The following is a 119,125-nucleotide window of genomic DNA, read 5'->3' on the forward strand; positions in this document are numbered from 1 at the left end:
ATTCAAGGCTGTAGATCGTGTGTGTTTGGGCGGGTGGGAGTCAGGGCAGAAGATATAACATCTTAGTAAAATGTGCTCATCACTTTTTCTCTAATAATGAACAGTGGGTACACTCATAGTAAACATAAATGTTATGCATATCTGAGGTTTTGGCTTTCATCTTACTTGATATAGTCGGCTCTTTTAGTTAATTTTGGTAGGGTAAGCAAGAGTTGCTTATACTCATGGGCACACGCTAGCAAGCCTCTGAAGTCAGCCCATGTGGATGGGAACTCCAGGTTCACCAGGGCTGGCCTTGTGCCTCCTTGGGTGAGTTGCTTGCCCTTGTCTCATCTGTATCATGAAGATGCTAGATGTATGTAGGTCATGAGATAGTTTGCTTTATATTAATCATGCATTTACAAGTGATCAGCCCCTGTATGTAATCTAAAAGAAAAAAACAACCAACACAAATTTGCAAAATTCACACAAGCATCCTTTGATGAGCCAAGATTAATTACCACCCAGAGAGACTTCATTTTTATAGATTAGACAAGGGGGGCATCACTGATGGGGGTTCATAATGGTGCGAAAGGGCCAGGAAGCCCGGGTGCTGAGATGGCAAACAGCCCAGGAAGCCAGGATAGCTCTGGGCATTAACACCAAAACACCTGGGATTTCTTGTTAAATGGCCTGATGATCAGGCACATGCTGTTAAAAAAGACAACAACAGCAACAAAATTTCTTTATAACTCTTCACTTCAGTGTTCAGGAACTCCCTCCAAACACACACAAGACATTAGGATTAGCTGGGATTACTCAAATGTGTTAGCCAGTAAACCCTCTACACATACACCAAAGGAGGACAGCTTGTTCACCCAAGACACCACTAGAATATGGATGCATGGGGCTGGATAGCTGAGGAAAACATGGCTGAGGATGAAACTAATCTGAGGAACATCCAGGGTGGACCACAGCTGCCCAGTGGAGGGATGGAGCAGCTTTAAGCCAATCTGAAGGATGAAGAGCCAGCAGCTAAACTCTCAGTCTGCTGGAACAGAATCACTGTTTCATTGCCCTTGCTGTAGAGGCAAGGCTGAGTTGGTCATTGTTCTAGAAGGAAGATGTCTACTCTACTGGACAGGATAGTCAATAGCAATGAAGGAGACTAAAGCTGTTAGTCATCCTTCCTAAATTCAGGGATTTAGGTGTTTGTTGCAAGCTTGCAGATCCCAGATGTATGCTTACTTTGCTGATTGTGAAGTCCTTGGAGCTACTGGAGGGGCCTGCTTGTCGGGAACTGAGTGGTCAAGGTCTCTCATGAATGACCCCTAGCCTGAATTTCCCACTCCTCAGTATCAGCTGCACTGAAAACAAACAGTTTACATCAGGAGCTCAGGAGATATGTTATAATTCAGTGGTTCTCAACTTCTGGGTTGTGACTTTTTCACTAGAGGCCCAATATCCTGCACATCAGATATTTGACATTATAAATTCATAACAGCAGCAAAATTACATCTGTGAAGTAGTAATGAAATAATTTTACGGTTGGGTGTCATCACAACATGAGGAGCTGTATTAAAGGGTGCAGCATTCAGGAAGGTTGAGAACAACTGCTCTGGTTGTTCCCATGGAACACATCATGGGGATGACCCTGTGAGCTTCCCAATACCCTGATGCCCAAAACTATTAGGTCGAGTTCTCTAGTCCTGGTAGACTATGATTTCTTATCTAGTTATGTGCTCAGGATAGACAGCAGGAGACTGAGAGAAGGCTGTGTTGGGTCTGGGAATCATCAAATACTGGGCCTCATCAAATATGAGGCCAATGATGGATGAGAAAATGCATCTTTATTCCATAGCCCACAGTATCCAAAGTTATGACTACTTGGGGCCATGGGTAGATGGGTTCATGGGTATGTCTCATGCTACTGGGCAGGGCGCATCTGTCCCCTGAGTGGGTGAAGACTCTCAGATGGCTTTGTCTGGAACTTCTCATGACTCCAGGACCAGGCTGGGTACAGGAATGACCAGGACTCCCATGCTGCTGTTCTATGAGAAATAAAAAAGCTTGGCTTAGTGTTCTTAAAGATGTACTTGACAAGTAGGCTTTTACTCGGGTAGTGATTCTGGATGCTGTGCAAAAACCGAACGGCCTGGGGCCTCGGGGATTTTGGAAAGAAGTCAGAACTGGTGAGGCAGCTGGCCCAGAATCAACCTCCTGCTTCCTACTGCCTGACCTTTCAGCAGCCACAGTCTCGTTCATGGCAGACTGAACTTTGGTAGGAGACTTTCTGGGGGTAGGGTCATGGAGAAACAAAAGCAAAGCAAATAAATGAGCAAACAAAACCCAGATCAACCAGGATTTCTTGGGAGTGAAGGGGAAATTTCAGAGAGAGAAAGCCAAGGGCCTGGTGATGTCAGGCAAATGGAACTCCATCTGACTGAGAACAAAGCCTTGTCCGTTGTACACAGACTGCTTGCCATCTGAGCCATTATAGCACGTGCTCCCTCTGTGGTAACAAAGCCTTCCAGTTCTGGCTTAAGCAGGACTTGGTAGGTAACTGCCAACCCAACCAGTCTTGACCCAGAATGGGCCCCCAGACCCCAGAACCATTTTTTGCCCACCCAGTGCCTGCCAGATCTTTCCATGGAGTGCTCAGACTTCCTGATCTGCAGTCTCTATCTGACATGCACCCTCTTCCAGGACTGCCTTAAACTGGGGCTTCCTCTCCTGAAATCTTCATCCCAGCTCCCTTCTAAGCCCCATTGTGTGTTGAAGTGTTGGCTCATTTTGGCAAGTGTGACAGTCAAAATTATGTTTTGTTTTAATTACCGTGACAAATAGATCCTAGAAACTCAAACGTTTCTAACCCTTGCTCAATAGTTAGAAACAATAACTACTCTTCCAGAGGACCAGGGTTTGATACCCAGGACCCACATGAGCTCACAACTGACTATAACACCAGTTTCAGTGTATTTGACACCCTCGTAGTGAGATAAATGCAGGGAAACACCAATGCATATAAAGAAAGGATAAATAACAATAACAATAATAAGGTACTTCCTGAAATGCTGGAAGCTCTTTATGGACATAATAAGCCACAGTTTTCAATCCTCTAAACAAGTTTGTTTGACCCAACTGCAATGTATGTGTTTGATCACATGTGGTCTGGAGGTATGTAGGCATGAAATATGTCAGGATGTATGCTTGCCCCTGATTGGACATGATGGGAGTTGCCCTATGGAGTTGCCTTTTTAAGCCTCCGCAAACTGAGACACATTTTTAAGCTTCTGCAAAATGTGACTCTTTGTTATTTTCTGGGAACACAGAAATGGGCCTGGTAGGGTCCATCATCCTGTCCCATATTAAATGAAAGCTTGCTTCAAACTGGGCTCAAAATTATGGCAGTGGTCTTATTTTCCCCTGTAGATTAACACAAGGCCAAGTATTCTAGATTCCTTTCAAATCGTGCCAATATTGTAGATAGAAACTTGGGTGTGAGGTATTCAGGGAAGGGGAGGCCTTTCATGGTGTCCTGCCAGAGCTGCCTTGGGGTAAGTGGGTGGGGCCATATGCTCTTCCCTATGCACCCGACCTCCTAGGAGTTACCCCTGACAGACTAGGAGGCGGGGGGTTCTAAGCTCCTCCTTGAGGAGGTTGTGTAGACCTAGTTGGTACCCTGGCCAGAAAGTGGCTACTGCCCTCAGATAGTGATGATAGCTCAATAGTTAGAAACAATAACTACTCTTCCAGAGGACCAGGGTTCCATACCCAGGACCCACATGGCAGCTCACAACTGACTATAACACCAGTTTCAGTGTATTTGACACCCTCGTAGTGAGATAAATGCTGGGGGAAACACCAATGCATATAAAAAGAAAGGATAAATAACAATAACAATAATAAGGAGAGGAGAAGGAGGAAAGTCTCAGCTCTTGCCTTGCAGTGTGGTGTGTGGTCACCTCAGTGGAGGGAAGGCATCAATGGCTGCAGAGTCTCTGGGTCTCACAACTGTATACAGGACACAGGGACTCTCTGTCATTGTCCACTTGACACAGACGCTAAAGTGAAGGGCTGTGGTGGTGATGCAGACTAGGGGGTGGGGACTCCCCCGACATGGGGCCCTGGACCAGCATCCTGCATCCTCCTGAGCATCATCAGGACCTGGGCTTCTTCAAAGGTGTTTCTCATGGATAGTCCTCAGACCTTCAGGAGATGGCCAGGTGGGTCTCCTGTGTGTCCTTGTCCTTGACCTCTTCCTGGACTGTCTTGGGATCTCTTCCCATTCTCACTTCCCTAGTAGAGATATTCATGTTTCCTCCTGTCTCCCCAGCATCTCACAAAGTTGGATGACTGTGACATTCAAAGCTTCACACCCCCTTACCTTACTCTGTGATGTTTAGGCAGAGGTCTGTCTGGCTGTTACTTGTTTTGACTCAGTCTCAGCAGTCTCTCAGAGTCCAAAGGTTACTACCCAGAGTCCATCAGGCCTGGGGATAATTGCATCATGGTCATGGATTGCCAGGGCTTCCTGCTTCTGTACTCACCTGGTTCACAGGTAGAAGGGAAATTGGAAAAAGAAACAAGCTCAGGCTTAAACAGGGTTAGGGACTCATGGCCCCAATTTGATCATTTTCCCAAGCCTTGGTTCTAAACCATCTGACAGATAGGCAAAAGGAAGAGACAACATGGGAATCGAAATACCATTTAGGGGTAGGGATGGCTCAGCGGTTGAATGCAGTGTGCTCTTACAGAGGACCTGGGTCTGGTTCCCAGCACCCGCATCTGGTGACTCACAATTGCTTTTAGCTCCAGCTCCAGGGATCCCCACTGTCTTCTGGTATCATCAGCCGCATGCACAGACCCCCGTACGCTTCAGAATGTTTTATTCCTGCTAGAAGTAGATTGGAGGCCTGGCGAAGATGTGAGTGTATGGAAGGAGCCCTGAACTCTAAGCTCAGGCACGGCCTCAGGCTCTGCTGCCAGTCACACCCACTCCTGCCCCATGCCAGCCTATCCCTGTGCATTTGAGCCAATGGGTGAGAGTAGAGCCATGGTCTGTGCAGGCAGGGAGCCTGCTGGGAGACCTGACAGGGTGAGGCTCACCCCAGTCCTCCAAGTTCCCAAGAGAAAAGTCTTCCCAGGAGGAAGAGAGGGAGCTGGTGTGTCCTCATGTCCCTGGGGGCTTCCTAGAAGGACTCCCCTGGAGGCGTCTGCCCATCTCTCCCCAGGTCCACATCTCAGTCTGCCCATCTCTCCCCAGGTCCACATCTCAGAAGGGTGGACAAGTTCTTTGTCCTAGCGGCCACTGTGGTAGCTTCCTCACACCCTTGACTACAAGCTGGAATGAGAAGTCCTCAGAGAGAATGCTGTGACCCAGGTGTCTCTCAGGGGCGGCATCTCCCTGTTCCACCCTAGCTTCTCTTCAGGTCTGAGGGATAGCTTCTCCTGGTCAACATTCAGCTCTTGGTTCTCCTGCTAGCCTGAGAGATAACTTGGAATAGTTTGCCTCTCCCTCTCCACTTCTCTCCCACCCAAGCCACTTCATCCAGAGACAACACCAAAAACGATGGCAGGCAATCCTGGACAAACTCTGCTTACTTAGACACAGGAGTAACTGAGAACGGTTTGGGTTTGAGGGGAGGGATTTTGTTGCTGTTGTTGTTGCTTTGGTTCCCCCCCCATCTCCCTATAAACGAGGGTTACTCCCCAGGAAGTGGCCATGCTTGTCACTGGAGTGCCCCTTTGCAATCCTCTAGGTCCCCCCCTTTCTCCTCCTCCTTGCCAATACATTTTGGGGAAAGAAGGAAAGGACAGTGTCTCATAGCAGCACATTGAGATTACAGAAATACTTTCATTTCTCTTTTCCCCATCAGGGCGGAGCCCTCCTGAGTGAGTTAGACTTCAGGCTGACTTCCTGCTCTCAGCTGTGGGCCAGACCACGCAGTCTGGAAGCCTGCGAGGACACCCAGGGATCTGAGCTCTCCCTCCCAGGCCCCTGGCAGGAGATTGGAAGAGGAAAGGTAGCAGCTTCAGCAGCAGGTGGGTCTCTCTCCCTCTCTAACTTTGCCCTCTGACAACCTGGGTGATTTCCTGTCTTGAGTTGAGCGGGGCTGCAGCTTCAGTCAGTCCAAACCCACAGACATGAAGAAGCTCTGAACTGTAGTTAGGAGAGATGAGAGAGAGAGAGAGACTGAGAGAGGCAGAGAACACCTGGAGTTTTTAAAACAGAGTAAGCTATCTGTGGGCAAGGCCAGCTTGCCATTATGCACACAGTTGCAACTTTCTTGTTTGTGACCACTGCCAGCTGTCAGGAGCAGACTGTGGCCACAGCTGTCAGGGACTCCTGGGAACCTCTGTGACATGGCTCTGTTATCTCAGGAGCCCTGGGTGTTGTCAGTCCCTCTGCCTCTCTGCTTTCTCTCAGTCAGCCCAGGGAAGAAAGTCAAACAGCAGAGGCTCAGGGCGGACAGCTGCCCCTGCCCCACCCCGGGCTCCTGCCTCTCTGGCAGGACTTGTCACCTGGGAAGCTGTCCCCAGGCTCACCCCTGGTCTGAGCCCTCACTCTCAGATCTTGATCCAAGGGAGGAATGGCCCTTGGTAGCAAAGGCCAGGACAAGCTGCGGGTTTTATTTTCACTTTGGTGTCCTGTCCTAGGCCGATGATAGCTCTGACAAGGAGACGGTAGAGCTCTGTCTGCTCCTGCAGTGGTGATTCAGATGTGCTCCTCAGAAATAACACAGTCTGTGTCTGTTGCTGCAAAAAGTCAGACATCATTTTCCAGTACTGCAGCTGAACCCAGGGCCTTGAATATGCTTGACTATAAATCTCTATTTTAAAATCAAAGTTTTGCTATGTGTCTCAGGCTGACCTTGAACTTGAACTTGCGATCCTGTTGTTTTGATCTTCTGAGTGACTGGGGTTTCAGGCCTGCACCACCAGGCCCGTTTCATACTGGAATGCGGTTTATAAGCTGTCAAACCTTGTGGAAATATAGAAAGGGTAAAAACCACTTTAACCCTCCCAGAGCTTCTAGTCTTTGGGTCTGCTTTCATTTATATATTAGACAGGGATTCTTGGTGTTTTTTTTTTTTTTTTTTCAATATAGTCTAGGCTGTGCTGAAACTTGTTATGTAGAGCAGGCTGGCCTGGGACTTACAACAGAGATCCCCCTGCTTCTGCCTCCCCAGTTCTGGGATTAAAGTTGTGCGCCACTGTGATGCTTGGATCTTCCTTATCTTCCAAAAGGTATTTACTCTCTGCCTCTCTCTCTCTCTCTCTCTCGCTCGGTGTGTGTGTGTGTGTGTGTGTGTGTGTGTGTGTGTGTGTGTGTGTGTACGAGTGCTAGAATTCATGTGTGCTTTGGTACATGCGTGCATGTGTGTGGGAGAGAGAGATAGAGACAGAAAGACAGAGACAGACAGAGATACAGGGACAGTGACAGAGAGAGAGAACTATTCAGTCAGGTGCCTTTGGAAGCTAGAAGAGGCGTCAGATCCCCTGTAGTTGGTGTTACAGGTGGTCATGACATCTGTATGACAGCTGCCAGACAAGGGAGCTGGGAACTGAACTCTAGTCCTTTGGGTGAGCAGCCAGTGCTCTTAATTGCTGGCTTAGCTCTCCAGCATTTTTATCTTTTCCTATGCTTTTCTGCGCATAACTTGTTTTCATAAATATGCAATGTGTATCTTGATTTTATAATATTGTTCTGTGTTTTGTGCCTTAGAAGTATTTTAAAAATAGGAACCTTATCGATGTCTTCACTATCATGCACATACATTTATTTTATTCTTTTCTACCAGCTACCTGCTGCTCAGAGTACTGGTATATGAACCGGGAGCTTCATAGTTTATGTTTACTTGTGTTTGCATGTGTGTGCATGTGTCACAGGAGTCGGGACAATGAAGAGGAATTGGTTCTTTCATTCTGCATTTTGGTTTCTGGGGATCCAACCTAAGTCATCTGCTTTGGCTGCTGGCTCATTTATTAACTGAGCCATCTTGCCAGTCCTTACTATGGGTTTTAAACCTGTCTTCTTTGATAGACATGTAGGTCAGTACCACAGTTCGCAATGTAAAACCAGCGGCCATGTAATTCATTTTGCTTAATGACATTAGTCTTGTGTCTAAAAGAAACAGAGTGTAGTTACTGAGTCGAAGTGACCACTTGCCTGCATATATGTCCAGGCAACACACCATGCCTGGTACCCCAGAAATCCACAAAGAGGGTGTTAGGTTCCCAGGAGTTCCAAACACTTGTGAGTCATCATGTGGTTGCTGGGAACTGAACCTGGATCCTCTGGAAAAGCATCCAGTGCTGTTAACCACTGAGCCATCTCTCTATCAGCTAATTTCTAAGTTTTAAAGGAATAGATTGTGAACTGGGTGGTGGCGGCACAGGCCTTTAATCCCAGCACTTGGGAGGCAGAGGCAGGTGGATCTCTGTGAGTTTGAGGCCAGCCTGATCTACAGAGCAAGTTCCAGAACAGCCTCCAAAGCAACAGAGAAACCCAGTCTCAAAAAAACAAGCAAACAAACAGAAAATAAAAACAAAAAAGATAGAAAGGAAGGAAGAAAAAAGAAAGAAAGAAAGAAAGGAAGGAAGGAAGGAAGAAAGAAAGGAAGGAAGAAAGAAAGAGAAAGATTGTGGTGGAGGGGAAGATGCATCTTATGCGGAGTCCTAGGTTGTCAGCATGCTTTTGCAAGCTCTTCAGTAGGCTTCATTTGTTAACTTCCTGCCCATCTTCCCTCCATTTACATCAGTTCTTGAGCTCTAGGAGGTGCTTTTGGATAGTTTTCTAATGTCTTCTGGTCTTCCTTCCAGGCAGGGTCTTCCAGTCTCCTGTCCTTTATTTGCTATATGCTTACTGTGGTTTGCAGTCCACCTCGCTTACCCTTGAACCTGGGCAGCTCACACCACACTGAGCTTCCCACAAGATGTAATCTGGGCTGTTTCCTGCCCAAGGTTTCATTTTGATTCCTATTGGTTTCTAAGGACATCATTGAGTCTGGTGGTTTGAATGAGGATGGTCCCATGGGCTCACAGATTTGAATGTTTGGTCTTCAGGGAATGGTACCCATTTGAAAGGGTGAGGAGGTGTGACCATGCTGGAGAAAGTATGTCATTGGGGGTGGGCTTTGAGGTTTTAAGCCCAGAGAGTCTCCCTGTTCCTGCTGCCCTCGGATCCACATGTAGAACTATCAGCTTCCTCTCTGGTGCTCTCTGACCTGACCTCTGGAAACTATAAACAAGCCACAATTAAATGCTTTCTTTTGTTAAGAGCTGCTGTGGTCATGGTGTTTCTTCAGAGCAATGGGAAACTGACTGGGACATCCTATGTTTATCTGTGGGATTCTTTTGCTGTCCCTAAGCTGTAGCAGCACAGAACACTTCAAAATGCAGTCAGGTTGACAGAACTTGGAGAAAACCACTGAACTTATCAGAAGCAATTCCAGCCTGGGCCTGCCCCTTCCTGGCATTGACTGTGAAGATAGATGTGGTCTCTGACAGTGGTAATAGACTGCCATCCTGTGTGTCTTTTGTTTCTGTTTCTGTTTCTGTTCCAAATACCTATTAGACTCGTCAGACCCTGAAATGTAAAAATGGCTGGGTTTTTTTTTTTTTTTTTTTTCTTTTTTAAGTATAAAGTTGTTTCCCTAAAATTAGATTTATTGATTTTACTCTTCACATATCAGTGTTTTGCCTGTATTTATGTGCAATGTACCATGTATTGTGGTTTAATAAGAATCTGGAGAAACAAATAGGTGGAATAGATGTTTATTCAGGGAGAAATAACTTACAACCTAGACAGATGAACACCAGCAGGTTCCTGATGCCAAGGATGCCTCCGGATGCTCTTCTGTCCCCGTGCTGCAAGCAAGAGAAGGCTCCGGGGCCCCTTCCCCAGACCTAGTTCCCCCAGGTAACATCCGCCCCCTGTCCCCACTCACAATGGGGCGTGGTCAGTGCTACAGGTGCAAACAAAGTGAGTATCTCACTACAACCATGAATGTCCTTGTTGTCCTATACCACGTAGATGTCAGAAGAGGGCATCAGATCCCCTGGAACTGAAGTTGTAGGTTGTTATGAACCACCATGTGTGTGTGAGGAAGCCAACCCAGGTTCTATGCAAGAGCAAAAAGTGACTAACCACCGAGTTTTCTCTCTAGCCTCTGACTCAAGTCTTCTGATTTTTGAGTCTTATGCTTCTCTGTCTCCTCTCCCTTGTCTTGTTTTGTTTGTTTTTCCCCTTTGGTTTTTTGAGAAAGGATTTCCCTGTGTAGCTCTGGCTGTCCTGGAACTTGCTCTATAGACCGGGCTGGCCTCAAACTCAAAGACCTTCCTGCCTCTGCTTCCCAGTGCCAGGATAAAAGGTGTGTACCATTACCGCCCACCAGCCCTGCTATTTTAACGTCTACAATGATTTAAACACGTTCTTCTAATGCTCATGCCATGTACGTTAGGTTTTTCTCAATAATGATGAGAGGAAACAGTAGTTGCCTGAGTCTGTCCTCAGTACAGCCCTCATGGCTGTCAACTGATTGAAGCCCCTTTTCATACTTTATGGCTTGAGTTCTGGAAAGAACTTTTGAGCTTTTCTCCTTGAGATTTTTCTCTTACATTTTTATTGAATTCTGTCTTTTTTTATTGTCGTTTATTTTATTAATCCCATATAGACTTTCCTGAGTTTATAGGTTGATGTCATTTGTCCATTTGGAAAATCCCCAGTCATTATTTCTCCATATATTGCTTTCTTCTATTTTGGTTGTGAGCCTAGCCTTTAACGGCCGACCCATCTCTCCAGCCCTTTATGTATTACTTTCTTATTCCTTCTATTTCTGTGTCTTCCCTCCTTTCTCCTTTCCTGCCTCCTTCCTTCATTCCATTGTCTTACAGAGTATTAGTTTCCTTTTCTTTTGAAAAAAAAATTAATTATATTTTATGTGTATGAGTGTTTTACCTGCATGTATGTAAGTGTACCACATGTGTGTTTGTTGTCCATAGATGGCCCAAGAGGGTGTCAGATCCCTTGACACTTGAGTTATAGATAGCTGTGAGCCCACCATGTGGGTGTTGGTAATTGAACTCAGGTCCTTGGAAGAGCAGTCAGGGCTCTTAACCACTGAGCTATCTTTCCATCATAGAGAGCAAGTGGTTTCATTCTGACATTTTCATGCAAGTAAGTGTGTCAGTGTTTACCTCTCTAGGATTGAAGTTTCACGTTCAGACTGGCTCTTAGGTTCTTTCCTGAATTATTTTCATTTACAGTTTTTTTTTTCATTATACACCAACTGGATGTTTTCTATTGCTCTGTCTTCTGTTTTGTTTTACCAGCCTTGTTCTTAAAACCTTCTATAAGTTCAAGAAATCAGAAAGCTGAAGAGATAGTTCAGCAGTGAAGAGCACTGGTTGCTCTTCCAGAGGACGTGGGTTCAATCCCAGCACCAGTATAGTGGTCCACAGTAGTCTGCAGCTCCATTTTCCAGGATTTGGGACCCTTTTCTGACCTCTAAGGGTACCAGGAATGCATGTGATGCACTGACATTCGTGCAGACAAAGCACCCATACATGTAAGATAAATATATATAAAATAAAAACAATGATTTAGGAACTTGGGGTTGAACTCTGAGTGTCAGACTCAGCAACAGGCACCTTTGCCCATCAGCTCTTTTTTCTTTTTAATTGAATGTCAGATATTATGTGTGAAGTACATGGATCCTCCAGGTGTTATACTTAGAGAGTCCTCTTTTCTTCTGTGAGGCAAGAACAATAATAGTGTGCATCACCCTAGCCAGCCAGAAGCTGAAATGAGTCAAGATTAATCTGCATGGCTTCACTATGATCTGCTAGAGCTCTTATCTGCTCTGATCTTAGGTGGGGACATTTAGGAACTTTAATGACATGGCAGTCAACACTTCTCTGTACGCTGTACCGTCAAAGGCTTTGTGTCCCGTTTGCACCCTCTTGCTTTAGGCAGATTGAAAATTAAAGTTCTTGAGAAGAAAAACCATCGAAGCCTATTTATCTCTTAACTGGCTGGTTTTGCATTCCATGCCCTACAATGCTAGAACATCTTGTTAGCTTGTCTGTTTTCCCGCTGCAGATGGTGGAGATGGTGGAGTCAGCCGGACACTTCCTTTGCAGCTATCAAATGTGGAGCCATGTTTCTGGGGGTTGACTATATTTTTTTTAAGCATAGAGGCCCATAGGTTATTCTCATATTCTTTTTTTTAGAAGCTTTTGATATAGGTATCTAGCCTCTTACTAAAATTTTTACTTTTCTATTTTTGAGAGAAGGGAAGGTCCCGTGTCTGTGTGAGTATATACCTGTGAGTGTGGGTGTGTGAGAGACCAAAGGAGAACTCCAGATCCCCCTGGAGCTGAAGTTATAGGCAGTTGTGTGTGTTGTCCAACGTGGGGGTTGAGAACCTTGGTCAGGTCCCCTTCTGCAAGAGTTGAGTGCTTTCTTCTTTCTTCTTTTAGTCTTCTCTCATACAATGCATCCAGACCACAGTGTACCCTCCCTCTATGCCTCCCAGTCCCTTCCCTCCTTCTTTCCCAGATACGCTGCTCCCCTTCAGAAAAGAGCAGGCCTCCCAGTGATAGCAACCAAACACAGCACAACAAATGCAATAAGACTAGGTGCAAACCCTCAAATGGGAGCTGGACGAGGCAACCCAGTAGGAGTAAAAAGGTCCCACGAGCAAGCAAGAGTCAGAGATGGCCCCACTCCCCACTGTTAGGGTTCCATGGAAGCCCCAGGATAAACTTCTACAGAGTGTGTAGAGGGCCTAGCACAGAACCAGATAGGCGCTGTGATTACCGCCCCTGTGAGCCCTGCTTAGTTGGTTCTGTGGGCTGTGTTCTCCTAGTGTCTTTGACCACTGTGTCTCCTGCAATCCCTTTCTCCTCCTCTTCCGTGAAGTCGTCTTAACCACTGAGCCATCTCTCCAGCCCAGCCCACTGTTCTTTCTCCTCTTGCCTTGAACAACCCCACCACGTGTGTCCAGGAGACCGTGTGTCTCCAGCCCTGGTCTCCAACGTCCAAGCTCGTGCATTCCTTGACTGCACTAGCATTAACTTTAAAAAATGATTTTGTTTCCTCACTATTTCAGAAATGATCTTTTATCTGTCTTGAACCCCTACCCTTGCTTGATTTGTGTAGTTCAGAGCCAAGGTGACTCTATAATCGGCCTCCATGTTCCCATCTTTACCTAGCCTTTGTCTTCCAGGTGCCAGGCTTGCTTACTAGCTGACAACTTCTCAGCCATTCATCAGAAACTTGGAACCCTTATAGTCTTTTAAAAAAAAATCTGTACTTCACTTTCATATTGGAATGAGTGATTAGAATTATTTCAAATTGACTACTCATGTTTAAAAATTGAAAATGTCATTGTCTTTCCACATTGAGTTTTTGTTGTTGTTAGTTTGAGACAAGTTTTTTTTTTTTTCTTCCATTCTTCTCTTTGTTTTTATTGAGCTATACATTTCCCCCCATTCCCTTTCTCTCTCCCCTTCTTGCTCCCCCACCCTGCCCTCCCCCCATGCTGCTAATTTACTCAGGAGATCTTGTCTTTTTCCCCTTCCTAGGTGGGTCCATATGTCTCCTAGGATCCTCTGTTACCTATGTTCTCTGGGGTTGTGGCCTGTAGGCTAGTTGTCCTTTGCTTTATGTCTAACATCCACTTATGAGTAAATATTATATTTGTCTTTCTGGGTTACCTCACTCAGGATGGCTTTTTCTAGTTTCATCCATTTGCATGCAAATTTCAAGATTTCATTTGTTTGTTTGTTTACCACTGAGTAGCACTCCATTGTGTACATATACCACATTTCCCTAATTTCATTCCTTGGCTGAAGGGCATCTAGGTTGATTACAAGTTCTGGCTATTATGAATAATACTGCTATGAACATAGTTGAGCAAACGTCCTCGAGACAAGTTCTTTCTTGTGTGTCACCCTGACTGTCCAGGAACTCACTCTGAAGACTAGGCTGGCCTTGATCTCAGAGATCCACCTGCCTCTGCCTCTGGAGTTCTGGCATCGAGGGACGATGTGATCCAGTAGTGCCTGAGTCATCACATCTGCTGTTCCCCTGGAGGTGGGGAGGACAGGAGTCAGGAGATGAAGGAGCTTTTATGAGTGGGCATGTGGGTGAAATCAGCCTGCCAGTACATGCCCAGTTGGTGTCCTCAGAACTCATGCAGGGGCTGGCAAATTGGGAGGGCCCCCTGTGGGTTGCGCTTGGCACTCTTTTCCCAGGAAAATGCAGGTACTTGTAAAACAGCTGGAGCAGATTTTTACTTTGGTGTCACAGCAAAAGGCTATGGCTTTGGGTTAAAAGGCATGAACACTTTACTCACGGCCTGGTTTCAGTCTGACGAAGCATACCTTAAGTCTAAATTCACTGAGCAAAAGAGGTTGAGTGAATGGAGGAGGAGGGAGTGGAGCATGCCTGCAGAGTTCCTCATATTCTCTAGTGCTAACCTGCCCCTGAAAGCTGGGGCCAGTAAACTCCACAGAAACTTAAGGACTCCTGAACTCTGTAGTCGGTGCTTTATCAGTTCATCAAAACCGCATCCATCAATGCTAAAACACCGCATCTCTGACGTTTCCTTTGAAACCTGCTTATCCTGTACCTTGAAGCCTGTGAACAATGCATAGCTGTCTGTACCTTTTATTCCTGTTTTGTTTGTCTTGGGTTTGTTGTTGCTGTTTTGGTTTTTCAAAACAGAGTTTCTCTGTGCAGCTTTGGAGCCTCTCCTGGAAACTCACTCTGTAGACCAGGCTGGCCTGGAACTCACAGAGATCTGCCTGCCTCTGCCTCCTAAGTGCTGGAATTAAAGGTGCTTGCCAGCACTGCCTGGCACCTGTCTGTACTTAACTAATGAGCTACCAAGCTGGCTGTAGCCTTGGTGGAGGTGGTTAGGGAGAGCTCTTAAACTGGTAAGGCTGACAGTACCCTAGCTAGCAAACACCATCAGTTCTGAGAAGGATAGATTTAAGAAGAAGGAAGACAGCTTTCCAGATACCTAGGTCACTGTCCCAGGTCTCTCCGTGGTTGTTGGGGACAGAAGTCTGGAAAGCAGTACTTGTCTTCAGCTGGAAAGCCCAGAAGAACTTACCTGTGTGGTAGGAATTTGGGGAGAATGACCTACTTGGACTTGGCAAAGCTGGGCAGTTTCCCCGTGTCCTGTCCTTGCAGTCTGGACAGGGTCTTGGCAGCTGTTTAAAGTGCTTCTCACTGCATGGTTTGCTTTGCCAGGTGGGAGTTCTTTGACCATCCTTCTTCCGAGGAGATAGGGGTGTGGCCAGGAGCTGGCATGTCTCCCTATGATGAGAAGCTTTTTATTAAACGCCATATTCTCAGGTCTCAGAAGGTGTTTGAAGATCAGATGATCATGACCTGTTAAGAATACCTGAATTAGACAAATGTTGTTTAGGCTTCACTTTGAGAGTTAATAAGTTAATCTGGACATACAGTTTACCCAGTCAGTTACAGCTTACCAATGTTAGTAAAAGCAAGGAGATTGGGAGGAATGTATCAATGTCTAGTTTTCAGCTGCAGTCCTGAGATATACTCATAAGGCAAAACCAAGTTTTAACATTGTAAACTATTTTGTAAAATCATTATCAAGGGTTTTGCTCTTAGGTTACAAAAATCTGTCTGTCAGCAAGATACATTCTTGTGTATGAATGCATGGAGGTGTAGCTTTAATACCTCAGCAAACCAGCATTGTTTTAAATTGTACCGTTTATAAGCCTTGTTTTATAGTCTTTCTTTCATATACAAAACTGTACATTTTCCCCAAGTGTGTATTCCCATAGTCCTGATAACCATTTTCCCATGCTATTCCCTCCAGGACGTCCATGGAACAGGAGGACACAGAGAGGAGACCCTTTGAACGCGTATTCCTGTACTTCAAAAAAAAATAAAGTGAAGATTTCAACAGCAATAAAAAAGCCATTTCCCTTTTTTTGAGTTCCTCCGTGACAATGAACTCATCACCAATAAAATGTATGATGTAAGTGAAGTTTGTTACATCCTAACCTGGTAAACAAGTTCCAAATTCAGTTACACTTTGAGATCTTGGAATCAAACTGGATGACTGTCAGGTTTTTAAGGTTGGACTTAATTTTTAAAGAAAGATTTCCTTTCTTACTTTGCTTGTGTGTGTGCATGTGTGTGTGTATGTGTGGTGTGTGCATATGCATGTGTGTGTTCATGTTTGTGTCTATATGTGTGTGTGCCCACAGAGTCCAGAAAAAGTTCCAAATTCCCTGGAACAGGAGTTCACAGGTAATTGTGAGCCATCTGATGGGGGGTTCTGGGAATGGAACCTGGGTCCTCTACAAGAGCTACACATACTCTCAGTCACTTAGGCATCACTCCAGCCCAGGACTTAGTTTTTGACAAAGAATTATTGACAAAGAATTCATAGCACTTTATACAGATACTAGCTACAATAATAACGTTATCAATTATGAATCAGAATTCTGGACTCAGGTTTAAAATCTGGGTTTTATGTGAGAGAAAGCTACCATATAAATGTTTCTGGAAGTGTTCTCTCCAGGTTTTAAGGAGAGAAGCACAGGCCTCAGGAGATGGTCCTGTGAGGGGAAGTCAGGGTGAGTATTGCTGAAGATAAGCCAGATCAGAACAGGGCTCTCCTCTCCGTACGTGTGCAATGTCTCAAGCACCACACAACATGTAGTTCATGCATTTAAAACTAAACAAAAGAAATGAACAAAATAGAAATCAAAAGTTATTTTAATATACTGTTGGATTATTTTATTGAACTGAATTAATAAAATATTTCAGTGGGCACATTTTATTTTAATAAACATCCATCTTGAAACCCTAGATCTGAGAATATTAATACCTATAGAGTGTCTTATTAGAACAATTTTTATACATCTTTATTTTTATTACATGCGTATGAATGTTTTGTCTAAATGTATCTATATGCACTACCAGTGTTTCTGGTGCCTATGGAGGTCAGAAGAGAGAGCACAAGATTCTGAAACCTCTGCAGGAACAGCAAGTACTCTTAACCCCTGAGCCATCACCCCATGCTCTTTGGATTTTTTTTTTTTTTTTTTTTTTGCCTTATGAATATGTTGCCCTCCTGTAGAGATAACAGTCAGAGGAAATGGACACCTCATTTCCTATAGGCCAAGTCAGTAGTAGTGGAAGGACAGGATTTGTCCAGTTAGTAGAACAGCTTTGGCAAATGTGGAAAGTTAGTTAACCTTTATGTTTGTCTTTCAAGAATGAACCTATTTTTATTTTTATGATGTGTACCAGTATTTTGCCTGCATGTGTCCAGTGCCCATATTAGCCAGAAAATCCCTTGGAAGTGGAGTTACAGGTGGTTGTGAGTTGTTAGTGGGTTCTGGGAACTGAACCGGGGTTCTCTGAAAGAGCAGCATGTACTCTCGAGTATGAACTAATTCTCCAGTCCCTCCACACTTAAAAATATTGCATTTAACAAATATTTACTTATGAATATATGTGTGTGAGGACATATGTGTATGAGCCTGCTGCTGTGCACATGTGGAAGTCAGGGGACAATTTGTGACAAGTTGGCTCTCCACTTTCACCATCGAAATCCCAGTGACTGAACTCAGGCCATCAGGATTGGTGGCAAGTGCCTATAACCCACTGAGCTATCTAACCAGCCCCATTGTTAACCCTTAGTCCTAGTTTTCCTTCCTTACAAAAAAGAGGCCCTTCTTACTTGTCATATAGATGAGGGACGGAGCTCAGAGTTATAGCGAGTATTTTCAAAGAGAAATATTTACTCACGTCATGAAGTAACCATGCAACTATAAAACTTTTCACTAGAAGATATGTATGTAGGGGACGAGGTACACTAACTGTAATTGTCTCTTAGGGCTCTGCTGTGACTTGGAAGCAAACACTTAAATTTTCTCTGCTATTTTTTTTAAGGATTTTCAAGATTCCTATTCAAACCTGGTCCCTTTACAAAAAGTGGTCTACAGAGCCCTGGAAGAGCTGGAGAAGAGACTTGACCTGGTGGTCCTGAGGGTGCTGTTCAGTGAGGAAAACTTGAGGGCATACCCTGATTTGGAACTCATTCTCCAAAGCTTTGAAAATGGTAATTTTCTTCCCCCTCAACAACCATATAGTAAGCATCTACCATGCGTTACATACTGCACAGTGCAATTGGGGACATAGGAGTTAAAGAAAAACTAACATGTTTTGCATCATCACAAAACTTGTGTCTAACAGCTGTGGTCGACACCCTCCAGAGGTCTGCCAGGCTGGGGATTTAGATTGACAGGACACAGAGAGCCCCACCAGCATCAGGCTATGTAGAAGAGGACGGAGCACTGCCGTGTCTCTCCAGTGGAGCCCTGATGATGATACACAGAACGGTCCATCGGGTTGACTACCGTCCACCCTGAGTGACAGCTCAGCTGTGGGTTGCAGGATATTTAGTACCACATGTGAATAGAAATCAACAATGTGTGAGACAGTGCTTCAACCCCATCCTGCTCATCTTTAAAGCTTGCCCATCATGAAGCCTCCCTTTAGTATGTGCTAGATCCCAGACAGTCTACCCAGGAAAGTCCCTCTTTCTTCTCACACTGTGACAGCCTGGAAGACGTGTTTTGCCTCTGTGTTTTTCTGTTTTGACATATGCCTTCCTTGCCCTCTGAACACTGGAAGAGGAACACCGCTCATAGTGTGTATTCGAAGTTTTTATTCTTGAACTTGAGTGTCTCCTCTCTGTATGGAAAGCATAAAGTCTCCCTTGTGAGCCTTCTCTGTCCCAGGGCATCATGGGTGAACTTTGTCATGTGGGACCCACTGAAGTTGGAGTGATGTGGGGGGGGGGTCTGGAAATTCCTTTATGTGTAATTTGGAAATGCTGCCCCTTGTCTCTGCTACAGATCTCTAACAGTCTCCTCTTCTTCCCTCTCTCTCCCATTTCAGTCTTACAGAACAAACTGTGTTCCCACGAAAGTGATAGAGGAGACCCGAACTCCCAGCTAAGTCTTGAACAAGGTAATTACACCTGCAGAAAGTTTCTTATCACCACAGAGAATAGGAAATAAAGGTGATCATCAGCAGAGTGTGACTGGAGGAAGAAATGGGGAAGGCAGCGGGGAGAGTTGGTGTGAGCCTAGTGTTAGCTTTCCTGCACTGGGACAAATTACCCTGGAGAACCTGGACACGCAAAACTCTGAGGCAGGAGGATTGTGTGTTTGAGGCCAGCCAATTTTACATAGCAAAACTCTCTCAAAAACAAAACAGATACACAGTTACCCAAAAAGTCAATTTATTTGGGTTCATGATGTTAGGAACTTCAGCCCAGATGGGTTGACTTAAGTAAGGCCTATGCTTGGTCATTAAGTCAAATAAAGGGATTGGGGGAAGCAAAGCTAGTCACGTCATGTGACCAGGAAGCAAGGAAAGGGAGGATGTGGTCCTTCCAGGCTTCACCTCCAGTGGTCTAGCTTCCTTCCACTAGGCTCTGCCCATTAAAGGGACCACTATAATGCATTAGAGCCATTCTGAGGGGCAGCCCTCCCATACATGAGTCTTGGAAGGAGGTTGTACTTGAGATCCAAACTAACCAATCTCTAGTGGGATACAGGACCCTGGCAGAGCAACCATGACAACAGATGGTCAGCCTGGTACCCGAAATGAAGTAACCTGAGCCCAACATCAGTATTCCAGGTTGAAAAAGACTGGCTATTCAGAAATAACACTCTATGAGAGATGCTCCTGTTTTGTGTCCTTACACACACTGGTCTCCAACACCAGATGTGCGGTGAGTGGGGTTTTCCCACACCAACCAACTCTCCAGACAGCAGCAGGGCGCCTTATGATGTAATTACATTCAGATAAAGGGTTCAGTGCCTTGAGACACTTCTAATGCTGCTGTACAAGTTCCAGGCTGTGACTCTTGCTTCTGGTCAACTGGCCATAAATCAGAGTTCCCCATGTCCTCTCAGGCTGCAGAACTTTGAGAGACAGAGAAAGGATGAGGGAAGGAAATGAAAGAGAGCAGAAAGTCTAAAGGACAGTAGCAGAAACTGTGACGCTAGTTTTTTGCTTTGGCTACTGTCTACCCAAGCTGGTATCAAGGATTGGTATCACTTAGGTACCAAGTTTAAAGGTGAGGAAGCTGTGTTCTCGACCATGTACTGGAAATCGGATGAAAAACATGAAACAAAAGTGGGGGGAAACGAAGAGAGAACACACAGAAAGGAATAGCAAGAATGGGAAGAAATTAAAGCAAGTGATCACGGACTCACATTAGAAGGCCAGCAGGGACGAGCCTTAGATATATATGGGAGACTGTTTTGTGAGAGGAGAAATGCTCCAAAGACTGCTAGAAACTCAGGTAAGGCCTCCAGGCAGGGAAGCTGTAGGGACACATTCAGGCAGCCTTTAGGCAAGGTCACCACCTGATTGTAGAGTGGCCCAGGTGGGACTTCTCTCAGCTAGAGCTGACCCTTTCTTTGCTCTACTCCCGTGCACCAAGTCTGACCTCAAAGATCGGGGGGACTTGTCAGCTCCAGAGGGTCTCTGGGTTGTGCTTTGAGGGACCCTTCGACTCTTGCATCATATAAAGACAAAAGAGAATAGCCTGTTTCTGATCCTGAAATAAACATCTAATTTCTGTTCCTTAGGACGTGATGACAGCTCTTCTCAACAAAGCCTGACCTGGTCACCCTTAGATCCCTCCTCATCTGATGGTCTGTTCTTGTTGACTACAAACATTGCTGTCTCATCCCATGAGTCCAAGTTAGCTTTCTGTTGCTATGATGAAACACCATGACCATGTTTCCTCCATGGAGGAAAAGATTAAGCTTATCTTACAGCTTAGAGTCCAACATGAAGGGTTGACAGGTTAGGAACTTGAGGCGGGAACTGGACCAGACACCATGGAGGAATGCTGCTTACTAGTTTGCTCCCCATGGCTTGTTTAGCCTGCTTTCTTATATATCTGAGGACAACCTAAAACAGGTGGCACTGCCCAAAGTAGGTTGGGCCATCCCATGTCAATCATTAATCAAGAAATGCTCCCATATATTTGGCCACAGGCCAATTGGAGGCAGAGATTTTTCTCAATTGACTCCCTCTTCTTAGATGATCCTATCTTGTTTTGTTGACAAAACAAAACCAACCCACCCAGCACACATGTGAGTAGTTTCTCTAAGTTCATGGTTCAAATTATCAGGGTCTTGGTCCTCATGGTTGCCTAGAAAGTTTTCCTCTTCTGGATGTCTTGCCCATATTCCTAAATTCACAGTTCTCTGCCTCTGCTTGCTTGGCTGACTGGATACAGTCTACATGCTCTGATTTTATGTACCGAGGTGGGTAGAGAGGTATGATGGCCATGTTCCTTCCATGGAGTAATGAATTTTTTCCTTTGGGTTCAGCTCCTAAGATCATGACACAACTGGACCTCTTACATGGTACCTCTATGCCATCACTAAGATAATAGGTTGAAACTCCCTCTCTAGATAAGATAGACCACTGGAGGAAAAGCCCTTTGATGTTTTGTTTTTGTATTTATTTGTTTGTTTGTTTTGTTTTATTGAGACAAGGTTTCTCTATATAACCCTTCCCAGTCCTGAAATTGGCTCTGTAGACCAACTGGCCTTGAACTCAGAGAACCACCTGTCTCTGCCTCCCGAATTAAAGGCCATACCATGGCATGGCTCTCCCTTTGATATTTTAATTAAATCCTTGACCTTCCTTAATTTAATAAACGCTAAAACTATCTCTTATTTAGAATAGTCTAAATTTCAGGCATGAGCTATAATAATTTTTTTCTGATATATTGATACAGGTATTCTTGCATTTATTTTCTCAATAACTTTAAAATGATGATGTATCATCCCATTTTTCACAAGATACAAAGTTCATTTCAGGGGATCTAATTTTTTCACCCAACTAAATGTTTGGGTTTAATAGTGCTTTAAGACCCTGGCAGATTAAGAATGTCTGTGTTGAAATTCTGCCTCTGTGATTCTAGACAGGTTATCTAGCCTCCCTCGGCCCTGCTGTCATCTCTTACAAAGGGATGTGACAGTGGTATATGCTCCAGATGGACATCAAGTGACATCGTGAAGAGCATCCATACTAGTGTTTGGTGCTTCATCTCCATTGTATGCATTTCTTGTTGCTGTTACTGATACACTTATCAGTGTCATTTGTGTCAGAATCTCAGCTTCTCACATCCCATCAAATGGGGATTTTCTTCTCTCTGGATATTTAACATGGATAGTCACTATTAAATCAATTATTCCTCAGGCCAGAGAATTAGTGAAAGAAGAAATGCCACCATCATCCAGGGAAATCAAACTGAGAATCATCAGTCCACCAGCTTTCAGATTGACAATGGTATTTATGCAATAGTATTTATTTCTTTATTTATTACTCATGTTTAGAAACACATATCTGGCACTTTGGAAGGGTGACTGTGTGGCTTTCAGGTGGGATATGTCATTTAAGAAGAGATTTCTTAAAGTTAACAGTTTACTTAAAAATGCTTTCAAAGATTTACTTGTTTTTGCTGTGTGTGTGTGTTTTCTCTATCTATTTATACCATATGTATCCCTGGCGCCCTCAGAGGCCAGAAAAATGTATAAGATCCCATGAAACAGGAGTTATAATAAGTTGTAAACCACCATATGGGTTCTAGAAACCATATCCAGGTCCTCTACATGAGCAGCAAGTTCTCTTAACAACTGTGCAGAGTGACTTTTGAAATATTTGTTATATAACTACAATATTTCATTCAAAACTTTTAACATTTGAAAATATAACAATATACAAGAGTCTGTATTGTTAATTGTTCCTCTGCAGGTACAGAGTGTGGGAATAAGAAGCAATGAACGGGTTGGATTGTGGTTAGTGATGAGAAGAGGGACCAGGATACAGTGGGGAGGAAGGATGCAGGAGAAATGGGTGAATTCTTCATGAGTCTGTGTGGTCTGGAGCAAACCAACCTGAAAATGATATTCTAATGAAGCTAGTGACAGGGATGGGTGAATATACAGAATATCAACCCACCACGGAGATGGGCCATTGGGTCAACAATGGGATACCAACACACATGACCCAGCTAGGACTGTAATCAAACCCATGGCTTCAAAAGACATGGGGTCTAACACAGGTCCGCATTCCATGTTAAGAGTTCTATAACTTTCCAACTATGTGTTTCTATAACTTAATTTGTGTAGGAAATATTAAATGAAAAACATGAAACTATACTACATAATGTATTATTCATTCACACACCGTTGAGGTTAGTAGAGTACAGTGGGCTGAGTAGACAGAATCCCCCATGAATCAGGGAGGTTACCCGTAGCAGAAGACAGAATATCAATCCTGAATTTGTTTGCTCTGGGACTTGTTCCCTACCCTGCCCATGCTTGCCCCTGACCCTTACTTCTGACCTTCTGCCACTGCTGTCTTCCATGACAATTTCCCTTTCTAGCCAGCTTCCTACAGTATTCCTGGCAAGAAGCCATTTGCAAAAGCTCATGGAGAATAGAGAAAGCAGAGTCCAGGATTCCCGCAGCCCTATGTGGGGCTCAGGCTGCAGGGTCTCTGTTTTCAGGGCTCAGGGGGATTTCTCTTTTCCTATTGGATCCTGATGCAATGGGCGAATAAAATCCTATGAAACAAACTCTGTTTTAGTCATGAGTTTACAAGAAAATGGACTCTCAGAAGACCAAGCAACCACACGTCAAGGACCAGATTCTGAGCCAGAGGGTAAGACAGAGCATGAGAGGCTCTGAGTGGGAACAGAGGAATGGGTTGGGGTCTGATATATATACATATATGATATATATGTATATATATACATATATATATCAATCAATAAATAAAACTATTTAGGCCCAAAGAGACAAAGATGAAACTTGATGCACTATTGAGGAGGGAGTAGTTGGAAAAGAAACCCCAAAAGGTGAAGAGTTGGAAAAGCCTTATTGGGGAAAAGGAGAAGCTAAGAATCAGAGGGGTTGTCTAGGGAGTCACAGAGTGCAAATACCTTCCAGGGTGGAGTGGCCATACGTGCAGATGGGACTACAGGTACAAACAAGACATGAGCAGCAGGGTGAGGGAGGAAGACGGAAACTGGGAAACAGCAAGGCTCTGTGAGATCTCACCTGTGGCCTTTCCATCTTCAGAGTCCTGTGAACTAGAAGTCCAACTGAGTAACAGTGATCCGTACCTGGAGCCTCACAGCCCATTGCCCTGGAATGAAGAAAGTAACTAGTGTTTATCTTCCTGGCTCTGATTTTCAGATGCTCTGTATGTGTTTGGTACAGCCTTGCTTTGTCTGTTTTTTTTTTTTTTTAAATGCTAACCATTTTCAAAATTGACTATTGAAAGAAATATTATGTATACTAGGGAGTGTAGGTCAGTGGTGGCAAGTTTGTCCAGCATGTGTGAGGTCCTTAGTTTAATCCTAGCATCTTTCTTTCTCTCTCTCTCTCTCTCTCTCTCTCTCTCTATATATATATATATATATATACATATATATATATATATATATATAACACACACACACACACACACACACACACGTATGCACGCATGTACCCACATGCATACATGCCTCACCACACACACACACTTAACCTCAGGGACAGGACTCTGTTTTAAATATTCACTGTGAAATGGCTACATCACATACATTTTTGTGGTAAGAATGCTTAAAATGCATGACCTCAAATATTTCTCCAGCTCTCAATATACTGTTAATCTTGCCACGTTGTATAATGGAAGTCTTGAGCTTGTTCTTTCTGGCTGGAATTTTATGTTCACCGTGGCCTCAGCCCCCATCCTCACTCTGACTTCACTCTCTCTGACTCAGACCCTTTCACATGGCGCCTAAAGTGAAATCGTGTAGCTTTTGCTTTTCTGTGTCTGGCTGCTTCATGTGATGTTCTTTCTTCATTCACACCGTCTCCGCTGACGCTGTCTCCCTCATTTTAAGGCTGACTGGGCGTCTATCCTGTGTGAACCGCACATTCTCCCCAGCTGCTGGCAGCTGTTTAGGCTGACTCCACAGGTGGAGATTGCTAAGCTGTAACAAGTGCAGGCACCTCTTTAGCAGGCTGATTTCAGTTCTCTGAGATACCTGTGCAGTAGAGAGGAATGTCTAATCACAGGATGGTTCTGTTTTCAGGGTTTTTGAGGAAACTGCAAACTGTTCTTCCCTACTGGCTGTAGGCATTTACAATCCTCTCAGGAAATACAGAATCTCCATTTTTTTTCCCCAGCAACACCAGCACTGACACCCTTTTCTGACCTTGTCTGACACTGAATGCACAAGCTGCCACATGGAAAACACTCATCTACATAAAGTAAAAATAAAATAAGTGCAAACCAGTTTGCATGTCTAAGAGTCCAATGCCTTCGGCAGCTCTGGGCACTTGACTGCACCGTGCTGTGACAATGACGCTTGGTAGCCAAGCTCCTGCCCCTTCACTTGCCTTTGGCTAACACCACACCCCACCACACTTCTCTCTTTAGGTTCTTGCATTTGCTATGCTCTCTTTGATTTCTGTTATTTCTCCAAACCATGTGATCTGGGGAAACAGTTGGACGTAATCTCCTAAGTTTGAAAACTGAGACAGGGTTTCTCTGCATAGTCCTGTCTGTGCTTTGTACACCTGGCTGACCTTGAACTCAGAGATCTACCTGCCCCTGCCTCCCAAGCACTGGGATTAAAGTCGTTCATCACCATTGCCCAGATTAGTCAGCCTATTTCTGTAGCAACAAAAATAATGATACAGAAAAGACTCACAAACATATTAATATATACTAATATATACATATTAGTTATATACACACATGTGTACACATATAAATCTGGGAGTGTTTGGAATATTTGAAAATAGAGTAAAGATAACATGGTCATAATTTCCATTATATTGGTTACATAAGTAGAAAAAATGATCTAGGTATTGAAACTGGAGATGCTGGTTGACTTTGAGAATGTCCTTTAGAACAGCAGAATGTATCACCCAGAGGCCTCTGGGGTGTCGGTTCTTCTTTTTTATGCAAATGATAGTTTTCCTTTACAATCATTTAAACCCCACTTTTATATATGAATGTTATACTGCAGCTAAATTTTAATTTTTCCTTCACTTAATGTCTTAGAAACAAGGTCTTGCTATGTATCCCAGGCTGCCCTTGAACTTAACATTCCTCCTGTCTTAGCCTTCCAAATTCTGGGACTGCTGGTGTGTATTGCCTTGCCTGGTTACTTTTGTCTTTGAATATCAAAACCAACTGTCTCTCTAAGGATTCAGTGGGTAGAAGGGAGAGAACAGGGTGGGAGTGAAGTTATAGGGATAGGGTCAATCATGGCATCCGAAATGATCTTCTAGAGAGTTAGATGTGAATTCTGTGTGTACTGGTCGGTATGAACATGTGTGCGGAGGCCAGAGGTCAACCTCTTGCTGTCTTATGCTTTGCAGTTATCTTACACTTTTTTTTTTTTTTTTTTTTTTTTCCGTTTTTGGCCTCGGTGACTAGTCTAGACAGGCCAGTGATGCCCTGGGATCCATCCTCATGCTTATACAGCAAACACTTCACAGCCTGAACTGTCTCCTCAGTCCCTGAAAATAATTCATTCATTGTAATTTGACCCAGGAGCAGAAGTACGAAGCCAGGGAACCCAAATTTATCCCTGTTCCGTGCATCTGGTAGATATAAAGCAGGAAAAGTCATTGTTTGTCTCAGGTGGTGAAGAGACCGAAGCAAGGACCAGCCACAATCAGGAAGATGAGGTTATAGGTAAGGACCACTGAAAGCCATCATTTCAGGTTCCCAGGCAAGGGCCTTAGACATGCCATCAGTGTCCTTCAGGGCAGCCAGGGGGAGTCAGGAAGGGAAAGAGGGCCAACCAAAGCGAACCTCCAGCTTAGCAGAAGGACTGGGAAAACTGAAGGCAGAAATGAGAAATGGGGGTTAATTGATGTTGAGGCCAGGTTTGTTTTTGTAAAGAAAGAGAAGGCAGCTGAATGTGGCAGGGTGCTGGTGGGGGGCAGCAGGAGTTAAGAAGACAGAAAAAATCAGGGAACCAAAGGTCTACACAGGAATAGATAGACAGGGAAAGATATCAAGGACCAAGAGGTGCATCACCAGGTACTGATGAAGATGAGGACTGATGGGCAGAGACAAGAAGGAAGCTAAGGAGCAAATTAGGAGTGAAAGAGGCAGGTGAGGGTGTGGGGGAAGTGAGAACCAGAATGAGGGTGCAGACAAGATGCATGACTGGTTTAATAAAGAGCTAAATGAGTAGTAGCTAGGCAGGAGAGGATAGGCGGGACTTCAAGGCAGAGCTAGGAACTCTGGGAAGGATCTGTGAGGTGGGGATTCACCAGCCAGATGTAGAGGAAATTGGATGTACTGTACTGAGGAGAGGTAACGAGCCACATGGCAGAGTGTAAATTAACATAAACACGTTAATTTAAGTTTTCAGAGCTGTGCTAAGGCCAAGCTTTCATAATTAATAAGACGTGTCTATGTCATTATGTGGGAGCTGGAAGGCCAATAAAGTCGGATTACACTAAGATGCTTAAAGACATTCTTTTCTTTGTGCAGTCCTCAGCAGCGAGGATTCCAATGATGGAAGCAACTGCTGGGAAGAATCCACCCCAGTCATCTGCCAGTCAAGTAAGGAAGCCCAGAAAGCAAGACAGGCTGTGGGCATCTGAATCTCAAGCCATTATTTCATGATGGGTTTTGTTCCACGTCTGTTCTGTGTGATGGAGCCCTGGGACCTGTTCTGTGCATTCAGTTTTACTTGGTCTTTGGGAATTGCAGGGAAATTGTTGCATACAGTGTGGGGATCAATCTTGTCAATCAATGGATTCTATTATTTGATATAGACAGCCATTGTTAATATGATAGAAACAGGTAGGTGTGTGTGTGTGTGTGCGTGCATGTTTGCATGCCTAGGTGCATGCACAAACATCATGTCCATGTGTATTTGTAGAGGCTGGATGTCAATATCAGGCATAGCTCTTAAAGAGACATTCACCTTGTTTTTTTGAGAGGGTCTCTCATGGGGGCTAGATCTCATTGATTAGCCTACACTGGCGGGCCAGTGAGTCTCACTGATGCCCCACCTCCTGTCTAGCTCTGGGATTATAGGTGTGAGCCACCATGGGTTGTAGAGATCCAACCCAGGTCTTCATGCTTGTGTGTCAAGAACTTTACCAACTGAACTATCTCCTCAGGCTCTTCAGCATAAGACTTTCAAGGTTTCCCTAAAAGATACACAAGGGCAAAGATGCTGGGAATTCAGAAAGATGAGTGGGAGGTGTAAGAAAGTCTCAGAGAAAAAAAGGCCAAGTGATGTCAGGCAGCCCCTCACCAGTAAATTGCATCTGCCTTGGGGATCAAAATGGAGTTTCACTAGCCTACTGTTTTGGTAATTTAAAAAGGCAGACTCATGTGGTCTGGATGGGGACAGGCTTTTTAAGAGGTTTCAGAGTACTTCTAAAATTTCCTATTAGGGAATTTCCTGCTGAATTAGTTTCTTGCTCACAACCAGGGGATTCCAAGGAAGTGTACTATTTTGTACAGTAGTCAATCTCCTTGGCATGCTAGAATCAAAGGGAGGAAAGGGTCCTTAGCAGCCTTGTACTCAAGACAGTGGATTACCAGTTAAGATGGTTAGAATTGCAACTTCTGGACTATGCGATGTCCAAATTGAACTGTAATGTCCCGAACTGTAATCCAAGCATTCTCCACAAGCCTTGATTCAGCAGCTCTAGGGTACCACTTCTTGCATTTTTCTTCTCTGGCCTGAAAAGTCAAAAGTCATCTGTTATGAGTAGTTTTTCCCTGCTGACATCTCCCATCAGTCATCACAGAATAGTTTATCTGGACAAACCTAATTAAGAGATAAAATTAAATATAGCAAAAATATACTAGGAAAAGGACACTGTTTACTCCATGGCATTGTATCTATTAATGCTAGAGTTAAAACGGGGGCATTTAGTCTCTGCCTTGGCTTCATAGTTTACAGAGAACACTAAGGATGAAGTTACTCGGTTCATTGATAATACTGTTATCTGTCATTAGCCTAGAAAGTCTACAAAGAATAATCTGTGCTATTACATATTAAGCAGATAAAATTGACCTAAGGGCTGGAGAGTTGGCTCAGCAGTTAGAAGCATCAGCCGATTTTGCAGAGGAGTCATGGTTTGGTTCCCAGCACTCACATCAGATGACTCACAACTCTAACTCTCTCTTCAGAGCTGACATCCGCTTTTGACCTCTGAGGGCACCAAGCATGCATGTGATGAACATACATGCCAACAATCATGTCTAAAATAAAAAAGTTACCATAAATCCTTTATTTTTAAAGCAAGTGCAGATACCTGGTAAAATTATGGTTAGGATGTTGGCATACCTTTTAAAATGGATTTTAAAGAAGAAAGTAGTATGTGGCCATCACAGAACCTTAACAGGGAGGCATGGTAACTAGGTTATTGCTCATTTATACATGAGAGAACCAGAGTTACCGGTGCTCAAGAGCCATGTACCTATGTCCATAAAAAAACTGAAAAACAATCCAGGATAGGTCCCAGTCTCTGGAACCAGATTCAATAGAAGAGGAGCATTCTTTCAGACTGTCCTAGGACCACAGGCTCATTTGATGTAGAAGTCACAGAACTTGACTCTGAGTACAAATAATGGTTTTTCTCCCTTCTATCTTACAGAGTCTGTGGATTCCAGGAAAACTTTCACATTCAGAAAAACACTCAGGAGAAGAGGTAAGAGAAAATGTGGACTCCTCAAGACAGATGAACTGTGTGTTCAACAAGAGATTCACTCTTGTAGGCTCTAGATTTCAAAATACAACACAAATTTGCTTTTCAGTTTAGGTAATTACTCCTTTGCTTTTATATTGATCAGGCAGGGTAACTGCTATAATGGATGAATCCAAAGGAGTTAGTGATTTCACATAGTAAATGCCTTTTAATATTTAATAGAAGTTCAACTTTTTACCCTAATCTACAGAATAAGTTCCAGGACAGCCAAACTTATCTTGGAAACAAACAAACTAGACTAAAAAGAAAGAAAGAAAGTGATTCTTTCAGAATCCTGGAGCTCAGTACTGAGCAGTGAGCTCGGGGGAAAGCATAAGGCTGGCTCATCTCCACTCTAGGACATCAGAGTCTGAAAGCTCTCTGCTGTGGTTTATTCTGACCACACAGCACAGCATACCACCGGCCACCTGGGAAACCATTCTCTCATCTGGACATTTTTTTTTTAAATAAAAAGAAATCTACACTGTCTCAAAGAAACCCAGGACAAGTCTCACTCAGGACCTGTGGCTCCTCCCAGGCCGTCTCGCCTCCTTTCCTCGCCCCCCCCCCCCCCCAAGCTTCTGATTCTATGTAAGCTTAGCCATCTTGGGCACTCGGTCTCTTGCTCTCTTGGTCTCTTGGCCACTGCTTGACTCTACTTCTGGATCTCCACCCATCCCCACCCTACCCCAACCCCATGACTTGGTTCAGTCTGGACCCTTCCAGATGCTTCTAGCTGTTTTCTTCCTGTAGGCAGAGTTTCTCTGTGTCTCAGCAAATGACCATTCAGAAACTTATAAATATAATGCTGGCCCAATAGCTCAGGCTGGTTACCAGCTAATTTTTACATTTAAATCAACCCATATTTTTTATTCACCCTTTGCAATGTGGCTGTGCATCTCCCTCAACTTTTGAGGCTCTGCCCTTCTCCCTCCCAGCATCCTGTGTCTGGCTGTCTGGCTGTCTGGCTGTCTGGCTGTCTGGCTGTCTGGCTGTCTGGCTGTTCCATCTATACCTCCTGCCTAGCTACCGGCCAGTCAAAACTTTTATTAAACCAGTCAAAAGGTACCTTGGCAAAGACATATCTTCACGGTGTACAAAAAAAAAAAAGATTATTCCATAATATCTTCCTTGTATAATAAGCCTCCTCCTCCTCAACCATACCTAGAAGAAGCCATGTCCTCTGTAACTAAAGTTTAGTTAATATCCTTCAGAGTGAAAAAGCATTAGCCTGGGATATTAGACCATTCACATAGAGCATTTTGGTTCAGGTGAGTTTAAGCTATTTGGGTATGGCACACAGGTCTCAAGATATTCAATAAGTACAAGCTTACTTTTCACCCAAGAAAAAAGGATGGAGTTGATCCTGCGTGGAGAGTTCACTTTGTTTCACATGATCTAGGGCCCTGAGATCTTAAAGACTGGTTTTGTCACCCACCATGCACAATAAATCTCAGAAAGGGCATGAGATCTAAGAAATGATCACAGAAGAGAGTGACCACCATAGCAAAGTTGGCCTCAGCCCCAGCACTAGGGACAGTTCTGGAACAAGTTTAACTGACAGCTCAGATAAAGGCAAGGTTGGCCTGCTGACAGGATTGTCTTTTTGCCTCCCCAGTAGGTTGCAGGTTTGTCCTATCCTTCCCACATAGGCTGCAGGATTATCCCAATCCCTACCCATCCCTTTCCATCACAGGCTGGCAGGACTGTTCCTCCCCATCCATCCTAGAGCCTTCCCACACACTGATGCAGGTTGCTGTTTGCAAGTGTGTGTTCCTTGCTTGTGTAGAGGCCAGGAGTTGATTTTAAATATCATGTTTAATCTCTCTACCTCAGATTTTGAGACAAGGGCATCTCATTGAACCTGGAACTAACTGATACATGAGGGTGGCTGGTGAGATGCTCACTGCTGTATTGGGGATCTGAACTCAGGTCCTTATGTTTAGTGGCAAACACTTTACTGATGGAGCCATTTCCCCAGCCCTCTTTGCCAATCAAGAATCTTGCCAGATTGGTTCCTAAGACTGGAACTGTCAGGACTTTTCCTTCTTCCTGCAGGAGTATACAGTAGCTCCTCTTCTGAAATGAGTGCTTTGGAGGAATCTCAGGAATACCTATGAAGTGGATCAGGTGTAGAAGATTAGGATGCCCAGCCTTGGTCTGCAGGATGTCAGCCATCTGATGACTGAAAGTCACTGTGACTAGATGCATTTTATCCTAAGTGTCATTGCTGCTGTGTATCCTTCAGCTATCCTTGAAGCTCCGTTTTAATTTTAGAAAGTGTAGGAGACAGGAAATGACTATGAACTCATGTTTAACAGGCTGCATCCTATCAACTAAATGTACATACTTATATATTGCTGATGTTACAGAAATAAATAGCAAAATAATGGTATATATTTTTACACTCAATCTCATGCCTACTGTGGTTGTTTGAATAGGAATGGTTCCCATAGTCTCTTATATTTGAATGCTTGGTTATTAGGATTAGGGATTAGAGGTGTGCCCTTGTTGGCATGGGTGTTGCCTTGTTGCAGGAAGTATGTCATTGGGGAGTGGGCTTTAATGTTTCAAATGCTCAAGCCAGGCCTAGTCTCTCTCTCTCTTCCTGCTGACTGCCAATCTGGATGTAAAACTTTTTAGCTGCTTCTCCAGCATCATGTCTGCCTGTGTGCTGCCATGCTTTCTGCCATGATGACAATGGGCTAAACTTCTGAAAGTGTAAGCCAGCCCCAATTAAATGTTTTTCATTATAAAAGTTGCCATGGTCATGGTTTCTCTTCATAGCAATAGAACACGGACTAAGATACTACTAACACAAAGATCTTATGTTCCTAAGGTCATTTGTAATTGTAAAAGATGCAAAATACAACAAGCCAAACATTGTAATTATAGACACAATAAAAGTTTCAGACCAACCATTACCAAATTTAGCATAGTTTTTTGATAGATAGCCTTCACTACCTAGTTAGATTATATCATGTTATCTCAATGTATTTTTGGCAAGATCATAACAGCCTTAAGATTCAGGCAGACTATCTCTTGCTATTCCCACTTTGTGTAGAGGAAAGTAGTATATAAATGTGTAAGAGTTTTTTTTTTTTAAAAAAGATTGAGATCTAGCAACCCATGTGTTTCTCACTCAAAGGCTATTGTGTATAATAGGAGGAAGAAACCAGTGTTTCCATGGTCAGAATCCAAAGAGGTAGTCGGGAACCCAGAACATTCAGTATAATGTTTCCCAACCTTATATAACCAATAAAACATATTTAATAACATTTCTTTAAAAAATCTAAGGGGATAGGGAGATGGCTCAGTGGATTAAAGTGCTGTGAGAACTAGTGTTCATATTATTATCAACAATATTAAAGCCAGGTATGTGTGGCACTGTATGGGAGGCAGAGATGGGCTCTGCTGGACAAAATGGCTAGCTAGACTAACTAAATCAGGCAAGTTCCTCAGTTAATTGAGAGACCACACATCAATAAATAATGTGGAAAATGATGGAGCACACCAGTGTCAACTTCTGGCCTCATTGTGTATGTGCACATACATTAACACACACACACACACACACACACACACGAGAGAGAGAGAGAGAGAGAGAGAGAGAGAGAGAGAGAGAGAGAGAGAGAGAGCGCTAGGGATAAGGTTCAGTTGATAAAATGCTTGCAAGTTCCTGAATTTGATCCCCAAAACCTTGTTTGGAAAAAAAACTGTGCTATATGCATATAACCCCAGCTCAGAGGGGGTGGAGATGGGAGGATCCCTGGGGCTCACTGCTCAGCCATGTTCTCTTACATGGCAAGTCCAAGGCAAATGAAAGATTCTGTTCTGAAAGGAGGAGTATATGACTGCAGAATGTCACCCAAGGTTGTCCCCTGTTCTCAACATGCAATCCAATCTCATATATATCCTCCAGCATACATGCACTCACACAGATCCTTGATATATATCACATAATATAATATTTTACATGTGTTGGGGTGGCTGTGGCCTTGTTGGAGGAAGTATATGTCACTTGGGGTGTTTCAGATGCTCAAGCCAGGCCCAGTCTCTCTCTCTCCATGCACATGCATGAATATAACATATATGGAGGTGGTATAAAGAGAAAGAATAGGAAAGGTGTACCTCTCTATTATCCTGGAAACAGGGAGATAAAGTCTGAGACTGACAGGTGTGCAGCACAGAATTAGCACGGGGAGCTGGCAAAGCTGGCAGAGATGGTTGTGTATTCAGTGTCAGTCTTCAGCTGGCGTTGGTTACTATGATAGTAATCTGTGAGGTGAAATAACAGATATGATGGAAACAGAGATAAAGACAAAGATTGACATGAATACAGCCCCTAAATTGAGAGCAGAGATGGAGGAGGATGGATAGATATAGACAAATAGATGGTAAACAGATTTATTTTCCTATGACAGCCTCTCATCCATGCTGTTTAAGCCTTTTTTCATATCTTGAGCTAATTACAAAATATGAACAATTGTCTCAACAGTTCAATGAGGACTCTCATTCTGTGTGTCTGTTCTCCTTGGGGCAAGCTTGTTTGTGTAGCCCAGGTTGACCTCAAACTTGTGGCCTTCCTTTCACTTGTATTTTTACCTACTGGATCACAATTTCAAACGGTAGACTTCATCAGAGGGTTATCCCATTACTATCATGAAGGGACATGGTGATATGCAGGCAGACATGGTGCTGGAGAAGGAGATGAGATTCCTACATCTAGACCCATAGGCAACAGGAAGTGGTCTGAAGGTATAACTTGAACACAGGTAAACTTCAAAGCCCACTCTCACAGTGACATGCTTCCTCCAACAAGGCCACACCTCCTAATAGTGACATTCCCTGTGAGCTTATGGGGGCCAATTACATTCAAACTACAACACCCACTCCCTCTTGGGAGACTGAGGCAGGAGGATGTGCCTTATTAAAATCACTGAGACAGATCAGTAAGTAAACAGAAACCACATTTGTTCCTTTCCAAACCTGGTGCTCTCAAAGTTCTGTTCTTGCACAGATGAAACCATGGGTAAACCCTGGAGCTGTGCTTGGCCCACACTTGATATTAAAAAGCCTGAGCTGATGGGATCTTAAAACTAAAATGCACATAGTGGAGATTGGGATGAAGTCAGTGCTGTTTCCCTGGCAAAGACTCCCTGTCTCAGAGACATGACTTCTACTCATCCTGACTCCTAAAAGTTTCCACCACTCTCAGAAATTCTATCAATTAGACAACAAGCTGCCAGCACACAAGTCTTTGGGGACATTTAAAGTCCAAACCATGACAGTCTCATATCGATGTCCTGCAATCAGCCAGTGCTAACGTGTTAATTCTCATCATTATTATTATCTTCACAGTGACCCTTGGGATACAAACAAAACTGCCTGGGGTTAATTTTTAGTATAACATGAGAGTAAATTAACTGAATCAATGTCAAGACCAAGAAAATGACATTCAGGGTAATCCTGAGTATCTTAGTTTGGGTTACTATTGCTGTGATGAAATACTATGACCAAAAGCAACTTGGTGAGGGAAAAGTATATTATGCTCACATTTCCATGTAGCAGTTCGTCATCAAAAGCAGTGAGAGCAGGAACCTGGAGGCAGGAGCTGATGCAGAGGCCATGGAGAAGCACTGCTTACTGGCTTATTGATCATAGTTTGCTTTGTCTGCTTTCTCATAGAACCCACGACTGCCAGCCCAGGGATGGCACCACCCACATGGGCTGGACCATCCCACATCAATCACTAATGAAGAAAATACCCTACAGGCTTGTCTACAGCCTGATCTTATGAGGGCATTTTCTCTATTGAAGCTCTCTCCTCTCTGCTGACTCTAGCTTGAGTCAAGTTGACACAATGCCAAAACATCAGGATAATTAACAAAGACATGGTAATTACAAAGCTATGGGCTGTATATCTTTTACTATGTTCTAAACTTTTTACAAGTTACAGTAACATGGGAAGTCTGAAAAGCACTCTTGTGTACATTGCAACCTTTTAGAAGTATCTGTTTTTGTTTCCTACTTTCTCAGAGAAAAAGAAAGACATGGAAAATGCCTAATTCAGAACATCAAAATCCCCATGAACACAAGCTTCATAAAAGGTTAATCCATTTCTCTGACTGCTCGTTGTAGCCATGGTAACTGTTGAGAAATATAACCAATTTTGTCAGTTTTCAAAGTATGTTGGGGAAAAGGACAAAAAATGGCAGCCCCACAGACAAGTGACTTGATGTGTCTATGGTCATACAAGGTCACTACAGCCTCTACTGAACTTTCAATAGCAGAAAAAGCAGCACAGCAAAACAGAATGAACACCTGTGAGTGACAAATTACACAACTGCCCCGCCTCTGAATCAACCCCACGAGGTCACTGTACAGACCCGAGTCTGTCACTTCTTCCCTTCTGCCTCAGTTGGACTGTCTGTAAAGTTAAGTAACTCTTTGGGTGACTTTACAGTCCATAACTTCCCGTGCAATTTGGTAAGCACCATGGATAGCTGCCTCTCCGACCTGTGGGCATCTTCCCTGGCTCCTGGGTTAACTGTCTAGAACAGGAAGAACTAGTCCTTTTGTGGTCCATCTGAAGACCTGTACAACTGTCAGCTCCTCAGACCCTCACTTCTTCCCCCACCGCATGCGTTCTATAAATTGCAAGTCACCTGTGCAATTTGCAAGTGATCCTACTGTTTGCCTGAGCTTCTCTTTCAGACACAGAAAAGTGCTGTGAAGAGAGTGAATTGAGCACAGAGGAGACAGGAGTCTGCTCCACTGAGACCACAGTCTCCCCTTAGACTCTGATTCAAATATGACAAGTTACCGAATCAGTATTCTAAAATGAGTGTTCGTTCTCTCTCCCTCACCCCCTTCCTTCTTTTCTCCCTCCCCTTCCTGCCTCTCCCTCAATCTCTTTACCTTTCCCCCTCTTCCTCCACGCAACCTGCTATCTCATTATATGTGTCTGTATGTGCAAATGCACGTATGTGTCTGGCCATAAATTTCCTATTAGTATAGCAGAAACAGTGCCCAGTGTTGGTAGTGACTGACTTGCTTTGAAATTAAGACATCAAATGATCCTTCTAGAAGATCAAGAGCTTAGTGCTATCACTTTGGGCAGCATATCTCCCAAATACACCCATCAAGTTTCCCATCTCCAGAGTTCCTTCCGGGTTACTCAATGGTGTTTCTTCATAAATTCCCTTGCTGACTCTCAGCCCAACCACCAGCCACCACTGACCCCCTCTAGCCACAACCTTCATCTTTACATGACTTAGAAGTGAGTCTGATAGCCTCTCTTTCTCTGGCTTCTCCAGAGACCTGTCTCCTGTGTTGGTCATGTCAAACCTTTGGCTTGACTTGAAGGAAATGTCTGACAACTATGTTCGGAGAAATGTACCCTCTCTCCTAGGCCACAGGGCTATAAAGTGAGACCCTATCGCAACAAATAAAGAAACCACCACAACAAAAAGAGAATAGAAAAGAAACTTTTTCCAGAGGCCTGGAGTAGGGAAGGTTAATGTCAGCAGGACCATACTCCTTGTCCCCTTCTATGCTCTGTTTTGCTCTGTGCAGCATGCTTACACAAGAGCCTTGATCCAAGATTTGGGATCCTATAACACTGTTCATAGACATCCAGACACCTGCTGATATTCAGAGAAAGCCTAAGATTCATACCCTGAAAACCTCTCTCTCTTAGAATGATGAGTACTATTAACAAAATTATTTCGAATAGCATGTGGTGGTTGTAACTGAATTAGTATTTTAAGCGGTTGCTTACAGTTTTAGTACTATTAGGTGACTATTATGAGTAGATGAGCCAAGAATAGTTAAGCCCTACTTCCACCCAGGCATTTTACTTCCCAAGTGCAGTATAGCAGCAGGGAGTAGGAGCCAGACCACCAGCACATGTGATCTGGGACAGAGTGAAATGTTTTCTGTTTCTTTGCCTTTAAGTTATTTGCCTTCAATTGGTTTTGATTAAAAGGAGGACTAGCTAGCTCGCAAGTCCAAGAAGGTCTAAACCGAGAGAAACTGAGAGCAGAACCCACACAACTCATCTTGAGCTGTTCTGGAATACACTGGGGCTACAGCCAAGACCTGGTTCCAGCTTGGTCACTTTATGTGAATAGAAAGAGCAGCCAGAACACAGGTGGCTCCCAGTGGGACCATGGGGTAGAGGGAAGGAAGGAGGGAGAAGGGAGTTTTCCTGGACATATCTAGAACTTCAGCATCCTGATTGGTGGTGTCTCTCACTGAGCACTTTCCCAGTGTGAATAACCCATCACCCCCACCCACCACACAGCTATTGCCAAATTTGGTCCAATCACATTCTTGGACACTGATCAATTAATTTGTTCTGGGGAACAAACAAGAGGTGGTAAGAAAGATTTACCTATGTCTTTGACATGTTCATTTCCTCCTATTTTACCTGCTTCATGAAACATGGTTAAAAAACAAGGTGATTCTTCTTTTATGCAAATCTAGGAAACTCTCATTCCTTATATCTCCATGGTATCTTAATTAGCTCACTAAGGGTAATGGGTGAGGCGCAACACTCCAGTTTTGAGGATGCCACTCATCAATACATACCTCATGGGCTGGGTGAGTGGCTCACCTTTGCAAATCTCAGGACTAAGATGGCAGAGACATGAGGATTGCAAGCTTGAGGCCAACCTTGGTTGCACAGCGAAACCTTGTATCAATCTATCAACAGGAGCCTGGCAGTGGTGGTCCACGTCTTTAATCCCAGCACTTGGGAGGCAGAGGCTTGTGGATCTCTGTGAGTTCGAGACCAGCCTGGTCTACAAGAGCTAGTTCCAGGACAGGCTCCAAAGCTACACAGGGAAACTCTGTTTTGAAAAAAAAAAACAAAACAAAAACAAACAAACAAACAAAAAATCAGTAGATTTCATGGGGCCATTCATATCTCAACAGGGATTTTTTTTTTTTAAGGCTCTGAGTAACTGTTATGACCAAGACCCAGAAAATGAAATATAACTGATCTCAAGAATTCCTTACATTTCACTAAGGCAAAATTCTTTCCCAGTACTAGCTAGACATGAATTGATCAAAGGAAGGGGCACTTCTGACTGTGTACATGGAAGTTTTATTCCAGGGTCTACACTACCTAAAGCATTGCCTTGTGATGCCAGTTGTGGACACAGTCTGAGAAGGAACAAACAGCCTTCCCCAACTTTAACATTCAGTAGATTTGGCCATTATAGTCTTAATCATGAAATGACTTCTTTTGGTGCGTGTTATAGCTAGTCAACACATAATCTCTGCTAATTACCATCTTTTATAATTAAATCTAGAACAGAAGTCAGCAAACTACAGCCCAGAGGGAAAACCTAGCTTGCTGGTTATTTATAAATATAGTTTTACTAGAACACATCATTTTATTTACATATAGTCTGTGGATGCTTCCTAATATGACTGAAAAATCTGAGGAATTATGAAGGAAATCATGGACCACAAGACCTTGGATGTGGCCTAAGCAGACTTCAGGAAAGTTAGTTTTCAATGGTGTTTTTTGTCAAATGTTGCTTGCAATGTGGTGTTATAAATAAGAGACTTGTGTGATGTTTACGCAGGTTACACACTGAGGCGTATCAACTCTTCTTCACAAAGAGGCACAAAAAGAGGTAAACAAAAATGTGATTTATCAACTCTTAAGAATAAGAATCTTTTTTTTTTTTTCTTTTTAATCTTTTTTGGTTTTTCGAGACAGGGTTTCTCTGTATTGCTTTGGCACTTGTCCTGGAACTCACTGTGTAGACCAGGTTGGCCACAGACTCACAGATATCTGCCTGCCTCTGGCTCCCAAGTGCTGGGATTAAAGGCGTGCATCACCAACACCCAGCAATGAATACAAATATTAAGTGTTCTTGACCCAGGGTTTCACTATGCAAACCTGGCTGGCCTGGAACTCACTATGTAAAAGAATCTTACCTTGAACTCATAGATCCATCTGCCACTGATTTCTGGGTGTTAGGATTAAAGCCATGGCCACCATGCCTAGCCCTAGTTTGGGGTTTTTTGTTTGTTTGTTTGTTTTTATTTCTATACAAATAAGTCATTTCTATACAAATAAGAAGTGTCCTTTGATCATATTCCACCAGTACCACTGGCCCTCCACTCCCGTTCCCTTTGGTCCTCTGTGTCTCCTAGACAAATTTGCTCCTACTTTTTGTTATCTGTGTCTCTGTACAAATTTGTAAGAGCCAAAGATGAGAGCAAACATGCCTTTGTCTTTCTGAGGCTCACTTAGTTTCTTTAATATAATGATCTCCAGTTGTATCCATTTTCCTGCAAATGTCATAATTATGATTTCTTATGGCTGAATAAAACACCACTGTGTACACAAATCAGCTTCTCTCCCTACTCCTCCATGGTGGGCACCTCAGGCGGTTCACAGAGTGCTGCAACAAATGTTGATGAAGTTCTTACTATGCACTCTGTTTGGTGAGTGACAAACTAGTTTTCTGATTTGCTGTTGAAAGCACTAACAAATCTTAAGATCATCATCAGTACTGGTCAATTTCAACAGCAATACAGATTGCTGATAACTCCCAACCCAGATTAGTTAGTTGATTTGGGAGGGATCCAGAACTGCATATGTCCTCATGTGCTGACCACTCTCGAGGGAGAAGGTAAAGTATGTGATCCACATGATATCTACCATACCTTTTCCATGTCCACATGGAAAGCCACAGAAACACACAGATCTTGATGGCAATACAAGACCAGTGCTCTAATTCCTAAAATCCTGTGTGCCTTTAGCCTGTTGTTTGCCCTTTTCTAACTCAATTTATCTCTCTGTAAAGATGGGATATAGGAGGGGGCTGGGGGAAGATGGCTCAGTGGTTAAGAGCACTGACTGCACTTTCAGAGGATCCCGGTTCAATTCCAAGCACCTACATGGCAGCTCATAACTTCCTGTAACTCCAATATCTGGTACCTGCACACAGACACCTGCCAGGGCCACTGTTGCTTTGATAGACTGCACTGAAGCGACCTTGGAATTCTCCATCCATGTTACCACAGCCCCTGTGTCTTTGATAGATCTCTGAACTGGCTGGGAGGGCAGAGCCACCACTATGGAAGTTCATTGTAAGGCCTTCAGCAACTGGTTCAATGGAACTGGATCCATGCACTCTGGGAGTCATGCTCTGATGCCAGGAAGAGGATGGCCTTGGAAGGCTGGAATATTGGAAAGGGTTTGACAAGCTGCAGGCAAATGAGACAGACATACTTATGCACTAGCACCCGGGCTGCTAGGCACCAGCAGGCACCCAGGCATGTGCGGCACACAGGCAGGCAGACTGAGTGAAGGAAGGCATAAGGACTACATATAGACATACACAGGCAGGCAAGTAGGTAAAGATGACCTCAAAGCCATATTGATACAGACCACACAAAAGTAGCACTCTGTCAGAACTCATTATCTAAGAGATGACATCACTATTTACTTTGGGGTCTCCGGACGACATCTGGTGTCAGCCGTTTTGGGCTAACTCATTGTCACCCCTACCCTCTCCTCATGCTTCCCACCGTCCAGTGTCATCCATGCTTTACCTGACTTATAACAGATTCCATTTCAGTACCATGATGTTTAAATGTAAACACCCTCATGGGAAAACCCAGTGCATTTTTAGCTGCAGAAACTGAAGTGGGTGGAGGAAAGGTGGTGCACAGTTCTAGAATAAAGTGAATGTGTCCCTGCAGGTCCGAGAATTCCCAGACAACACAATGTGGATTTCAGCAGCCCTGAGCTTCCGGTGACCTGTGGTATTGCTAAGGGGATTCTGTATAAAAATAAATTTGAGGAAGGTGAGTTTCTAAACCTTATGTGCTCTTCGCCTGGAAAATGGCACCATGTAGGGATTGGGCTCCTGTGTTGGGAGTGTCTCATCCCAGACCTAGTTTGCGACCTTGGGATACAGGCAATGTTACCCCCATTACTGAAGCTAAAGAGAGGCCAGGTTAACGATGAGAAGGGGGCATGAGGACAAGCCCAGAGGACCCAGAAACCTTTGATATTACGCTCCTAGTGGGGACACACTGAGTGCAACTAATTACCCCAGGTACAAAAGTGTGGAAGGTTTTCTTCCAAGGGCTTCTACCAGCAATGAGTTATGTAGGTACCTCTCTCCATAGCGCACACCAAATCCAGCTACCCATGAGGAAAGCAGGTCTTGTGTGTGAATTGAACTGTTTGTAAATACTTTCAGCATGGAGATATTACTCTTGTGTTTCTGAGAATGACAGGACCTCTCTCTCCCCAAAGGCACATTCGCAGACTCCAGCCAAAGGCTGACTATGCCTGATGGTATTTCTCGGGAGAGCCTCGGCCCTATCATGTTTGTTGTTTTCTTCACCAAACCCCAGGAAGACAGCAGGAATGAGGGCATTTCCCATGTTTTTCTTTCTTTGCCTCTCTCCTGTAGCACTGGGATTAAACCCAGGGCCTTGCATATGTGAAGCAAACACTCTATCACTGAGCTGTGCCCAAAGCTGCAGTTGTGTGTATTTAAATATCGCACATCCATACGTAGCCTCCTCTTCCCACCGTGAAAAGGCCAATGAGATGCCCACTTAGCATCTCACACCAGAGTAAGCACTAGCACACTTGAATGGGAAATGATATGCCTGAGAAAGTCAGCACTAAACCTTGTGGGTCCATTAGCTGTAACCTCTGCCAAACTTTAGGCTAAGTAAGAAAAAACAGGATTTTGAATTGGAATTTGAATGCACTCAAACTTCAGCTTTCTTGTTGTATTAGTCCAGTGTTCTTTGCTCTATTGAAAATCCAAGTCAGGCTACTCCGTAAACTTAGAGGCTAAAAGGCCAAGATCAGGCAGCCTCATATATTGGCCTTTGGCGAGAGACTGGCGGCAGGTGGCATCCTGGCAGGGGCATGCCATGTAGGAGGAAGAGATGTCATCATAAGACAGGAGGCCAGACAGTCCCAGGAGAACTATCTTAACCCCAAGGCAGCACCCTCGATGCTGTAATGCCACCTCACACACCACGATGTCAGGCACCAGGTTTTCAACATTTGAACCCTGGAGGCGATGCGCTCAGACCACAGCTCAAGCACAAGTCAGTTTCTCTGTCGTCTGCATCAGTCTCTCAGATGTGAACTTCCCCTTAGGAAATGGGAATAAAACCTCTCTTGCCATGTTGCTATTAGAAAAAAAGACAACAGACATTAAATATTGTGAAAATGACAATTGTCACAGTACCACTGGTCATCATCTGTCACGACTGTCCTCCCTTCCCACAGCACAGGTCTCTGTTTCAGGTTGATTTTTATTTTCTGACTATGAGTGTTTGGCTGCATATGTGTCTATGCACTGAGTGTGCCGGGCAGCCGTGGAGACCAGAAGAGGACATGAGAGCTGGAGTACAGATGGCTGTGTGCCATCGTGTGGTCTCTGAGAACTGAACCTGGCTCTTCTGCAAAGGAGCAAGTGCTTCTAACCGCTGAACCATCTCCCTGGCCCCAGTACAGTTCTTTTGTTACAAACAAAGAAGTAATAAGTGTTTCCCCTATGATTAGACTGCCTACATGTAATGTAGCTATTCCCTGGAGATAACATTTCTAAAACCACTTTTAACATCAAATGGCATGAGTCTAAAGTATGAGAAATAAGCCCCCACCATGAACTGGAAGTGGAATGTCATAGAAGTAGCTGTGGTGACATCTTCCTTGTGGCTGGATTCACAGAAGCCTAGCAGAGAATTTTCTTCCCTCACACCCCTTTCTGAAATGCAAGCTGGTCCTATACTGGGTCATGGTAAAAGGATGAGAGAGTCCTGGTCATGTTCTAGAGATATTACTCTCTTTTTTTTTTTATCTTTTAACATTACAATAGAATGCTTTTAAAGGTGATGCCAAATGTTGGAGAGATGTGTTTGTGGTTAAGTGCACTGACCTCTTCCCAAGGACCCAGGCTCAATTCCCAGCATTCACATAGTGGCTCACAACCATCTATAACTACAGTTCCAGGCCATCCAATGCTTTTTTTTCTGGCTTCTGTGGGCAGTAAGCACAGATGCTGTGCACAGGTAAACTTGCAGACAAACACCAGTACATATAAAATAATTGAATTCCTCAAAAAAAAAAAAAAAACAAGTTTTAAGGGTAACTTCAGAGGTAGTCCTTTCTTTCCTTTGCCCATCAGGAGGAATGTGTGGCCCCTGATGACTGGGAGGGAAATGCACACCCTCCTGAGACTAAACCTGAGCCCCAGATCAGGAATGATGACGGGCCAAGAGCAGGTGTTTTCATAGCTGGCTCCTCAGGTTGTCTTGTTCTTACATGATGCTGGAGGTCCTTGTGTATGCTGCATATGTGTTGCTTTTATTGGTTGATGAATAAAGCCATTTCAGTCAATGGACAGGCAGAATTTAGCTTGGCAGGAATTCTGAACAAAGGCAGGGAAAGAAAGACAAAGGACAGTCACCATGGGACGCAAGATACCAGGACATCATCTAGGTAAGCCACAGCCTGGAGATACACAGATTAACAGCAATGGGTTAATAATTAGGAGGGAGCTAGCCAGTAAGAAGCCTAAGCCAATGGCCAAACAATTATAAATTTATATTAAGTCTCTGAGTGGTTATTTCTTAAGCTGCTGTGGGACGCAGTGGGTGGAGGAAAACTGGCCCAGCAGTTTCAAAATTGATGGAGAAAGTCTCATTTTACATTTATAGGCATCCATGTTAAGAGCATACGGAATGCGGCTGGGGAATGGTTTGCTCTCAGGGAGTTTGAAATCATAGGAAAGCGTGAACAATCCAAGAACTGGAAGCAGAGCATACGTTCCTATGGATGGACCCTGAAAGAACTGATAGAGGTATTCTGGTGGCAGATGGCTTCCATGGTCCCTGGGTAAGACAGTGGATTAAAAGCTTCTATGTGACAGGCAGCTTCATTATTTTGGGGTAAGACAACAGATTAGCAGCTTTTTCAGTGTGACCAGTAGCTTTAACTGTCATAACTTACTGGTATCAGCTATTAGCAGAATGACTGTGTCCACGATACCATCATGGCTCTTCTTAGCCAGGTTCCATGGCATGGGTGGTTGCCAGCATGCCACTCAGGTGTTCCCTTGGCTGGTTTACATTACAGCTGAGTCCTCTAAAATGCACTAACTTGCATCCTTTGGATGGAGGAGAAAGGACTGAACTTTACTGTTGACTCATTACATAAAATTTGTTGGCATGGATATAATTTAAATTAAATTTAACTATAATTTAAACTTGGAAGGTCAGTGATGAAAATGATGGATGATTACATGCCTGAAAATAAGGCGCCCCTATGGATGCCTGAGTTACAGAGTGCTCTGCACTACTTCTCCCGGTCTCACACACTTGCTCTTGAATAGCTGAGTGTGGTGGCCAAACCTCTAATCCCAGCGCTGTGAGACTGAGATAGGGAGACTGCTCAGAGCTCCAGGCTGGTCCAGACCCTGTAGTGAGTTCCAGGACAGCTTAGGTTATAGAGTGATAGCTTCCTCAACTCCATCTACTCAAAAAACAAGAGCAAATAACAGGAAAACAATTTTGAAATAAGTTCTTTGCTCTCCATTTATAATTACCCCTGAATTGGGACACTCAGGAGGTTTCCCTGGGAGCTGAACCATTTCTTTTGACTTAGGGTACACTGATCTTTCTGTCACACATCTCAGATGGCCTTTCCCTGTGTCTTTCTCTCTCTCTCTCTCTCTCTCTCTCTCTCTCTCACACACACACACACACACACACACACAAAAGCAAAAAATTGCTCATCCAGTATCAACTGAGCTGCATCTAAAGCCATAAGGAGTATGGTGTGAGCCCCTAGCCAGGGAGGGCAAGGCTGCCCCTTCATACCCTACCTGTAGTCCTACTGTGAGGGGAGATGACTGCAGGTAACGACTCTGCAGCTAAGGGGTAGCATGGCTATTTCTGGGTTTCAGATTAAAAACTGTCGTGGAACAGTCTTCACTGAGATGGATCATAGAGGACAGTTCTGATAAAGTGTAGAAAGGGACTTTCTGCACAGGGAAAGGAGAGCATGAGAAACCAGCTGTCAGTGTGTCAGGAAGCTATGAGCCATCAAGTGGCATCCCTTGCCTGAGCTCACTCTGAAAATCACCAGGGCAGAAGAACAGGGTCTAGATGTTTCCTTGACTTACCGGGGTGAGGGGATGGGGGGGTGAGGGGTGTCCGGGCACATGGGGGTAATTTCCATGAAGACACCTTGTATTTAACGATGGTACATTCAGACAGATATATCTAGAAGGCAGTTAGAAATACCTTGCTCATAAACAAAAGCAAAGACCCACTCCATTATTAACATCTCTATCTCTGTCTTTCAGAGGGGGAGCACTACCAAGCCCACCAAGTAGGAAGGGAAAGGTAATTATCCCAAGACCTCCTGCTGTGATGACTGGGCCTATTGTCTACAAATTGTTTGTTTTCCATCACCATACCCTTATAGGTTTTTAAACTGACTAATTTGGATTTAACCAATTTTGAATTTGTTCTACAGTGCTTGTGATTTTGCATAGTATAAGAGGCCAGGGCTGTTTAAGCATCAAAATATTTGAGATAAAAATGGGAATAAACCTTGGGAGCCATCACATGAGTGATCTCTTCTGTCTTTCAGAAGAAAAACACACCAAATCCACAGCGAACAAAGAGAAAGGTAACTACTCCATGACCTGATGTCTGAAGCTATCATCTACAAATTGTTAATTGTCCATCTCTGTCATGGTATAGTTGTGGAATTTGACTGATTATGATAAAAATGATTTGGTAATATGGTATTGTTGTGAATGATATTTTAAAATACTATACAATATAAAAGGCCAGTGTTCCATTTAACATTAAAAGGTTTGAGATTGAGGCAGGAACAAGCCTTAAAAATAGTAAAAACAATGGACTGGTGATATGACTCAGGAATTAAAGGTACTTGCTGCCAAACCTGATGACTGAATTCAATCCCTAGCAACCATATGTCCTTTGCACTGAGTGTCACATGAATGTCTATACACACACATAAATAAAGTGTAATTAAAAAAAAAAAAACCTAGGGCCTGGAAAGATGGCTCAATGGTTAAGAGAACTAGCTGCTCTTCCAAAAGAATCAGGTTAATTCCCAGCATCAACAGAGTAGCTCACATCCATCTTAACTCCAGTCCCAGGACATCCAATGCCTTCTTCTGACCTCTGAAGGCACCAGATTTAATACAGCCATGCTTCTCTTGTTCCTTTGCTGGAGACAAGACATTCAACTCTCATCTCTGGAGTCTGGATAACTCATTGGATGACTGAGGCGGATGCTGAGGCTTCTGGTCTATGGACCACTGCTTCACATGCAGAGATCTCACTTGATGACTGCATTAGAATGAACCCCCCGCCAGAATGTTTAAGCATCCAGTGCTTGACTCTAGGCCAGACTCGGTAATTGAAACTGGTGTTGATGAGAGCCTAGATACTTGGTTTGTTTTTCTCCCTCAGGGTTAAGGGTCAAACCTAGAGTCTCACTCATGCTAGAGTGAACATTCTACCATTGAACTACATTCTCAAGCCTGGAATTTTTCCTTTAAATTCCATGAGTGATTTTAGTTTATAACATGTTGATGATTACTACTAAATAAGAGAACAAATTTTCTGTTTTAAAAGGGGAGGGGGCGAGGTTGGAGAAAGGCTCAGCAGTTAAGAGTACTTGTTGCCCTTCCAAGGACCTGGATTCAACCTAGCATCCTCATGGTGGCTTGCAACCATCTGTAATTCAAATTCCAGGGAATCTGACTTTTTCTTCTATCCTCTGTCACCCCTAGACTTGCAAGTGGTATATAGATGCACATGCAAGCAAAAACATAAAATTAAACACATAAAATTAAAATAAAACTGAAAAACCAAAGGGGCAAGGGCATAGCTCATTGGTGAAGTGGTAGAATGCTTGTCTATCACACTCCAGGTCCCCTGGGTTCAAACTCCAGCACCGTGGAGGGATGGCCACTGAAAGGAGGCTGGAGGTGTATGGAGATGTACCTCAATGGTACAGTGATTGCCTAGGCCTAGATTCCATGCACACACACAAAAAAGATAAACCTCAAGCTTCCAGGCTTCTAGACAATGGAACACTGTGTAGATTTGCCAGTGTACTGCTCTTTCTCAGGAGTCAATTGCAGTGACTCAGAAATCTTGACCCAGCAGCCTAAAAATAGTGTTCAGCAAATATAGGCTCACCTGCTATTATAAAAAGCAAGGACTGTTGCAAGGTTTCCTGCCTCTGCTCCTTGTTAGAGATAGATGCCTCCAAACATGTCCCTCATGGGCCATTCAAGGTTCCTATAGAAAGATCCGATGAACCAGATTCATGTTTGCAGCCTAGAATTTGAACTTTGTGTGTAATTCTTGTGTCCTAGTAAGTGTCTGGGTGAAGAAACTACAAATTATAGTTTTATTCACTTCAGCTCTACCTTGTTAGATGTTTTCCTTTGCTGATATTGTCATAAGTAAAGAATTCTATGCCCTGACATAGGCCCTACACAAGCACAAGCATGAGGCGAGGCTTAAAACTTAGGATGAGCATGACTGGTGTAGGGCTTTGGTATTGGAGATGAGAAGAGAGCAGAGTCTGGGTTCACATCCAGGCTTCACATGATTGGAAGTTAGAGGATCATTGTTAAAGAGGAGCAGGTACAGGGTTACAGAACAGTAAAGATCTCCCTAGAGAAGCAGAGAGTGAATGCTGGAGGCTCAAAACAAAACCAGAATACAGACCTGAAAGACTAGAGGAAGAGTGGTCATGGGAGGAACTGTGAATATTGTGGCAAATGAAATGAGTTGAAGGCACAGGACAGAACCTGCATTCTAATAATAGAACCAGTTCTTCAACCCTAGGTAGTTCTTGGGACCACAGTCTTTGAACATTAGAAATGTCACCTTGGAAACAGAGTCAGGAGAATCAGAACTCAAGCTAGCCCTGGCTGCATGAGCCACATCTTTAAAAAAAAAAAAAAAAATGATGAAATTAACTAGGTAATTAATTAATTAAGCCAGAATAAGACATTATATTTTAGAGTTAGGCTTTCCTGAATAATAAACTTGTCAGGACGCCACGCGTTGGTAGCGCACACCTTTAGTCCCAGCACTCAGGAGGCAGAGGCAGGCGGATCTCTGTGAATTTGAGGTCAGCCTGGTCTACAGAGTGAATTCCAGGACAGGCTCCAAAAAATAATACAGAGAAACACTGCCTCAAAAAAACAAAAACAACAACAACAAAACTTGTCATGTTATCTTTAATTGTCTTTTTTGTTACTGTTGCTATTGTGATGGTGTTTGTGTTATTTCCACGTCAGAATTGCTACTTTCACATTGTAAATTTTTCTAGTATGACATGTCCTAGCAATTCCCTGAACTTTATTTCATATCAGAATGCCTTTTTCTAAAATCTCTGGTCAATAATAGTCTTCAATATTTTGAGGAGAGGGACTGGAGAGATATAAAATAGTTAGGAGCACTGGTTGCTCTCCCAGAGGACCCAGGTTTGGTTCCTAGCACCCGCGTGGCAGCTTATAGCCACCTGCAAATCCAAGGCCAGGGTATATGATTCCCACCTCTGGCCTCTGCAGACACCTACACAAAGATGGTGCGTGTATATGCATACACTCAGGGACACACATAAAATAAATAAATATTTGAAATAGACTTTGGAGTAAGGAGATTTCTGGGGCCACCTTGGCTTAGGCAAAGGCCACGTGTTCTAGCATTCTGGGGTCACACTGCTCTTGGTGATTTCTGGAACATTTCTTCTTGTAGCTGGAAAATTCAAAACAGTGTACAGTGTGCGGCCAACGACGGAGGTTGTACCATTGTACTATTTGTAGAAAATTCTATCATAAGAGATGTCACATCCCACCTGTGGAAGTCAAGAGGTTAGTAAGACAGCCCTGCCCCCACCCAACCCTTCTTCCTAGTGCACACTTCCTTCCTAGTGCACACACACACACACACACACACACACACACACACACCACATCCTGCTGGGTTGCAGTTTCCAGTTGGATGTGTCTTGAGACCCTTAGTTTCAAGATCCAAAAGTATCAAGAGCTGTTTTCTAGCACTCATAGCAGAAGATTAATGGAAAAAAATTAATATAAAGATTAATGGAGGCCTGGCAGTGGTGGCACACACCACTGTGTGATCCCAGCACTCGGGAGGCAGAGGCAGGTGGATCTCTCTCTGAGTTCAGAGACCAGGCTGGTCTACATACAAGAGTTCCAGGACAGCCTCCAAACCCAGAGAAGTGGGCCACTCTACACTCTGCCTCACCTCTGTGCTCCATTGGGGTGATGACACCATATAGTGGTTGTTGGTTTTAATCATGCATTCCTCTTCCCGCTATGGAACTGCAAAATTGATAAAGCTGGGCTGTGTCAAGCCTTCAGCGTTCTATCAAACTAGAGATTCTGGGTTGCTGAGCACATCATGAGAACTGTGTGTCAGCACCCTAGCCCCAACCCCCAGCAGAGCACTCCTTTGCTTTATCTGTGTCTCTGGGCAGAGATAGTATGGGATACTCCGAGAGGTTGACAAGGGATTGCATGGCTTCTGGGAATGGTGTGGACAGAACTACTGTGACCTGGGGACTGCTCTCTATTAGCAATCCTCTAAGAGAACACTGCCCTCTGGTGACAGGAGGAGTCGTAAGCCCACCCACTGCTCTGGGGCACCATCTCAGTGATTTATTGGGAACCTCTTCTTCTGACCAGTTAGACAAGATACCAGGCACAAAATGACTCAGCTCTCTCACTCTGCCCACCCCACAGGCAGCTCCTAACACCCTGCTCCTCTCTTCCCCGCTCCTCTCCTTCCTGCTGTTCCCGTGGGGCAGGCAGGACTTTTCCTGCCTCCCTCTTCTCTTCCCTCCTCTCTCTGTCTCTGTGTCTCAGCCTCTTTCCTCCCCCACCCTTCACTTCCTAATAAAACTTCTCAATTATGCTCTGTCTGCCTGGCATGCTTGTCCCTCCCCCTCAGTCACCCTTGCCTGCCGTGGAATCCACCAAGGTCCTCCACGAGCTTTTCATAACACCCACCAGGAGCATCTCAAAAAAAACAAACAAACAAACAAAAAACCACTGAATGGGAATGGACAAGGAGAGGCCGGTACTGTTAAGATGGATTGTTGAAATGATTGCAGCTTGGGGTGTCTTAGTAAAGATTTTTATTGCTGTAATAAAACACCACCACCAAAAGCAATTTGGGAAGGAAAGGCTTTACTTTATCTAACAGTTTGTAAGCCATCATCCAGGAAAGTCAGGGCAAGAACCTGGAGGCAGGAACCGATGCAGAGGCCATGGAGGAGTGCTGCTTGCTGGCTTGTTTCCCATGGCTTCTTCAGCCTGCTTTCTTACAGCACCGAGGACCACCTGCCCATGGGTGGCACAGCCCATAGTGAGCTAGATCATAGTGAGCACCAATCATCAACCAAGAAAATGCACCATAGACTCCCCCCCCCCAGGCCAATCTGGTTGGGGCATTTTCCCCATGGACTCAAGTTGACATACAAATAGCCAGCATGTGGGGTAAAGTGAAAAATATCTGACACCATCAGTACATTTCCTTTCCAATAAGTTCCATCACACAGATTCTGGCTGTAGACCTGGCAATGTCAGATAAAAAAAAAAAAAAAAAAAAAAAAAAAAAAAAGCCTGTAGCTTTTGCTATACTTATTCAACAGGGCTAAGAAGCAAGAGATGCTTTCTGGTTTCCTGATTATAACTCTTGTCTGGTTGGCTCATCAAGGTTCAAGACCCCTTAAGGCACTAAATTCACTGTTACAACCAAACATGTCTTGCTGTCAAGTTCCCAATACTCAAATGGAAACTTCAGGTTTTGAGGTCAATAGAAATCTATCATATCCTTGGGTACCAACTCATTCAGCACATTCACTCTTGAAGGGGTTATCTTTGCATAGCGAGCCCACATGGAGCTCCAGTACAGTGTCCTCCAAGACTGACGTTGAATGCTAGGTGGAAACCACTTGCCTGAGCAGAGGTCTTTATCAGCCACAGGGATGGTGTCTGGTTCACAGACTCTGTCCTTGCTCACTTTATGCCTGACCTCTCAGAGGCCTGTGGAGTTGTGTCTTCTGCAAGACAAAGGATCAGTTAAGATGCCAAGAAAATCAAGCACGTCTTAAGGAATCTGAGGTCCTGAGGTGGAGGATGTTGCCTGAGAAGCAGCTGGTGAGTCAATGTGAAGTTGGAGGCCCCTCTTTTTGGTTGGCAGACGGTAAGGAACAGAGCCCCAAGGTAAATCTTGATGTGTTTTGATCACGTGACCCAATGCTAAAATTCATGCTTCAGAGAGTAGTCACATATCATATTTGTCTCAAAGAGGTCAAAGGTCTGGGAGTCATTCATTGACTCCTGGGATTTAGGCAGGCCTTTTCTCCCTAAGCTACCTTCCATTGCCTTTCATCTTTTGCAGAAATGTGAGCTGCTTCTCTTGACTATGTACTGCCATTCAAAAAGTAGGTTTTTTATCCACAAACCAAAGCAAGTGAGTAGCAACAACAGAACTGAAATCTTGTGATCTTATTCCCATGCATGTCATCTTTCTCGTTGCTTTGTTGATGGGTATCTTTGTGCAGGTAACCATACATAGCAAATGACCATAGACTGGGGACAGTATACACAATATAAATTTTTTTCTTATGGTTCTGGAAACTGGTGGTCTTAGGCCAAGGTGCAGATAAAGACTGGGTTCTAATGAGGGTCTTCTACTTCATATTTGAGGCAGGGTCTCACTGTTTCTCTGTCTGGCCCAGAACTCATTCTGTAGACCAAGCTGTCCTTAAACTCACTGAGACTCATTTGCCTCTGCCTCCCCAATGCTGGGGTTAAAGGTTTGTACCATGACAACTGACTAAAAGTCTTCTGAGAGGCAGGTGGCTCACTGATGGCTGCTCTCTCATATGGTGAAAAGAGATGGAGAGAGCTTCCCAGAGTCTTAATAAGGGCACTAATTCCACACACAAGCCTCCCCATCCCGGGGGTGGGGGGTCTGCACCTTCATAAACTAATTGCAAAACCTTTACTTCTGAGTTCCAGTATACCAGGGGTTAGGATGAGTTAGAGGGGGTGGAGATACAACATTCAGAATCTACAACCATGGGAGTATGTGGAAGGACTCAGGACTATGCTGGCAGCCACCCCCGACACACACCCTAACCCCCCACCCCCCCACCCACCCCTGCTTTCCACAACAGAATAAAGCGGACTTTCCAGGCCTCAAGAACATGTGGCTAAACAAAATCAAGTACAGGCTGGAAAAGAAGGCATACCATTCTGTACAACGTTTTGTGGAGGACATGCGCCTCATCTTTCAGAATCACAGCATATTTTATCAAGTAAGAGCCTCTCTTTCTTTTTTTCCCCGAGTTGAGTCACTTTTCCTCATGTCAGGTAGATGTTATAATTGTCCTGATCGTGGGGAAAGTCAAATCTGAGGGAGGACCCGAAAGCCCCATGATACAGAACGGACAAGCAGCAGTGACTCACTTAGACCCGCTGGAAGCTCACTTCTGGACAGCTGACTTTCACCCAGGGAGAGCAACCCACCGCAGAGATGCTCGCCCTTGCAGAGGACAGAAGGGTATTTTAAAGGCAGCCAGCATTTCTCATCTATAAAGTGAGAAAATCAGATTTCTCACATTGCAAAACCCCAAGTTTCTTAGTGACTAAATGTCCTAGTGCTGGGACAAAAAGTTCTTGTGACAGGGCTGGAGGGATGGCTGGAAGATTAGGAGTACTCACTGCTGCTCTTGGAAGGAGGCCCCCAGCACCCACATCAGGGAGGTCACCTGCAACTCCACCTGCAGGGAATTCAGCACCCTCTTCTTAATCCCTCAGGCACCTGCACCCACATGTACACACCCACACACGAGTACACACACTTTCAAATAACAAAATGACAAAGACAGAAGCAGGTGGATCTCTGCTTTATTGTGGACCAGCTACTCCTCAGCGTGGGGCCTGTCTTGAAAGGTTGATATAGCCATCGACACTCTGATGGAGAAAACCGATTTTCACTTTCCCATCGGGTACCAACTGAGAATGGCTTTTTGATTAGGGTATAACTCTGTGCTTACTTCTTCTCAGGGTTGGGATTTTGTCTGGTTTGAACCTCTGCAGGTCTTCAGCATCCTGTCACAGTCTCTGTGAGTTCCCATGTGTATGAACTCTCTTGTGCTAGAAGATGCTGTTTCCTTGGTATCATTCACCACCTCGGGTCTTAGGGTCTTTGTGCCACCTTGAGGAGAGAGGTTCGAGCCCATTAACAGCTGATTTCCTACTTCCTTTTCAGAACCACAAGTTCAACAATCTTGGAGTCACAGTAGGAGGGCTGTTTGAGAAGACTTTCAAGAGGATTTTTTTCAATTGAAGATACAAGCAAATAACTTCAATCTTGTAACCACATTGTTTTATTAACATAGTCCTTCTGTTCTCTCCACTACCCATCCCTCCAGCAATGCTCAGAGAGCCCACTATCCACTCTAACCTTCTGTGTAAACAGCCTGCCACACTTCTGCTTCTCACCTTCTGTATTGCCCTTCCTGTTCAGTTAGCCTCCTAAGTAAAACTTAACACTTGCTATGCACATCACAGTAGTGAACGTCAGGTGCTGAGGGAACCCACTGAGAACATGACTCTGGAAGCAGGATTGTACCCCTCCCCCATTTTAAACCCAAGTATGTTTGTCTCCAAATGTCCTCCAAAGCATCTTTTCTAAGGATGGCTTGGCTCCTCCAACCCAGTGGCTGGATAGAGAAACCAGCAAAACAGGCCAAGAGTGGAAACACTGTCTTTTGGAACAGCTAGATGATGAACCATTTCTAACAGATACTGTACTTGTTTATCCTGTTTATTCTTCAACCTGGAAGCCTCTCCAAGATGCTAACTGCTCTGCCCTGATTCCACTGGGAGCTCCACCACCCCCTACCTCCATCTCTACACAACTTCCCCACACGATTAACAATGTTTTGTAGTTTTTATATTTACTCCTTTGCTTTGGCTTGTTACATACGTAATATACTCACTCACTCAAAACTGAAAGCGTGGCCATCATCACTGATTCTCAGGGCTGTGCAGAACACAACAGCGTGGGACCAACAATCTCTACAAGGTGCTATTTCTCTTTAAAAGTGGTGACCACACAATGGATGGAGTGACAATTCACCCTGCAGACACCGGGCCTCTGCTCGGACTGCCACAACAAAGGAACAAATGTCTTCCATGTCTAAAGCTGCAGTTTACAGAGTGAGCATGTCAGAAGTTGAGCACTCCAGGTACTTTCAGTGTGAGCATTCAGGCATTTACACTGGCCTGCTCTCAGGGACCTAGCAGGATGTGTGTCCGCAGAAGCAGACAAGATGTGACATTGTAGCTACATAAACATTTCTGTATTCCCAGTAGTAGGTTTCTCTGCCAATTAAGGCAGATCAAGCCGAATTAAAAAGTCCAGGTTTGATGAGCAAAGCGCTCTCCAGTGACTCTCAAACCCCCAGAAGTGAGGCAGAGGGGGGAGGGAGGAGACTTGGCAGGTCTATGGTTTGGAGTTTAAATTCCCTATTGGCCCGGTCTTGAGCAGCTCTGGGGGAGGAGTCCTTGCTTGGCAGGCTTTCTGAGGGGCAGGGTTTGGAGAGGGAGGAGGGGGCTGAGGCAGAGCTTCCAATGCAACATTCCGTTCTTCTTGGGTTAGATGAGTGCAGGCTAAAGTATGGCTACTTCCAGTTGGCATAGGATGATGTGGGAATGGGGAGTCAGGAGTCAGTGGGCTAATGCTCAGTGGGAGGGCTGGGTAAAGAAGCATTCAGCTAACTGCCACCCTGGAGGTCTCCGGCATATGTTTCTTGAGGAAGTGGAGAAGGCTGGTTGCTAAGAGAAAAAATAGGTTGTTATTGCCAGTCCTATGAACGGGACTAGCCATGGGGAGAGTGGAGATGTGCCCTAGTTGTACTGACAAAGACAATTGAGCAAGGCAGAAGGGCAGGCAGGCCCTTCATTGGGACAATTTGGAAAACCTGAGCGGGGAGGGTCCCAGTTGCTGGACAGACATCTATCCTGGAGAGGTGGTATCAGCATTGGTGTTCCAGGAGCTTGGGGGGATGCCATGTCAAATCAGGGGATGATGTGATCTAGGAGAACCTGAGTCATCACATCTGCTGTTCCGGGAGGTGGGGAGTCTCTACATCCATTCTGTAAAGGTGTGGATAAGAATTAAGAGATAACAGAGCTTTTTATAAGCAGGCATGTGAGGTGAAGACAACCTGCCGGTACTTGCCAGGTTGTTGGTGTCCTCAGAGATGGGGCAGGGACTGGTGCATCTGGAAACCCCCCACCCCTATGTGTTGGCCTTGGCACAAGTCTGGCAGGAAGAGTGGACCTGTAAAATACAGGCTTGAAGAGAGGTGGGATCAAAGAGGGGCTCTAGAGACTGATTTCTTGATACAGTAGCAGAACTCTTTTCCCAGGAACCTGCCGATGCCTGTAAAACAGCTTGGAACAGATTTATACCTTGGTGTCACAGGAAAGGTTACATCTTTGGGTTAAAACATTTTTCCTAGGGCCTGATTTTAGCCTGATGAAACTTACCTGTAAGTCTATTGCCAGTGGCTGTGTCAAGGGGGTAGCTGATGGCATTGAGGTTCAGGGTGATGGTCTACTAGGAGGCAACCCCCTGGTGGATAATTCTTGAGTAGCCAAGGCCCCCGAGACCACAGACCCTTGAACATCTTTTGCTTCTGCTATGCCTTTATATGTTTGCTATTGCTCTCTCTCTCTAATATCTGGCATGGTTGAATTGGATTTGGGGGAAATCCCCACTGACTGTAACATAATATGTTTATTAATGGAAACACCCCATTCTACTGGGCATTTTTACCCGTGAATTATCATGAGGACGATTCCCTCCCTAAGCTGTACCATCCAATTCATAATAATAATGTTAACTTACACGGAGCCTTGATGAATAAACATATATACAAGGATATGTATGTATCTCACCTGAGTGGTAAAAAACTTAATCTGAGATTTGTTAACAACAACAAAAGGTTTGGTAATCAAACAACATGCACAGACACAAAACCTCAGTTTGCTACATCATACCTTGTATGTAATCCAACTCTTGTTTTGAAGGTTGTTAAGAATCCCTGAAGATATTGATCTACTGATAGCAACCTTTATAATAACTGTTTTAAACAGCAAAAATGTGTGTCAAATCAAGGTGGTTGCTTGTGTTTTTCCAATTTTGTTAGACTTTTAATCACTTTGAAAAGTGAGTCTTAGCAAAATCAGGACTTAGTTTAAAAACTGCTTTGTGGTGGCTAGTTTTATGTCAACTTGACACAAGCCAGAGTTATTAGAAAGACAGAGCATCGGCAGAGAGAGTGCCAGAGCCAGCATGGCCTGCAGGTGGATGGACAATGTGGGTGGCACCACCCCTGGGCTGATGACCCTGGGTGTGTAAGAAAGCAGGCTGAGCAAGTTGTGGAAGCAAGCCAATATCAGCATCCCTCCCTGGAGCTACATCAATTCCAGCTTCCAGGTTCCTGCCTCGAGTTCCTGCCCTGGTTTTCTTGAATGACAGACTCCAAGCTATAAACTGAAATAAAGCCTTTCCTCCCAAGTCGATTTTGCTCAAGGTGTTTATCACAGCAGTCGAAACCCTAACCAAGGAATGTTTTGTTTTTATTTGTTTGTTTGTCTAAACTTCTTCTAATGTTATAGATGATTTAGAATCATGAAACTGGGAAGGCTGTCTGTCCTTCTGTGAAGATAAGAGGTGCAAAACGAAAGCCATTTTTAACCCTTAAACTCCAAGGCCAGCCCGTGCCTCATGGACATGTCTTGCTAAGTCGCCTGGCCTCTTGATCAGACAGGTCATGGAGTCTCTGGCAATTGGATTCTGATCCATGTGCATTCCACAGGGAGGAGAAACAATTGAGAGAGACATATTTCCTATGCTTCCAGAGGAAGCAGGGCCCTGACCCATTCCTGCAGAGACATGGCTGACAGAGGAAAGCTAAGGGAGTCACGTACATGGTCTCAGACACCCAAAAGCAAAGTATAATCAAAGAACTGCCATTCAGATAGCCAAGTGTAAGCAGTTTTAAAAGGAGACTGTTAAATCTCATAAAGTTACTAACTGGGTTCACTTGTTCAGGACTAAACCAAATTTAGGGTCCTCTTCAAGAATAGCAGATGCTCTTAACTGGATGGGAGGCACATACCTTTAATCCCACCACTTAGGAGGCAGAAATGGGTGGATCTCAGTGAGTTCAAGGCCAACATGGTCTACAAAATGAGCTCCAGGACAGCCAGGACTGTTACATAGAGAAACCCTGTCTCAAAAAAACAAAACAAAACAAAACAAACAAACAAACAAAAAACAGAATAGTAGATGCTTTTAATTGCTGAGTCATCTCTCAGCTCCTCCCTTGGGTTCTAAGAATGATGGCATAAGGAAAAATCATAAAAAGTAATTGATTTCTTAATTAAGTTTAGTGAAAGCTTACTTCAGTTCAATGGAAGGAGTGTTCCCATGGACTATACAGACCTCAGGGAAGGATGGGTGTTCCCTCTGGAGCAGGGTGAATAAGGTCACAGAAAGACTCAGGAGCTTCAGAGATGGGGCTAGCAAAGAGGAGAGTCTGAGCTTCCTTGGAAGAAAAAGAATGAGCAGAGAGCAAAGGAATTCCTAGGGGCAGCCCAGGCCCAAGCACTGAGAAAGGGCTCTGAGAGCTAAATCAAGGGTGAAGACAGCTGCCCTGAAAGAAATTCCAAGCCCTGGGGGGGGGCTGCCCAGAAGATGAGACAGAGCACACTGCCCTGTTCAGGTGATGGGACACTGAAAGCAATTTAACTATCCTGACTGAATGAATGAAAACAGAGTTGTCCTATCTAAGTGGGACATTTATCTCAATCCCTCACCCTAAGGCTTGGGAACATTGAAGTAGAGGGGTGAAAAGAATGTAAGAACTGGAGGATGGCGAGGAGTGCTGCGGGCTACGGTCTTCTGGACACGGCATGATGCTAAAATAGTGAGCACAGAGCAGCTGTGATTAACCTCTACAAGATCTGCACAAGAAGAAGCCATTCGACACTTCAGCACTGATGGGAATGGACACATGAGACTCCACCCACAGCTGAGTTACTATTGGCAGCTCATGGTTGCTGGGAGAGTTATTTTTTCTCTTTGGGGGTTTGACTATGAATATATGGGCAGCACTAATTGAGCTGCCCATATATAGGTTATGAAGAGGAGAAGGAATAGAAAGAAGATGGAGACAAAGAATGTGAAAGCATAGGGGACATGTTGAGAGGGTTGTGGAATATTCAATCCTGTCGGGGATCAATATGATATAGATACATTGTATACAAGTATGAGATAGACAAAGGATAAGCAAGGAAATTTTAAAGATAAAATTTCACTGCAGAATGGGGGTGAGAGAAGGAATTACCAGTTTTCAAGCTTTTATGACTCTCTCTTAAACCAGGATATGCATTCAGGTTTGTTCTGTTGAACAGTGTACATAGAAATGACCAGCCAAATAACTTCTCCAAGTGATCAAGGACATTGCATACCACATTCTGTACAGGAACCAAGTTCTTACAAGTTTCATAAGAATCCTGTGAGAAAGTTCAACAGAGAGAGTGTCAAAGCATAGTTTCTTCTGACACAATTACATATCATAATGAAATACTGCACAGTTTGTCCACGAAATCCCACTCTGGCAGCCTGTGGCAAGTCTAGAGAAGACTTAGGTTTCAGTTCTCATAACTTGAGCTCCCCACTAAATCTATATATGAATATTTCCTGGCTTTTGTTTCACATACATACATATATTAACTTTTCTCTTGGCAGAATGAAAACAGATTAAAATTTCTCTCCCAGAAAACTAGGGAGTTCTGGCCAATGTTATAAATCAATCCATTTTCTTCCACTAATTCCTGTCTCTCAGTTTTCTGAAAAATCATTAACTGATGAACCCTAGGTTCCGGCAATAGTATTGTTCTAGTTCTTTCATTATCTTAATCTTGCTTTATTGCTTTATTATAAGTCACTAATCACTATCCATCAGTGGGTTTTTTGTTTTTATTTGTTTGTTTGTTTCGTTTTTTGTTTTTGTTTTTTGTTTCTTTTGAGACAGGGTTTCTCTGTGGCTTTGGAGGCTGTCCTGAAACTAGCTCTTATAGATTGGGCTGGTCTCAAACTCACAGAGATCCACCTGCCTCTGCCTCCCAAGTGCTGGGATTAAAGGTGAGTACCACCACCTGGCTACCATCAGTGAGTCTTAACAATTTCTTCTTTCTTTTCTCTTTTATGTGTATATGAAGGGAAGTAACATGGAGGGGTACTAGTGGGGGGGTAGCTATCAGTGCACAGCAAATGCCAGGCAGTCAGTCTACATCCCCAGTCTTGTTGCAATTCAGCCACATTGCCTTATCACCCATCCACACACTCCCACAATTGCCTCTGAAAAGAAGGTTTTTGGTTAGGAGCAGAAGCATCTTGTTATCTTCTACATAATAGGACAATTAACAAAGATAATAGGGTCTTCCCACACAAGAGCATCCAAGGTTCATTAGTCAGCTAGAGAAGCCACACATTCAGGATGCCAAACACCGGTTAATGTGGGGTGGGGTTTCCAAGGAGTGATGAGTACATGTCACTTACAGCATAGATTTTTGTCAGTGAAGAAGGATCGGTCCTAGAGGTTTCTAGGAAAGGAAACAGCTTGGAGATTGCAAGGGCTATCTCTATTTTATTTTCCTTGAAGTAATCGAAAAATATCTTATTAAAACTTTCCTTTTTCTGGATCACTGCAAGCTTGATAAGGCGAGAGGAGAGAACACAGTGAAAAAATAAAGTCACCAGGGTTTCATGGCACATTTCCCAGCCTCCCCACAAGAGAAACCCAGGCCCAAATGACTTCTGATGTATGGTTTCAAAAGTATACTACCAAACTCAAATGTTGCTAGGGAACAAAGAAAAAGAAACACTTGCCAACTTGGCAACAAAAGGACAGAAAACTCTTGACACAAATTTTAAAAGATGTACAAAAATGAAAAGTTGCAAGTCATTATCTTTTGAGGAAAAACAGACTAAGAAACAACAAAAAACTGTGTAACCTATCCAGAAGTATTCACAAGGAGGACCTTTCCCAGAAATGCAGGAATTATTTAACATTTAATAGTCAAGGACTGTGGGGCTGGAGAGATGGCTCAGTAGTTAAAAGTGCTATGTACTTTCCAGAGGTCCCAGGTTCAATTCCCAGCACCCACATGGAAGCTCACAACTGTCTCTACTCTAGCTCCAGGGGATTCAACTCCCTCACACAGACATGCATACAGGCAAAACACCAATGCACATATAAAAATTAAAAAGTCATTTAGAAAGATGTTCTAGAGAACAGGTAAAGCCAAGAAGCCACATGACAAAATGTACATTTAAAGAAATGGGTTAACTTAAGTTGTAAGAGCTAATTAGTGATAAGCCTGAGCTATAGGCCAAGCATTCTGTAATTAATAAAGCTTTTGTGTGTTTATTTGGGACCAGGTGTTCAGGACAAAAGAAATGCTCTGCCTCCATTTACATATGGTGCTCTAATATGGTGCATAAGTTACAGTACAAAACTTTGGACTCTTCAGAAAAGGACAGCTATTGGAGTAATATCTATAAATTTTCTAATTACTTGTGGTCTGAACATTTAGAATGTTTTTCTTACTTAATAATTGTTCTTGTATGTAGTTTCATTTCTGTTTAGGTTATTACGTTTTCTTCCTTCTGAACAATACTTGATAGTAATTATTATTGTATATATTTTTATTATGTAAGGATTAGAAACTTCTTAATTAGAAAAGAATGGGGAAATGTTACAGGAATTCTGTCACAGGTCTGCCAGCCTATCAAAAGGAGTCCTAGGGGCAGAGTTTTTGTTAGTAGTGCATGTGACCCAACGATAAGGCAGACTGGGGGTGGGATGTGCAGCCTTTTGGAATGAGGAAGCAGGAGAGGCCGCAGCAGATAGCAGCTGGGAATCCAGTCTGGATTCTCCGTTCTGTTTTGTGATAACGGTGCATGGATTTTGTTTGATAATAAATGGTAAAGTAATCCTTTGACTCCCTTTTTCCTGTGGGAGTGACTGTGTGCCCATGAAAGTATGGAAACCGGGAGAGAGGTGTGAGTTAAAAATGGAAGGGGGGAATCCCGAGGGTGGAAAAGCGTAAGTGGAAAGGTAGGACAGGAAACTGAGATAGGAGAAGGGGAGAGAGTCAACTAAAACTATGGATGGAAGGACAATAAGGGAATTCAATACTTGTTAAACTAATTCAAAGTTAAATTAAGCCAGGCGGTGGTGGCACACGTCTTTAATCCCAGCACTCGGGAGGCAAAGGCAGGCAGATCTCTGTGAATTTGAGGGCAGCCTGGTCTACAGAGCAAGTTTCAGGACAAGCCCCAAAGCAATACAGAGAAACCCTGTCTCGAAAAAACAAAACAAACAAAAAAATTTGAATGAAAATGAAAGTTTGAACAGAGCACCCTGGGTGGGTGGATATGGTATTCCCAGAAGCTACAGGTTATTAAGCAAAACCCCAATGCCGATGGGGTACCTTCCTATGACTTGTTAATCAAGGAGGCCTCTCATTAACAATACAGGCAATTGCCAAGCCTGTTGTTTGGTAAGATCCTCCTACTGGAGACGAGACACCAAGAGCTTGGGTCACAGGTCATGGAGAATCCAAACTGGATGTGGGGAGAAGCTTACTTCCTGTTGGCTAACCTTCACAGTTTGGGAAGGAGCTATGCAGGATATTGAGGAAGAATTGCCATCAATAGTTAGCGGTGGACCCTGTGTGCAACAATACTGACCAGCCAGGCTAGGCGAGCCCACTGGTTTGATAGTAAAGTCTGTTATGAGGGTGCCCTAGTTCATTTTGTATCGCTGTGATAAATGTCATGACCAAAAGCAAGTTAGAGGAGGAAAGGGCTTATTTCGTTTACCCGTCAGGTCACAATACGTCACTGAGGAAAATCAGAGCAAGAATTCCATCAGGACAGGAACTCCAGCAAGGAGGAAACTTGAAACAAAAGCTATGAAGGAATGCAGTTTATTGGCTTGCTACTTGCCTACTACTTAGTCAGCATTCTTGTACACCCCAGGCTCACCTGCTTAGGGGTTAGCACCGCCCACCGTGGGCTGGACTCTTCTGCAGTATTTTGCAACCAAGAAAGTGACCCCAAAGACATGACCACACAGCAATCAGACTGAGGCAATCCCCGAGTCGAGGCTCCCTCAGGTGACTCTGAACTGAATTAAATTGGCTGTGGACGCTAACTAGCAGGAAGGGTAACTAAGCACTTTCAGATTGGATTTGATGCCTGTTCCACAGGAGGGAATTTACACCTGGCACTGTAGAACCAGCCAAAAGTGGACTCTGGATATGGTGGTTGGAATGTAACTGGCCCCCCATAAGCTCACAGGGAATGGAACTGTTAGGAAGTGTAGGCTTGTCGGAGGAACTGTCTCGCTGTGGGAGTGGGCTTGAGTTTTCCTTTGCTCAAGCTATGCTCAGTGTGACACAGTTGCTTCCTGGCTGCCTGTGAATAAAGATGTAGAAGTCTCAGCTCCTTCTCCAGCACCATGTCTGCCTGCATGCTGCCATGTCCTGCCTTGATGATAATGGACTGAACCTCAGAAACTGTAAACCACTCCGGTTAAATATTTTCCTTTCTAAGAGTTGCCATGGCCATGGTGTGTGTCTCTTCAGAGCAATAGAAACCCTAAGGTCAGTGAGATGGCTCAATGGGTAAGGACATGAGTTTGATCCCTGGAACCCACATGGTAGAAGAGAATTGATTCCCGCAAATTACCATCTGACCCCCACATTCACAAGTCAGCATATGTGTGCCCACCACCACCACCATAAATAAATAAATCTTTAAAAAGGCTTTTGGTTTAAGACAGGGTTTCTCTGTGTATCCTGGCTGTCCTGGAACTAGCTCTGTAGACTAGGCTAGTTTTAGAACCCGGAGATCCATCTGCCTCTGCCTCCTGAGAGCTGGGATTAAAAGCATTCACCACTGCCTGGCTTGCTGCAAAATATTTCACTACCTCAGCTATTCCTACAAGGTAACGGGTCACAAGATTAAACAGGCTAACTGCTAAGTCCCACTTGTGTATAAACACGGGTTTGGATGGCTGAGGCCCCTGCTGCACGACTGTTAGAAAACCAAAGCCTTGCCTTCACCCAGACAGGATATGAGTTGATTTGGCCCAAAAATTATAACTTTATGGTTTTTGCCTTTATGATCTTCAGACTAATAATAACCAGGGCCTTACTCTGGTTCAGTCCTGGCCAGTTTCTTAAAACAAAACAAAAACAACAACAAAACCTCTAATTTACTAAAACCAAAATTTGAGTCAGACTGGGGAATCTCTGAATGACCTGGGCACACAAGAGTTTCCCTGTTTGAGGTGAGTAGAAATGTGTGTTTTATCTCCCCAGGCAGAAAAGGTTTTGTTACACAGAGGCCCCATGCCTGGATCAAGAATTGCAATTAATTGCAATGCTAAGAGAGGTTGAATCAATCCTCTCCAAGAACTAGCCCCCGATAGTCATCTGATACCAAGTGGTCAGTCCTAAACACATAGACATGGACACAACACTAAATGGACTCAGCAGGCTTTGTGGGCATACATACATACATACATACATACATACATACATACATACGAAGGGCTCTAGTAGACCCAGCATGATAAACAAGGCTCTTGCAGACCTTGCCCTTTCCCCTTACCTCCTTCTTACTAAACCATAGATTATACTCCTGAACCTAGCCACCAAGCTCTGTTCCCTCATTTGGCTACTTGCTCCTCCCGAGGCTGACCACCAAGGTCCAGTTATCAAAGTATGAAACTCCAGCACTCAAAAGCCCCCTTTTGTCTCCCCTAATCAACACACCCAATCAATAAAACCAACTCATCTTAACACAGGGTTGTCCCCTTTCCCTTTATAAACCACCATTTGCCTGTGGATCACGGCTATCTCTCTATCCAGAGGCAATCCTTTGTCCCTCAGGGGCAAACATCTCTTCTCCATTTCTTTTGTCCCTTTCCTCCCCATCTCCTTTGTCTCTTATTCCTTACCCTTGGTCCATTGGGGGCAAATGAATTTCCTTTGTGCTGAGAACTTGGTCTTGGTGTGTCCTGTGCCAATTTCCATCATAAATAGATAGATAGGTGCAATAATATAATGAAAGAAGAAGGGACCAATACTTTGCAGGGGGAGGGGTAAGAGGAACAGAAGAGAGGGAGCAATGGAATGATATAAATACAGTACTTATGTATGGAATTCAATAACATTAAAAATTTATGCCTGATCTTCACTTCCCTGCTGTAAATGTACCTAGGTCTGCAAATGTATCTCTGGGCTTTCTCTTCCACGTCTTCAAGCCATCTGTTAGTCCCTATGCCAGAACCCCACTGCCTTGATAACTGTAGGTTTAAAGTAAATTTCAAAGATGGAGAGTATGAGTCATCCATCTTTATTTCTCTCCAAAATCCTTCTGGCTCTTCGGGGACCCCTCTGATACCATATGACTCAGAGGGTCAGCATTTCTATTTTTGTGGAAAACAAACAAAAAATGATTAGAAGTTGGGGGGTAGGGTGGGAAGCGCTGTTGGAATTTCTATAAGGGTTGTGTTGAATCTGTAATCATTTTGAGTAGCGTCCACAAAGAGAGCAAAGCTGGAGAAGGGCAAAGTAGGACCCAGCCAGAGCAAGTCTTGCAGACCATGAGCAAAAATCAGAAAAGCCCAGCTTTCTATTCTGCGGGATTACAGGGTCTACAAAGAAGCAGTGCCTCCAAAATAATGCTGGCGTTGGCAAAGCAAGATTTCCAGGGTCCCTGCCCTCCTCCCTCGATTAGGCAACAACTCTGTGTGGGGGTGTGGAGAGGAGGCAGGGGCTGTGTACACTTGAAACTTAAGAGTTTAACAGAAAACGAAACAAAGAATTAAACTTGGGCAAAGAGGGTGCGTGCCCTTAGCTCTTCCCCTAAAAGGAAGAAATTGCTGAAGACCTTTCCTGAACCCCAAACTATAGCTGCTGGTGTTAGTGGCACCTTCACCACACCCACACCCTGCTGCTGTCACCATTGCCAGGGGAGGAGCAAGGCAGGGCACTAACTGGAAATGAGCAGTGGCCCTTTGGGAGTAGACTCCTCACCTCCCATACCCCTCCCTCCCTGATGGAGCTGATTGCTCATTGCGAAAGATCTGGTTGGCAAATGGTTCCTGCCTGGCCCCCTTGCAGGGTACAGGACATGATGGCCCTAAGTGTACCATTTATGATGAGCAACGAGAGAATTACACTTATGTTTCCCGGGAAATTTCATCAGGGAAGAATGATAGACTCATCCCAGAGAGGAAGCTCCAAGTCAGCTCCCAGTCAGAGCAACTCTGTCAAGCCATCATTCCTTCTATCCTCCCTTTTGTTCACTTTCCCCGAACCACCTTGCAGGCTGTTCCTACAGCTCTCTCTTCTCCAATAGGTACCAAGGCCTGTACAACTATCGTCACATTAACCCGCTTGCTGTCTATTTCATAGACTCCGTTAAGGACACCCCAGGGAGTCGAGGGCTCCCTTCCCCAAAGCCCTTCCCTGCTCTCCCTGTATCCTTTGCCGCCCCAGCATCCTCCCAGCTCCTCCCGTTTAGCCACCTTAGGTCTGGGGATCTTCGGGTAATGCTGCAGCCTTCCTCCGGGCGGGAGTCAGTGGCAAGTACAGAGGACTGAACGTAGGGCAAAACTAGGACCTTGGGCTGGCGTGGGTTTTAGTAAGTAATGGGAAAACGTTAGTGAAGTTTACATTTAACACTTGGCTTCTTTCCCTGAAGAACTTGAGTGTCCCTTTCCCTCTCACGGTTTATCCTGCCCTCTGGTGGCAGTCCTTTGTAGTGCACAGTCCCCTTTTGGACCATATTAGCATTTTAGCCTTTGACTTTCGGGAGCTTTAGTGATATTTTCTTTACATATGAGATATCTTGGAGAAGGGACATGTAGTAGTTACTATTTTGTTTCTGCGATAAAATACCATGAACAAGGCAACTTATAGAAGAGTTTAGTTAGGTTTTTATATGGTTCTATCATGGCACGAAATCATAGCAATCAGAGTCAGTCATGATACAAGAACAACAGAGCTCACATCTCTAACTGTGAGCAGGAAACAGAAAGATGAGACTGGAAATATTATGTGGCTTTGAAACCTCAAAATCTTTACCTTCGGGGATGTAGTTCCTCAAGGTAGGCCACGTCTAATCCTCCCCCTTCCCCCCCCCCCCCCCAAATTGCACCTCCTAGCTGGAGATCACACATTCAAACTTTGGAGCCCATGGAGTGGACGGGAGTGTTTCCTTTATTCAAATCATCACACCCAGAAATGTCAGACTTCCTGAAGATGCCCCAAAATATTTCCCTAGTAAATGCTCCCACAATTGGTCACCTGGCCACCCAGAGAGTACTAAGATAAAATTGTTATGGAACAAGACGAAAGGAAAAAAAGAAAAAAGGGCTTTTGTAGGCGTAACCTGTCCTCTCTTGACCCCTTCAGTCCTGCAGAGACCAAAAAGAAACAAGTGATTAGCCTGAGCAGTGGTGATGCACGCCTTTAGTCCCAGCACTCGGGAGGCAGAGGCAGGTGGGTCTCTGTGTTCAAGACCAGCCTGGTCTAAAAGAGCTAGTTCCAGGACAGCAGCCTCCAAAGCCATAGAGAAACCCTGTCTTGAAACAAAAACAAAAAGAAAGAAAGAAAGAAAGAAAGAAAGAAAGAAAGAAAGAAAGAAAGGAAGGAAGAGAGAGAAAGGAAGGAAGGAAGGAAGAAAAGAAATAAGTGGTACAAAAGAGAAGACACAGAGCAAGAAGGAAAAACAGTCGGTATCCTCTGTGGCCCATGAAGTCATTAAAAGAGGTCCCTTTATCACTAATTGAATCTGGGAAAACTAGGGTGTTGCAAAGGATTTTAGCCATGTCTGGCAGATGTGGTGATCAGATCTGCAGGTGAGACCTCTGCACAGAAGAGCTGTGCTTTGTTAATACCTACAACTCTGCCTGTGGGGTTTTATCTGGCCAGACCCTGAAGAATCACAAACTATGCTGGAGTTTTCAAGTAATCAGAAGTATAATCATCAACCCGTGAGGAGCACGAAGCTCTTTGGATTCCTTAGCTCCTTGGCTCCTCTATAGAAATAACTCTGATCTCTGGCCTGAAAAGTCCCTTTTATTATCTCATTCCCTTTCCTCTATTACTTCCTCACTTTAAAACAATTGATTTATAGGGCTTGGTGGAATTGCTTAGTGGCTAAGAGCATGTGTTTCTCTTGTGGGAGACTCGGGTTTGGTTCCCAGCATCCAAATGATGGCTCACAAACATTCTATAACTCCAGTCCTGGGTGGGGGAATCTGATGCCCTCTTCTGGCTTTTATGGGTACTGCACACTCATGGTACATAAGGATACATGCAGGGAAAACACACACATAAAATAAAAGTAAATAAATCTTATTGAAGCTATTTTTGTGTATGTGTTATATGATTACAGGTGTGCATGAGCCATGACACCCTGGTGTGTGGAGATCACAGGACAACTTTCAGAGGTCAGTTCTTACCTTCCACATTGCTGAAGCAGGCTCTCTTGTTTCTGCCTCACCAAGTGCTTGAGGCTAGTTGGCCCTTGAGCTTCTGCAAGCTAGTCAGCCCTGACTCCCCTGTCTCTGTCTCTCATCTCACATAGGGATGCTGGGATTACAGATGCAGGCCACACCATCAGCCTTTTATGTGGGTTCTGGAAATCAAACTCTGCCTACTGTGCCATGCCCCTGACTGCTCCCCAAAACTGAGCAATCAGATTCATATATTGGTGTCTGTTTCTTGAGGCAATCAAACCCAAGACACCAGGGTGTAAGGGAGGTGGCTTAGCAGGAAAGAGCACCTGTGGCTCTTGCAAAGGACCTGGGTTCAGTTTCCAGCACCCACATGGTGGCTCAGTAACTCTAATTCCAGGGACTCCAACCCCCCCTTCCAGGCCCCAAGAGCAGGAGGCACACAATTATGCACACAAGGTGTGAGACACATACACATAGGCAAGCACTAATGCATGTAAAAGGAAAATGAATAAATCTTTTTTAGAAATCCAAGATGCCAGGAAAAGACAGGACAATCGCAAAAGTTTGAGTCACGGCTGGTGTTGAGCTAAGTCAGGGAGATCTTGCTGCTTGTCCAATCATTAAGCCAATCACAGGGTTCTGGTTTTGCTCCTCAGTGAGTTTCCTGGCTGACGCCTGAGGATGGGAGGCAATGGGGTTTCACCACATCTTGAAACAGAAGATAGATTTTCATCGCATATCTCTTGTGACTTCCGGCCTCTGAAACGCTCCATTTCCTCCCATGTTGCCCCAGGAACCAGCAAGTCGTACAAAGGAGCAGAGCTCACACTATGCAGTGGTCATAAAGCTGGGGCTGGTGGCTGATCTAATTTCCACTTTTTGTGTTTTAATGAGCGTGTAGCTCACTGGGCTGCTGAGATGGCTCAGTGGGTAAAGGTGCTTGCTGCACAAGCATGGGGGACTGAGTTCGATTCCCAGGACTCACATAAAGCTGGAAGGAGAGAGAACCATCTCCACAGGTCCACAGGGTTATGCTCCAGTGGCCACACGAGGGTCCCCACATCAAAAACACATATACATAGTAAAAAAATAATAAATTGTTTCAAATGCAGTGCAGCCTGAGGTCAAATTTCAGTCATTTGCCTTTGTAGTTCTGATACATTTTCTGATGGTGGGAAGTGGGGTTGAGTGAGGATATGGTGACACAGCCTTAAGAAGGGAAGAGAAGTCCTCCACAGAAGGAACACACACCCAAGAGCATGGATGTAAGCATCTTAAAGACATGGCACCTTTCGGGAGGTTTCATTGTGTAGTATAATTAATTTTTAATTTAAAAATCATAAAGCATAGTCATACAGCTACCACTACAAGATAGACAGGTAGGTAGGTACGTACATAGATAGATAGATAGATAGATGATAGACGTTTTTGAGACAGGGTCTCTCTGTACATCCTGGAACTCACTCTATAGACCAGTATAGACCAGGCTGGTTTGGAGCTCAGAGATCCACCTGCTTCTGCCTCCCAAGTGCTGGATTAAAGATATTCACCGCCACTACCCCATAAAATTTGACTCTTATTTAAGTACAGGTAAAAAAGCCACTTAAGACATAATCCCTTGCCATGCTGAGAACTTTCAGCTGAAGGAAATTGAGAAAACCCTAGAAGCTCAGTCTCTCTTTGATCTATCCCAGCCATTCTCTCCTGAAACAAGGCCATAAATAAATAAAGCTTCTGTGTGTCCCTGAAAATGTAGGTCATGATGTTACGAGTATGTTTTTCTGCCATCCTGGTCACAGCCACACCAGCCCCAAATAACACACAGAGACACTGAATTCTTATTGTCTCCTAGTCCTGCTTATCCTGCTTTCCCATCATCATGATACCCTCGTGTGACAAGTGACCTGTCTCATACCTAGAAGCCAAAAGGAATCTGCACAAACAGGCTTTGCTAAACCCACCACACCCAGTTTACTATCAATGGTTAGACTTCATCTCTGTCCATTCATACTCGCACACAGCTGTCCATCTGTCATGTCTAAGCATAAAGGTCCAGTTTTCTGTGGGTCTGTGCATTTTCATTTCTGAAAGATCCCCTTTTTGGTTAATAAATAGTGTACACTTTTAGTAAGCTGGCCTCCATTGTGGGAGCATTGGTGCGAACCTTGCCATGAGTGAAGGAAAAAAATCTTTTGGGGGAGGACAAGATGGTCTAGGGCGTAAAGCACTTGCCACACAAACCAGAATTGAGTTAGACCTGAAACTCAGGAAAAGGTGTAGGAGAGAACCAACTCCACATAGTTGTCCTCTGACTGCCACACGCATACACACACACACACACACACACACACACACCATGGCATGAACACACACACACACACACACACACACACCATGTCATGAGTGTTCCCCCTTAGCACAGTGCACAGACACAATAATAGTTAATAAAAGTAATAACCTTTAAATAAATATTTTCTTTCTTGTAATTACATTGTTTTGACTTTAGTATTTAAGACTAGTATCCAGGGGCTGCCTAGCTACTTCTAGAAATGCCTCCTGTGTTCATAGGACATGTAAGTAAACAAATATGTGTCCAAAGGTTCCACTGAAGTAATGTCTACATAATAAAAGCTGGGAAGGAGGGAATCGGATTCCAAATATCACCAGGGAGCTCATTAAATAAGTGATGTTTCATAGACACAATGGAACATCTTACAACTGAGAAAACAATGAGGCTCTGATACTAAAATAAATTTAATATATGGCAAAAGGCAATTGCCAAATAGTATCTATGGTAACATAATGTTACCAAACTTAGCTGGGCATCGTTGATCATTGACTCAAGCCTTTAATCCCAGCACTCAGGAGGCAGAGGCAGGAGGATCTCTGTGAATCTGAGGTCAGCCTGATCTTCAGAGTAAGTTCCAGGACAACCTCCAAAGCAATACAGAGGAAACACTATCTTGAAAAACCAAAGAAACAAAACAAAGAAAAACATAATGTTACCAAACTTGACGCAGCAGCCTGTACCCCCAAGAAGTCAAGTTCAGCCATCTATCCATAGGGTCCAATTAAAACAACCAAACTAATGCTAAAAAGCAGAAGAGGGAGAGTTGTTCCAGGTGGCCACATTGGGAGGAGGGACAGAGGGATCCCATGAGGCCCCTCAAGTCCATCTGTAGGGTCCTGAAGTTAGATAAGAGTTTAGAGCTCTAGGGATACGCACAGCTGAGCAGTCCCCATGAAGGTGTGGTCCTGTCCGCCGAGCTCTCATTGTCTGGACTTCACTCTCATCCTGTAAGGTATTCAGACAAGCCATAAAACTCTCTGGGGCCAAGTTCCCTGCTCTGGCTGATGCCTTTGCTTTCCCCCAGCATGAGATTCATGGGGGGCGGGGAGAATCCCCATGTCTTGAGGTTAATTTTTCCAATTATCTGACAGACTAGAAAATACTAGTTGTCTTTTGAATATTCCCGTTGCTGCCAGGTCAAATCCAGTAGTGGAGATAGTGAGGACGAAAGTGGTAATATCAGTGTTCAGAGGTAAAAATCTGAGAAATATATATACCAAACTACTAGTAATAGTTAAGTGCTAAGTGGGGGGGTAGTTACGCTACACTTCCATCTCCCAAGAATTTTTCCTGTAATAGTGATTTTCATCATAATTTTTTAGCATCTACGAATTAGAATAATGGTCTTTTTAAGGAAGGGTTTTTGAAAACTGGGGACAGTACAACAGATGTTGTGTGACTGCCTTGCAGACAGATGTCTTACATTTATAAGGTTGTTTAAAAATCCAGACTCATTGCCTTGTTCACTGACCCGGAGCTCAGCAGACCGAACGTTTGACATGGGAAAATTCTCCAGGACAAAGGACTTTATTCAAGCAGAACTGACAGCCATGAGCTGTCTCCTAATCAGCAAAGGCTTTGCCTTCCTGCCTGTGCTGGGGGGTAGGGGTGTCCAGGAGAGCCAATAAGGGGTCAGGACAAGACCCTCTTCCTTTCTTGGTTTTGCCTGTGGCCTTGGCTTTGTCAGGTCATGGTAGTGGTGACTGAGATGGAGGGCAATTGGGAAGAAATTGCTAGAAGGAAGACTGTGTAAGTCAGCAGACCTCAAGCCTGGGACAAAGTAAACGGAGGAATTCAAAGGGACAAGTGAGACTTGGAGAGTGACCAGGAACTCTGCCTTGGAGTTTAGCATAGAACCCACCTTCCAGACAGCTGTGGTAGTGTGTGCTGGGTGTCCCAGCACTCAGGGAGTAGAAGAAAGAATTTGGGGGGTAGCCTGGTCTACATAGCAAGTTCCTGCTTCAACAATAAAAGGAGAAGGAAGATCCTTTACAAGAACAGTATGTTCTCTTAACTGCTGGACCTGATGTTAGTGCTGGAAATTAAACTCAGATCCTCTGTAAGAGCAGTGTGGGATTTGTCTATTTAGTTGGTTGTTTAGTTTTGTTTTGTTGGAAACAGGATTCATTATGTAGCTCTGGCTGTCCTGGAACTCACTGTGTAGACCAAGCTGGCCTCGGACTCACAGAGATCCTACCTGCCTCTGCCTCCTGAGTGCTGAGATTAAAGGTGTACACCATCATCCTCTACTGCTGTATGTACTTTTAACTTCTGAGCCATCACTGGAGCCCTGTGATTTTAAATGTCAACTCATCCCAATGTAGAGTCAACTAAGAATAGAGAAAGCCTAAGTAAGGAATTGCCATTGACTTATGGGCATGTCTTCTGGGGACTGTTGTGATTGTAAACAGATGCAGAAAGCCCCAGCTCATTGTGGGTGGTACTATTCCCTAAGCAGGAGGTCCTAAACTATATACTATAGAAGACAGCTAGAGAAACAGCAAGGAGGCATGCATCCATTTTCCTTTTGTTCTTGGTTGTGGATATGATTGATGCTTTAAGTTCCTGCCCTGATACCTCCACAATAATAGATAGTAACCTGAATTGTAAGTCAAATACGCTTTCTTCCCTGACTCGCTTTTATGTTTGTTTGCTTTTTTATTGAGACAGGGTCTCACTACATAGCTGGCCTAGAACTCTCTATAGATCAGGCTGGCCTCAAACACACAGAGCTCCTCCTGCCTCTGCTTCCTGAGGGCCAGGATTAAAGCCTTGTGGCACCCTGCCCAGCCTAGTTTTTTGACTTGCTGTTGTTGCTGGTGTTGTTTGTTGTTTTTGATTGGAATATTTTGATACAGCAACAGAAGTGAAACCATAGCAGACTACACCCTATAGGTGGAAGTCACTGGACATTTTAGGGTGTGTGTCCTTTCATGGCTGGCTTGCTGTAAAAGGCTCAACTGGTGAGTACCTCTAAATGTGGCCCTCTGACAGGCTGATTACATTAAATGAAAGGCATGTGTGAACTTTCCTTACCTGCTGCCTTGTAACTCCCTTCCTCAGATAGCTCATTGGCTGGAGGAAAATGACTCATAAGAGAGACTGAAGGTCAATGTGTCAGGTAGACAGACTTTGGCACAGCCCATCACCTATTCTTCCGGGCCACTCCCTGAAACTTTATCTGCTTTGCAAGACAACCTTTGTTCACTATGCCGTTCCTCCTCTGATCCTCCTGTAACCTATTGCCTCCTCCTCCAAAGCTTTAAGTCCCTATTTCCTCCTGGAAAGCAGAATACTATACAAATGTCAACCCTCTGTCCCTTTAGTCTTCTGTTTTATATGACTAGTATGCACATGCATGAAATTGAAATCTTTTTTCTCTTGTTCAGTTTGTCTACTGTTGACTCATTCCAGAGTCCCAAACCATCAGATGTATAAAGAGTAGGAAAATTTAAAAGCTCCCCCTGTACATGACAGAATCTCCTTTTTTATGACTGAATAGCATTCCATGGATATGCCACATTTTACATTGTCATTCACTTGCTGATGGACACAGATTGCATCCAAGTTTTATCTATTGTGAAGAATATTGCTGGGAGCATGAGAATATAAACATCTCTTTAAGCCTTTGCAGGAAATTTTGAGAGAATATGCCCTGGAGTCACACTGAGCTTTCCTGGAATAGGCCAGACTGCCTCGGCAGCCTGTAATGTGTCACGGTGATCCCAGGCTTGCAAACTGTTGTCTCCTTGTCCTAGTACATTCCCATCTCATCTTCAGCTCATCTGATTCACAGCCTCCAGGGCAGCAGGGATTGCTGCATGTATGGACAGGAAAGCAAGGACCGCTCTTATTGTGTCCAGATAGTTTCTACCCCTTAAGATCTCTGCCTCGCCGCCTGTGCCTCTGTCTCTGTCTCTGTCTGTCTCTCTCTCACACACACACATCATCCATTTCTCAGTGCAGTCTCAAATAGGCCTTCTACTTGATACTATGTGTTTCAGGGCTAGAGCCTCTCTTTGAGAAGGAGAGGAGATGTTTTTCTGTCAATGCACTCATAACACAAGCTTACCCACCAACTTCCTCCTTCCAGCCAGTTGGGTGGGCCAGCACTGGTTTCTAAGAATAACCTTTAATCTCATTAAAATCCATCAGAAAAATTACATTTTTTTTTTTTTTTTTTTTTTTTTTTTGCCAGGAATGTTGATCCCCACCCCTACCCCTGGAAGACTTTAATAATTGTATTAGACACAAAATGTTTTGTCTCAGACCAGTTTGGGCACATTTTTTTTTTTTTAAGAGATCATTGACAAATATCAGAGTTGCCCACAGTACTTACAGAAAGACCAGGGTGTCACAGTGGGCAGAGGGTTGGTCCCTTCCTTCTTCACCTTTGGTGACCTCATAGATAAGTCCCCTGGGAAATTGGGGTCCTCCTAGGGCCCCTAAGGACAAAGGAAGGACTTGGAAGAAGTAAAAATTAGGACAGAAGTAACCATGGCCTCCAATTCATGCACAGCTGACCTTTAGTGGGTATTTCAAAAGAGCACGAGTTTTGAATGTTCTCAACACCAACATTAGAGAGGGCTGAGGTAATGAATGTGTTCATTACTCACATGTGAAAATGCACGTTGAATATGAGTGTTGAAATATACCAACAGTTCCTGTACTGTTTCCATTAATAATCATAATTTGCAAGGGTGAAAAGAGTTTGCCAAGACAGGCCCCTTTCCACCACAATGGCAAGATAAATGTCCATGCCCCAGGCTAGCCTCCCACATGGCAGTTCCACCCTCCCCTGCTCACTCCTAGACTGATTCCCAAGCTCAGCCCCAACTCCAAGAACCATTCCTCCCCATTTCAATAGCAGTTGATCCTTGAACCTTATCCCCTTCTTCGTTTGCATGTTAAAAGACTTATCAGTGACTGTCCAGGCTTGTCCCACCTTGAGAGAGGAAGTAGGAGTCTTGTGGCCTTCCTGTCTCTCTACCACCTCCTCCCCTAGGGCTGTTTTCTCAAAGGCAGGTGTAGGGGTTTGGAATGGTAAGGACTCTTTGATGGGAATGAGGATGAAGCCACCAGACCCAGAAGTTGTCTGGACACACACACACACACACACACACACACACACACACACGCATGCACATGCGCACACGCGCACGCACACACACATACACCAATTAATGATAATAATAATAAAAGACAGAACCTCACTATGAAACCCTGAATGACCTAGAACTCATTGTATAGGCCAGGTTGGCCTCAAACTCACAGAGATCTGCCTGCTTTTGTCTCTCAAGTGCTGAGATTAAAGGTGTGCACCACCACCTCTGGTTACAATGGGCATATTCATCTTAAAGTGTGAAAACCTAGGAGGAAGGTAGTGGCATGAGCATCACAAATAAAATTCAGGAACTGGGAATGTGGTTTGGTTGGTAAGCCCTGGGTTCAATCCTCAGCACCACCAGAACTGGATTTGGTCACACATACATGTCATTCTGACTCTTGAGAAATGGAGACAGGAAGTTCAGAGATTCAGAGTCATCTTCAGCTATAGAGTGAGCCTGAGGCCAGCTGGGCTACATGAAGACGTCAGAGCTTCCAGGGACACTTCCATGGGCCTGACCTCAAGTCTAAGAGAAAGACAGCTGGGGAGGTAGCAGACATCTTGTCCGCCGGGGAGGGGAGTCTGTTTGCCTCACCCCAGAGCTAGCCATATCTGGATGGGAATAGAATGCCATCGTGGAAGCTTCGGGATATGCTTTTCTAAGACTGTGGTGTTGCTGTAGAGAAAGGCTTGGAAGACAGCCAGCTGTGGAACAGGCAAGGCAGCAATCAGTGGGAGGGGCTAAAGAAGTTGTGGACCAGGAAAGGAAGACAAGAGTCCAAAGGGGCCAGCTATCTATCAGGTGGCTCCTGTGTGAGCAGGAAGTCACGAAGGGGTGAGATGACGATTAGTAACTGGACAGGTGATCACCATCTCTGGAGATGAGTAGCAGACTCTGACTCGCAGATGGCCATTTGAACCTCACCCTTGCCTTCCCTGGGTTGTTTTTGGGATACAGTTTCCGCATGTGTGTTTGGAGCATTCTCTGCAGGGTCTCAGGGCCATCCCAAAGCAGCTGAAAGGACCAGGGCCTAAATCCAGGACAGCGAAGTTCTTAAGTCCCTTCAGAGACCTCAGCAGGGTCCCTCCCCGTGTCCCAAGTAGCCTGCCACTCTTCTGACCTTCAGGTTGTCACTGGGGGTCTATAGCCCTTCCTATGGAAATGTTGACATGAAAGAGCAGGGCACATACATAACTTAGTCCCCTGGAGACACACGGAGTAGGGGCTGCCACCCCTCACATTACGGGTCCTGGAGCTGGAGATAGGCAAAGAAATGGAGCCCAGCAGACTCCAGCCCTGAAAACCGTCAGAGAGAAGCAGGAAAGGCACCTGGTGTGGCTCCAGATGAAGCTGGGCTTCTGTAGTAATAACACAGCCGCTGTTGACTGCGGCTTGCCCTGGCCAGGCCTGCTGCCAGCATTTTGGAGCGTCTCAGTTTATGCTCACAAAAGAGGCCAAACGCATCCCTCTAATTACCATTAGCTGTTGCCTTTTTGTACTACGGCTCTGCCAATTGTTCCATGTCCGCCTATGACCTCTCCAGCCTCAGGCCGTAGCTCACTGAGCACTCAAGGCCTAGTTTCAGGACTAATCCGTGGCCCCTTACCCAGATACCACCATCCTGAGCTTCTCTGAAGTATGTGGGCCTTTCTGCTCTGAGGTTACCAGATGGTCACGTGACCCACAAAAGACCCTTTCCTGGACCGCCTCTGCCCTCCCACCACCAGCTTCCCTCTGGGTGTCCCATGCCCATCACGGGCCTCTGGGCCCCTACATCAGCAATGTCCTCTTCAGACTCAACCAAAAGGAAGTGCCCCGTCCTCCTGTTCCTACCCATTGCCCTGTGTCCTCTCACCTCTGCCACTCCCAGTCAGGAGTACGGAGCGCTGCTGCCCAGACCCTGCTGCCCCCACTATTTCCTGCTGTAATGCTTTCCACAGCACCCTCTTCTGCCCCAGGCCTGGGGGGGGCAGGTCAGACCCCAGCACCCTGCCACTCCAGCTCTGAGCGATCTGAGATGCTCCCGAGTCTCCAGGGCCACGTTGCCTCCTTCTCAAGGTGGATACGACTTGCCGGAACGCATGCTTCTACTTCCTGGGACTGCAGAATCACCCAGAAAATGAGAAGGGGGACACTGAGTGGTCTGCGAAGTGCAGCTGGATACTCAGGCAGTGTGTGGGCTACAGGAGGCTGGGGAGACAGGGGAGCCAACGATGAAGGCGGTTTTGCTAATGCCTCGTTTAAAAGAGCCAAGAAACGAGTTCCAGAGTAGAACTTGTGGTCTGGAGGGAAGAACCCAAGCAGGGCAGAGAGAGAGACAGCCCCTACACTGTGGCTATCCTCCTTCAGCCAGTGCCAAGCCCACCCCTCTGGCCACAGCAAATGTGCAGTTGCAGCCTTTGCTGAGCTATTTGTGGGTATCGGCAGCCTTTCCCATCGTGGGCAGGCAGGCACGGGCTGGTGCTACCCTACTGTGTCTCCAGGGTCTCCCAACAAAGTTGGATCCCAGAGATAACTGTCCTAATGCCATGTCAGTCTTATTGGCTGCCAGGCTGTTGCCCAGGGACTAGAGGCAGAAGGCAGTCCCCTAACAGACGCAGGCCATGCTTCTGGACCCCATACCCCTGCCCTGTTTCCCTTCTAGCCTTACCTCAGCCAATGTGTTCAGTTCTAGATACTCGGTGTCCCTCTGGCCTGGGGAGAGAGGAAAGGGCCACCACCACCACCCCACCCCACCCCCACAGACCTCTAGACGGATTCCAGAAACAGAGCTTATATGTTTATAGTCCCTGCAGCTCTGGGGGGGTGGGGGAGGGCACAAAAATAGGAGTAGTAGAGGGACAGCCTGTTGACTATCATTGTCCATGCAATTCCAGCTCCAAAGAAATTCTTTGTGCTTGCTCTGGTATACACCGGCCAGGGCATTTCGAAGTCCGCTGCTGATTGAGGCAGTGGGCTGGAGCCCCGGCCATCTCCTCTCCACATCCCTGTGAAAATGGCCCAGAGTGACACACCTTGAAAAGCACACCTCCAAACTCCATCGCTGAGGTCATGGGTGGGGGAGGCGGAGCAGGCAGGAGTACAGGCCACGTGGGCGGTTTAGATCTTTGTCACACTGGCTGGCAGCTTCCATCCCTCCTCTTACGCCCAAGCTTCCTTCTTCGTTCCCTGCCTGGCACAGGCCTGTGGGAACTGTGCAGCCAACTGTAACCTATGACAGCACCAGGCAGGGTGTTGGGTCAGGGTTAAAACAGGAGGCAGGGACAGAGCCACCCCCCTCAGCCTCACTCTGGCTGTCTAACCCCCATAGGTGCGAAAGGACTGGATGAAGAATTGCAGGACAGTCTAAGGCATGGAGCAGGGTCTCAGGAAGAACTGTGGGGCACGGCTTGACTGGGCATGGTAGCTGAAGCACACAGGAACCCTCATGTACTTACTTCTGCCTCCTGTGCAGGCCTGCAAGTCTGTGCCTGAGAACTAGAGCTCAGGCGCACTCACATTCCCTTCCCACCCAAAGCCGCCTTTCTCCGCCCCCCACCCCCATCCCCACCCCATCAGCCTCAGTGTCTGAAATTAGAGACTAGTGCCTGACATCAGACCACAGGCACAGGCACGCTGTGGCCCTTGGGGGTGCAGAGGGGTCTAGCCTTGGCCTACGAGGGGCAGGGTGGGAAGAGACAGGTATGGGACAGGTTTGACCTTCCCTAGGCTGCGGGTAAAGAAGGGACAGTCTGGCAGTGCCCTTCCCCAGCACCCCCCCCCTTCACCACTTTCCAGAGCTCTACCTCTGCGTCTGAGAAATGAGCACATATCTCTGAGGGCTGTGGATGGTTAAGACCAGATGCGACAAACTAGGCAAAGCCCTTTCAAGGGAGTTAGACACAGATGTAACTACCAGAGCCGCAATAACCTAGGACTGCAGGCCAGCCCTATCCACAGAAATGCCTCCTCTCCTGGTGGAGGCTGAGCATCTGAGATCAAGTACTCAGAAGTGGTGGGCTGTTTCTCCCGGGGCCTCTGGTAGGCTTGCAGAGGGTTGCCTTCTCTCTGAATCTTCACGTGGTCTCCCTCTGTGCGCATCTGTATCCTAAGCTCCTCTTCTTATATAAATAGCAGACTCACAGATTAGGTCTGCCTGAGTGGGCTCACTAGGCCCCCTGCAAGATAAGCCATGAACAGCCATGCTGTAGATACTGGCAGCTGGGCGTTCAACACATGAGGACTTTTTGCTTTAAGATTTATTTTTTTGCCAGGTGTTGGTGGTACATGCCTTTAATCCCAGCACTCGGGAGGCAGAGGCAGGTGGATCTCTGTGAGTTTGAGGTTTGAGGCCAGCCTGGTCTACAGAGTGAGTTCCGGGATAGCCTCCAAAGCTACAGAGAAACCCTGTCTCAAAAAGCAAAAAAAAAAAAAAAAAAAAAAAAAAAAAAGATTTATTTTTTATTTTCATTTGTGTGTGTGTCTCTGTGTATGTGAATGTGTGTGTATATGTTTATGTGCACCGCACCACATGCATATAGGTGCCTAAGAAGGAGAAAGGGCATCAGGTTCCCTACAACCAGAGTTACAGTCAGTTGTAAACTGCCTGATGTGGGTGTTGGGAGCCAAACCTAGTTTGCTAAGTTATCTATTAGACCTTGACTGGGATTTTTTTTCATCTTTCTATTTATTCTTTGACAATTTCATACACACCTATAATGTATTTTGATCATCTTCACCCTCCCGTGTCTCTGGTCAACTCCTAGCCCCTTGGGACCACTCCTTCCCGAGGAGACCTCCTTCTTCTGTGTTTGCTTGTCCCGCCTTTCTTGCCTCCACAATCACACCCTGGTCTAGGCCATTCGCCTGAGTCATCCCCAAGGACCCTCTGAGTGGTCTCCCTCCTGTGCACTCAGCCCAGTTAATCAGAACAGCAGCAGAGGAGCCAGCACCACCCCCTTAGGTGAACATCCTCTGGTATTTTCTGATCTCTGTGATGGTCCAGTGAGTCACCCATCGTGAGCATCCAACCATGGGACATACTGAATACTCTTCTGCAGCTGGACCTTTGCACTTGCCACGCCTTCTGCCCAAGAAAGAGTACTGGAATGACTCTCACCCTCCAGACCTCGCCTGGCGTTGATCGGAGGCCTTCCTTGGCCTTCCTGTGGTAATAAAAATGCTTCCCAGTCCTGCCTCTCCCCTGACCACTCCCTGGCCCCCTGTCCTCTCTCCATAACATGTGTCACCATTAGACTCCAGAAGTACACAGGGTGTGTGAGAAGGACCAGCTCTGTTTTGTTCTCTGCTACGCTCTCAACGTTCATTCCATCTGAGTGTGCCACATGAGCAATCCAATGAAGGGACAAAGAAGCCGGGAGAACACAGTGGGCTGCTGGATGGGACCAACCTACTTACTGAACCCTCTTCAGAAGGTGACATGGCTCATCCTTCAAACTTGCCTTCTAAAACCACCCTGAAGAGGAGGGAGCTAACGTAAGCAGAAACCCCCAGCTGACACAGAGGTTAAGAACGAGGTTGGCAGTACCAGGAGACAGCACGCACTGAGAAGCTTCACTTGCAGCGGGGTTGGCGGGGGTTGGTGGTCTTGGAGACAGCAGCCATTCCTAGGACAGAGGATGCAGCTCAGTTAATCATGTGCTTCCCTAACATGAGTACGTTCCTGCGCTCAGTCCCCGACACCATAACCACACTTAAAGCAGGCTTAGTACATGTCTACAATTCCAGCACTTGGGAGGTAGTGGCAGAAGAATTAAAAATTCAAGGTCATCCTTGGCTGTGAGACCATGTGTGTTGTTATTGTTTTAAAGTCACTCCTGTGTCCCAGTCAACTTCCTCAGCCTCTTCAGGCTAAGGGAATAAATGCCATTTGTTTACCCTGATTGTTCTTAAGCCCTTGCACTCCGAGGTCGGCCTTGATTTCCTTTTCCCCACTATACTGGAGTCTCCTCACCCTTACATCTAAGTCCAGGATTCATGCATACCTGGAATTCCTGGCAGGGCATGGATGTTGCCGTCAAGGTTTCCCTGGCTCCTATACCATCCAAGATACTGTATATGGTCCCCCACATCCTTGACAGTGTAGGATTGCGGCCAAATATGGGCTACCTTCTACTCAGTCCTCTACCGGGGTTTCTCCTCATTCCCTTAGCACTGTGAGATAATGAACCCTTGCAGCTTGGGGACACTACTTGCTGTAGTGATTCCTTCATCAGCTAACCTGAAGGAATTGACTGCATATGTTGTGTGACCAAAGAAATTATGCCACACAAATCTAGTTTTTGTGAACAAATGCAATTATTGTGGTTACGTACAGAAACTCAGGCTATTAGGGCAACTACATGAACAAAAAGCCCTACCCCAACATATGAGACAACTCATGACAACTGCATCATGGGTCCCAACGCCAGATTACACTCTGGCACCTCCTTCGGTCACATGCAGTAAGGTAGGATTACATGTGACTGAGAAGTAGACTGGAAGAGTACGTGGTTAGAATCTATGTGAAGATCTACACACACACACACACACACACACACACACACACACACACACACACACACGCTTCCTTAAGGGGATGCCGATATACCTGGTCTTGTGAGTGTTTCCTTGAATCATCAAGAGCACAGCACATCTAATGCCTAAAGGGCAGAGTTCCACAATAGCAGGTGAGATTGTAAATATGTCTGAGTCCAGGCAGGACAGGCAACCATATAGCCACTAAATGGTAGGGAGCAGTGGGGGCTGGTCTAGTTTCCTAGGGCTGATGTACCAGTACCATGTGCTAGCTAGGTGACTCAAGACAAGAGAAACCCAATACAGCTCTGGAGGAGATGTGAGATGAAGATATTCCTCTGAGAATGCTGGGAAGTCCTGGGTGACTCTCCTGGCTTCCAGGGATTTGTTTTTTTTTTTTTTTTGGTTTTGGTTTTTTGTTTTGTTTTGTTTTTTCAATCTGTGGTACTCCTTGGCCTGAAAAAATATTGTTGCGATCTCTACCTTCACCTCCACAGAGCTTTCTCCTTTTGTGTGTGTGTGTGTGTGTTCTCCGCAGGAGTTCACACTATCCCAGACTGACCTCATCTTTTTTTTTTTGTTTGTTTGTTTGCTTGTTTTGTTTTGAGACTGGGTTTCCTCTGTGTAGCCCTGGCTGTCCTGAAACTCACTTTGTAAACCAGGCTCCAGGCTGCCGGCTTCTTCCTCCCTAGTGCTGGGATTAAAAAAGTGTGTCACCATGCCCAGCTCAGACCTCATCTTTTTTTTTTTTTTTTTTTTTTTTTTTTGCATTTCGAGATCTTATTGATTTATAAAGCTAAATGCAATTTAATTAAGTTTTATATTTCTCACTTTCTCTATATGCCAAGTAGAAACAGATTATTTGCCTTCCAGTTTTTAGCGTGTGAAATGTAAATCACATTTCATAAAATGATTTTTCAGAAAAATGTTATGTAATGAGTTTCTCATGTCACCAAGCATCAGTTTAAGCGGTGAAATATTTCACTGTAATAGTAAATTCCCATTCTTAAAATTAATAGACCAAATAATGAATTACATGGAAGACATCAAATGACAAGGATTTGCTAGGATGGAGGACTTGATGCTGATAGCTTAGCTGCAGAATTGGTCACAAGTTACTACAGAGTGCATTAGACGGGTGGGCATTGCTCAAACTCACCAGCACTGTCTCATTCACCTTTCTTTCTTTCTTTTTCTTTCCTTTCTTTTCTTTTTTTTTATAACCCTATTTTCATGGGCCACACGCTCATGCCCAGAAATTAGTCCTTTAACGTAAGAATTTGGAGAGGAAAGAACCCAACCCCCCTAAAACTGATGAGATCTAGAAATAAAGAGGAAGGCTGGCTACAGGGACAGCCCCCAAATGTCACTGTGGCTCTACAGGACTTTCTTACTTTCTGATGTTTCAAGAGAAGTCAGAAATTCTGACTTTCCGTGAAACCGACTCAACAAGTTAAAAACAAAACAAAACAACACCTTTCCATTGTCCCCTCCCATCCACCCACTAATATAAGTGACCAACTTGCTAGCCATTGAAAAGACACCATTTTTGGCTTGACCCAGTCTCCAAAGCCAGGTTGGACAACACAGGGTTGTGTTGGAAGTGGGGTAAAGACAGTTGGGAAAGGAACCCCAAGGCATTTCTATGAACTGCTGCGAAGTATGTGAGAGGCTGGGCAGGCGCAAGAGTGCAGGGAGAGGCAGGCTAGTTTCTCACAAGGCTCTGCTCCTCTCACACTTCCTCAGGAGAACTGTATGAGTCCCACTGCTCACACTCAGCTGTGCTTCGTCTTCCAGAATCTTCAGCACCGCTGCAGACAAGCAGTCCAGTAGCCAGTGGTGACATTTACTAGTGCTAGTTACCATTCTCACTACTGCGACAAAATGCAGGACAAAAGCAACTTAAGGAAGGAAGGATGGGGGCTGGAGAGATGGCTTAGCGACTAAGAGCGTTTGTACTCTTGCAGAGGACCCAGGTTTGATTCCCAGGGCCGGTCTTAGCGACTAAGAGCGTTTGTACTCTTGCAGAGGACCCAGGTTTGATTCCCAGGGCCCGTCTTAGCGACTAAGAGCGTTTGTACTCTTGCAGAGGACCCAGGTTTGATTCCCAGGGCCCGTCTTAGCGACTAAGAGTGTTTGTACTCTTGCAGAGGACCCAGGTTTGATTCCCAGGACCCGCACGGTGGCTAATGCCCTCCTTTGGCCTCTGCTGGTATGTATTTGTGCATGTGTGGTTGCACATACATGCCTGCAGGCAAAGACTCATACACATAGTGAAAATATAAATAAAGCTGTAAAAAATTAAAAAGAAAAAAGGGTTTCTTTCAGACTACAATTTAAGAAGAGCGGGGAGGGCGGGGTGGGAGCAGGAGGCCCCTGGTCACGTTACATTTGTGTTCAGGGGTCAGAGAGCAGTGGACGCTGCCACTCAAATGGCTTTCACCTTTCCCGCTTGTTTTTCAGTGCGAGGACTGCAGCCTCCACACCCAAGTGTAGGTCTTCATTCTTCGTCACACCGCTCTACGAACACCCTCACAGGCATGTCTCCTAGTTGGTTCCAGTCAAGTTGACAATGAGGGCGAACCACGACATGGTACTGGCAACTTGTATTGGTGTTTGTGATCTAGGCGGGCGGAAAGCAACCTGAGATTGGAGGAGGATGAGGAGACAAGGGACACTCAGAAGAATATTTATCTTGATCTGCTCCTGACGCTGTCACAGCACACCTGAGCCTGGGTCAACTTGTACTCAGGATGGACATCTCAAGACAGCGCCCCTGGCAGCACCTTGTGGACTTCTGGCAAAGGCTTGGTGCTTCTTCAACTCACGGTGGAACGTAAAAGGGCAAGTGGACACCCGGACAAGGCCATACAGCAAGGACACTGTGTGTGTCCTTATGCCAAGTCACTCTCATGGTGACTAAACCACTTGAGGGAACTCCTTCCAAGGCCCTAATCCCTCTTGATGGCCCAATTGTCTTTTAAAGGTCCCACTTTTGGGACCAAACCCGAATGCAAGTTTTCCCTGGTGTCAAACCATGTCCAACCCACAGCAGCAATCTGGGAGACAGAGCCAGGCCATGGCTGTCTGACGTGGGAACATATGCTCCGTGCCTCACTACTCATCCTCATGACTGCCAGCACCACCAGGCAAGGACACCCCTTTCCCATCCACTCACACACATGCACGACTGTCCCTCACCCACTCAGACCAGCTTCTGCATCCTCTATGCTTTCTGAGAGCTTCTAAGTAACCTATCAGGCTTGGTGGTGGCAACCTCCAGCAATTTTGGTGCTGGGGTCTAAGAGAGGGGGTTTCCAGCAAAGTTGGGAAGGGTGTTGCCCAGGGTAAAGTGGGTAAAGGTAGGCTTTGTGGTCATTCCTTCTCACTGTCCCTGGAAGTGTCCCGTAGACCTGGGCAGCTGAGCTTGCCCATTATGACATCTGATCATCAGGTACTACAGATCCAAAAGGGGAGAGAGAAAGTAGAAGACTAACATCAGGAAGGAGAGGGGGAAGGACAGAGGCTCTTCTCTTCCTTCTTGCCAAACACTGCAGGACTGGGGGTCCCCTGATCCCCGAGATGGGAGCTGTATACCCTGACAGCCAGTCCTGGGTAGTCTGCTATACGCTGACAGCCCAGGCAAAGCATACCTTGCCTGCATGAACTTGCTATTTCTGAAACCAGAGAAGGAAAAAGGGGTGAGGGGGGAGTTCCACCCAGTCTGGGCCAGCTGGTTGGGCTAATTATAAATTTTCCCAGTCCAAACAAAGTCCAGTAAGCGCCTCTATCCCAGAAAAATGCCTGTGTGTGGATCAGTGGGTATCTCCATTCCTGACGTCCTCCACCTAAGTCCCCTCAAAGTGCCCCCTCTCGTCTAATTTCCAGTCTCCCTTCCTCCTTCCTCTCTCCCCTAGCTGCCACCTCACAAAGACCCTGGGTTTGGAAGTCACAGTGAAGCGCTGTGTCCCAGCTCTGGCACAGTGCTAGGACCAAAATAAGCCTGGATGGTATGAATGAATGAGCACTTCAATACTCAGTGCCATGAACTGCTACTGGAGGGTAAGGCTAAAGTTAGCAAATACTGTAAGGTGGAAAGATCCCAGGCTTTAAATCACCCTAGAACTCCACCGGGAAGGCAGCTCACCGGACTGACAGTCTTAGTGAGGCCTGTCTCAGACCCCCAGTCTGCAGATCGGGGCCCATCTGCCCTTTGCCTCAGATGCAACTCTGCAAGTGCTTGATCAAGTAGTCTTAACCGTCATGCCTTGTGTCCCCAGAGGAACCCATAGCTAGAACTCTTTTTTTCTTTTTAATTGGACTTTTATTTATTTTCCTTTTGTGAAAACAGGTTGTTTTCTTACATAATAGATCCTGATTATGATTTCTCCCTCCCTCTACTTCTCCCAGTTCCTCCCCACCCCACCCCCTGCCCCAAATCCCGACCTACTCCCTTTATGTCTCTCATTAGAAAGGAACAGGTTTCTAAGAGATAGTATTAAACTACAAAGATAAAATGGAAAGTATCGCATCCAAGTTGGGCATGACAAGCCAAGAGAGGAAAAAGAGGCAAAGAGGAGGCGCACGAATCAGAGACACACTCGTTCCCACACTCAGATAGCCCATGAAAACAGCAAACTGGAAGCCATAATACATACTCAGAGGGCCCGGTGCAGACCTGTGCAAACATGCCCATGCTGCTGCAGTCTCTGTGAGTTCATAAGAGCTCAGCTTTCAGAGGCCTGCCAGTGGCCATGTCCGAGGAGCAGCAGGTGGCATTTGAATTCAGGAGCTGGGCCCACCAGAATGCAAGGCACTGATGGGGAGTCTCAGATAGGCAAGACCCGGGGGCTCCAGGATGTCTCTTGCTACTTCTGTGTCTTTACATGTTTGCCACTGCCGTTTTTCTCAGGTGTGGGGGATCCCCACTGTGGTGTGATTTAATGTATGTGATTATCTCATGGAAATATCTCTTCTCCTGGGCATTTTTATCTATGGATTATTATGAAGATGATTTCCCTTAAGCTGTAGTGTTTAAAGTGTTGCCGCCGCCACCCCTGATAAAGCAGGAGCCACTGAGGACAGAAAATAAGAACAAGGAAGTGTCACTCAGCTAGGTCTTCTGAGTTTCTCTTGAGGTCTGCATAAACCACGGTTTAGGTTAATGAGTAGGGAAACAATCGAGACCCAGGAGTTAGTTCAAGTTCTTTCTGATGTGGGGAAATGTGTTCACAGTTTTGGTAAGCACCGTAGCTAAAACAAAGCTTTAAACAGTTGACTTCATGTACCTAGAAAACAGAATTTTGATGGCCAGTTAAGATAATTGGACAAGACTCTAAAATGTGAAAAGTGAAACTGATAACCTGTTTTTCTGGCAATTATAAAAAGCACTGCCTATGTAAACAGTTATGTCAGAAAGTCTCCTGATCCATGAGAAGAGTTGTTTTGCACCTGTAATAAGTGAAGTGTTTATAATCATGTAAGGGATAAGAAAAACGTGTTTTACGTGTATCCATCGTAACTGTTCACTTAAAAAGCAAAATGTAACCTCATTGTAACTTTCATATTGTTTGAAAGATTCTATATAATCTGTAAGGGGAAAAATAAAAGAAGAAAGAAGGAAAATACCAGGAAAGATGTAGAAGGAAGACATCAGGAAACAGTGAGAAGGAAATAATCAGGGAAGCAGAAGGGAAATAACGGAGTAGAAGAACAAAACAAAAGAACAGAGCAGAACAAGGACAAAAAGAATAATAAAGGAGAAAATTGTAAAGCTTTTAAAGACAGGGTTTCTCCTGGAGCTCACTCTGTAGACCAGGCTGGCCTTGAGCTCACAGACACCTGCCTGTCTCTGCCTCCCCTCCTGAGTGCTGGGATTAAAGGCATATGCCACTACCACCTGACAAGAAGATTTCATCCCTCAGAAAAAAGTCTGTATGTTTTTCTTGCTGGCTCTTCCCAGTCTCTCTGACCTGCAGGGGATATTTTTCCCTTGGTGTCCTCCATGCCCTCTGCTCTTAGGATCTTCCTGCTTCCTCTTCCACAGGGTCCCCTGACCTCTGAGGGGAGGGATTTGATGAAGACATTCCATGGAGGACTGAGAGTTCCAAGGTCTCTCACTCACTGCAAGTTGTCTGGCTGTGGGTCTTTGTGTTTGTTCCCATCTGCTGCAGGAGGAAGCTTCTCTGATGATGGCTGAGCAAGGATCTGATCTATGAGTACAGGAGGGTATCATCAGGAGTCACTTTATCACTGTTTGTTGTTGTAATTGCTGTTTTTGTTCTTGTTGCTTCAGACCAGCAGTATTTGGTTTTTGGTTTTACCCTAGGTCACTGGGTTATCTAGTCTCTGGTTCTTGGCCACCAGAGCAGTGTCAAATGACTTCCATCTCCAGGAGTGAACCTTAAGCCCACTCATATAGATATTGATTTGTTACTACTATAAGCTTTGTGCCACAATTGCTCTGGCATATCTTGTAGGCAAGATGCCATTGTAGATCAAAGTGTTTGTGACTGTCTTGGTGTGTACATTTCTCTTTTTAGTAGCATAAAAAGTACCTTCCTGTACTAAAGACACTAGAATGTTATGAGCAGTTTTGCCTCCAGCCTGGTCCCACAGCTGTGCCAGCCCCAAATAACACACAGAGACACTGTATTAGATATAAAGTTGTTGGCCTGTTACTAGCATTTCTGATTGGCTAGCTCTGTCTTAAATATTAACCCATTTCTATCAATCTAAGTGTTTCCATGTGGTCTTATCTTACCGGAGAGATCTGCTCTCTTGGTCATACATGTTGAATCTCCTCCTACCTCTCCCAGAATCCTCGTCTCCTAGTCCTCCCTATCTTGCTTTCCTATTGGCCAACAGTGCTTTATTCATTAACCAATAAGAAAAACATATTTACAGAATGACATCTCCCATCATCTCTTTTTTTGTCTAAAATAAAACGGGTTTTAACTTTAACATAGCAAAATATATAACAAAACAGTTATCAAATAAGAACTATAGTTAACAATAAGTTCATTAACATTTAGCAAGATTTAAAAAAAATCCACCATTTATCCTATCTTTGTGAGTCTAAAGTCCTATGTGTAACTTATCTTTAATCCTAACTAAGGAAAACTATAACCATAACTATCTGTCTTCAACTCCATCGAAGACCACAGAAGATCTATTTGTTCTTTCCAGTCCCTTATTCTATATCTACCCTCTGTGTTTCTACAGATTATAGTTTAGTTATGATCCACTTAGCAGCTAATATCTACACGTACTCTAATACACACCATATTTGTGTTTCTGGATCTGGGTTACTTCACTCAGGATTATTTTTTTCTAGTTCCATTCATTTACCTGCAAATTTCATAATGTCACTTTTTTTAACAGCTCAGTGATACTCCATTGTGTAAATGTACCACATTTTCTTTATCATTCTTCTGTTGAGGGACATTTAGAGAGTTTCCAATTTTCTGCTAATATGAATAGATCAGCAATGAACATAATTGAGCAAGTGTCTTTGTAGTAGGATGAAGCATCTTTTGGGTGTGTACTCAAGAGTGGTATAGCTGGATCTTGAGGCAGAACAGTTTCCATCTTCCTGAGCAAACGCCACACTGATTCCCATAGTGGCTGTGCAAGTTTGCACTCTCATCAGCAGTGAGTGCGACACATACTCGCCAGCACGCGCCATCACTTGTTTTGTTGATCTTAGCCACTCTGATACACACACCTGAAGGTCTTAAGAGGCTTTGCACTGACACCCTCCTTCAGGGCCTGCCCTCTGTTCCCACCGCAGCTAGGGCAAGGTTAGCAGAGCCTCAGATAATCTAAAGAATAAAACCAGGCTGAGTGGTGGTGGTGCACACCTTTAGTCCCAGCACTTGGGAGGCAGAGGCAGGCTGATCTCTTCAAGGCCAGCTTGGTCTACAAAGCAAGTTCCAGGACAACCAGGGCTATACAGAAACACCCCGTCTCAAAAAACCAAAGAGAAAGGGAGAGAGAATGAGACCAGAGGCAGAGAGGGGGTCCCCCAGGGGCAAAGAATAGAAAACGGAGCCTTCAGGAAGTGGCTGGATCACTTCACCCTTGAAGAGCATATAAGCATGTAGAACCAAAAGAGCCTCTCTGGGTTCAGGCAAAAGAGGAAGTACCCCAAGCTGAAGCCACAAAGAACCAACCAGAGTCAAGCAAGGTGACAGCTTGGGAAGCAGAGACAGGAAGATCAGAGGCCTAAGGTCATTCTCAGATGCATAGTTGGAGTCAGCCTGGATTATACGGTACCCTATCTTTAAAATGATAAAACAAAACACTGGTGGTGGTGATGGGGCTCTCATCTCCATCTTCTCTCTCCAGCTCAGTCCATTTCCCTGCCTTCTTATTTATCATTTTTTCCAAACGGAAGAAAAAAGTGGAAGCTAAGGCTCCTTATATGCTCACAAGCCCCCCATCTTTGCTTGAAAACAGCCTTCTCTCTTCAGCTGTATCCGAGGAGTTTGAGAGTGAGCTGTAGACACTGGGACATGTCAGCACCTCTCCTAAGAATCGTGCACTTCTACATAACCACAAAGCCACAGTCTCAGTCATGGATATTTGAATTACAAAATAACAAAACAAAAACACCCTTCTAAGTAGTATACACTCTAAATAAAGAAGCATTGCATGACTAGAAAAATAAAAGAGGGTCAGGGATTAGAGCTAACCCAGACCAACCCAAACCCAGATCTTCTCTGAAAAATTTCTAAATTGGGTTCTCGTCATGAGAAAACAAGAGAGCCTTCACCTCTACCTAGCATCTCCCCAGGAAGCTTCTAGAATGATACACATTAAACAACAAGGCTTTCGGGCTCATATTTATTCATATTTATGCTTCCCACAATGGTACCTTGTGTTAGTAGAGCTTTTCCATGAGTGGGGAAGTTCTCACATAGTAGGTGCTTACTAAATCCAAATATTAACTTAGCCTTTGTAGCAGCAGAAAGCCCCAGAGCCCACACCATCCAGCCTGCTCGAGGCTAGCTCATCCTGAATAAACTCCGAACTCTTCCTGAAAAAGATGGCTTTACTTGCCCATAAACAATGTCCTCTAGTCCCATCAAGACCCTGACTCAATGGCTGGGTGTTGGTGGCACACACCTTTAAGTCCAGCACTCAGGGAGGCAGAGGAAGGTGAATCTCTGTGAGTTTGAAGCCAGCCTGGTCTACAGAACGAGTTCTGGGGCTACACAGAGAAACCCAGTCTCACAATAAAACTAATCTAGCTGCTCTGAGAAGACTTCCCGGCCAATCAACACCCCCATCTTCCCTTCCTATAGTCATCCCTAATTTATTTGTACCTAGTGCATTCCTCCTTTTTCTGTTACAAAAACAAGTATCAGAGGCGGGGTGTTGTATAAACAAGAGAAGTTTGTGTAGCATTAGAGTCCAAGAGCCTCCCTCTGATGAGTGTCTTCTGGCTACATCATGGCACTGCAGGTGGCGTCGGGCTGGGAGTACATGCTGGGGCAGAGAGCCATGGCCAGGCAGCAAGCAAGAGGGCCTGAGGGGTTAGACTTTCTTCTGTGACAAGGAGCAAGGAGAACTTGCTCCTCCTCCTAGCAACAGGAATTTACCCAGCAACATGCATCCACACAAAAGTGACCTAAACGCCTCCTCCTGGGCTTCCAACCACCTCCAGCATCATTGCCAAACCCAGGACAACATGGCTAGCCCATATCCACACCAGAGCAGCAATATCACAGCTAGGCCCCAGCTTGGTCCACTATTTCTCTGTGGGCTCCTCTTATCTCCCCAACCACGGCCTGAGCTCCCCTCATCTTTTCATCCTGCCACCGAGGGTACAGGCAGAATCCGCTCGTTGGCTCCAGGCTTCTAAAGATTAGAATTATCCCGGAAGCCCGATCTCTTGAAGTGCTAAGTGCTGAGCTAAGCACCTTTCAAACATAATCTAAACATCTTCAAGAACCCTCACAGTTCGTACAAGTATGATTCCTGGCTTACGGGTGGGGGTGCTGGGACTTCTAGAGATGGCCAAAAGTCACAGGGAAGTTCAGCAGTTCGCAGTTTATTCCCTTTAGAGTGATGGAGATGGACTGCGGGACAAAAAGGGCCTGTGCAAGTTACTAGGCAAATTAGGGCTTGTGGAAGTCAGGGAGAATATGGTGTAAGACCGAGTGCACAGAGCCAGCTGTGGTGGCTCTGAAATCAACCCCCACCCCGCCACCTTGCACTCCCCCAGCCCCCCAGCCCCACCCCCACCCCAGACAGACCCTCAAGCAGAGGACTGGATTTTCTCTCCCAGCCTTCTCCTCGAATTTCACATAACAGGTGCCCCATAAGCACTCAGAGACCCAGGCAGGTAGAAAGAAGTATAATTTATATCTCCTTCACCTTCCCCGCTGTGCAGAGGTCCAGATGGCAGAGCCTGGGAATGCTGCAGCCCAACCATTGGCACCCTGTTGACCTTTCTATGGCTGACTGAGAACAACTGTGAGGAAGGAGCCTTGCCCTTGGCTGCTCAGGTTGTGTCCTGAGACCCTGGCATTGTCTCCAGGGGAATATTTTTTTCCATAACAGATGACCAGGGGAAGATACTTCACATTCTTCCATAATACGTGAGACAGCTGTGTGGGTTCCAGATCAAGGCCAGAAAAGGCATGTGTGGGGTTGCTGGAACTTCAGGCAGGAGATGAGACTAAGGACTGACTTCAATGATGTGCTGGTGATTCAGAAAATCTCAAATGGTCAGAGGAAAGTTTTCTTTTTTCTTGCAAAAACTTTGCCCAAGTGTATGGATGGATGAGTAGGAAAATGTACTTTTTTCTGAGACACGATCTCATGTAGCCCAGGCTGGCCCATAACTTGCTTTATAGCTAAGGCTGATCTTGAACTCCTGATCTTCCTGCCTCTGCCTTAGGAGTGCTAGGGTTACAGGCATGCACTCGGTGCATGCAGGGCTAGGGCTCAAACTCAGGGTCTTATACATGTGAGGCATGCACTTTATCAACCAAGCAGCATCCCCAGCCTCATGGGTTTGAAAACTACCAAGGAAAAAGTGAAGCTGTGCCTTGAGCCTCTGTTCCCTTTGCTTGGGGATATTATTAGGATGTGTTTTAAAAGTTGAATTAAGAAACAAAAATTATCAGGGCATAGTGGCACAAGCCATTAGTCCCAGTATCTAGGAGGCAGGGACAGGTGGTTCTCTGTGAGATCTAGGGCAGCCTGGTCTACATTGTAAGTTCAAGGACAACCAGAACTACATAGTGAGACCCTGCCTTAAAAACAAGCAAACAAGAGAAACAAACAAAAACTTCGGCTTATGCACAGGAAAGGGTTTGTTTCCCTCCCAATTCCACATGGTCCTTAAGAGCAGTGAGGGCAGGAACTCAAGCAGGGCGGCAACCTGGAGACAAGTGCTGACACAGAGGCCGTGGAGGGGGCTGCTTCCTGGCTTTCTCCCCATGGCTGGCTCAGCCTGCTTTCTTATAGAACCCAGGACCACCAGCCCAGGGCTGGACCCTCCCCTGTCAATCACTAATTAAGAAAATATCCTACAGCTTCTTCTTAAGGAGACATTTTCTCAGTTGAGGTCCCCCCTCTTCAGGTGACTCTAGCTTGTGTCAAGCTGACATAAAGCTAGCTGGCACAGGCCTCTGAAGGGAACTTACCCCACGGCCACTGCAGGAACCCTGAGGACAGGTACCCAGGCTTGGGTGGAGGTCCAACACTAGGACTTAGAATTCAGGGCTTAGTTTGTGGGCAGACACAGTTCTCTGGGAGTGGCCTTCAGAGCCCACAGCAGCTGAGCACGAGGGTTGTAAACTGAGCTTTCACACCTCAGCAGGCCAAGGGTGGGGTGCCTGGACCGCTGTGCTAAAAGCAGAACAGCCAGGCATCATCCCAGCACAGAACAAGTGGCCCTTCTTCCACTCAGAACCCTTCCCTAGCAGCAGCTCCCAGCAGTAGGGGCCAGAGTGAGGAAAACCAGACCAGGAGTGAGTCCAACTAAAGTCCCCATCCACCCACTGGCCTGCCAAGCCTTTGGACCATGTCCCATCGTCTGGGAGGCTTCTCACCAGGTCCTAGCTCTGAGAGTCCCTAGGCTGACCCCACTCCTAAGCCTCTGTCTTGTTACAGAACAAGTCCCCATATGCCAGCTAAGCTCTATGGTCGGTGTGATGAACTACAGAGTGGCTTAGCTTTCCAACTTAAAAAGGCTGGCACCAAAAGCCACCATCTCCTTCTCTACCCCTTCACTGAGATGTCCCTGCACCCCTCCCCTGCCCTAGTCCTTGTCAATTCCAGCTCTATCCACATCCCCAGGCCTTTCTGTGCTGAGGGTACCCCTCCTGCACCAGCAGCCTAGTCCTGTCTTCTAAACACTCGCCTACATTGCCTTCTCTCCTCTCCATCTCCTGACCAATGCTTAGTCCCTCACCTTGGGCATCCTAGCTTCAGAAAAAGAAAAAACTATCACTGAATCTCTAGTGAGGACTGAACTCCAGCACCCTGGGTTGATCTTGATGCTGGTGTTTCTTTCATTCGCTCATTGATTCATTGAATCACTCAATGAATACTTAGTGTCTGCTAGGTACCAAGACTGCAGCAGTGAAAAAGAAACAAAACAATATCCCTGTCCCCAGGAGTCTCCATCCTAGAGCTTGTAGGAAGGAGAGTGATAATAATGGAAAGTCAGCCCTCAGGTTCATGGCAGACAAAGGAGACAGCAAAACAGATGGGGAATGGGGTGTCTCACAGCTACAGGTGCCTGACCAGGCCAGGCTTCCCACTGTAGGTCCCCATCACCAGAGGTAGAACATATATGACCACTTGTCCCCCCCAAGAGCCAAGGGATTCTTAGGTGTGGGCACCATATCTCTCCAGAGAGCTCCCCATTAGTCACCCAGAAGTGTGGGTTCAATAGGTCAAATCAAGGCTTCAATAGATTTCCTGGATTGCCCAACTGGCACCCACCAGCTCAGGCCTTCTTAAAGATAGGTCTGAGGGACAAGCCAATGGTGTGCATACAGCTTTGAACCCCAAAGAAGACTCCTGAAGATAATGAAGCAATAAACACAGAGCCCTGGTAGTCAATGTGTATAAGGGTAGAGGTGCAACTTTAATGCCAGTTAGCCAGGAGAGATCCCTGCCTGAGTAGCTGTATAGCCATGCACCACTATACCTGCAAGCCCTCTCTGTCCTACTTATTATTTATTTAACTTATTCAGGGATCCATCTCTGAGAGGGTCAGCTTTAATGCTACTCTCAGAGTAGTTCTTTTCATATTTCATATCCTTCCCCATCTTTTTTGAGACAGAGTATCATATATCCCAGGCTAGCCTTGAACTTCCTATGCAACTGAGAATGGGCTTGAACTTCTCATCTTCCTGCTACAACTTCCCAGTGCAGTGCTGGGGCTGGAACCCAGGAAAACACTCTACCAGTTCCAGCCCTCATTTTTATATTCTTTAGCTTGTTTGTTCATAGGGATTGTTTTTGTTTTGTTTTGTTTTGTTTGACACAGGGCATTGTGTAACACAGGCTGCCTCAAGCCTGTTTGTAGTTGAAGATGATTTTAAATTTCTGATCCCCTGGCTTCTATCTCTCAAGTACTAGGAGTGTGCCACCCATGAGGGAGTGTAAAAGAGATGGCAGTCAAGCTTTCATAATGCAGCTTTGTCTGTGTTCTTATGCTATGACAACAGGGTCTGAGAAAATATAAAACACACACACACACACACACACACACACACACACACGAACAAATACCCTAAAGCCACCATCCTCATGTAGAAACAACCCCCGTTGTCTTGGAGCCCAAACTGCAAGAGAAAGCTCAGTCCAGTGTAGCAAGCATGGTATCAACTTTGGTACATGATGTTGGGAGAACTATGACTAGGCATGTTTGCTCAATGAGTATCTGTCCAACAACCACACATCACCTAATATGTGTGTGGAATTGATCTAAGTGCAGTGAGGATTTGATGTACTTGATAGTTGTTTTTCACCTCCTTTGTCCTAAGAGCACTCCATGGCTCTCAGATTTGCTCTCTAGTTGACCAAAACAGACAAAACTGGGGTTGGAGATTGTTCTGGATAGCTTTATGTCAACTTAGCACAAGCTAGAGCTATCTGAAGAGAGGGATCCTCAAATGAGAAAATGTCTCCATAAGATCAAGCTGTAGGGCATTTTCTTCATTAGTGATGGATGGCGGGAGGACCCAGTCCATTGTGGGGGTACCATCCCTGAGCTGGTGGTCCTGGGTTCTATAAGAAAGCAGGCTGAGCAAGCCATGGGGAGCAAGCCAGTAGGCAGCACTCCTCCATGGCCTCCGCTTTAGCTCTGACACCCAGGTTCCTGCCCTATTTGAGTTCCTGTCCTGCCTTCTCTCAATGCTGAGCCATGCTGTGGAAGTGTAAGCTAGATAAACCCTTTCCTCCACAAGTTTATTTGGTTAAGGTGTTGCATCACAACAATCAGTAACCCTAACTAAGACAGAGATGTAGATCTATAAATGGGGTTGGAGGTATAGATTTATGGTTGAATGCTTGCTGAGCGTGCCCAAGACCCTAGGTTCAATCTCTATGACAGACAGACTGATAGACCCAGAGAGAGAGAGAGAGAGAGAGAGAGAGAGAGAGAGAGAGCACATGTACTCACACCTATAATGTCAGCACTTGAAAACTTGAGAGACTGATGAAGCATTATCCTGAATTCAAGGCCATCTTGGCCTTCATAGTAAGTTTCAGGCCAGTATGTAACTACAAATATTAAGTGTGCCAAAATCAATAGTACTAACGAACCACATGCATGAATTATTTGGTACTTTGTAAAGTAACACATTATGTATACCACTTAGATCTCAAAAGACATAAGATACCAGTAGCATTGACGACTGGGATGTAGAAAAACCAGGACACATCTTTCAGCCCAGGCCCCAGAGGCCACAGTGAGTCAGGAGGCACTCGGACTTGGTCTTCACTTCCTTCCCCAAGTGACCCTGGCTTTGGGTACACACTGAAGCATCCCAGGGATCTTAGGAAAATGCACAGTGCTGGGCTGCATCTGACGAAAAAAGACTGGGAACCTGAACTTGTAGAAAGCACCAGCTGATTGTGCAGAAGTTTCCCCAGAACTCTATTTGGAATGCATCATGAGCCCTTCTACCAGCCCAGAGAAATTTGGTCAGGTTTCTGAACCTCTCACCTGAGATCTACAGATTCAATACAAACTGACCAACATTTATTTATTCAGATAAAGATTTAAAAAATAACCTCGGGACAAGAAGGACAGGATGCCAACACAGAAGCGGACCCAAATCATAAAAACAACCAGCACTGTTTGTTCAAGTGTAAATGGACCAGTTAGAATACTGCTGGTTGTGACCAGAAAACTTTCCACAACTGGTTAGACACACGAGATGATGCCTCATGTGACATCACAGTGACAATGCATTCACAGAGGGTAGTTCTTGTCTTCTCTGCTTCGGGCACTGTGCTGGGGATGCAAGATATCCAGACAGGGTCCCACAGTCCTTAACCTCAAGGACAGTCTCAAAGAAAGAGAAACCCAACCAATGCCCTTGAGATCGGTGTTGTGATAAATACTAAGCCGGAGCTCATGCCCTGCCTGAGGCCACTAGGCAGAGAGCTTCCTGTTAGAAGCGATGCCTGAGGTGGGAACAGAGCAGGAGAGAAAATGATGCAGAGGAAAAAGGAGTGGGAGCAAGATTCCACTACTTGTATAAGAACTCAGAAGGGAGAGGCATTGGGTGCTGAGTGACTAGACTGGGAGTGAACATGAAGAAAAGGCAGGATCCAACCCTGAGGCGCACACATCATTGGCAAGCCACAAGCAGTGGCAAGTTACAGCATCATCCATGGGCCTTTTCCCCTTTAACGTCAAGCAATAAAGATTCTTACATCCAAATGTCTGGATTCCATGAAATACAGCATTTCCCTTTTGTTTTAGGACAAGAAATAAATACTACAGGCAAAAACACACTTAGCATCAAACACACGCAGTGACTTATCAAGACCTATGTCTTGAATTCCTAATCTTTGAATCTAGAAATTAAAGATTTAAAAACACAATCCTGGGGAGGGGGCACACACCTTTAATCACAGCACTCAAGAGGCAAAAGCAGGTGGACCTCTGTGAGTTCGAGGTCAGCCTGATCTACAGAGCAAGTGCCAAAACAGGGTTTAGAGCTATACAGAGGAAACCTATCTCAAGAAAAACAACAACAAAAACACAATCCTCAGGAAGAACAAATGGCTCAGCTATTGGGAGTACTTGCTGCTCTTGCAGAGGATGGGTTTCATTCCCAGGACCCACATTGGGTATCTCACACCACCATCCCTCCAGCTCCAGGGTACCCCTCCAGGGTGCCCTCTTCTGGTCTACTCAAGCACCCTCATACAGGCTCACCAACCCCACACATCCACATAAGGAATAATAAAGTAAATAAATAAAAGTCTTTAAAGAAATTGCAAGTTGTTAGATGTCTACTCTCAGACTCTGTACAACTGACATTCCAGACCTTGGAAGTATCCTTGTAAGAGCCATGTGTGCTGGCTTGGCAGGTGGGGTTGGAAAACAGGTTACAAGACATGAGCCCAGAGACAGAAAAACAGACAGCGAGATCTGCATAAGTAGAGACTCCTAGAAACACAGAGACAAACAAAAGAAAACATTAAAGGTGAATATTAATCTGTTGCCTTGTTGGAGCCTGGGTTGGCAAGGGAAGGTCAGAGATGCCAGCTCCAAGCCTGGGGAAGTGCAGGTGAGTCTGAATGAGGCTCATGGATGCCTCTGCCAAGGGTGAAGTAGAGCACCCAGAAGTATAGTTAGGTCCAGGGGGTTGGGGATGTGAAAGAATTGTTAAACCATGAATTCTCATCATTGTAGAGTTGGGAACCAGGTGTCAGAGTCCCTTTCTTTATGTTTTAATTTGGAAAGCTGGAGGCTATTTACTAGTGCAAAACTAAAAGAAAAGAAACACTATCATTAATATTTAGACTACAGTGCCAGGCATGGTGGTGTGCACCTTTCATCCCAGCACTCACAGGCAGAGGCAGGCAAATCTCTGTGAGTCTGAGGCCAGCATGTTCTACATAGTAAGTTCTAGAACATCCAGGGATATGCAGAGAGACCCAAACTCAAACAAACAAAGCATTAAAAAAAAAAAAAAAAAAAAAAGTAGATCATCTCAACCTTGGTGGTATTTTTGTGGACTTTTTGTCTTTTTTTTGTCTTATTAATCTTTGGTTTGCTTTAATTTCTATTTTTTGTATTTCTTTGGGGTGTGTATGTGTGTTTCTTGTCTTATTGTTGTTATTTTGTTTTTGCTTTAAAGAGATAGACAAAAAGAACAAATTTGGATGGGTAGGGAGGTAGAGAGGATCTGGGAATAATTGGGTGGGAAACATGACCAAAATACATTATATGAGAAAATTTTTTGAAAACATATATCTGTATATGTACATATAAATTAGGTAGATGGCTAGATAGATAGATAGATTTAGACTATCTAAAAGCCTGGCTTCATCTTAAGTTTATAATCTCCCCACCAACCACTATTACAAGTCTTTTTTTTCTGGGAAGGAAAATATCAGTGAATTACTTTTCGATAGAATTTTCAGTTATGTGTGTTGCAGGCTTTTTTGGACTGCCAGTTCCCAAATCATGACACAGAGACTTATTATTAATCATAATAGCTCAGCCTTAGCTTAGGCTTGTTCCTAACCAGTTCTTACAATTTAAATTAGCCCATTTCTATTAGTCTGTGTGCTGCCACATGGTTTGTGGCTTTTACTTCTCCTCCGGTGGCATTCAACTGGTGACTCCTCCTTTCTTCTTTCCCTTCTGTCTCCAGAAGTCCCACCTACCTTCTTCCTGCCTAGTCATTGGCCATCAGCTCTTTATTAAACCAATCACAGTGACACATCTTCACACAGTGCAAAGGAGTATTCAAAACATAGGTGTTAACTTTATGGCAGGATAAATCAAATGTGAAATTGCTCAGTTCTGAATACAGTTTCACATACGATTCTGTGAATTAGTGTGGCTAATTCTGCTAAGCAGAAATTCAAAGCTAAATGGAAGCCTTGCAATCAGAAAACCCAGATAATACAAAAAATGCAGAACTGATTTTTTTTTTTTAAACATAAAATAGCTTGGCAAAAGCTGGGCACAGTGATGTAACCATAGCATTTGGGAGGTGGAGGCAGGAGAATCAGGAATTCAAAGTCATCCTCAGCTACAGAGCAAGTTCAAGGCCAGCTTGAGCTACATGAGAGCAAAACAAAATATAGCTCTGCAATTACTCATGGGTTTATAAATATCTATGATGTAATTTGTCCTTTAATTCTATCAAGATTCCTGTAGAGAAGAATTTTGTTGAAGCAATCGGTAATGGAACTTAATTTGAAATGCCCAGTTCAAAACTGAGTTTTTAGTGTAATATTAATTGGAAACGTTCCAGGCTATTAGGGTTAATTTGCTTGGTAATTTTAACAGGGGCACACAATGCTTATTGGTGAATTCATTGTGTTTTTATGGTTTATTTTTTAAGTGTCTCATCTATTCCTAATCTAGTTTTGCACTCAGGGGTGATTTGTGGTGCCTGGGCCAGTGCACATGAGTGACCAACTAGATATAAAAACAGACTGTAACTTTAATGAAGATGTTACATTGTTAGTACTTTATACCTCACGAAAGTAATTTTTACCTCTTTTAATTTGTAGCTCATTTATTGAATAGTCGCTCTATCTCTAGGCTGACTTCAGAAATGGCTGGGGATTTCATTGTGATGATCCCAGTGATGATGTAAAACGTGTAGTGGGTGTAGAATGGGTATGGTGGGAGGCTGTGGGCTTTGCAGCACTTGTGCTAACACTGACCGAACCTGTGACTCCCCATCCTGAATGAAATCAAACTTCATTTTCAAGGATTTGTTATGGACCACCACCAGCATACTTTGTATACCTTGCATACTGTAACTTTTGTCCCCTCAGACATTGTGACAATACAAGGAACACCTTCTGAATTGAGCCTAAAATATCTGGAGACGTTGTTGTCCTTCTTATGCCCCCTGGCAAGGACAGGTAATGCCATGCCCATCAGCCTCATCCTCACTGCAGTCCAGGCATGAGTCATTGCATGCTGTCTGCCCAGATCATGCCTGGACTAGAGAGAGCCTGCCTACACTTCCAGGTAGGTCTAATCTATCTTTTCTGGAAGCATCAGGGTGAAATCACAGTGGCTGGCAGCTTCCCTGGGCTCTCTTCCACTGGAGCTTAATCATGAGATGGCTGGACTCCAGGCCATAGCTGCCACTTGAGCATCATGGCATGAGATCTCCATCCCATTTCCTGCAGGGCTCTGATCCCTGGGCAACCTTATTCTAGAAGGTGAGCCACCCCACATGATGGCAGAAGCCACCAGCCACCAGGTGTGGAAGACTCAACTTAATGGCTCTAGTGTTTTGTTCGTGTTTTTTTTTTTTTTCCCTCAGTGGAGAAATAAATTTGAGTGGGAAGATGCAGGCTAATATAGTTTTACCTCCCTTTCTTTCCTGACTCACCCAGTGAACACTGTCTGGCATAGTTTGGCACTGGTAAACTTTCTGTCTACATGCTGCGGGCTTCATTTTGCTGTACCTCTGCCATCCATCATGCTCTCCGTCATTAACATTCATTTGTCTGGATGTGTTCCCCAGGAACATACCTTCACCAAATGGGCAAACTACTTGTACCACCAGGGTTCTCTAGTGGAACAGAACTAAGAGAATTATTATATTCTATAAAAAGGTATAAGTGACTTGTGTGTGTGTGTGTGTGCGTGCGCGCCTGTATTGCACATGAACAGAGGCCAGAGGTTGACTGTGACTGTCTTCCTCTGTCCCTCTCCATCCTAACTTTTTGAGATAAGGTATCCCACCAGATCTGAAGCAATCATCAAGACCCTAGTACCCTCCTATTTCTGCTTCTCAGCACTGGAATTACAGGCGTGCACCACCGCGCCCGATTTAAAAGGTTTATGAAGTTGGCTTGCACAATAGGGACTAGGAAGACAACAGTAACTGCACACCAGAGACACAGAGAACCCAGTTGCTCCTCAGTCTATGAGGCTAGATGCCTCAGCAACCCAAATCCTGCCTGACGCTCCCGGAAGAGTAGCTGGCATTGAATCCACATAGGAAGGCCGAAGAAGCAGGCATCTGATGCCAGCTGAGGAGAGCAGCAGCAACAGCAGCACAGATAAGCGCATGCGCTCCAGAAGGCAGAGGGCGCACTACATTTTCCTCAGATCTCTATAGCTGAGCCACCCACTGGAAGATGCTTCCTATCTTGAAAGCTGATCTCCCCTTCAGTCAATCCTTCTTGGAGTACTTCTGTAGACATACCCAGAGATGTATGTTGCAATGATTCTAAATTCCTTTAATCAGGGCAGGGGTGGCACACGCCTTTAGTCCCAGCACCTGGGAGGCAGAAGCAGGTGAATCTCAGTGAGTTTGAGGTCAGCCTGGTCTCCAAAGTGAAGGGCAGCCAGGATTGTTACACAGAGAAACCCCATCTTGAAAAACAATAGATAGATAGATAGATAGATAGATAGATAGATAGATAGATAGATAGATACATAGATTCCTTCAAGTTGACAATCAAGACCAACCATTGTTATCACCTAAAATGGGCGTGTTAGCTTTCCATGACTGTGACAAAATACTTGGGAAAAATCAGTGTAAAAGGGGAAAGTTTTATTGGGGTCCTGATCTCAATGACCTAATTTCCTTCCACTAAGCCAAGAGGATCTCCTTGACTGCCACCTGTATCTCCCGATGGACATCTCATTGGGGCTGGTGTCATCTAGGCAGAAGCTCTTACTCACACCCTTACTCATGGATAAGAAGCATCACCTGACTTCCTACAGTCAACATCATGTGAGGCAGGTGAGCTCTACTCTGATTATACCAGGGTAGCTAAACAGTCTTATCCATCGTTTGAGGTTCAGATCTTTGCATCCAAGGCAATTGGGAAAAAACTTGATAGAGGAATTAGCTAGTGTGTGACCATGCCTAGCAGGTCCTGGTGTCTTTGTAAAGAAAGAAAACAGAGAACTTCAAAATCTTAACTGCCTAAAAATGGAGAAGGGGCAGCCCAAGATAAGAGAAGGCCATTTGGAAGGTTAACTAGGGGCCTGGTATATTCTGCATCCATCAAATCCCATGTAGATACTTAGATCCCAGCACTCAGGAGGCAGATGTAGGAGAATCTCTATGAGTTCAAAAACAGCTTGATCTGTGTAGTGAGTTCCAGGCCAGCTAGTTGTTTTGAAACCCCTTGTTGTTGTGTCAACAACAACAACAACAGGAGTTTGGAAAAATGGCTCAATATTTCAGAGCACTGGCTGCTCTTCCAGAGGACCTGGGCTCAATTCCCAGCACCCACATGGCAGCTCACAACAATTAGTAGCACCAGTTCCAGGGAATCTGACACCCTCACACAGACATACACACAGACAAAATGCCAATGCATAACAAAAAAAAAAAAAAAAAAAAAAAGAAATAAATAATAGCAGCAACAACTGGGAACTACCATTTTTCTCCCCAGTGCCCAGACCTTGTCTTGTTACCCTAATCAGGCCCATCAAAATAGGAGGCTGTCACTCACTGATGAAAATTTTCAATTCATAACATCATCACAGACAATTCAGTCTACTAATAACATGAACTTCTGAGAGCAGATAGCTCAGGTGAGGCCCTGTCAGACAGTAAAGAAACCCTTCCAGACATCCTTGAGCCAAATGCTTAGAAATACTGTGGGACACCTCCTGTAGTACAGGCTCATTTCCAGCTACCGTATCTACATCTGTCAAGGGGGTGTTCTAAGTCATCAACTCTCCAATGGCCTTGGTTAGCACCCCAACTCTAGAGTCATGGTCTATGGCTTAATGCATACTAATCTGCCCCCCTTTATCTCCATTTTGTTAAAATAAGTGACCCGGGTCCCTGAGAGCTTCCCCCGTTGCCAGACACTGCTCCTTTGCAGCCAGAATTCACTCTGCTCAGCAGTTGTCTGCATCGCCCTAGTTGTTAACTTTTGAAAAAATATTTTCAATATCACCCCTGGCAACATGACACACAGTCAGCATGACCCATTCCCTTACCCTCCTCTGTCCAGCCTTCCTGATTTGTCATTCTTTTATGGTCCAGAAAACACTTTATCCACAGTGAGTTCAGATTCTCAGTCACCATGAAAGCCTAGCTACCAGTGCCCTGCTAGGCCTGAGAACACGCCGCAGAGGCTGTCCAAGGGTGCTGGGCTGGGGATTCTCAAGGGTTCCCTGGTGATCAACTAGTTCCGGGAACCTAGTTCTAAATATTCTTATTTGACCAAGAGGAGGCAGATTCCCAATACACTTACAGATGGTGTCTCTCTTCACTTGCTGCCTTTCAAACATTCCTGACTGCTCACATCCTGTCCCAAGGGGTCTTCTTTGCCAACTCTCACTTCCCTGCAAAAACACAAAAAACAAAACACACACACACACACAAGCGCGAGGAGATAGTCAGGCTAAAGTCATCCATGTCCTTTTACTTATATTATTTGGCCCTTTACGGCCTCACAACCTCTAGTTTTTAGATCCTGCTCAAGGCTCGCCTTTGTTCTTCATGATAGTTGATAAGTAGTGACTCCTATGTAGCTCTGCTCCAGCCTGCCCTCAGACTTCAGAGGCCTGGACATTACTTCCTCCGTCTGACAGAAGAAGAGTTACCTGTTTTAATACCATTTCAGGTCAGAGGTATCTCAGACCCCAACAGAATAGAGAGATTCCTTTTGCCCTCTTTTTGTATGGTGTTTGTGTATATACAGATTTGTGTGACCGTGTATGAGATGTACAGTCACATATGTGCACAATTGTGTTAAGGCCAGACATCAACATGGTCTTCCTCTAACTGTTTTGTTTTGGCAATGTGTGGCAGTTTGAATAAAATAGCCCCCATAGGCTCAAAGGGCACTATCAGGAGGTATGGCCTTGTTAAAGGTGTGGCCTTTTTTGGAGGGTGTGTGTGTGTATATGTGTGTGGTGTGTGTGTGTGTGGTGTGTGTTTGTGTGTGTGTGTGTTTATGTGTGTGTGTGGTGTGTGTGTGGTGTGTGGTGTGTGGTGTGGTGTGTGGTGTGGTGTGTGGTGTGTGGTGTGGTGTGTGGTGTGGTATGTGGTGTGGTATGTGTGTGTGGTGTGTGTGTTTGTGTGTGTGGTGTGTGTGTGTTTATGTGTGTGTGGTGTGGTATGTGGTATGGTATGTGTGTGTGTGTGATGTGTGTGTGTGTGTTTATGTGTGTGTGTTTGTGTGTGTGGTGTGTGTGTGTTTATGTGTGTGTGTGGTGTGGTATGTGGTATGGTATGTGTGTGTGTGTGTGGTGTGTGTGTGTGTGTTTATGTGTGTGTGTTTATGTGTGTGTGTGGTGTGTGGTGTGGTGTATGTATGTGTGTGTTTGTGTGTGTAGTGTGTGGTGTGGTGTGTGTGTGTGTGTGTGTGTGTGTGGTGTGTGTGGTGTCAGGGAGGGCTTTCAGAAGTCAGGCCCAGCAACACTCTGTCTTCCCTGCTGTCTGCACCACCCAAGTGCTTGGATGTAGAGCTCTCAGCTCCTTCTCCAGCACCGAGTCTGCCTTCATGCCACCATATCACACCATAATGAACCAAATTTCTAAACTATAAGCCAGCCCCCAATTAAATGCTTTCCTTTATAAGAGTTGTCATGGCCGCTGGGTGATGGTGGTGCATGCCTTCAATCCCAGCACTTGGGAGGCAGAAGTGGGCAGATCTTTGTGAGTTCCAGGTCAGCCTGGTCTTTAGAGGGTGTGTCTCCTTTAAGACCAGTTGAGCCATGTACTGAGTAGTGAGTAGTTTTAAGGTTTTAGAGATGGATGCCTGTCTGGGAGTGAGGATTCTTACTGTAATCCCAGTACTTGGGACATTGAAGGAGGAGTATCATTATGAGTTTAACACCAGCCTAGGCTAGACACAGTCTCAAAATAAACACATAATAAAGTAAATAACAGAAGGATGCCTGAGATAGAGAAATAATAATACAAAGGTCGATTATTAAACTGGTAAGATGGCTCTGAGGATAAAAGGACTTATTATGCAAGCCTGACTGGCTGGGTTCAATTCCTGGGACCCACAGTAGAAAAAGAGAGCTGACACCCAAAAGTTGTCTTCTAACCTTCCTAGATGTACTGTGGTATATAAGCACAGGCAGGCAGGCAGGCACGCACGCACGCACACACACACTCACAATTACAATAATAAAATAATTTTAAAAGAGATACTTTATAATAAAAATCCAGTACTTGGACCCTGGAGGATTAGTACGGATTGGAGAATTAGTATTTGGACTCAGTGGAGTTCGGCATCAGCAGAAGAAAAAATATCCCAATTGGATTCCTTGAGTTCCCTAAGGTTTAGATGTAATGACCTTGGCAATGTCCCTAGTCATGCTTCTTCTCATATGAGGGCATACATGACCTGAGTATTTGGCTGGACTCCTTAGTGGTACACAGTGACTTGTCCAGGGAGAATTAACTCTTGCCTGCCATTCACGGTCTGCTGAGGTGTTTCATCAGTTAAGGCTAACACCAGGTCAGAGTTTCTGTTTGCACAACCCTCCACAGGTTCTGGGAGAGAGGCCAGCTGCAAGGCAACCTAAACTCCTGCTAGGGGGTCTATATTTTAATTCCTGATGATGCCAGTCTAGGCCAGTGGAAGGGGAAGTAAAATACTGAGTTGTGGGATGGTAGTGAAATATGAAAGAATGAAATGGGAAATTTGGCGCAGGTGGACAACGGGGGCAACAAAACAGGATGCAGTCCAATTTTGAGACAAAGGAAAGGAAAAGGCTTTTCCTTGATGAGTGGAGGAAGGAATCGATTAAATCTCATCAGACAAAACAGTCCATTATCAACTACCTGCGGTGTGTGAAGAGAAGCAGGAAGCTCCAAGATGCATGAGCAGCACTGGTGCCCAGGACTGGGAAGACGTAACCATACATTGAAACACAGGTTCTTTTTTCTTCTATTTTCTTTCTTCCTTTCTTTTTGGTTTTTTTTTTTTTTTTGTTTGTTTGTTTTTTGTTTTTTGTTTTTTTTTAAGACAGGGTTTCTCTGTGTAGCTTTGGAGCTTGTCCTGGACTCTCTCTGTAGACCAGAGATCTCTCTGCCTCCCAAGTGCTGGGATTAAAGGCATTCGCCACAACCACCCAGTAGATTCTTTTTTTTTTTTTCTTTTGATAAAGGAAACCTTGATCACAAACTAAGGCCATTCTCCTTAGTTTTGATTACTGTTTCCCAGAAAACAGGAAGCACAGAGATGTATCTGAGAGTCTTTAAGTTGGATTTGCTGTGTAACCTCAATAAACAACCTCAAGTTGGACTTTTTATTTGGGCTTTTAAGTCTCATGTAGCCCAGGCTGGTCTCTAGCTCTTTACTGTTGAGGATGAAATTGAACTCCTAATCTTCCTGTCTCTGCACAGGCTCCTGCCCTTTCCCACCTCACAACCCTACCCACCCACCCACCCACCCACCCACACACAATATGAGGGCATCATAGTGCACACCTTTAGTCTTAGCACTCAGGACACAGAGAGATACGGGTCCCCAACTGAAAATGAATGGCCCAATATTAATACATGCTAGATTAAAATAAATTGTATTAAGTTACTATTTTAAGAAATAGTGGAAACTGCAATCATAGCACCATGCTGTGGTTATCTAATACCAAGAAAAGAAGAATCAATAAACCTATCATAAGCTCAATGTGATGTCTCATGCCTATAATCTCAGCAATCAGGAGGCTGAAGCAGGAGGATTGCTGTGAGTTTGAAGCCATTCTGGGTTACACACTGATTTACAGGCAGCCTGGATTACAAACGAAAGCCCATCTCAAAACAAATATAAAAACAAACAAACAAATGGACAATGAAGGTGTTTAACAAAGCCCCAGGAACTTGTAGACAGCAAAAAATTCCTCAAATGCCTTTTTTTTTTTTCCTCATAGCCCCTTACTACACAATTTGCATACCTAGTCAAGGAAGCCTAGGTACCTAGTATCAACAGCTCTTTCTATGTACCCTATCCACAGCAACGAATCAAACAAACCCAATTATTTCTAGTACTTCTTTCCTTTAAAACGTTTGTTTAGATTTATTTTATGTGCACAAGCATGTTTGCTTGCATGTATATCTATGTATCACGTGTGCATGCCTGGTGCCCTTGGAGCTCAGAAGAGGGTGTCATTTCCCCTGGACCTGGAGTTAGGATGGTTGTGAACCATCTTGTGGGTCCTCTGTTGCCATTTGAATCCTCCCCAAGAGCAACAAGTGCTCCTAACTGCTGAGTCATCTCTCCTGCTTGTGTGGCATTCTCTTTTTAGACAGCAAAATAACAAATTTCTACAAGAAAAATCTCAAAAAGAAGTTTTAGATGTAAAAGATACCACTTAAGATCAATATAGGGTCAGAGGGTGGTCGCGCACACCTTTAATTCCAGCACTATGAGCTGGAGTCCAGCCTGGTCACCGAGCAAGTTCCAGAAAAGGTTCCAAAGCTACACAGAGAAACCCTGTCTTGAAAAACCAAAACAAATAAGTAAAAGGACCTGGTAACAAAATGGCTGGATTACATAGGGAAAGGCAGCCTAGCCCCTGGGATGGAGAGTTTTGGGGTAAGCGTAGGTGTATGCCAGCCACACCCTATAGAAGGTAGGTACTGAGGAATACTGGGAGAACTGGAGGGGGAGGCCCGATTTGATATTTAAATAGACAACTCAGCCATTTGTCCTGGGTTTAAGACCTACTGAGCTATCTTTCTAATTCCTAAAGCTCGCTCACTCTCTCTCTTTCTCCCTCTCTCTCTCTCTCTCTCTCTCCCTCTTTCCTTCCCCCCCCCCCCCCCCGTTTTGTTTTTTGAGACAGGGTTTCTCTGTGTAGCTTTGTAGACCTTGAATTCACAGAGATCTGCCTGCCTTTGCCTCCCGAGCGCTGGGATTAAAGGAGTATACCACCACTACCAGCTCCCAAAGCTCTTTTTAAGTCTCACAAATGTAGACAGAGAGAGGGCTCAGCAGGTAGAGGCACCTGCCACCAAGCCTGAGGATCTGACTAGGACTGTTATGGTGGAAGGAGAGAAATGACCTCTGACTTCTATAAAGTGCATCATAGAAAGCATATGCAAGCTCATCCACACACACACACACACACACACACACACACGTAAACCAATAAAAAATTTCTACATCCATTCACATTATGCCTTACAGTTTTCTCATTCTCATTCTGAAACCAGTAGTCATTCACATCAGGACAAAAGTCCTGCTCTTCCCCCTTGACAAAACAACCCTGGATGTATCAGAGCCCAGGACCTTCCCCCTTCGTTTCACACAGCCACCCTCTTGTTGGACCTTCATCCTTTTCCTTCTTTGCAACCTCCTCCTCCTGTAGAGAACCTGTGAGTCCACCATGCTGAAGCCTCCCTTGTCTTCCCCACTGGTTTTATCAAGACTGTCCTCTTCAGCTGTACCCAGATTTTTCTATGGTGAGCGTGCTGGGTGGCTTTGTCATTCTATCTCACTTCTCCCTGTCACAACTGTGGCTCTCCCCTGAAGATGTTGCTGTGCCCAGTAGGTTCACCCTCAGACCTCCTAGCTCTTCTCTTCTAGCAGCTTTAGATTTCAGGTTAGTCTTTGCCTGAGTCACTCCTGTGTGACACAGAGCTTTTTCCTGGTTTTCCTCCCTGCTTCTGATGGCTTCCAGATAATGCCCATCTGAGTAAACAGCCCTATTATCCAAGCACTTTTCCAGAGCAAAACCGGTTTTCTTCCTGGAGTCTTCATTCTTTCTTAACTTCACCAAAGCCTTGCTTACTCCCCTTTAAAAATATCCAGCCTAGCTCAAAAGGCACCACCCCCACCCCCAATGGCCTCTTGTCTGAAAAAGAGTAGCTTCCTATTGATCTCACCCTCCTGGCTTTCCTGTCATTCTGTGTAAGTCTCATTAGAGCGATGTTTGGAATTCCAAAGTACTCATTTGAATTGATTTGGGGGTATAACTCAGTGGTACACTGATTGCTCAGCATGAACAATGCCTCGAATTTCATCCACACTGAAGTCCAGGTTCCTTAGCATGGAGAACATAGCTCATGAATACAATTGCCTATCATTCCAATTTTATCTATTCCTAGCTTCCCAATTCCCAACTCCAAGCTCTATATACACAACTACTTGAACAACATCAGCAGGTCCTCAAACTTAGCATGCTTTTAGAGTGACTTGCATGTCTTCCCTTGAACATGAACCCCATTATTCAACTTACTAGATCTCTTATAGACTTTGTATCTCTCTCCTCTATAATTGCCCATTTGTCCCAAGTGTCTTTGCTGAATGCTGAGTGGGACTATATCAGCCTATGCTTCATTCCTGTCATTGGAGGTTATCATTTACTCTCAAGAAGCATATATCAAAAAAAAAAAAAAAAAAAACAAAAAACAAAAAACAAATTCTAATGAGATTCAGAGCAGGTTTGGTGAGTCTGAGGGTGTGAGGTAGGTGGTGAGAAAGGAAGCAAACGGGAGTGCTGTAGAGTTCAAACTTCAAGAGCAGAGCCATTCTGGAAACTGCGGTGTCAGGGCAGGGCTAGCCTACTGGCTGCTGAAGTGGAGGGAGGAAGGTCGTTGGGACAGCCTGTGAGAGGACTTCATCCAATAGGATGAGCTGCAGTGGCATAGCCAGGTGGATGAAGGCCCTGGGTGGGGTGGGAGGGAAGCCATGAGTCAGGCTCCAGAGTCCTTTCCTAGATGGTTAATTAAGGCAGGGAAGTGTCTCTATCCTGTAGCCCAGCCTGGGAAAGGGAGAGAAAGGCAGGATGATGGACCAGCACTGGCTCTAGGCAGATAATGACAACAACCCAGCCTTACGACCCTGTGCTCTGTGGACACAGCATAGGAAGACACAGGGCCCCCGAGAAAGCCCCAAGATGAAGATGGAGAACTTTCCAGAAAGTAGTAGCATGTACAGAAAAATAGTTTAGTAGAAATGGCTTTTCAGAGAGCCCTGCAACAGAATATGGAATATCCCTGCAGTGTAAATTCAAGTGGACATATTCAAACTGAATTTGTTAACAATCCCTATTCTGGAAATTTCTATCGTCTTTCTGGTATAATTCTCAGCTGTTGTAAATTTATTCAAGTTAACAGGTTGATAAGGAATGCTAGTCTGAGCCATCAAGCAAAGGAGTCCCAACTCTACCCATGGAATTATCCCCCCACACATTCTTTTATTCTGGAGGAAAATGAGTCTTGGAGTATTTTTATGGCTATAACAGAGATGAAAAAAAAAAAAAAAAAAAAAAAAAGAACCCTTATCTTAAAACAAAGAGAGTGGTGGCCCACGCCTTTAGTCTCAGCACTCATGAGGCAGAGGCAGGTGGATCTCTGTGAGTTCGAGGCCAGCCTGATCTACAGAGCAAGTTCCAGGACAGCTAAGGTTACATAGGGAAACTCTGTCTCAAAAAGAAAGAAAGAAAGAAAATAAAATAAACAACAACAAAACCCCAAACTGAATAGGATGGTGCACTTTGTGATATCAGCACTCAGGAGACAGAGGCAGATAATTTCTGTGAGTACAAGGTCAGCCTAGTCTACATAGTAAATTTCAGACCAGCTAAGGCTATGAAGGTGTGTCAACAAACACCACTAACAAAAGCCTTATAAACAAACACCAGCAACAACAATCTCAGAACCTTGTGGGAGGCAAAGTCTTTAATGAACAGAATTTCAGAATTAGGTAACATTTGCTCTACCTTGAATTTCACTTGCCAAAGGCCAGAGGCTGCACCCACTTTCCACCCTTCCCCAGTTCAAGAGAGGAGGGGCAAGACAACTCTTGTCAACTGCCCTCCAGAGAGTTTGGCTAGTTTTCCTTAGAAGTTTTCGAGTGTTTGAGATGAACTACACTTGGTTGAATGGATTTTAAGTGTTACATGCTGGGGTTCTTTTTCTTTTTTGTTTTTTGTTTTGTTTTGTTTTTGTGTTTGTTTGTTTGTTTTTTTTTTTTGATGCATTACCACCCTGTTAACATGCTGATTTTTTTGTTTGTTTCTTGAGACATGGTCACCCTGAAACATCAAGAATCACCTTGATTTCTTCATTCTCTCCCCCACTCAAGTGCTAAGATTACAGGTGTGCACTACTATACTTGGCTCATACACACACACACACACACACACACACACACACACAGGGATGAGGTTTTAGACAAGATCTTGCTATGTGGTTCTGGAACCCTGGAACTCATGATGTAGATCAAGCTAGCCTCAAATTGCAGCTTCTGCTTTCCTAGTACTGGGATTATAGTAAAACAGGTCCTGTTTACAACTGACACCACGATGGAGTAGGATTCAGGTCTTGAAACCCAGGACATAGGCGGCGGCAGCTGCCAAAATGAGAAAACCTAATCTGTCAAAGTCCATAGTTCTGGGAAAGTCCATTAAATGCACTAACCTTGCTTTTTTTGGCTTCTTTAGTTCTCCTTCTGGCTAACTGTTCTTGTTAACTGAGGTGTGTCAACCCAGGATATGATTCTTGTGCTTAAAAACTCATCCTGAGAAAGGCTCCGGACAGCACTGTGGTCCTGAGTACCCAGTGTAGTCAATGGCTCCTAATAAAGATTTTCTACTGGCTTGAACCAATGTCTGGAGTGATATCCTCTGATGGACAGGTCACAATAGGCATGTGTCATCCTTTTAGTCTCCCTCGTCCTCGTCTGGGCTCTTTTTGAACCTACCACTTGCTAGACAAGACCAGCACTCAACACTTAAACTACACCTCCAGCCCTACTTGAGGGCTTCCACAGCCTCTAACTACTGCCCTTGTGGAATTCCTCAGACCCTTTTAATCAGGTCTTCATACCACAGTCACAGTGATCAAAAAAACCCTTTAAAATGTCAAAACCTGGCCCTTTCCTGCTCCAAATCCTATGAATAGCTTCCCTTTCTCAGGTAGAGAAGTCCTACGGGAGGCTCACATCACCCCCTTTCTTTAGGGAGCCCCTGAAAATAGCAACATACCCCATCTTCTCTCCTCATCCAGTGCTTTAAACTATCCATTAGCACATATTATTGCTTTGTTTATTTGCACTTTCTCACAGGAGGAAGGACTGCTGAAGGTTCAACCCTTCCCCCCACCTGTAATTGTCCCAGCACACTTTAGCTGTTCGAATATCCTGTGAAATTACAAATCTAAAGCAAAGAAGCACACATATGTGGCATTTTGTGTACCATACCCTGTCATACCTTAGTAATGTATTATTTTATTTACTCTGAGTATACTTGCATCAGTTACTACTGTAGCTCTGCATTTTTACTTTATTTTATTATTAATATTTGGTTTTTTGAGACAGTTTCTCTGTAGCTTTGGAGCCTGTCCTGGAGCTCACTCTGTAGACCAGGCTGGCCTCAAACTCTGAGATCCACCTGCCTTTGCCACCTGAGTGCTGGGATTAAAGGCGCCATTTTTATTGTTTTGAGACAGGGTTTCACACAGTCCAGGATGGCCCGGACCTTCGTAGCACAGGATGACCTTGAACTCCTAATCCTCCTGGGTTCACTTCCAAGTACTGGGATTACCAGCATGCACCTCCATACGACTCTCTGGAAGTAGGATTTGTACCTTGGCTGAATCCTATTTCTTTGGAATATCACATGATTGTTTGTTTGTTTCTGTCAGAGACCTTAAAAATGAAGTTGCAGGCTCTTCACAAGCATGAAAGAATCCGTTTGACATTTTCGGAGCCCTCACAGAAATGAAGTTTTAGGACTTGAGGAAGTGGGCGTGTGTTCCTCCAGGAGAAGGGCTCAGACGCCCAGAGGGACTGAGCACCTGCCAGCAGGTGGGGGGCACATTGAAGACGACTCTAGCTTGGCTTCTGCTTTCTTCTGTGCCCTCAACTCTTCTCTCGCCTGCGTTCCAGGCGTCCTGAGTCCTCCCAATCGCCCGGGGGCGCCGGAGGCTGCAGAGGGCTCTGCGGTGCCGCCCGACGTAGCACCTTCGGCGGCTGCGCAGTGCGCAGGTCCGTGCCGGGCTCGAGCCGGAGCTGGGCGCGGGGCGCCAGGAGCCGCGCGGCCTGAGAGAGTCCGGGGCTTCAGTCGCGGCGCGAAGGCGGAGGCGACCTCAGAGGCGAAGGCGGTGCCGGGCCCCAGAGCCACAGCCGCAGCCAGACCGAGCGTAGCAGCGCGGCGGCCCCGCGGGAACCCCTGGGCCACCGTCCGCCCGCGCAGCCGCCGCCGCCGCCGCGGGAGCCCGTCGCCGGGAGCAGCTGCGGGCGGAGGACAACGGAGGGCCGGAGCGCCCGAGCCGCGCCGCGGGAACCGAGCGAGCAGCCTGGAGGCGCGGCGGCCGAGGACGGGGACGGCGACGACACGGAGAGGGAGCTCCCTGGCCCGGCCCAGCCCCGTGAGTGACCCCCCGGCCCGGCCCTGCTCGCGACGCGGACGCTCGCCGGCTTCCGCCCGGCCCGCCTCCATTTTCCCGGGTGGCGGCGGCGGGAGCGGCCTGGCCAGTTGGAGCCCGGCACCGCCCCTGTCCTCGCCGGTACTAGGCTCCTGGGGCCGCCGGCCGGGGCTTGCCTAACCTGGAGGGAGCTGGTCGACCAGCTGTCACTCCCGCCGCGCCGGGGACTTCGAGCACCTAGTCCCCGAGGTCCGCGCAGCCTCCCTGTTAGCGGGACGCAGGCACTATCTTTGTAGGGAACCATTCAGGAAAATGCCTAACTGATTTCTGGCTAGGAATTGTGCGGTCGGCGCGTTCCCGGGCTCGGTTGGAGCAATCCAAAGCGCCGACTGCGTGCCGGTGCCGTAGCGACTCGGAGGGTGAACCCGGCCGGGAGGTGGCCTCCTGGGGAGTTTTAACGTTGTGATGTGAGAGATAAGACGGGTACACAAATAGCCACGATACCAGGCAGGAGGGCATGAGTCCTGTTTAGGAACTACCGATTGCTGGAAAGGTGCTGGGAGAAGAGAGACCTGCCGATCGTTTGTTTCCGCCTTCCCACGAATCTGGGAGGTTTCCTGGGCGAGGCGGTGCTAAACCGGGTCTGGAAGGCTCGATTGGATTTGGGAGAAGGAGGTTGCAGAGAAGGGCGGGAGGGGCAACCAAGCTATAGAGGACAAAGGTACAAAGAGCATGGGAATGTTGCTAACTCCATCCTCGATTGCCGCGATAGGAGGGGTAGGAGGGGTAGTCTAAGAGGCAGTTCGGGGGTCAGGCCTTTGAATGGTGTAGAGCAGCTATTTGAGCGACCTTCCGCGGAAAACTTAGAACTCATTTTTCAGTGACTCATGAAGCGGAAATGTATGCTAGGGCATATTAAAGGCGCTCTCGTGAAAGAGGAGAGCTGAGAAGGCCACAGTCAGGGGTTGACATTGTTCCTTAAGCATAATGCAGTTTGAGATCGATTTTGACAGCGTCCGAGATATTTAAGTAAATCTATGGCCACGCCAAGGAAAATACCTTTGCTGTTAAGTGTCTGTAGATACGTGCTTGTCAGAAGTTATGGAAAGAGGAAACTAAATTAACCTCCTCTGCACGCACAAGGTGTTTGTGTTAGTGAGTTTTTTAAAATTGCATCAGAACTTCTGGTCCCGTCAGTTGGAATTGAATGAAACTGCCAATTCATAAAAAATTAAAAAAAAAAAAACTTAGCAATAGCCTAAACACTTGAACATACACCCTTTGCTAAAAAAGTTAAATTTTTGTTTTTAGTTATGAAAATATTGGATAGTCAGAAGTGAAAGAGGTTTGGTTTAGTTTTTATTTTTGTTGTTGTTGTTGTTGTTGTTTGTTTGGTCTGGTTTTCTAGACCGGGCTTCTCTGTATTGCTTGGAGCACGTCCTGGAACTAGTTCTGTAGACCAGGCTGGCCTGGAACTCGCAGAGATCCACCTGTCTCTGCCTCCCAAGTGCTGGGGTCAAAGGCGTGTGCCACCAAAGCCTGGCTCGAAGTGAAGGTTTTTAAGCTCTTATTTCATTAAAAACAAACAAACAAGCAAACAAACTTAGCAAGTAATTAGTAACTGCTAGGTGCCTTGAGTATATGGCTTGTGGATTGAATTGACTTAGAACTTAATATTGGTTTTGTAAACTCTTGTATGAGCAAGGAAATACCTGTTTTTTTCAGTTTTACATTTTTCTTTATGAAAGTAAGTCATGATCTAGCTGATGGTAGTGGTGTACTTTTAATCCAGCTCTTGAGAGGCAGAAGTTGGACGATCTCTGAGTTTGAGGCCAATCTGGTCTACATAAGCAACTCTAGGCCAGCCAGATAGATACACAGTGAGACCCTGTCTTTTTTTTTTTTAAGACATGCTCTTTGAAATGTGGAAGTAGGAGGAGCCTATCTTCCCTCATCCCCACCCCACACCCATCTTTAGAAACAGGTTCTTATCATGTAGCTCTGGTCCTTCTCAACCTGCCATCCTCCTGTTTTGGACTTCCAAGTACTAGGGATTATAAAAATGGTGTGTGTGTGTGTGTGTGTGTGTGTGTGTGTGTGTGTGTCTGTGTGTCTGTGTGTCTCTGTGTGTGTGTATTTGTTATCTTAAATCTATTGCTTAGATTTTGTTGCTGTCAGCAATTTTGCTTATTTCCTTTTTTGTCTTTTTTCTGTGTATAGTTCTTTTACATAAAGAGACATACTATGTATTTATTTATTTGTTTATTTATTGACATTTTGAGACAGCATCTTGCTCTGCCCCAGGCTGTCCTAGAACTTGCTGTGGAAACCAGGCTAGCATCAAAACTCCAGATAGTTCTTCCGACTCAGCAGCACCACTCTAGAAGCTTTCTTAAGTGTTTTGTTTGCCTTTTACCTGGCAAGGTTGCATTATTACCCACGGTTTCTTGTTTGAAGTGTATTTATTAGCTTCTCTTCAAGGTTTGGAACCCATTGCTACTTATTTAATATATTTTTATTTGGCAGAATGTATGTATGGGATCATGAAGAATATAGAAGAGTATTTAGCAGAGGTACTTTTAGAAGGGCACCTAGAACCTGGAGAGATGGCTCAGTGGTTAAGAGTGTGTATTGCCCTTGCAGAGTACCTGTTGTATTTGTAGAATCCAGTTCAATTCATAACTGCCTGTATAGCTCCAGCAGCCCCACAGACCCTTGTCTTCCACTGGACACCAGAGCTGGTGTCCACATGCCCACATATGTACACAATTTTTCTAAATTTTCTTAAAAGAAGGGTTTGTGAAAAGATTACATTCATGGCTGATACACTGTTTCCCATATACTATAACGCTGTGGCCCTTCCTACCCTCCACCTACTACTTTAAAAAAAGTCTCTGTACTAAGGCTGATCACAGAGGTAACTGCTTTTATATTATGATATTAGAAAGGCTTTGGGTGAATATATTTCTATTGGCATACAAAATTTCTTAGTGAAATATATGTTGTCATGGGGGACTTTATTTTTAATTTTAAGGTAGTTCAGTTCATTTATTGGCATTGTAGATTGTAGGTCCCTGTATTAAATCAGCTATTTCATTTGTGTCTTACATTCTAAAATGTATTTATACAGTTCCTGTTTCTTTTTCTAATAACATAGAGATAATGAAGTAGACTGGGTTCTTGTTTGTTTGTTTGCTCTGCGCTTGGTTTTTCCTTTCTTAGTTGTTTTTAGTTTTTCAGAGACAGGGTTCTCTGTGTAGACCAGGCTGACCTTAAACTCAGATTGACCAGCCTCTGCCTCCCAAGTGCTGGGGGATTAAAGGCCTGTACCACCACCACCCAGCTTTGTTCTGTTTTTATGAGACAGGGTCTCATTCTGAACCTCAGACTGGCCTGAATCTCTAACCTTGTTGCCTAGGTTGACCTAGAACTCGGGGCACCCTTTCTACCAAGAGATACTGGGATTACAGATGTGTGCCACCATACCCTGCACTTTTAGTTCTTCATATGATTAATGTGAAATAGTTTGAAAAGTCCAGTTACTTATTAGGTTTGGTTTTATGATTTGTCTTATGTGAATCTGTATATTGGAAATGTGTATACTATATAGCGTCGTCGTTATTTTGTAATACTCAAAGCTTTTCTTTTGGTCAAGTATATTTGTGCTAAGTATAGATTTTGATAGCAGTTACTATATTTTACCAAGTGCATACTTTCCCTGAGAAGTTGATCACTGACTGTTAATAAATGTCCTGCTGACTGTATGAATATCTAAGTATAGATGCAGACACAAATCACACTCCCTCCCAACTAGCATAAAAGACACAATATAAAAATCCAGTAGTAGACCAGGATTTCAGGTAGTGTCTTTGGTTACTGTTGTTGATGTTGTAAATCTTAACTCCTTTTTTAATCTTGCCTCTTCTTCATGGGTCATTTTAATAAGGTGTTTGCTTTTACCGGGCAATTTTGTGTGTTATATAAATAGGAATGTAATAGATAATATGAATAGTAGCAAAATTTTTATTTTTGTAGATAAAATTATCATATGACAAAGCTTGGGAAAATGGACTATGTTACTTCTGACATTGGATGT

The 119,125-nt window shown here is 44.9% G+C and overlaps 2 protein-coding genes across 4 annotated transcripts; both read left to right on the plus strand.

Moving 5' to 3' along the window:
• Nucleotides 1-5,993: 5,993 nt before the first annotated feature.
• LOC127226164 (nuclear autoantigen Sp-100-like) lies at nt 5,994-45,544 on the plus strand. 3 transcript variants are annotated; one of them, XM_051190076.1, is made up of 14 exons: nt 5,994-6,024; nt 15,846-16,007; nt 17,936-18,104; nt 18,947-19,018; nt 20,653-20,718; nt 22,283-22,372; nt 23,675-23,749; nt 24,169-24,249; nt 26,645-26,788; nt 27,599-27,670; nt 29,728-29,781; nt 39,417-39,467; nt 41,551-41,655; nt 44,545-45,544. In XM_051190076.1, the coding sequence occupies exons 2-14, from the start codon at nt 15,999-16,001 to the stop codon at nt 44,724-44,726; spliced, it is 1,170 nt and encodes a 389-aa protein (XP_051046033.1). In that variant the 5' UTR covers nt 5,994-6,024; nt 15,846-15,998; the 3' UTR covers nt 44,727-45,544. The 3 variants fall into 3 exon arrangements, with proteins under 3 accessions (XP_051046033.1, XP_051046043.1, XP_051046050.1); XM_051190086.1 differs by lacking the exon at nt 39,417-39,467; XM_051190093.1 differs by lacking the exons at nt 39,417-39,467; nt 41,551-41,655; nt 44,545-45,544 and adding an exon at nt 31,876-32,578.
• A 478-nt stretch (nt 45,545-46,022) lies between these two features.
• On the plus strand, nt 46,023-54,892 carry LOC127226179 (nuclear body protein SP140-like protein). The gene is made up of 8 exons (XM_051190104.1): nt 46,023-46,030; nt 46,194-46,233; nt 46,484-46,522; nt 49,648-49,763; nt 51,959-52,076; nt 52,321-52,392; nt 53,102-53,242; nt 54,199-54,892. Exons 1-8 carry the CDS (start codon nt 46,023-46,025, stop codon nt 54,274-54,276), a joined length of 612 nt encoding a protein of 203 aa, XP_051046061.1. The 3' UTR covers nt 54,277-54,892.
• The last annotated feature ends 64,233 nt before the right edge of the window (nt 54,893-119,125 follow it).

Source organism: Phodopus roborovskii, unplaced genomic scaffold (genome assembly GCF_943737965.1).
Source record: "Phodopus roborovskii unplaced genomic scaffold, PHOROB, whole genome shotgun sequence".
Lineage (NCBI taxonomy): Eukaryota > Metazoa > Chordata > Mammalia > Rodentia > Cricetidae > Phodopus > Phodopus roborovskii.

What these genes read in the sequence shown, in the direction of transcription:
- LOC127226164 (XM_051190076.1), top strand. An exon ending in TCTCCAAAGCTTTGAAAATG is followed by an intron (nt 18,105 to 18,946) that starts GTAATTTTCTTC and finishes CTCCCATTTCAG; the next exon opens with TCTTACAGAACAAACTGTGT. An exon ending in ACCAGATTCTGAGCCAGAGG is followed by an intron (nt 23,750 to 24,168) that starts GTAAGACAGAGC and finishes TTCCATCTTCAG; the next exon opens with AGTCCTGTGAACTAGAAGTC.
- LOC127226179 (XM_051190104.1), top strand. An exon ending in CACCAAGTAGGAAGGGAAAG is followed by an intron (nt 46,234 to 46,483) that starts GTAATTATCCCA and finishes TCTGTCTTTCAG; the next exon opens with AAGAAAAACACACCAAATCC. An exon ending in CCACCTGTGGAAGTCAAGAG is followed by an intron (nt 49,764 to 51,958) that starts GTTAGTAAGACA and finishes CTGACCTCTCAG; the next exon opens with AGGCCTGTGGAGTTGTGTCT.